The following is a 127,500-nucleotide window of genomic DNA, read 5'->3' as shown; positions in this document are numbered from 1 at the left end:
ATCACTTAAAAATTAGGCACTTCTTTTTTTTTATTTTAATTATCTCTTTAACATACATAATACGACCTTATTTCACTGCACACACACACACACACACACACACACACACACACACACACACACACACACACACACACACAGACACACAGACACACACACACATATGATAGACCGGCCTGGCTCTGGGCTCCTACCAGGTCCCTCCCACACACACCTAACCCGAACAAGGGGAGAAACCGAGGTCGTGAAAGTGGTCGTATTTAAGGTCACCGTCCTGCTGTAGAAGGAGGGGGAGGAGGAGAAGAAGGAGGAGGAGGAGGAGAGGATGTAAGGCACCCCCAACTAAAGAGTACCTTGACACAACCTGCTTCTTGTGCTATAGACCAATGGGTGTCATAAGGTAATGGGTCAGAAACGTATAAATTAATGGTGTAGAATACGGTATTTAATGGGTTTGGAATGTGCTATGTAATGGTGAGTGGAATGTATAAATATCTTGGTTTTAGAATGCATTTTTAGATGGGATTAGAATGCACTAGCATAATGGGTGTCGAATGCAATGCACTATGTGGAAGGATTGTATAATAACCGCTGTAAAAACATCAAGTATTTCAAATATCTTCAAGCATTAATAATCTAATATATTCTTAGGTGAATTTTTCAATCTAATTATCTTTAAATGCCATAATTCGTAATAATCTTAACTCATTTATCTTTCTAATCATCTTTAATTACTATGATAAGAACTAGTATTTTAATCTAAGTTAACGTATCTCTATAATACTGTATATCAAAACGACACAAAAAAAGATTGACCCTTTGAAAGTTAACTATGGCAAGAGAAAAGTGAAATCTGTCATGGGTATGTGTGTGGGCGGCGGCAGGAGGAGCTTCCACGCCCACACCGTCAGGAGAACCATGGGCGGAGTCTGGAGGTAGATGAAGTGTAGAGAGAGTGGTTGGGACTCACTAAGGACGCGTCTCTCGTAGTCAACGTTTCGGGGCGGAAGGTTCCTCTTGTCCTTACTGCAGCGTGAACGACCTTGTGTGACCGTGTCTTCTGTGTTGTCTGTAGAAGGTATGGTGGTGGTGGTGTGTGTGTGGGGGTCGTTACTGAGGGATAGTAATTGAGTGTGTGTTAGTGTAGGTACTCAGACTGACGTGGTGTACAGGTAAACTATCTCTCAACCATCGTTCAGGTCTCTCTCTCTCTCTCTCTCTCTCTCTCTCTCTCTCTCTCTCTCTCTCTCTCTCTCTCTCTCTCATGTCCACGGTTCGAATGTTTACGTTTCTTTCCTTGACGAGTGAAAGTGATTACAATTAGAAATCGTTTCCAACTCAATGAGACGTGTAGCGCTGTTCCTGTCTCTCTGTCTCTACCTCTTATACGTGAAGCACTCAACCATATCAAAATAAACAGACTTAAATCGCATCTGTTTTTTTTTTTAATATCACGTAAGACATTTAGCCATCTTATGTTCTCCCGTATCTAAGACATCTTCCACCACCTTGAAGAGTTCAGTCTAGTTGTTCCTCAGGTTCAACATTGTTCACATGATCACTCAGATAAACTCCTATGTGTCTTATTGTTCAGTATTGTCTCAGCAAACAGGAGGAGGTACTCGCTTTGTTCTTGGAGGAGGCGGGGGAGAGATAGTGTGAGAGATAGTGTGAGAGATAGCAAGAGACTGTTGATCCATGGGCTGATAGGGTGGAGAGAGAGAGAGAGTTTGAGACGTGACGGTAGAAATGGAAAGAAAGGTTGAGAGGTGTATGTGGCAGTGTGTGTGTGTGTTCATTGTCACGTGGTGGATGCGACAGTTCCTGCTTGAATAAATGTTTATCATAGTTATCCCTATAAACTCATTTTCTTTAACTCGTATAACATAGATTGCTTTGACAATAACATAATTAACACTTACTAATCCTTGTGACGAGTTTGACAGCAGGAGACGACAAGCGGGGAAGTAGTACGACCATAACGACGACCACGACGACCACCACGACCTTCTGGAGTTAATCTAACCTGCTGGGGACGACACCTTGGACAGGATTTCGGTGTGTGTGTGTGTGTGTATTGTCGTGGTGATGGTGGTCGTGGTGCAGCCCAGAGCGATAGTGCCGAGTTCCACGATCGTCACCACCACCACTCCAGACCCTCTGGCTACTACGACTCCACGACTCTGCTGCTATGGGTTACTAACAGTGGTGTACCTTTAACATTTTTTTTCAGGTTTACATTTGTTATTTAATTTTGTTTTAATTTTATGTCTATGTTGAAGCTATAGTCCTCCTCCTCCTCCTCCTCCCTAGTACTCAGCTCTCTCTCTCTCTCTCTCTCTCTCTCTCTCTCTCTCTCTCTCCAGCAGACAACATACTGTACTCACACTAAGGGCGGTACACAAAGCACCTGACACTTATGCACACAAGCAGTAATGACGATTTAACACACACACACACACACACACACACCACACACACACAAAGACTTTCACCTCCTGGGCAACGAGGTGAGAAGCTGTGATCAACTTAGTCCACCTGTTGCCCCATAATACACCCCCCTCCCCCCCCCACACACACAACCCACACGCCACCCACACACCATTCACCCGACACCCACACATCATTAGCTACAACACCTTCTCTCTAACGCCCCCATCCTAATCAAGTGACGTTCCTCTACACCTTCTCCAATACACCTCAACACTGTAGTAAGCAGACGACCATGTTGCCACCACACACACACACACACACACACACACACACACCATTACTCATTCAACTTTTACAATAGTGTGGAGAGAGAGAGAGAGAGGGGGGGAGAGAGAGAGAGGTGTACATTCTCTTCCTTTCAGTCTTTACTTTACACTTTCGAAGCCTTTCTCGTGTAGTAAGGCATGAGGAGGTTGGTGATGACAGAGTAGGTGGTGATGACAGGTAGGGTGGTAGTGGCAGGGTAGCTGGATGACAGGAAGGTGGTGATGGTAGGGTAGTTAATGGTAGGGTAGGTGGTAGTGGCAGGGTAGCTGGTGATGACAGGGTAGGTGGTGATGACAGGGGTGGTACAGAGTGGTGGTGATAGGTGGGGTGACAGGGTAGGTGGTGATGACAGAGTAGGTGGTGATGACAGGGAAGGTGGTGATGGTAGGGTAGGGTGGTAGTGGCAGGGAGGTGGTGATGACAGGGTAGGTGGTGATGACAGAGTAGGTGGTGGTGATGACAGGGTAGGTGGTGATGACAGGGTAGGTGTTAGTGGCAGGGTGAAAGTCGTGGTCAGTATCACGCCTGGGGTTGTGTACACATCACCGCCTCACTGCCTCTGTGGTGACTCCTCCGCCTGGTCGCTGAGTGATAACAACAACAAAAAATTTGTATAACCTCACCAACGTCTTTCCTTGCAACACTTCCTTGTTGCAATAACTGGACAAGAGGTGCGAGGTAGGGGGAGGGCGGGGTGGGGTGGGGAGGTATAACTATTAAAGTGAGAGCTTAGAAACATTTGGTAGACGACTGAAACTCTCATCTTGCTTGTGTTAACAATCGGAGACATAAGATCATGTCGTTAGAGCTTAAAGAACTATGTACACCGTCCTACACACACTCACCCGCCCCTTGTGTCTCCTACAGCGCGATGACGCGTCTGCTACTACTGCCTGCGCTGGTCGCCGTCGGCGTCCGAGCCAGAAACAACTGGTCCTGGGGACCTGATGAGTCTTCCAGAGCAGCCTCATCCTCCTCCTCTCCGTCAGGCAGGTCTGTGTCCTCAGCTTCAGATGACCACCAGGGCAGATCAGCGATCCTGAGTGAAGACGTCAAGTTCCCGGGTTCTTCCTCAACAGGCTCCCTGAGAGTACTTCCTGCACCAAGTTTGTCACTGACACCGTTTCCTCCAACACAGTCCTCTGTTGGTTCGATAAGTTCCATTCAAACAGGTGCTCCAATACCTGTCTCGACAGCACCACTACGTGTAGCATCTCCCGGGGCTGTGTCTCAGCGCCACTAGAAATTGGCGTTCAGGAGCGAGGTGAGAGTCGAACGGGCAGGAGGGTGGGAGATGGGCAGTCTGAGGGCAGGTTCCTGGGCATCAAGAACAAGTTGTGTGAAGTCGGCCTCGGCTTTGACGTGAGTACAACCTTCAAACTGATGTGTAGTGTTGCTCAGACTCTCAATGTACACACAACACATATTTATTTCCTTATCACAAACACGAGTAATGTTGCAGTTTAGGGAGTCACATTTAATATAACGTAAAACAAAATAAACCTCCCCCAAAATAATCCCCAGCTACTCTAGTGTTGGTTCATGTGAGCAGAAGTTACACATTTTTCCCCTAACTGTTGAAAAATATTCAGTCAAATAAAATATGGGATGAAAATCCAAGATGGCGTCGAAGTAAATCATTTATGACTATGCGGCGCGATCCAACCACACTTAAACCGGACCAAACTTTATGAAAAAACTAAACTGTGATCATTCGGTTAGGTTAATTAATTAGATGAGCATTGGTTTGTATAATATCGTCTTCCACCAAAATGATTTAGGCTGTAGTCCTCCACAACAACATCGACGCTGCCTGTGGAGGATTACGACCTCTCAACCTTACACTCGTTTTAGGTTACCTTGCGTACTCTCTGCTCACGGCGACCAGCTTTAGAGTGTATGATAATTAATTTGGAAAGAGATTTATTTTGCTCCTGCTCGTACAGTATAAAGTATGGGACGCTAAGCTGCTTTATTACCTTAATTATCGTTTGGAGTTATTACTGGGTTATTAATTTTCCTCGACCTAAATTATTGACGAATTAAGTAATAATCTTCCTCATTACCTTCAACGAATAGACCATCTGCATTTTTCCAGCGTTTCAGTAATACTTATTTTGATACCTCTTATTTATTCGACAAAATTAATAATATACATTGTTTATTTACCAACAATAGCAAACATCAGTAAAGTGTTTTATTATATATAGCAGAGTGACTGTTGTTTCACCTGGGAGAAAAACAGTAAATAGAAATAATAGTGACTATAAATCTTCTTTTTTTCCAGTGCAAGAAGGGCTACCACAAGGGAGGCATCAGCCACCACGATATCTCGTACGTGCAGCCCGTGCAGGTGGTGCCTGTAGGAGGTCCTGTAGCTGCCGTGCCTATCCACCATGACAAGGGATACGGCGCTCCACCACCCAGCTACGGCCCTCCTCCTCCCATCTACCACCCTCCCCCTCCCGTCTACGCCCCACCACCACCCTCCTACGGCCCTCCACCACCCTCCTACGGCCCTCCCCCACCAGTGTATGAGCCTCCCACCTCCAGCTATAGTGAACCCTCATATGCCCCTCATAAGGCTTCGTACGACCACCACCACGAGGGCCCCTCCGTCGTCAAGCACGTCCACACCCACCACCACCTCTATAACGGTGGGGGCTCACATGGTGGCTACGCTAAGGACAACACGTACAGCGGCACTCGCTCACACAGCTCTTTTGGCTCCGGCTCCTTTGGCTCCGGCTCCTTTGGCTCCGGCTCCTTTGGCTCCGGCTCCTTTGGCTCCGGCTCCTCCTTTGACAGCCTGGAGGACTTTAACAGTTTCGGAAGTGGTTCTATAAACAAGGTCGGGAAGCCCCTCCTCCCTCCCATCCCTCCCACTCCTCTCCGTCCCTCCTCATCCTTCTTGGAGGACTGCCAGTGTGTCGAGTTCCAGTACTGCTCCTCCTTCGACATCGTGGGTAGGTCCAGCAACGACCTTCAGCCCTTCATTGACGCTCGTAACTTTAAATCAGACATCCTCTCAACAGCTACTGAAGAGATTTCTGGTGAAAATCAAGTCTTCTCCGCCTCTGAAGACCAACCTGTCGTGGTGCAGACCGAGGGAAACGAAAACAAAGACAAGAACACCGAGAGGAAGAAGAGAGACATTATGGTGTTCAAAGAGATCAAGAGACCCAACAGAGACACTATGGTGTTCCGTGAGAACAGTAGGGGAAGCGTCAGTCGTCCTGCCGCCTTGGCCACCAGTCGTCAAGGAGTAAGTTGTCACACTTCTGTTTTGATTTCTTACGCCGATATGGTCCTGTTACAGTAAACACTCAGATGCTGGAATAATGTTGATATGATTAAGTAAGATCATTTTAATTCACAGTGTAAGTCACAGGTGCTATGATTATTGTATGTTAAACCGAAGGTATTGTCGACAGGTTAACGCCTACAGGCCAGGTCTGAGTGGATGTGCCTCCCACCATGTGTGTTGTCGTCGCCCCGTGTTCCGCCAACAGCGGGAGATCTCATCCTGTGGCCGCCGCAACTCAGTAGGGTTGCTCGGCCGTGTCAAGACCGACAGCTTTGACCACGGCGACACAGAGTTCGGGGAGTATCCATGGCAGGCTGCCATCCTGCGGCGTGAGACGGGGGAGAGTGTGTACGTGTGTGGCGCCGCCCTCATAGACAGCCAACATCTCGTCACTGCCGCCCACTGTGTCGCCGGGTCAGTGCCTCACGACTCCCTGTGTTGATGGTGTGTCGGCAGCGGCATGTTAAAATATCTTTATGGTTAGCTCATGTTAGGTTGGATTAGTCCCCTGCTGCTGAAACCCGAGGGAATGGTAAAAAATGCTTTCTGTTTGTTCGTTCATCTGTTTCTTCGTTTGTCAGTAAGAGAAGTGTGTCCGCCTTGAGTGCTTGAGGAGGAGTTAGTGAGACAGTTCCGTCCCCACAGGTTGACACCATCAGAGCTGAAGGTCCGTGTGGGTGAGTGGGACGTGGGAGGCAACACAGAGTTCTACCGCCACGTTGAGAGCCAAGTGTTAGGGCTGTACCCCCACCCGGAGTTCTACGCCGGCAACCTCGTCAACGACATCGCCATCATCAGGATACAGACGCCTATAGACTTCGTCACTAAGTAAGTGGCGTCGGTCGTTCTCTTGTACACAGCGTATGTTGCTCACTGCGGTGCTTTATATACCCTGGCCTCGTGGTGTGCTTACTTGTACACACGTAAAATAATTTTCACTATACATCTGAACTGATTAGTAAGGAGGAAGATATTGGTTTTAATACATTATATATTAAAACTGCTAATTACCTCTGCTATACATAGGATGTTAGTATTAAGGCAGTTACTGTACTTATGGCGGGTGTTAATAGACTTGTCTCTTCCAGCCCCCACATCGCGCCTGTGTGTATGCCAGACCGCTTCTCCAGTTATTCCCAACAGCGTTGTAAGGTGTCAGGGTGGGGTAAGGACGCCTTTGGTAATCACGGCTCCTTCCAGCACCTACTGAAGGAGGTGGACCTCCCCGTCATTGACCAACAGGTGTGCCAAACGGCTCTTCGCCAAACGAGGCTGGGCCATGACTTCAGTCTGCACAGCGGCATGATGTGTGCAGGAGGGGAAGAGGGCAAGGATGCCTGTGAGGTGAGTCTACCAGTACCCTCTCTGTTGTACCAGAACAGTGAACACTTATCTTTATCATTCACTTACTCAACACACGATTTACGGTTGAGTGTGTGTGTGTGATACTGCTAAGAGAACAGGAGCACGGGGGTGGAGGAGACTGCAGTGGGAACGGGTAAACAAAGTGAAAGATTACAGGGAAATAGTGCTAGGAATGATGACAAAACTAAATTAGACAGGGAGTTTAAACCTAAATGCGGTAAAGGGAGGACTCAGAACATGACTAACTTAAATGTCTACTATGCGAACAGTAGAAGTATGAGAAACAAAATGGATGATATTAGGGCTTTGGGTGAAGGTACTCGGAAGAAAATCGGATATAATTGTATCTACCAAACAGCGGATCAACTCAGTCATCATCGAATTACCAGTCGAATACCAAATTGCGGGGTTGGCAACCGTTCCATACCGATAGGCAGACCAGAAAGGAGGCGGAGAAAGCAATCTATGTTAGGGATAATCTGAAGCGTGAAATAAATAGCGAAATAAAACTGAAGAGGAATACAGAAACAATTTGATAGAATTAAGCGACGGTCGGGAAAAATTAATCACAGGGGTAATATATAGACCCCCCAATCTTGATAGCGTCAATGAGCGACTTATCTGGGATGAAATGCGCAGGGCTTCCATACACAACAAAGTCTGTATAGTAGGCGACTTTAACCTTGGCCAAATAGATTGGACTGTCCTTACGGGTAACTCAGAATCAGAGGATTTTCTCTAGACGATCCAGGACTGTTTCCTAAGTCAACATATAACCGAACCCACACGGGGTAATAATATACTGGATTTAGTTCTGACGAACAGAGAAAACCTCATTAGCAATGTCGAGGTAGGGAACGAACTTGCAAACAGCGATCACAAAGAAATTCGATTCCAGTTAGATTTTCAGGGCAGACGTAAGGAAAATTCCACTAAAGTACCAGATTTCAGAAGGGCCAACTTTGACAGTTTAAAGAGGCAGCTGAGAGAGGGGGTGTCGCGCTTGGCCGTGAACCTGACAGATGACACCGACCTGATAACGAGATCTGAGATTGCCGAGTTCCACGATAATTTAAATAGTGAGTTACTTAACGCACAAAGGCAGAACATACCATACAAAAAACTCAGATCAGACAACAATGACCCTAAATGGATAAATAATTATTTAAAGAACATCATTGGCCAAAGGAAGGCTATAGGTAGAAGGATAAATCGTGGCGAAATTCACCTCCGGGACTATTATAGGGTATTGGCGAGTAGAGTTAAAACCGAGATAAGGAAAGCAAAGAGGAATACGAGGTAAGATAGCAAGGAGGCGGGGACAAACCCAAAGGATTCTACCAAATGTATCAAACCAAAATGACGAGAAAAGATTGGGACCAATACGCCGGGGTCAGATTCAAGTAGCTCACTGATAACGAGAATGGAGAAAATGAGCAATAATTTAACAATATTTTCAACAGTTTTACCACCGAAAAATTAAACATGATACCCGAGGCACCGACTCTATTCACAGGAGATAGTGAAGAAAACAAATTAAGGAGATAAGAGGACTAGTAAACGATGCTAGTAAGCAACATCAAATCCAAAGCCTGGCTGTCACCTGGTCCCGGCGAGATATTTGCCAGAGCATTAAAGGAACAAAAGGAAGAGCTTTATATTCTTTAGCAGTTTGTTTAACATGTCCTTAAAAAACAGGTGTAGTACCAGAATCCTGATGATAAAGGAATGTAATACCGATTTTCAAGAAGGGGGATAGATCACTATCCTCTAACAACCGCCCAATCAGTCAAACATCAATAGTAGGCAAATTACTGGAAGCAATCATTTCAAACTCTCTTCGAAATCACCTGGAGAAGCACCGATTGATCAACGATTCCCAGCATGGCTTCACAAGCGGGCATTCATGTCTAACTAATCTATTAATATTCTTTTCATCAATTTTCGAATCGGTGGACGAGGGGCACAATTATGATGTGGTATATCTCGACTTTAGCAAAGCCTTCGATAGAGTCCCCACGAAAGACTAATTAGAAAGGTAGAAGCTCATGGCATCAAAGGTGACATCCTTAAATGGATTAGGGCGTGGTTACAGACAGGAACAGCGAGTGAGCATTAACGGCACTAAGTCCCATGGAGCAACGCGTCACAAGTGTGGAGTTCCTCAAGGCTCAGCATATCACCATTATTGTTTATTATATACATAAACGACATAGATATCGGCATAGACAGCAACATAAGTAAATTCTTGCTGATGACACTAAAAGAGGATTTGTTATCAAATCTGACGAGGACTCGCAAAACTACAGGAAGATCTAAACGAAATTTTCTGAATGGTCTGAAAAATGGCAGATGAAATTCAACGTCGACAAATGTAAAGTACTCAGTATAGGAGATGTAAACAGGGAAACCAGACACCAGATGAACAACGATGCCATAGAGAAATCCGACTGCGAGAGAGATTTAGGAGTAATGATAAGTAGGAACCTTAAGCCAAGTAAACAATGTGTTTTTGCTCGTAACAAGGCTAATAAAGTACTTGGGTTCATACAAAGGAGCGTTAGTTACAAGACTAGCGAGGTCATCCTAAAACTGTATCTGTTTCGAGACCACACCTGATTACGAAGTCTAGTTCTACCGTATTACAGAATGGATATAGAATCCCGGAAAGAATTCCAGAGGAGAATGACAAGACTAATCCCGGGCATTAGGAACCTTGAGTATAGAGACAGGTTAAAGCATCTTATTCTGCACTCTAGAGACGTAGAGCGAGGGGCGACCTGATAGGTGTATATGGGAAGACAGGCTAAACAAAGGACATAAAGGTACCAAATTATCCAACCAGAGCTTAATCCTCAGAATAATGTTTTAATTAGACAATTTAGATTTAGGCGAAATAGGTAAACACTCGTTTGGAACAGAGTAGTGGGATGAATGGAACAAGTTACCAAATATCATCATTAACTCGAATACGCTGAATTGCTTCAAACATAGGTTGGATGCTCATATGAGCAATAGGGGTTGGGTGTAAACGGGACTGCCCAGTATGGGCCAATAGGCCCGCTGCAGTTTCCTCCATTCTTATGTTCTTATGTTCTTATGTTCTCTTGTTTACGTCTCGCCTCCACTACACATGTGTATTTTTGATGTCCAGATATATTCTCATTTTCTTTCACCGTCCAGCCTGAGATGGCTTGTCGCTCTGTGTACACTTAATTAGTTCACTAAAATACCTTAATTCTTTTCCACGATACTGCTGCTATATGTTAATTAATGAACCCATGGAGTGTAGTGTATACCTAACTGTACTTGAATGTTTTTTATTCATTATTCTAACTCTGTTTATGTGTGCAGGGTGACGGAGGGAGCCCGCTGGTGTGTTTGGGTCGCGACGGGTCGGTGCAGCTGGCGGGGCTGGTGTCTTGGGGTATTGGCTGTGGTCAGCGAGGTGTCCCCGGAGTGTACACCAGCATCCCTTACTACCTGGACTGGATCTCCACCATCACCAGAATATAAAAAAACCACCGTCGGTCGTCCAGACACCCGACAGTCAACCATTCGTATATGCCAATCTGTTACTTAACGTCCAGTCGCCTCTTTACTTCCTGGTCACTTGCTGACGAGACTCGTTTTCTGTGATTTGTTTTCTGTGACATAACTCTGGGTAACTATATTAAACCCCAGCTTTTGTCCGTCCCTGCCTTGTTTACCAAAGTTGACGTCACCATGAACGCAGAAGACACATCGAGGGATGATTGTTAATAACTAATGTTTAGAAAATTGAATAACTTATGTATAACTGGGTGTGGCCTCTACTGGCTAGGGGCTGGAGGTGTTGTGTAACTAGTCTTTGTTTACCTATTGTGGATCACCTGATGAATGATAATTGTTTTGTATTGATCATTGCGCATTTAATATTGTTGAATCTCTTGTTTTGTTTTGGCTCTCAATGTCCTCCTTCATACACTGCGACTTAACCTCATTTAACGCATATAATGTAACATTAACACACATCAATTTTATAGAACCAGAAAGTGAATCTCAAGTTTATTCTTTTATGTAATATAATTGTTATTTTTGTAATGTGTTTCGTTTTATTTAATGGCTTCATCACACACACACACACACACACACACACACACACACACACACACACATATATATATACCAGAAAACATAAAAAGGTAAATTGTATGGCTGTAAACCGTGTTTGTAAGTATATCAAAGAAAAACGACCATTAATTTGTATGTTTGTAAGTAAAGTGTGATTCTAAGTACAGGTATGTAAGAAACAATCATTAATTTCTGTTCTGCAGGTAACATTCACCCGCAGTAGAAAGTACTTAATTATATGTACTGTTTCATCTTTGTTTTATATTCGTTGATCTTGAAGGTACAATTACATGTCTTCAGCCTGGGTATCCCTGGCTGGAGTGCCCTGTATGAAGCTCTTATGCTCGCCCAATCTATAGTTAATAAAATAAATTTACAAGAATGTGAATGTTGGTTTACTAACTTCCTGTGTGTTGTTATGGACCTGAGGCGGCCACTTACCAGAAGGGACCACTCACCTGAGGCGGCCACTTGTCCTGAAGGGGCCAATCACCTGAAGGGCCACTCACTTGAGGGGACCACTTGCCTGACGATGCCACTCATCTGAGGCGGCCACTCATCTGAGGCAGTCACTCACCTGAGGGGGCCACTCACCTGAGAGGGCACTCACCTGAGACAGCCACTCACGGGAGGGGGCTCTCTCCTGAGGCACCCACTCACCGTAGGGGGCCACTCACCTGAGAGGGCACTCAACTCAGGGGTCACTCACCTGAGGCACCCGCTCACCGGAGGGGGCCACTCACCGGAGGCGGCCATTCACCTGAGACGGCACTCACCTGAGGCACCCACTCACCGGAGGGAGCCACTCACCTGAGAGGGCACTCACCTGAGGCACCCACTCATATGAAGGGGGCACTCACCAGAAGGGCCACTCACCAGAAGTGGCCACTCACCTGGGGCAGCCACTCACTTGAGGAGGCCACTCACCGGAAGGGACCACTCACTTGAGGCAGCCACCCACTTGAGGGGGCCACTCACCAGAAGGGACCACTCACCTGAGGCACCCACTCATTTGAAAGGGACCACTCACCAGAAGTGGCCACTCACTTGAGACAGCCACTCACTTGAGGGGGCCACTCACTTGAGGCACCCACTTACCAGAAGGGGCCACTCACCTGAGGCACCCACTCACTTGAGGCACCCACTCACCAGAGTAGGCCACTCACCTAACGCAGCCACTCACCTGAGCAAACCACTTGAGTAGCTGGGCCAATTTCTGGTCTTACTTCCTTTCTTCTTTGATTTCCGGAGTGTATTACCTTACTTCTACTGTTGTCTTCACATTATTTATCTGTGTCTGATATACTGATTCCTCCACATCCCTCAGTTTATTCTTGGTTGATCATCCCTCTTGAGCCGGTAATACCCGCAGAGGAAGTCAATTTTTTCCTCGACTACTTTATCCTGACTTTCAAAGATTGTATTCCACCTTAGTGTGTAGTGACAAGATTCACACAAAGCAATGTTTATACATTAAGTTTTTTAAGTCACCCTAAAATCATACAGGATACATCGTTTTCTATTAAGAACTGACGTAAAATGTTTTCTGTTACTCACAACACTAATCTTCAATCTGGACACAAACACCTAAAGTTGTCATTCCTGACTATTGATTGGCGTTTTACTTTAACTTCCCATCTCATATTTTTTTATAGTTTACATGACGCAAGTCGATCGTCAAATGTTTTTAGATTCTCTCATCATCACACAGAGTGAGTCGACAGTCTTATGGTTAACACCTGGGTGGCTGAGTGTATAGTGTGGAACAGTGTACCTGGTCAAGCCATGGAAGCTAGGATCCGTCAACACACACCCCGACAAGCCTATCAAAAACATTAACGAGATCTTACACTGGCTACGCACGACACTGGCCTCCTTCCCTATAGTTACCCGAGGTAGCCATTAGGTACGTAAATATATACATTTGTAAACACCTTTACAGGAAGGACCTCGTCTCTCCCTCAACCTACCGTGTGATTTTTATTTTAGCTCATTTTAATTGTTAATGACTGGTGTAATTACTTATCTATTAAGAGCGGTTAAAGACCGTAGCTGTTGAAAATATACATATGATCACTCACTCGTCGCCTGAAGTAAGAAAAACGCTAAGATAACTGAAATATCCATCAAAACCTAATTAATTACTTAGTTCCATTAAATTAAGGTTTATAAAGTTAAACAGACGTAGATAAATACAAACTAGAGCATTATTTATGGTTGAGAAACACAACAACACACTGAGGTGATATTTATTGACAAAACCCTGAAGTGGTGGTGGTTGTTGTAGACGATTGTTTTTAAGAGGTGACGAGTTGTGGTCGGGTGGTTTAGGTGGCCAGGTGGTGGAGATGGCCATTAGTGTGAGGTATGGCCAGGTGGTGATGGCCAGTGGTGTGAGGTGTGGCCAGGTGGTGGAGATCGCCAGTAATGTGAAGTGTGGCCAGATGTTGGAGTAGGTAGCCAGTGGTGGAGATGGTCAGTGGTGGAGATGGCCATTAGTGTGAGGTATGGCCAGGTGGTGATGGCCAGTGGTGTGAGGTGTGGCCAGGTGGTGGAGATCGCCAGTAATGTGAAGTGTGGCCAGATGTTGGAGTAGGTAGCCAGTGGTGGAGATGGTCAGTGGTGGAGATGGCCATTAGTGTGAGGTATGGCCAGGTGGTGATGGCCAGTGGTGTGAGGTGTGGCCAGGTGGTGGAGATCGCCAGTAATGTGAAGTGTGGCCAGATGTTGGAGTAGGTAGCCAGTAGTGTGAGGTGTGGCCAGGTGGTGATGGTCAGTAGTTTTAGATATGGCCGGGTGGTGGAGTAGCCGAACCGTGAGAGGCTTGGGGGTGTTACAGAAAACGTAAAAGTGCTCATTACAGCTGGGACTCTTATAAACAAACTGATATTATAACAAACTGGTAAGAACGCATTTGCTCCAAGACTGTTATAGGTTAATGAAGTTCAAATAACTCAGGTAAATAAAATATATTTAACTTGTTTAGTAATATTTCAAACTCAAGAGTAAATTTTTTAATGAAGAAATTACATATGGAGTTAAACTAACCAAAGTACTTAAGAAGTTCATTCGGCTTGATACCTAACCCCAGATAGTGTTAAGGTGTTTAATAATCAGACGAAATATGTTTAGGTGCTAATTTTAAGGTGATTATTACAGTAAGTGTAGGGCAGATGGCAGTACTAACTTGACTGACAGTTATCCGCACTAAACAAATTTGAAAATCTGTTGTAATAGTATTTTTTTAATCTCTCTTCCTCTAATACTTTGTTTTATTACTATTATCCTCTTGTTTCTATTTTTTCCATAACCCGTCAACCTTGTGGCATAATGAGATCTCAGAGGCAATGTATTGAGAAAATGACCAGCTTTGTTTAACTGTCGAAGTCTGTGTTCAAGGTCGTATTTAATTTATTTTTTATTGATTTCTCGTTAAAGTTACACGTTACTGAAATATGTAGAACATTATTGTTAATTGAAATGAGGCAAAATCTAAAATGTGTTTGAATATTGTGAATTGGAGTGAAATTCTTGGTGTGGGGGTAGCTGGTGTTGTGAGCGCTTACACACCAACACTTAAATAGTTGTGGCAAGAGAGAGGTTTTGGGAAGACCCTATTTGATTTGATAAATATTGAAAGCTAGCAAGGTTAGATTAGGCTAGTTTTGCTTCTTTTAAAACAAAACCTCCAAAGCCGTTAGTTTAAGGGTGCAAGGAAACTGCGTAACTACAATTTTAACTCTAATATAAAACACGCACAATCCTTGCCACCGATGTTGACGCCGCCAGCTGGGACACGGTTCGCTAGGTAAAGAGTAGCGCGTCTTTTATAGCGCCCCATCATTAATTTCTTTTTAATTTTGTTAATTATCACATGGTTCATATATAATAGCCTGCTAGTTATCCTTGTGCTAGTGGGTTTGGTCTTGGATATGTTTTTGTCCATTAAATCATTTTGACTTTAATTTCTATGATGTTCAAGGTAGTAATCGTCATTCTTATTTTCTCAGCAAATGAAGCCAAACCATGCATCTAGTTTCCTTCCTCATCCTGTTGTAATGTTAAACCTTGGCCTGCTCTTGTCATTGTTTTTCTCTGTTCTTTTGACTTTATTAATACTTCTGGAACACAGGTTCATTAATAACTCTTACAGATCTTTTGAAGGTTTGCTAATATACCCGTAGGGACGTGCAGACTTTATACAGCACAGAACCGGTTTTTATTTCGGGTTATCTCCATTACCCGAAATAAATAAAAAACGATCCTGTGTATAACCTTGGCCATAGTGTGGTGAGAGGAAAGGGTGTCGGGAGGTAAGGGAGGGTTAACAGTGTGACCCAGGGCAGTTATACAGTGTGAGGGGGGGGGGGGTCTAGTGCTGCCACCAATGTGAGGGCGCGGGTTCCCTCTTGTGTCTGCGCCCCCATCATCTTTACTTACTTCTCTTAGTCTTACTCTTACTCAGTTCCATCACCTATTCTTTTGGTAGCACGGACATTCTTTTGGTAGCATGGTCGAGGGTCTAGGCACGTGAGTATGGTAATTCTGGTATCAGGTCACTTGGATGGAAATAAAGGTAAAATACTGTGGGAGAAATGAATACTCCTAAAGTACTCTAAAAAACAAGTTTATTAATATGCAATCAATGGGGAAAGATATTGTATTAAACATATAACTACCAGGCTCAACTCCTGGGCTTAGTGCAAACTCAGTCCCTTCTTCTTTACTCTTACTCACAACATTACTGGTGTTACATTACATGGCACTCATTGTAGATTACAGTGCTTACTCAACATACTCGTAAATAATTAAACTAGCATATACAGGGGTCCACTACCCAACATGGGATAATTAGTTCCATCTAATTATCCCTAACATACATGTCACAACCCTCACTGTGGACATACACTTCCAAGGAGCAACCCAGGGTAGAGCACTGGGGCTCACACGACTGCTGTTATTGTGGGGTAGCCAGACACATGGCGGGTCGGGGTCTGACCCAACGAAGCCGCGGGGCACATTAATCAGGCCGCATCGGTGCCATCGTTTCATATATGATCCCTGCTGGTTATTTACTACATCCGAGGCCGTTGTTGAATGGTTGCAAGAATCACAATGGGATCTGGAGAAGCATTGGAGCAGCGTCAGAGAACGCTTTCCATGCGATGTGCACAGGTATAAATACCTCTGAGTTGCCAGCGATCGCTACTCACGCAATGACAATAATTACGAATAAACTAACTGTTACTTATTCAAAGATGACCCTCAGTTGACAAAGGTCTGGCGAATTACTTGAGTTGATTTACACAGACTAATCCAAGATTGAGCTTCCCAGGAGAAAGTGGAATAACAACGCATTGATAACTGTCTTCACACAGGCGGGACTCTGGGAGGGACACAAGTGTAGCGTGTATGGGGTTAAAAACACGTCTTCTCAGGGGTCGCTAACGCACTCATGTTTTGCGGGCGTGGAGTTTAATAAGAATCATTAGTTAAATAGATCAGCAGTCAACGTGACCATGACAACAGCATCCCACAGTGGTCAAGGTGTTTTAAGAGAGAGTCGTACTGTACTCGGGGACAACATGTCGGTCAAGGTATATGTCACAGGTAAACGAGTATCAGCAGTTTTAACTCCCATTAACAAGTATCATAGATAACTCGCTATAAAAACTCTGAGCAACAATTATAAGACGGGACACAAGGAAAGAATATATCTCTTCTTATGTATTTATTAAGGTAAACATGATAACGTACACAAACAATGTAGAAAATATAATATAACACAATAATCACGGTCGTCAACACACATCAGAGCATCATTCATATTTCGTGGGTCCCGCTGCTGCCGCCTTCTCTCGTTCAGCGAACTCGATCTGAGAGAAAACAGGATTTATAAATAATTCCTTCTACAGTACAAGTTTTTCCAGAGTGAATGTAATGTTGGAGGGGGGGGGGTAATGATATATTCTCGCCTTGCATTATAGCAGTTATTTCTTGAACAGTATTTACTGATATTGACAAAAAAGTAAACATGAACTAATGCAACATCCTCGAGGTGAATATTTCCCATCTGTCGATTATAATATCTATTATATGAGCAATAATTCTATGTTCAAAACTTAAAACAAATCGTAAGTTAATTTAAATATCTTTGAGACAAAATATTCTCACACTTAAACTCTTCTTACATATAATTTATAATACATGTACAATAGTTAAGTGTCTTGCGTTATTAAGGTACTAAAGTGTATCAGACTTACCTGTTCTATATGCCAGGGCTCGAGGGGGTGAGGTGTGGGGATGAGGTCAGAGATGGGCAAGAAACCGCCCACGCCAGCGGTGTAGGTCAGCAGGTGGGGAGTGCCATCGGGGTGTGTGAACCTGTCGGGCCATGAAAGTGTCAACACGAGGGGATATGTAGTAAAACAAGAGGTATATATCGTTTTAATTAGGGAGAAGAGTGTACAGTAAGAGCACACACACACACACACACACACACACACACACACACACACACACACACCTGGACGTACATGGGTTATGTCACGTCAGCTACATCAGAAGGGTTACATCACATAGATAGAAATTTAATATATGTAAACATGATGCATTCAATCTAGGAGTAACTCACATATTTCTGTCACAGTAAAGGTTATGTGAGAGGCGTGATGATGGGGGTGAAAGTAAGCAGATCAGTTTTTTATTAAGAAGAACCTTTCTATCTTGTAGCATCTGTAGTGGACGAGACGACAAGTTTTGGGGTCTATAATCTGGTTCTGGTCATTGGGTGGTGGTGGGGGGTAACGGGACTCTCACACTGTTAGTTCTGGACAGTGCGAAGGTCTTAGACAAGTTTGGTCAAGGTGCTTCGTTCTGAACTTAACACTGTGACTTACACTGTATCCACCACCATCACAACAACACCATCACGCCACCACAACACCACCACCATTCACTCTCTACGGTTACATCAGCTCCCGTACCATAACAAAAACTAGAGTACCCAGAGCATCACCTCTCTCAAGCAGCAACGCCTTCCTGGTATAGTGACAGATACCAGAGGTTGTGTTGACGATATGTTACAGCCTGACAACACACCTCACAACACCTACACCACACTATACCAGGAAACATACCTGAGGAAGTCACTAGCAGAAGCGTCGGAGGTGTTAAGGAAAGGGCTCACTCACCTGTACTGACCGATGCGGCCGATTTGGTTATCGGGGCCTTGGGGTGACGCGGTTTCAGCCCAGGATAATCCGTCGCCAGTCTGGAACCTGTAGGGAAGAGTTATGTGTTATGTGCACAACTCAAAGCCTGGGACATGACACACCTGTACTGCCGTAACCAATACAAACATTAACAGCCATATGCACTAAATTCTGTTACAAGAACTATATAGAGACTATTTTCATAAGAGTTACTTAATATTACTGCTAATTTGAGGTTATTACTTGACTTCTATTATGGTTTATAACAACTACTGTTAAGGAACGTGTTACTGGAGACGCACTTGAAGCCGTATCCACCGTAGGAGTCGATGGGAATGCGTTCATCAAGCAGGATGGGCACTGGTGTGGCGTAGGGGGAGGTCTGGGCGGGTCCTTCAGGTTGAGGACGAGCAGTCACACACGCCACGCTGAACGCTGCTAACAATACCTGCAGGAAAACCAACGCCTTGGTCAGCACAACAGCAGCGGGTAGTGTCAAGCATCTAGTGTGTCACCGTCACCCTGGGAACTTATATAATACTAACCTAACTTAACCTCTCTCGTTATAGAATAAATCTCACACCTACAGACTCAATATACAGAGTTAAATACGGAGTTAAGTCTAGCATAGTAGTGATGCGAGGGACTAGTACTAACGAGCTTCATGGTGCGCTGCAGTAGTAGGTGCTGGATGAAAGGTGAGGAGGACTGGTTGGTGCGAGGGAGCTGGTCAACTGTGTGTGTCTGGCACTACCCGTCGACACCTTATATACCCGACCCGCCGCTTACGACACAACGCTAGTCAAGATGCCATTTTTTTTAAAGTCCTGTTTTTGGATCACGGATACAATCACCTGGCATTTTAACTTTCCAGTATGGGTGCTGCTCAGGGACCCTGTAGGTTAAGTGCTACAACGACTCCCAACTGAAAAGATGAAAGGACACGTAGGTGAGACTGACCCGATGGTGCCACAGTGCCATAGTTCTATAAAGATATTTTATTCGCCTCTACTATTTCAGAATGGGATAGTGTATGGTAGTTAAGTTAATGACATAGTGCCATGACCATAGTATCGCAGTGCCACAGTGCCACGTTACCATAATGCCACAATTCCACGGTACCACAGTGCCACGGTACCATAAAGCCATGTTACCACAGTGCCACGGTACCATAGTGCCACGATGCCATTAAGAGGGTCTATACACCACTGTTATATGAGAGGGAGAGAGACTCTACTATACAACTAGTTGAACAGACATAAACGGCCGAGTTTTGACAGCACTCGCTTGTTCCAGGGGCGTTGATTCAATGCAGAGGCAGACCCGATCCACCCAACTGTAAATGGACACCTAACTTTACATTTAGGGAACAGAAGGTTGTCTAGTCCAGTGCCAGACACGATGCCGTCCTGGGTATTGATGGCTTACTATACAGTGTACCGGAGCCTCACAGCCCCTGTTGGGAGGTGAGGCTGAGGGGCAGTCATGGACCTCGTAAAGACTCCAGAGTGAATGATGACTGAATTTCAAAAACCATCACAAGATATCTTTAAAATCCTTTTGAATTTCTCCCATATTTACAGTGCAGATTTCAGATTATCAGATTAAACTTTAAATTTTCAGAGTAAATATTTGTATGTATAATGTAGATTTTCAGACTAAGAGTTCAGATTATAAAGCAGGAATTCAGATTTTCAAAGTAGATTTCAGGATGTAATGGCGGATTTTAGACTTTAGTTTTATTTAATAAGTTACAGGATTTACATGAGGATTAAACACCCTAATGTTACCTGGGGGTTTTGGTTAGGTTCATACTTCTTTAATCTCTCTCTCTCTCTCTCTCTCTCTCTCTCTCTCTCTCTCTGTCTGTTGGTATTTGTCATATTATTGTTGTTTTTGTTATTGTTGTTGGTGTTGTTATTGTTATTATTGTTATTCTTCTCTTTGTTATTGTTATTTTTCTTCTGCTTGTTGTTTTTGTTGTTTGAAGAGGAGGTTGTTTATGTTGGTGGTTGTTATTGTGGTTGTTTAAGCTATAATTGTTGTAGTTGTAATTTGTTGATTGTTGTTGTTGTTCTTGATGGCGTCGTTGTTGTCAAGTATGGGTGTTGTTGTTGCTGTCATTGTTGTCATTTTTGTTTGTGGTTGTTAGGGTTGTTGTTGTGGTTGATGATATGAGTATTAGAACGCAAGTACCGACCGGGCCCTCAGGCAGTGACCAACACAGGTACCGGGCCCTCAGGCAGTGACCAACACAGGTACCGGGCCCCCAGACAGTGACCAACACAGGTACCGGGCCCCCAGACAGGGACCAAGACAGGTACCGGGCCACCAGACAGTGACCAAGACAGTAGTAATGTCATAGTAGTACACTCGGTTCATCTACACCAAATACCTCCTCTCAGTCGCTGGTGATGGCAGGCGCTAACGTAGGCTGCCACTTAACCTTCGTCATCAGCTCCTCCTGAAGGTTAGTAGCGTCACTTTTCCCCATTATCAACCATCGGCCCTGGACTCCAACCGCCTCGTAGCATAGGTCATAGGTCAAAAGTTAGGTCACCTGTTGCGTGTGAGCTTGTATCCCTCCCCAGAGCCATCTATGTTTCGTTTTCTATAAGTGACCAGAGTCGTGATTGATGGGTGATTATGATAGTTCTACTCGCTGATTGTGGACGATGATAATATCAACAATAAAGTATTTTTTCTCTCTGGTAATAGAGTCATCGTACATAACAAGGTTTTGTATTCATGATAGTTCAAGGTTTGGTCTTTTCGTATCGTGAGAGTGTGTGTGTAAACGTGTGTGTGTTTATTTTAAGACCTTCAAGTATCCAGCAGGACTTTTAAGTTTTAGCTCTCCAAAATGGATTGTGTTTAAATAAATGTCACTCGTGCATAGTGATACAATAACACCAACCTCGTGTAAGGTCATGTTACTTATGCCAAATTATGACCCAAGACGAATAATTCCTGTGATCTAAAGTAATGGTCGTTCACTGTTGTAGTTTAAATACCACAGTTATTAGGGTTTTAAAATTCCGTAGCCTATTTACTATTAAGAAACTATAGTGTACCTGTCAGAATAGTGGTTGGGTGGGTGGGTGTGGTGCCTACGTTGATTCTTCTCACAGTCTGGCGGCGCTGCTCTCTCAGTAATGTGTAGAATCCAGTGGAATCCTCAGGTGTGTTGGAGGAGACCCGTGTGTGTGGGGGAGAGGAGACCTGTGTGTGTGGGGTGGAGAGGAGACCTGTGTGTGTGGGGGTGGAGAGGAGACCCGTGTGTGTGGGGGGTGGAGAGGAGACCTGTGTGTGTGTGGGGTGGAGAGGAGACCTGTGTGTGTGTGGGTGGAGAGGAGACCGTGTGTGTGTGGGGGTGGAGAGGGAGACCTGTGTGTGTGTGGGGGGAGAGGAGACCTGTGTGTGTGTGGGGTGGAGAGGAGACGTGGGGTGAGGGACCTGTGTGTGTGGGGGGGAGAGAGACCTGTGTGTGGGGGGAGAGGAGACCTGTGTGTGTGGGGTGGAGAGGAGACCTGTGTGTGTGGGGGGAGAGGACCTGTGTGTGTGGGGGTGGAGAGGAGACCGTGTGTGGGGGGAGAGGAGACCTGTGTGTGGGGGAGAGGAGACCTGTGTGTGGGGGAGAGGAGACCCGTGTGTGTGTGGGGGGAGAGGAGACCCGTGTGTGTGGGGGGGGAGAGGAGACCTGTGTGTGTGGGGGTGGAGAGGAGACCCGTGTGTGGGGGGGAGAGGGGACCCGTGTGTGTGGGGGGGGAGAGGGAGACCCGTGTGTGTGGGGGGGGAGAGGAGACCTGTGTGTGTGGGGGGGGAGAGGAGACCTGTGTGTGTGGGGGGAGAGGAGACCTGTGTGTGTGGGGGGGGAGAGGACTGTGTGTGTGGGGGGAGAGGAGACCTGTGTGTGTGTGGGGGGGAGAGGAGACCTGTGTGTGGGGGGGAGAGGAGACCTGTGTGTGGGGGGAGAGGGACCTGTGTGGTGGGGGAGACGGTGTGTGTGTGGGGGAGAGGAGACCTGTGTGTGTGGGGGGGAGAGGAGACCTGTGTGTGTGTGGGGGGAGAGGAGACCTGTGTGTGTGGGGGAGAGGAGACCTGTGTGTGGGGGGAGAGGACCGTGTGTGGGGGGGGGGAGAGGAGACCCGTGTGTGTGTGGGGTGGAGAGGAGACCCGTGTGTGTGTGGGGGGAGAGGAGACCCGTGTGTGTGTGGGTGGAGGAGACCCGTGTGTGTGGGGGGAGAGGAGACCCGTGTGGGGGGTGGAGAGGAGACCCGTGTGTGTGGGGTGGGAGAGGAGACCGTGTGTGTGTGTGGGGGTGGAGAGAGACCTGTGTGTGTGGGGGAGAGGAGACCCGTGTGTGTGGGGGGAGAGGAGACCTGTGTGGTGGGGGAGAGAGACCTGTGTGTGTGGGGAGAGGAGACCTGTGTGTGTGTGGGGGGGGAGAGGAGACCTGTGTGGGGAGAGACCTGTGTGTGTGTGTGGGGTGGAGAGGAGACCTGTGTGTGTGTGGGGTGAGAGGAGACCTGTGTGTGTGTGGGGTGGAGAGGAGACCTGTGTGTGTGTGGGGGAGAGAGACCCGTGTGTGTGTGTGGGGGGAGGAGACCCGTGTGTGTGGGGGGGGGGAGAGGAGACCTGTGTGTGGGGAGAGGAGACCTGTGTGTGTGTGGGGGAGGAGACGTGGTGGGGGAGAGAGACCTGTGTGTGTGGGGGGGAGAGGAGACCTGTGTGTGTGTGGGGGAGAGGAGACCTGTGTGTGTGGGGGGGAGAGGAGACCTGTGTGTGGGGGGAGAGGAGACCTGTGGGGGAGAGGAGACCTGTGTGTGTGTGTGTGGGGGGAGAGGAGACCTGTGTGTGTGTGGGGGGGGGAGAGGAGACTGTGTGGGGGGAGAGGGAGACCTGTGTGTGTGTGGGGGAGAGAGACCCGTGTGGTGGGGGAGAGGAGACCTGTGTGTGTGGGGGGAGGAGACCTGTGTGTGTGTGTGGGGGGGGTGGAGAGGAGACCCGTGTGTGTGGGGGTGGAGAGGAGACCGTGTGTGTGTGGGGGAGAGGACCCGTGTGTGTGGGGAGAGGAGACCGGGGTGTGGGGGAGAGGAGACCTGTGTGGGGGTGACCCATGTGGAAGCTCTGAGTGGCTGAACCCTGTTAGCAACTTCAGTAGATTTTTCTCATATTTCAGAACATTATAAACGATTCTCCTTACCTACATAATCAAATAACTACCCAGGTAATTTTCACAGGTGTTTCGTATCTATATTCCTATAACTTCCTACTGAGAAAAACTATAGACAAAACTGGTAGCTCGTCCTACAAACAGTCCTGGAATGTCACATGTGAGTTTTTGTTTGGGTAGCATCGTCAGGAAGTCAGAAATGTGTACAGGAACTAAGAGACCATAAAATTACCTAACTTAACCGGTTGTTGTCCCCCAAAAAAAAAAAAAGACAGACAGACATAGAGAAGAGAGGGGGGAGGGGCGGAGGAGGTTGGTTAGTACAAGAAACGTCGACGGGATTTTGTTCAGTTTTGTAGTACCTGGTTGTGGGATTTTGTTTGGATAAATGTTTGTCGTGTTTTTTTTTGGGGGCAGTACATACATACACTCTCACACACCACACACACACATGTACACATACACACACACACACACACGCAGAGGAGAAAGTGAAGATTATAATTAGACGCGACAGACTACAGTACCGGAAGTATGTGTAAAGTAGCGCCATCTAACTACTGAACCCTGAACTTGTAAGATATGTCCCCAGACGCTTAGTAAATCCTTAAAACTTGACAAACCGAATTTTTAACGTTTCGAGTCAAGATAAACCTTCCATTTACTTTTGATAGAGAGAGATTAACCAACACACACACACACGTACACACACACACACATTCCTCATTAGTATACGAATCAAATCCAATACCTAAAAAAAAAAAGTCAAAAACCCACAAATATTATACTAAAAAACATGATGGAAAAAAGAACTGAATATTCTTGACCAGTATAAAAAATATAGATTGATTATACCCCGTCCCCTACTGAGAGCTATACAATGAATATACTGGAAGTTATAAGAGCTATATAATGAGTTAGATATAATATATGTCAATAACCCAAGTGGTGTGAGCAGTATAAAAAAGGAAAAGTGAACAGAAGCGATTGTCCTCATACGGTTAGATAACAACAGGTACTGAGAAGAAGGAGAGGAGGAGGAAGAGGAAGGAGGAGGAGGAGGAGGAGGGAGAGGATGAGGGGAGGTGATTCTAGGTCAGTATAAGGTCACAGTATTCCCTTGTAGGTCGTCAGGATTGAGACTGTACAATTATGGTGTAACTCCTTCAGGAAGAATTCCGTTTAGTTCACTTGCTGAAGATGTGACGAATAATCTCTCTCTCTCTCTCTCTTCTCGTGTGTCTGTATACTCACCATCATCAGCATCTGTAAAAAAAAGCTGGCACTATATACGACCTGAACTGGTTGTCTAGATCCACCTTTCTAATGAGAGTACCACACCTTGTTGACTTCCTGGTGACCATCACCGTAACCTGCAACTCCACACACACCCACACCCCACACACACACCCACACCCCACACACACACCCCTCACCCCCACACACACACACACACCCCCCCCACACACACACACACACCTCCCCCACACACACACACCCCCCACACACACACACACACCCCCCACACACACACCCCCCACACACACACCTCCCCCACACACACACCTCCCCACACACACCCCCCCCCACACACACACACACCTCCCCCACACACGCACCCCACACACGCACCTCCCCCACACACACACCCCCCACACACACACACCTCCCCACACACACACCTCCCCCACACACACACCTCCCCCACACACACACACCCCCCCACACACACACCTCCCCCCCACACACACACCCCCACACACACACCCCCACACACACACCCTCCCCACACACACGCACCCACACACACACACACCCCCCCCCCACACACACACCTCCCACACACACACACCCCCCACACACACACCCCACACACCCCCACACACACCCCCCAACCACACACACCTCCCCAAAAGTCGGCGCTGCCCATAACGCGGCCGTGGTCTCTTGACCATGGAGACAGCTGCCAGCCCGGTCTGTCGGGCTCTCCCCTTCCCCATCTCCTCCTTCCCATCTGGATTTATCAACAACCTCACACCAACAGTACAGTGCAAAGAGTGACGATTAACCCACAAGTGATATACAAAAGTGGCAACTTCAACTCGAAGGAAAAGCTCAAAAACACAGCAATACTGATTGTGGCTGGATCTGACCTAACCTGACCTGACCTCACGGCTTCACCTGACCTAACCTGAAGGATGGAGTACACCTGCATTGCCCCAAGCTACTGTCCCTGCTACACACCTGCCCAACCGCATCCAGCCCATACGAGCACGAACTGATTGCTACAAGAACAGCCCAGTCCCAACCATTGTAAAAATTAGCAACACCTAATTATTATACGTCATATTTGTATCACTTATGTTACTTGTACATCATTTGTAAATCAAGAGACCCATTCCTCAATTATGTAATTGTATATTTTCAGCCTTCCGGCTGCCATGCTCTTTCAATAAACCGTTAATTATTTTTATTATTATACACACACACCTCCCCCCCCACACACCCCCACACACACACCCCCACACACCTCCCACACACCCCCACACACACACCCCACACACACCCCCCACACCCCCCACACACACACACCCCACACACCTCCCCACACACCTCCCCACACACACCTCCCCACACCCACACCTCCCCACACCCACACCTCCCCACACCCACACCTCCCCACACCCACCCCACACCCACACACCCACACCCACCCACAGCTCCTGGTATTCAGTCCAAGAGGTAATTGATCCACCACTGTATGTCTGAACTAGTGTCTACGCTAGTCTTTATCGAAACTGGTTACGTTATCCCCGTTCCTGACAGTCACGGTGCACTACTGAATCACGTCTGTATCGCTGTGTAGAATCACTTGGGGCGTGGTTATGATTCACCTCAAAAATTTCTGAAAGACTTGGTAGTATTTTGTACGATTCCTGTAACTACATCACGTATTTTGTCGTGTTCCTGTAACTAGATCGCAACTCCTTACTTCAATGTTCCAATTCTTTAAAAAATATAAAATATTTACTTTCTTGTAATATCTATGGGTCATAAAGTTATACTAAATACACTATATACTTTCCAGTTACTGTTGTGGGTTAATTAAACCATTACAATATTTCAAGATACAGTAAAATCTCTCTTTAACGGACTGTATAGAGAGGGGGAGTCCGCTAAATAGAGGGTCCATTGCATATAAAACCGGGCTATATGGAGAGAAGATCGTTATATGGAGGTAGACTATGTATCTTCCAGGGGGTAGACTATGTATCTTCCAGGAGGTAGACTATGTATCTTCCAGGAGGTAGACTATGTATCTTCCAGGGGGTAGACTATGCATCTTCCAGGAGGTAGACTATGTATCTTCCAGGGGGTAGACTATGTATCTTCCAGGAGGTAGACAATGTATCATCCAGGAGGTAGGTAGACTATGTATCTTCCAGGGGTAGACTATGTATCTTCCAGGGGGTAGACTATGCATCTTCCAGGAGGTAGACTATGTATCTTCCAGGGGGTAGACTATGTATCTTCCAGGAGGTAGACAATGTATCATCCAGGAGGTAGACTATGCATCTTCCAGGGGGTAGACTATGTATCTTCCAGGGGGTAGACTATGTATCTTCCAGGAGGTAGACTATGTATCTTCCAGGAGGTAGACTATGTATCTTCCAGGAGGTAGACTATGTATCTTCCAGGGGGTAGACTATGTATCTTCCAGGAGGTAGATTATGTATCTTCCAGGAGGTAGACTATGTATCTTCCAGGAGGTAGACTATGTATCTTCCAGGAGGTAGACTATGTATCTTCCAGGAGGGTAGACTATGTATCTTCAGGGGTAGACTATAATTCGGGAGGGGCTATGTATCTTCCAGGGGGTAGACTATGTATCTTCCAGGGGGTAGACTATGTATCTTCCAGGGGGTAGACTATGTATCTTCCAGGAGGTAGACTATGTATCTTCCAGGAGGTAGACTATGTATCTTCCAGGGGGTAGACTATGTATCTTCCAGGGGGTAGACTATGTATCTTCCAGGAGGTAGACTATGTATCTTCCAGGGGGTAGACTATGTATCTTCCAGGGGGTAGACTATGTATCTTCCAGGGGGTAGACTATGTATCTTCCAGGGGGTAGACTATGCATCTTCCAGGAGGTAGACTATGTATCATCCAGGAGGTAGACTATGTATCTTCCAGGGGGTAGACTATGCATCTTCCAGGAGGTAGACTATGCATCTTCCAGGAGGTAGACTATGCATCTTCCAGGAGGTAGACTATGCATCTGCCTGTCTTTAGGTTTACCTCTACAAGAAAAGGTGTTTTTAGTGTTCGAGTTTACACCTAAAGGGACCGGTATCTTGTCTACGAGTTACACATATAGGTAGGAGCTACAGTATTTACTCTACACTATTTACCTGTACAACAAAACCTATTTAGAGAACCATTGAACTTCAGCAGGTGCATTAATTAACATTCACCTGAGAGCCTGTATTTTGACCTCACCTGTGTCAAACTTCTCAACACAGTCTTGTTTGCTTGATTGTCTGCCCTCGTGACGAAATACCACCAGCGTGTCAACATTACTAGAGCAGGTTTAAGTTGACGACATTGTAGATTTAAACCTGTTCCAGCCTCAAGAAAGTGACTTAGAAACTTCTTTTAGTATAGCCAGTGAATAAGGATCATTGGGAGAAACTGTATCACCTTGGCATTATGATCTGACTGCTTGTGTCTTACTCGTTAGGTAGTTAATGAGGGTAACGTGTTTGTGTCTGGTTTAATAATGTCAAGAGTTATGTTGTTTTATTCGATAACCTGATCTTAGGTCATTTAGTTGTGAGTTTTGTGTTTAAGAAAATAAATATATATTTAGTTTTTTTTCTTATTAAGTGTTTGTGCATTGTTGGGGTGTAGTGATTGGTTGTTTTCTTGGTCTGTTTGTGTTATTAGTTGATTGGTGGAAGTTTTTGTTTGTTAGTGATATATTCATACACACGTACAATTAAATTCACACACATGAACATAATACACACACATGAACATAATACACACACACACACACACAAACACACACACAATTACACACACACACAAACACACACACACACACACAATTACACACACACAGAGCCCAGTCTCAACCATTGTAAAAATTATCAACAACTTGTAATCAACCAGTGTATTCAATCCCAGATAATCTTACCTTTTTGCACTGTCACTATGTTGAAATGCCCTGTAGTATGACCTTCTCCCCACCTAGTTATTACATGACATATTTGTATCACTTATGTTACATGTATGTTATTTGTCGATCAAGTGACTCATTCCCCAATTATGTAACTGTATATTTTCACCCTTCCGGCTGCCATGCTCTTTCAATAAGCAGTTAATTATTATTATTATTATTATACACACACACACACACACATATACATACACACATACATACACACATACATACATACATACATACACACACACACACTCACACTCTCACACACACACACACACACACACACACACACACACACACACACACACACACACACACACACACACACACACACACACACACAGACACACACACACACACTCTTTTATTGTCCTAAGGTTCATTAAGTCTTTATAGTTGTCTCTACCTGAAGAGAAACACATGAATAGCACTGTTCCGTAGTACTGCTCCATCCATCTGGCACTGTTCCGTAGTACTGCTCCATCCATCTAGCACTGTTCCGTAGTACTGCTCCATCCATCTAGCACTGTTCCGTAGTACTGCTCCATCCATCTGGCACTGTTCCGTGGCGCTGTTCCATCCATCTGGCACTGTTTTTTTCTTCCGATGCTGTTCCATCCATCTGGCACTGTTCCTTTCTTCCGATACTGTTCCAACTTTCTAGTAGTAGTATAATAGTAGCAATGGTGTCAATAGTAGTAGTAGCATTCGTAACAGTAGTGGTAATAGTAGTAATATTAGAGGCAGTAGTAGCAATAGTGGTAGTAATATATGTAATAGTAGTAGAAGCAAATATAACAATAGTACTAGACACAGTAGTAGTAGTAGTAGTAGTAGTAGTAGTAACCTTTATCATTAATTACCCTTCTTTAATTATCTCAGTTTGTATTCCATCATTCACCTTTCCTCGTCTTCCACCTCTTCGCCAACTACTTCTTCAGGAGCTCTAAAGCACCTGGTTCCTCCCGGGTCTTCTTCACAATCATCAACAGCCTGTAAAAAAAGACTACGTTACCTTCATCCAGGTGTTTTACTGTGTTAGAGGGCGTAGTTTATCTGACAGGTGAGTACAGACATTCACCTGAGCTAACTGTGAGGTGTTGGGAGGTACTGGGAGGCGCTGGAAGGTGTTGTAAGGTACTGGGAGGTGTTGGGAGGTGCTGGGAGGTGTTGGGAGGTACTGGGAGGTGGAAAAAAAATCATACTTGGAAGAAACAAGACTATAAACGAAAAAAATTGATTATACCACAAGAAATAAACTAAATGAAAGAAATATGAAATAGACGCAAAAAAATCAATTGATTATAAACATGAAAAAAATAGTTTGTTCCTCCTCATAGATAGATGAAAACGTTGAGCGGTTGAGTAATGGTGTTCAGTTCTATCAGGTAATGAGGGCGACTAGCATCACCTACCAGAGTAAACATCAACACCTAACTTAACCTTTCACTTTCACGACAAGAGATGACGAGTTGTATGCAGTCTCGTGTGTGTGTGTGTTCAATGTGGAGCGATGACATCTTGGATACCTGTGTTACGTGTCTAAAATCTCTTCCGTTAATTGTTCTCATATTTGGGTGCTTAAATAACGCGTATGAATGAGATCAGTTCAATATAAATAGTAATCATCTTTAAAGGTGATTTAGGCTCGTATAGTTCGACACGTACCCACACCTTTTATCGTCAACTATGTCAGGTAGATTAAGGTCTTCATGACGCGGGGTACAAGGTTGGTGGGCTATTCGAGGTGACCTTAATGTTCAGGTCCCTGGCTGGCCCTGAATATATATTTGTTCGTGTTTAACTTCAAGTTCAGAGTTGTTCATTGGTCAAGATGACCTGGTTCTTTATCGTCAGATCTAGTCAACTTGTTTTATAAGATCCTGGTATAGTACAGGTTAATTGACAGGTATAATTGATTAATCTTCAGACATTTCATTATACTTGTATATACAAATGTACCTGTAAATGAGATATATATATATATATATATATATATATATATGTGTGTGTGTGTGTGTGTGCACGCTAAATTGGATAATCATTTAATTAGGCCTTAACCCACAACTGGCTTTTGTCATACAGGTATATTTTCATTTTTAGTGATAATAATTTATTGACAATTAATTCATGGAAAAGTTCTTCTGTTTCATGAAAGACGTCTCTCTTTATCATAACCCAACTAAATTAGGTTAAGTTAAGTTGGGTTAGGTTACATTAGGTTGGGTTAGGTTAGTAATGAGGCAGTAGGTTTAAAGTTTGCCTTTCCTATACTCACCTGTTTTAAAATTTGGAGAAAAAGTATAAATAACCTTATAACTGTTGCTCAATTAACCTTCTTCAGCGTGACACACTAACACTGCCAGTGACCCAGTGTAGAGTCATGTGCCTCTTATTGTCTTAACGTGTTGGTGGTCACTGCTGCCATGACAAGACTAATCCCGGGCACAAGGAACCTTGAGTACAGAGACAGGTTAAAGCATCTTAATTTGCACTCCCTCAAGAGACGTAGAGTGAGGGGCGACATGATAGAGGTGTATAAATGGAAGTCAAGGCTGAACAAAGGGGACATTACAAAGGTACTCAAACTATCCAACCAGGAGCGAACTCGTAACAATGGTTTTCAATTAGACAAATTTAGATTTAGGCGCAAGATAGGTAAACACTGGTTTGGAAATAGAGTAGTGGATGAATGGGGCAAGTTACCAAACATCACTCGAATACACTGGATAGCTTCAAACATAGGTTGAGTGGGTATATGAGCAATGGGGGCTGGGTGTAAATGAGACTGCCCAGTATGGGCCAATAGGCCCGCTGCATTTTCCTCCATTTTTATGTTCTTATAGGTCACTGTTGGTGACTACTGGTATGGGTTACTGCTGGTATGGGTTACTGCTGGTATGGGTTACTGCTGGTATGGGTCATACCTGGTCTGGGTCATAGCGGGTCTGGGTCACTGCTGGCATGGGTCACTGCTGGCATGGGTCATAGCTGGTCTGAGTCACTACCACTACACATCATCAACTGTACGTCAGACAACTTGTGACGTCTGACAGCTGATGCATATACAGTAACTCTTCACATCTGACAAACATCACATGGCCAAGCGAGAAACATCCATCCACATCATATATACAAAATCCTACATTATTTTAGATAGCTGTATTTGACCTCCTGTCGTCGATGCTAAACAAGTCAGATTCTTCTAAACAGGATTTTAAAAGACTTGTTTTTTGTGTGTTTTTAATCCAGTTTTCTCTGTTACTCGCCAGTGTGTGCTTTCATCTTTTACCATATTTTATAAGACAATCCCGGCATAAACACAGCGATCAAAGTGGTCACGTCTGAGAGCACTGTATAGTTTATCTGTGGTTTTATCGGATTTAAATTGACAGAAGTATCACACAAATTAGATTAATGGTGCGTGCGTGCGTGGGAGACTGGATTTTGTAAAAGTCACTATCACCACAAAAGGATAGCAGTTAAGAACCTGCACTATCGTACACACACACATTAATCACACAGACTTAATATGGAAGGAAAACAATAACGCAACTCGACCCTCCTTTGTTTCACGACCACTTGTACACACACCTCGACAGTGTGACGAGAGAGACACTAAGTTCTGTACACAGTAAACAAACACGAAGGACAGCTGTGACATCAACACCCTGGACCCTACGACACTAAAGGTTTATGTTATAATGTATTACTAAGCTTCAGCAGTTAAGATCTTTTAAGCGGGTGTTCTAGGTGAGTAAATACACTAGTTATTTACACTTAAAAGAACAAGAGATAGATCTACGTAGTTAATTAGGACAAAATAAATAGGTATTATACTGTATGTAAGAATATGTAAGTCCAGTACTTGGTGTACGGGAGCAGCCACACACACACACACACACACACACACACACATCACTCACTGCTCTTTCAGCAACTTAGAGGTGTACGTTAGACCTCAAGAACTCTCACCTTCACCAAAACGTTCACCTCAGTCACAGTTATCAACAACATCATCGACCTTGGGTTTTGAAGAAGTCTCGGCGCTAAGCTGTACGCCTCCGAGGATCTGTCTCCACCTTTCAGTCACATACCTGCGGCGTCCCCCAAGTCACTAGGGTGAGACCGCTCTGTTTCCTCACCCCCCATCAACGAAGCCTTGAAAGATACTCCCGCTCGTTGGGAAAATGTACTTGACTCCACCACTGGCATAGGTGTCACTCGGCATCCGACTACAGCGCCCTTCAGGACACACTGAAGTCTCTAAGAATGGTTCACCGTCATCCATGTCACCATCAACCATACCAAGACCATGGTTATGTGCATTAGCCTCTCCTCCAATCATGACCCCCCCCCCTCACACTGGGCCCCAACATACTCCAGGTTGTGGCTTCCACCAAGCTTCTCTGCGTAACTATAGATGATACAACCTATACCTATCCTCTCTACATCCTCCGTCGTCTCAAGTCTTTTAGTGTTCCTCGTCTGAGCTCATGAATGTTTACAAAAACATACATACTTCGTAAACTCACTTATGCTTCCCCTGCCTGGTCTTCTTCCTTAGCTGCTTGAGAAAGTGAGACCACCAACATTATTGACACGGCTGAGCCTCAAGTGACGCAATTGTCTTGAAGTGAATCACCTTATGATTAGACACCACAGCTTATTTCAACTAAAGGTTAACCACCCTAATGCTACCTTGGGAGGTTAGGTTAAGATAGGTTAGGAGTGATTAGTGTTAGATTAGGTTCATTTCCGTTAGATTAGATTAGTATTAGGTTAGATGGTGTAGATTAGTGTTCGGTTACGATCGGTTAGGGCAGTTTAGGTTAAGGAGAGAGGGAGGTAAAAAGAGAGGGAACGAGGGAGAGGGAGGTAAAGAGGGAATGAGGAAGAGAGGGAGGGAATGAGGGGGAGGGAGAGGGCGGGAGTGAGGACGAGAGGGAGGGAACGAACTGTACCTAACACCATCTTGGACCACTAAATATTGCCTTATTATCACCGGTATAGTCAGTCACTCTCACTACCACACGCCACGCCTCTGCTACAAACCTCACACCCACGAGACCTTTGTGACATTTACTGCTACACACACACACAACACACACCCTCCCACACACACTCCCCACACACACTTACTCCCTCCCACACACACCCACACACCCTCACACACACACTTACCCTCCCACACACACTTACCCCTCCCCACACACACTCCCACCCTCCCCACACACACACCTACCCTCCACACACCCCCTCCCACACCCACCCCTCCCACACACACACTTACACCTCCCACACACACCTCCCTACCCTCCCACACACACATGCTCACACACCCTCCACACACTCCTCCCCACACCACCCACACCCTCCCAACACCCCCACACACTTACCCTCCCACACACACTCCCCTACTCCCCACACACACCCCTCCCCACACCCCACCCTCCCACACACACTTACCTCCCACCACACACACTTACCCCCTCCCCACACACCCCACCCTCCCACACACCCCATCTCCCCACACCCCACCCTCCCCACACACACTTACTCCTCCCCACACACACCTTACCTCCTCCCACACACCACCCTCCCACACACACACCCCTCCACACACACCACACACACCACTTACCCTCCCACACACTTACCCTCCCACCCCACACACACACTTACTCCCACACACACCTACTCCTCCCACACACACCTACCCCCCACACACACACCCCTCCCACACACACATACCCGCCCACACACACCTCCCACACACATACTACCTCCCACACACACACCTACATCTCATCCCACACACACACCCTCATCATACCCTCCACCACTCACTCCCCACACACACTACCATCCCCCCCACACACACTTACTCCTCCCACACACACACACACACACACTCCCCCACACACTTTACCCTACCCTCCCACACATCACACACACTCCCTACACACACACACACTTACCCTCCCACACACACACACACTAATTCCTCCCACACACACACACCACCCTCCACACACACACACTTACTCCTCCCCACACACACACACCCACCCTCCCACACACACACCCCACCCTCCCCACACACACACTACCCTCCTCCCACACACACATCTCTACCCTCCCACACACACACCCTACCTCCCACACACACACTTACCCCCTCCCACACACACCTCCTACACCTCCCCACACACTTACCCTCCCACACACACTTACCCTCCCACACACACTTACCCTCCCACACACACTTACCCAACACCTATCTACTTGTTCCTCACCTCCTTTACTTCATCTCTCCATCTAAAGTTCATCGTTGGGTCTTTTTCTTATCTCGTGGAATCCTGTCCAAGTCCTCCTCCTGCCCACTGCTTATCCGACGTAAATTTACACTAACCTGGCAAGCCTAATCTCATTCCGAAATGTTCCAAGATGACCTCTCGCCAGTTGCCACGTTTCATATATCAACGCTCGTAGTCTGAAATATTTTGTCTTGGTTACAGAGAGATTCATTATTGACTTCACAGTGTATTGTATTCATGCAGTTGTTCTTTATTATAATTTTGTCTGAATACTTCGATTGTCATGAGTAGACACGAGTTCCCCTCAATGGGTGAACTGTATGACTGTCTGTAATTCTAAATCATTGTCTTGAAAGAGTTAAATCATCGACTTCAGGGAATACACCATCGTTCTCATAGGGTTAAAGTGTTGTCCTATCAAAGGGTTAAGTCATCGTCCTCAAAAGGTTAAACCATCGTCCTTAAAAGGTTAAAATATCCACCTCAAAGGGTAATAAAAAAAACGTCCATGGGGTTAAACTGATGACCTCTATAACGTAAGAATCAATAGTGACTAAACGTTATCACTGATCAGGTTTATAATAACTCCCGCCTGTCGACCTAGTGTGTGTGTGTGTGTGGTCAAGTGGTGTGTTTGGATGCGTATTATGAACCGGGATTAATACTGCGAAAGAGAAGGTAGGTTTATGTAAGACCCTGTGGTATTATGAGAATTTGTTTGACCTAATAAGCGAGTTTCAAAACCCTAAGCAGAAATTCTATTGCTGAAAAAGTTGTAGTAGGTAATGCTGTGTACAGGCTTTCAGAAAAGTCGAAAAATTCCCTCCTCTTTTCCTCTCTGTGCGTGTGTGTGTGTGTGTGTGTGTGTGTGTGTGTGTATAAGAGGCACACATCGCCCACAAGACAGTCACCATTAACGCTAAACAGGTTCAGGTTATGGAGGACATACACTAAATATAAATTAAAATTAACTCGAACACTTACTAAATTTAAATAGTAATAATAAGAGTTGCATTGAAGTGTTGTGATGAGGGTGTGAGGTGATGGTGGTGATGGTGATGGTAGTCGGAAGTGGATGTGGTGATGGTTAGTGATGGTGGTGGTATAGCAACAGGGCACAAGTAGTAGCAGTAGTAGTAGCAGCAGTAACACAAGTAATAGTAGTATTAATAGTAGTAGTAGCAGTAGTAGTAGTAGAAGTAGTATCATCAATTAGCAGTTGTAGTAGAAGTAGCAGTACCAAGCATGTCACCGTAACTTAGCTCTCGATGCTGCACACAGGAGGAACGAGAACAAGATAAGGGTATATGGGGAGAGAATTCAGAACGTTGATCAAGGCAGCTTCACTCCTCTAGTGTTCACAACCTCTGGTGGGATGGGACCAAGTGCAAGATGCTTCTACGCCAGACTCGCGGAGGTGATCTCCGAACAGAAGCAGCAGCCCAGAAGTTACAGCCTGGATGAGATGTCGACTGTCCTTCTCTCTCCTTCGGTCGGCTTTGCTCTGCCTCAGGGGAACGAGAGCCGACAACAGTTGCAGATATTAACTATGAGGCAACAGTCACTGAATGCCGCATAGATCTGCGGCTCAACTAACTCAACACAGCTAGGATAGCTACTTATGTATTATGATATTTAATATTAAGGTAATAAAACGGCGGCGAAGGTGTGGCTATTGGGGGAGGCTGGAGGCCATATTAAAAAGCTATACTAACAATACTAATTATAATAGTAGTAGCAGTAGCATGACTAAGCATTAACACCACCACCACTTAGTAGTAACAGTATGACCAAGAAGTAGCAGTAACAATAGCAGCACCCTAACCAAGTAGCAGTAAAAGCAGCAGGAGCGGTCAGAAGCACGTACTGGTGAGTAGAAGAGAGGAGCTTCTTGTAGGAGGCTGTAGAGGAGGAGAAAGACAATGACCTGCGAGTACCTCCTGCTCCAGATCCTCGACACGCCCGTCACATGACCTTCTCTAGTGACGCCCGCGACTCTTAGGGAGGATGGCGCACGCGCGCGCACACACACACGCACACACACGCACACAGACCTTTCCCTGAGTAACTTGTTCCTGCATGGGAGAGGAAGTGGTTAGGAATTGCTCCAGTTTACCAGGTGCGACGCCCTTAAGGTAACCAGAAGTGAAGGTACGACACACACACACACATTTGACATTTAATACTGTTTACGTAAACGCTGGCCACTCTAGTTAAAGGTTCAAGTGAATGTTTAGTGAGAAAGATCCAACTCTCTCTCTCATAGTATATATATATATATATATATATATATATATATATATATATATATATATATATATATATATATATATATATATATATATATATATATATATATATATATATATATATATATATATATATATATATAATTTTTTTTTTTTTTTTTTTTATTATTATTCCGTGATGTTCAGCAGATGTTCCTCCCTGGATGATGAACTCCCATGGTAGAGAGAGAGAAAGTCGCCCTCGTCTCGTGGCCGCAGGAGACAGCAGAAGGACGACCTATGGGTGAGTAAATAGACGAAATGCTGTTACCGTTCTGCCCTTTCTTACCTTCTTGTGTTTAGTTTAGTGCTGAATCCGCCACTGACGTCTAATTATGTTACCTGCGTCTGAAATTATACAAGTTATTAATAGTCATAATTAGAACACCTAGTACTAGAAAAAATAACTACTCTGGCAAAATTTCCAAATAAATAATATCCTTAAAATTCTGCAGTGAAAGGGTGATGAATCATGACAGTATAAGATGACACTGCAAGCTAGTTAGTTACAGTGATTTGTTACAGGATGGCACTGCAAGCTAGTTACAGTTACAGTGATTTGTTACAGGCAGTAATTATACCACAGGGGAGATATAGGCAAATACCCTTCGATATTTATAAAGTTAAAGAGAGAGAGCGAGAGAGCGGTAAGATCAGAGAGAGAGAGAGAGAGAGAGAGAAAGGTATATTGTTCTCGTCTCCTTAACGTCACGAAGAAGTGTGTCAGCAAGAATAAACAAGGGGACACAATGCCCGCCGTTTACTACCCATCGGCAACAATCTCCACCTCTCCTCACTGTCAGGGTTAGGTACGGGTCTAAAGGCGCCCCCATGGCCTAAAGGCGCCCCCGTGGTCTAAAGGTGCCCCCGTGGTCTAAAGGTGCCCCCATGGTCTAAAGGTGCCCCCATGGTTTAAAGGTGCCCCCATGGTCTAAAGGCGCCCCCGTGGTCTAAAGGCGCGCCCCATGGTCTAAATGTGCCCCCATGGTCGAAAGGCGTGTCCATGATCTAAAGGTGCCCCCATGGTCTAAAGGCGCGCCCCCATGGTCTAAAGGCGTGCCCATGATCTAAAGGTGCACCCATGATCTAAAGGCGTGCCCATGATCTAAAGGCGCACCCATGGTCTAAGTACATTTTGACCATGGGCACACCTAGAGGGATGTTTCTTATACAATTATATAAAAAAATCGTGTCGGTATTGTATATTTTATTGTTACACACGGCAGAGTCTTTAAGTATCGTTCACTCAGTCAAGTCAGCACGAAACAACATTAAAAAATAAGATATATTTTTCTCATGTTTCCCATAAAGTTATAAATCTTATCCTTCTGAGCACAACACTGTGACAACAACACCAACAAGACAGCAATATGTATTCAGAAGTGAGTATTTGCCACGACAATCGACCTTCCTATGCACGGGGCAGAGTTGGTCAGAATGCGCATGTGCAGTGAAACGTAGCGTGAGACAGATTTCAAACCTGCAGAGGGAAGTAAGGAAAAAAACCATTTCACGAACCAGTTTTAATGTATCTCACCTTACTATCTGACTGTCATCTCTGTTACTGGTTGGGTGGTCAGTCATTTCTCTGTTAACCACTGAGCATACCTGAACATATGTCAGTGTTGGTTAATTAGATAGGTCGCAGGTATGGTCACACTCGATTCCGTCACAACAGTCGCTGGTTATTCCAAGTGTTCACAACTCGTACTCCAAAAAAGCTGGCCTGGCGGTTATCTGTACTTGTGGTGGCTTCTTAACGACGCTGTGACTTCTAGTTGGTTTGGCTTCTATAACATCACTCCTTTGCTCATGAAATAGGCAACTGAAGGCGTTCTTATCTTTTTAGGTACCCGAGGCGCTGGAGTGCAGACACCAGTTTGATGCAATACCTCACACATCTCGCGAGGACCGGAGAGAATAACAGTACAGCACTTACGGAGAGCGTTATGAAGGACGGACCATCTAGGTATGTTTAAGAACCTTCGTATAAGTTCCTACTAGTTTATTTGCATGATTTGTTATCTTCTCACACTGATCCGAGAACTTCATTTCGTTGTAAACATAACCACCGTATCAACTGCTCCCTCAGCTTTATTAACGATATCTCATTTTTAACTTACTCCCCTAACACACCATCTCTCAGTCCCTGGGTCTTTACTCTTCCTCTGGAATCACAGTTCCATCTGAGTCAATTGAAAATTTGACACTTAAATCATACTTTGAAAACTCTCAACAAGACCAGTATATCCTGTCCCCAACTTTATTAAGGTTGAGAGACAGCCAGGCCCCCGAGGCGGGACACAGTGTTGTAGCTTAGCGGTCAAGGAATATACGTTTTCTCGTCTACAGTAATAAGAAAATAACTCGATTATAATAATCCAGTAACACCATCAAACAACTCAAGATAAGATTAAGCACTGGATGGGTGACAGCCTGGCCCTGAGAATACCAGATGCTGCTGGCATAAGGACTATTGGAAACAAGTCTCCTAGCTGTCCTTGTTCAAATTAACTAAATATCTATTAATTTTATTACAAAAGAAGAATTTTTTTTTGTCTTGCCAATCTATGAATGTTGTATTGAGATAAAAGGTCCACTAGTGTCGATAAGCCTAACTGCAATATGTTACTGCTCACTTTGTAGTCAGATGGGTTCATTTATTTGTATATTCATCATTATGTGAATAGTCATTAAGGACTCCAATAGAGATAAGCTTTTAATGTTTTTTTTTTTTTGGGGGGGGCGGCTATCCTTGGTCATATCGAGTTACTTTTACTTCTGCTTGTATTACTATACCTTATATGTATATGTCATATTAGTATAAACTTTTATAACGTGTTTACTGTATAAGTATCTATCTCGCTATCTATTTTGTTGAACGATACCAGACGATCCCACAAATAGTAAAGTATCCCCTTTCAACTACAGTGCTATCCATTCTCTGTGTTGTCTGAGAAACAGAAAACAGTAGACTACATCTATCTTCAGAACTTTATGAGAAACGGAGCACTTATTTGTTATAAATGATTTAATATGGACAAAACTTGTGATTAGTATCTTCATAAGGGTTCTAATTACTTTATATGAAGCTCTTGTTTATTTTGTAAGGAGAGGAAAGCGTTCATCACACGGTTAGTTTACAGGAGTTACCCGTGAAAACTTATCTGTCGAAGCTTTGTTGTGCCTCCTCGCCAGACGCCACTTTTCAGCTTACTGGCCTGTTGGACGGTCGGTCATTACTCTGGTACATATTCTTGGTAAGTACTGGACATGTACTGGCTCTTGAATGTACGTGTTAGTCAGGTCTAGAATTAAGGAAGATCACTCAACTCTTATTCCAACAAAGTTAACTCTTGACAGTTTTCTGAACTGATAGCTTCTTTATCTTAGGTTTGTGATCTCTATTGTAACAGCCATCAGTTAACTCCAGATAAATACATTTGACTGAGGTACTTACGAGTTTTTAGATCATCCCCCAGTCTTCTGTAGTATAACCAAGGCAGTTGTAACTTGTAAGCGTTCTAATCTCTTCTGGGGTATTTATTTATTATTTATTTATTATTTATTTATTATTTATCTATTAAGGAATCTATAAGAATAACGTACATTTAAGTGATGATATTTTGAATGAACCGTGAAAAAACAAACGAGTTGCGAAATTGATATAAAGATTTTATTATTATTGTTATTGTTATTGTTGTTATTATTGTTATTGTTATTGTTGTTATTATTGTTATTGTTATTATTATTGTTATTATTAATGTCAAACATCATTCATCTTATAACACCTAAATATTACTTAAATTAGGAGAGGTTAAATTACTTAGAATCATACTTATAATAGTTACTTAAGGTCTAATAGAGGTTTGTTTACCTAAGTTGTTTACCTAAGTCTTTTACATAAGTTGTTTACATAAGGGCGGAGAGAGTCAAACAGGGGGATGCCAGCGAGTGTTTTATTAATGGAACTGAATTATTACAGGAATAACAAGAGAAAGATTTAAGTGGAACAATATATAAATTATTTTCTAGAGGAGAGAGAGTTTCATAGGTAAATGAGGATAAAGAGAGAATAAGAGAACCAGAATAGATGAAATAGAGATAGATAACGAGTAAACGATGGTGAGGTAAAGAGAGGGAGAGAAAATTACTTCCAGGTCACACTAAGACACGCAGGAGGAGTTAGAGCAGGGCTTCCAGAGCGGCCCGGGCGTCAGCTAGGGCCTTCAAGCGTCTTTGTTGCTCAGCGAATCGAACCTGAGGGAAAAAAAATAGTTATTTATCCATCTTGTCCTTTTCTCTCCTCGTAACTATGACAATGTCCTCGTAACTATGGCAACAACCTCGTAACTATAGCAACAATCTCGTAACTATGGCAACAACCTCGTATCTATGGCAACAACCTCGTAACTATGGCAACAACCTCGTATCTATGACAACAACCTCGTAACTATGGCAACAACCTCGTAACTATAGCAACAACCTCGTAACTATAGCAACAATCTCGTAACTATGGCAACAACCTCGTATCTATGGCAACAACCTCGTAACTATAGCAACAACCTCGTAACTATAGCAACAACCTCGTAACTATGGCAACGTCCTCGGTAGCTATGGCAACAACCTCGGTAACTATGGCAACATCCATGCCGATATCGAAGTTAGTTACTGACTTGACCACTTTTTCTTTTTTTTTTTTTTCTAATCATCACAATTCCTGGACACTGATTGGTTGTCAAGTGACTCACCCTCAACCAACCAACGCCCACAAATTTATATGGTTGCTAAGGACTCCAAAAGTGGGTGGAGTTTAGTCAGTAAGTAAACACCGAGTCTAGTACCAATATCAACTTCTTTATTCGTATAATTAAGACAATAAGGCCAACATCACCACTGATATGAAACGTGATAACAAGAGTAATTCATGAATGATTATACAAGTCAGTAGAGAAATTTTTAAGGAGAGAAGGACCTGGAGGAGGAGGACCTGTAGAAGGAGGAGGGGGAGGAGGAGGACCCGTAGAAGGAGAGGGACCTGTAGGCGGGAGTTAAGTGCGGTGGTGATACTGACCTGTTCTTTCTGCCAGTGGGTGAGAGGGTGAGGTGTGGGAAGGAGGTCAGATGAAGGAAGGAAGCCTCGCTCGTCGGCCGTGTAGCTCAGTTCGTGGAGAGTTCCGTCAGGGTGCGTGAACCTGTCAACAACACCAGAACATTAGGTTAGGTTGGGTGAGGTTAGGTTGAGAGGGATGACCACACATGAGAGGGATGACCACATATGAGAGGGATGATTCAGACAAGAGGTGAAGGGCAGAGAGGACTCACGAGTAGCCGCCTTTAGTAGACATCTTGCCCAGGAAACCAGTGGGTCCGTGGCTCTCTGACTGGGTGATGCCGTTACCAGTCTGGAACCTGCAGGTGAGGGAGAAAGTGAGGCATTAGTGGATGAAAGTCGGTCTTATTCCACGGCTAGACGATAGAATATGGTGTTGAATGAAAGAAAGAAAATGGGAATTGTAGTATATTAAAGAAAATGGGTCTTGATGGAAAGGAAACGAGATAAAGAAAATATTTAGTTTTGCCTCTGGTTAAGTTGTCATTTTCATTATCTACAATGCTTCAAATATCCTGGACTGAGAAACAATATGACGACTCACAACACACAGAGACAACACTGCCATCACGAGCAATCGATAATGCCTGGCCTTCACTGTTTTTGTTTTCTTTCTGATGATATTTATGTACAACCTACGCCAGACTAATGATCGCCAGGCTTACACGAGAGAGAGAGAGAGAGAGAGAGAGAGAGAGAGAGAGAGAGAGAGACCCACCTGTAGCCATATCCTCCATGGGCGTCAATAGGGTCTCGCTCGTCGAATATGATGGATACGGGCGTGGGGGCAGCGGTGGGGAAGGTGGGACTGCCTATCACACACACCACACAGCAAGCGAGTACCACAACCTGTAGGAGTAGAAGAAGGAGAGGTACAACATCAGGAGGGTGAGGAAGGAAGAGGTAGAGACCCGCCAGTGTGGAGGGATGGTAATCTGGTGGAGGGGCAGGTGGAGTGGAGGGTAACAATGGAGGATTTATAAATGGAGGGGTAATGGTAGGGAGGGAATGTCCGTGGCAGATGACCAACACACACACACACACCTCGCCCTGAGTGTTATACCTCTAGGTGCAGTTTCTCTTATGTTGTTCGTCTCGACTGTGCAGCTAAGCAGAGTGTGAGAGAAGCGGTGGACAGAGGGCGTCATATAAATCAATAAAAAATAAAATAGGAACAGATTAATGAGACCGTCCTCACCACGACGACACGCAGGGGGAGAGGGAGGAGGGACGGTTGACGATACTTTACTCTTTTACTTGGCGAAAAACTCGTCTATATACTGCACGTGTAAATTGCCTCCACACTTTGTCTACCCTCCCCATCCTCTCTCCCTTCCACCCCCTCTCCCTTCCACCCCCTCTCCCTTCCACCCCCTCTCCCTCCACCCCCTCTCCCTCCACCCCTTCTCCCTTCCACCTTTTCCCTTCCACCCCTCTCCTCTCCACCTCTCCCTTCCACTCCCCTCCTCCCTCTCCCTTCCACTCCCTCCTCCCTCTCCCTTCCACTCCCTCCTCCCTCTCCCTTCCACTCCCTCCTCCCTCTCTTCCCACTCTCCCATTAACCGGATCCTGAAAAAATTCGTAAACTATCTCCAGTCACAAGTGGGAGTAACTAAAGGCCTTATATACGATAGAGTCTTCATACGATTTCAGATTCATCTTGGTTAGGTTAGGTTGGGTGGGGTCGTCAGTGCGTTCCAGTAACATGTAGTCTTAAAGTGTTCGTTCTTAAACATCAGTCGAGGCTGTGTCGTGTATTGTAAAAATATTTCTCATGTAATGTCACTCATCGCCTGTACACACACACACACACACACACACACACACAACAACATTAATAATAAATACCACGCTCGACCATGAGTACAATAAATTCGTCCATGAAGTCAAATATCCACACCCCTTGAGTACAATGAGTTAACTAACATCTTGAGTACGATACCTTAGATCTCTGAACACGATAACCTACTCTTGTACTAAAATGAAGCTGTTAAGTCATGGTGCTAAACACACTACCTGGAGATTATACCCAAACAAGGTGTGAGACGAGGTTAATAATAATTAATTGTCAAGACAACCTCTAAATCCCTTCTGAAGTCGCTGCTATGTCTCTTAACACCTGCACCTACCTCTAACACCCACACCTAACACCCACACACATCCCTCGTGTAATAAACGCATTTGTTGACACTTGTAGCAACAATTTATGTGGGATCATCTCCACAGTACCACCTTCCATTCGGTTCCCGGGAGAGTATGGAAACGCGCGCCTCTTCATAGCAATGTCTGTAATATGTACTTCTCATAAACGTAATAACTTATAAACTTGTGTACAGATTGTCTTGAAACTTAGCAGGAGTAGTGTTTAACCTAAGAGCTTGGTTGAGTTCAAAAATTGGTATTCTGGCGGCCATTTTCCTTTCGTGAAATTTCCAAAATGGCCGACAAGTACCCTGGGAGTTCGGGTATATATCGTGTTTGATTTATATGAATATACACACCTAACATCTAGTTTATTACTAGTAGCAGTAGTAAAATAATTGATAAGGCAACTTGTATTTACTTTCAGTATTATTTATATTTGTTGTCAATTATCAAAATTTATTTTTGAATAATAATAACAACAACAACTCGCGATTTTAGAAATTGTGAAACACTGAGTGAAGTTTACCACAGAATTTATAAAGAGAATTAGTAATTAGATTTTTCAAAATATATAATACACTTCCTTTAAAAATTTGACCTAACTTTTGAAGCTCGACATGTCCAAAAAGTTTAAAGTAAAATTAATTCCCGATCTTCAAACGTTTTGATAATATTTCGCGATCTTCAGAACTATCGTAGGTAAGAATAACATTTACGGTCTCCATGGGCAAAAGTTTTTGGTGAGAGGAACATTGACTTACGGCTTTCATGTCGACGATGAGACTGGAGGAGGAGGAGGAGGTGCGGACGAGTTCACCTCTGACGGGATTGTAGCGTCAAGTGCCCGCCAACCCGCTTATATACCCTCAGCCTTACAACCTGCCAAAGGGGAAGAGACTGTGTATTTTTTTTGCCAGTTCGAATACCGAAAATGAAGGGTAAAGATGCAGGAGAATGCTAACCACAGACGCCATGACGGCTCAATGACGTACGTACATATAATGGTTCCAGCGACCTTACGTAGCATGACTGGAATTTATAGTAACATCGTCGATACATTCTCCAGGTCTTCCCACACACTGAGGTCCATATTGGCCTTTTTAACTCTTGAAGAAAACGAACCTAAACTGAAATAATAAACAAATAACTTAAAAACAATGGGAATCAATGTTGAAACCCGAACATACACGAAATATAAACAAATCAGTTCTTATATTCAATACTCACAATATAGTTTACATGAAAATCAAATATATAAAGAGAAATAAGTACAAGTTTTAGGTACGTTGTGTCCTATATATATTTTTAGGTCGCCCCTTGGCTGACTCTCAAAGGATTGATTACACAGCTAAGAGACGTAATTAAAATGTCAAGGAGTAATATTTCAGGCTGGTACTCCCTTACACACACACAGATTAGAGAGAGAGAGAGAGAGAGAGAGAGACGGGGGAAGGAGGGGTGATATTTCTTGTATCCATATAATAAATCGCTACACACAGGACTCACACAAACAAACAGACACAAGGAACCATATTTAGATGTTCCAGAATAACAGGTGTGTGTGTGTCAGGTGTGTGTGTGTGAAACGTCATCAAGTAGCTCACACACACACACACACTACAGCAACGCTACACAGTTCTAATTTATACAGACGGCGATTAACCACTACAAAATGAACCTTTAGAATACATCACACAAGGCTGACTCATAACAGTATCGTCAGCGCCATAATGTGACTCACGCTAACAAGACGCCTAACCTTAATAAACTCACTCTAACCTAACCTATAACGTAATCTAACCTAACCAAACTTAACCTAAACCTAAGATCGTAAGTTTATGTCATTATATTAGATTCAGCTCGACGAATTTTATAATAAACAAAATAATTCGTGGTATTTTTCGACCACTGGCCATCTTGAGTCGAGACCAACCGGATTTTTCTCCTCCCAGTATAGACGCTTACTTCCACTCACTGTCTCTCTCTCTCATACTGGGAAAAAAATTAAGTCGTTGTTTACTTTGTACATTGAGTAGTTCTCGTGAGGGACAGAGAGCTATACAACACAGCAGGTAGCGTCACCAGGTAGCTACGTATCACCTGACGGTAAACAGAAAACTAATTATCATATAAGGTGTAATAATCAGCAATAAATACTCACAAACTGGAAAATTAAGAATCACCTAACCTAGTGTTGTTGTGGACCCCAGGAACCACGCTACAGCTTCACTCATTTGTCTGTTCTACGAGTCCTAGAACTGACCCCTCTCAAGTGACGGCGGAAACTAATGAAGTATTGTCAACCTAACCTAACCTAACCTAGCCTAGCCAAACCTAACCTAACCAAACCTATCCTAGCCTAGCTCTACATTGAAGATTTCTCTCTGGTGGACATTATTGGGACATGAAAAGAAATGTTGTTTTTGTTGATTTTTTTAGTTATATTTTTGTTTTTTTAGTTCATAATAGCGCATCATGTTCGTCTCTTTTTTCCAGGTTGTATTATTGATTTATGCATTATTAGATAACTAAATAATAACTGCATTTTATATATAACTTATTGTATTTGTCTTATTATTTGTAGGTGAGTTTACCGGGTGATCCTCGAAACGGCTTGAGTTTAAACTTGTGGTTATTTCAGGTTATTTGATATGGTTATATACAGTTGCTTCGTGTTCCAGAGGTAGAGAGACTTGACGTCACCCTTAAGGTATTGATGTCACCTTATCTACACTAAATCCTCCCTTTTTACGAGAACTTTAAGGGCCACACGTCGGGGGAGGGCCCTGAGGAGGCCACGTAGAGGCCTTCGACGGTGTTAAGACTCCGTGGGTGGTGGGCCAGGGTTTTTGTGACGCTACAAGAAGAGACAAGTGGTGGAGGACTCCACCCCCTCAACCATTACCCAGGTGGGCTGGTACTGACACGGTACAATGACAAGGTACACGACATGATACACACAATAGCTTCTGCCTACAGTATACACGGTACACTGACGCGGTACACAAACACTCGGTATAATGAGGATCATAACACACTAGAACTCTTTTTTTTCTGACTTGCATGGAGTTCCCAACACACACCTGATATGAAGCAACATCCGTACAGTGACGACAAGAGAGAATGAGCTTATCATTCCTTAAAATCAACTGAATATTCACTCTGCCGACCTCTAGTAGTCCTGCTGTTCCTTCCATTTGTGGCTTTGTGTCTGTGTGGAGCAACTCTCGCTCGACATCCTAGCTTGGGTTACTGGGGTGTCCAAACATTGTGAGTGTCTCTTGGTAAAATGTCCAAAGACGACTCAAACACGGCGTCGAAACTCAGTCCTGTCCATAGATGCGTAGAGAGAGATGTGTTACACCTCTAGCGGAAGCTTTCAAACACTTCTCATTAATAGCACTTTGTCGTGCGGAATAAACGACAGTGATTCTGAACATTACAAAGGAGTTTATTTCTCATCATTGTTAACCGTCTCCTACCTCCGCCTCCCTTCACAACTTTTATACACGTGTTGTTCCTTGCAGGTTGATTAGGTTAGGTGTAATTTGGTACCTGGAAGGTTACTATTATTACATAAATAACATTCTCTATTTACCATCTAGTAACATGATAAAATAAATGTCAGCCATATGCATGTTTTATGTCGTGCCCGGATCCAACTGAAGATTTGGTCACGTATCAAAGAAAATGAGATCCACTGTGTTTTGGTACCTGTGGATGTAAACAAACGTAAAATATTGTTTTTATTGCGAACATTACTAATTATTTCCAGTTTCTGTATCTTAATATCTAACTTTTGTAACGTATACATGGATTTTATTCTTTCACGTACTTTTGTAGCGGTATTAAATTTATCTGTAGTTGGAGGAGGAAGAGGCACGTCAGTGTTTATTGGTAAAGTAAGGCAGGTACTTGTGAGTCCTTGTGAGACCTTATGAATCCTTATTAGTCCTTATGAGTCCTTGTGAGACCTTATGAGTCCTTGTGAGACCTTATGAGTCGTTGTGAGACCTTATGAGTCCTTGTGAGACCTTATGAGTCCTTGTGAGACCTTGCGAGACCTTATGAGTCCTTGTGAGACCTTATGAGTCCTTGTGAGACCTTATGAGTCCTTGTGAGTCCTTGAGAGAGTATGAATCCTTATTAGTCCTTATGAGTCCTTGTGAGACCTTATGAGTCCTTGTGAGACCTTATGAGTCGTTGTGAGACCTTATGAGTCCTTGTGAGACCTTATGAGTCCTTGTGAGACCTTGCGAGACCTTATGAGTCCTTGTGAGACCTTATGAGTCCTTGTGAGACCTTATGAGTCCTTGTGAGTCCTTGAGATCTAATGAGTTAAGCTCCCATAAGGTGATTGCCCCCATTCAGTGGCTTCCTCATACGGCCGCCGTTAAATCCCCCATAAGGCAACACTCGCCTCACATGGAATTAACCTGACTGGGTAATGATGATGATGACAATTATAATGATGATGACTTTAATAATGATGATGACGAATTTAATAATGGTGATGAATTTACTAATGGTGACGACTTTAATAATAATTATGACTTTAATAGTGATGATTTCTTTGATAATGGTGACGACTTTAATAATGATTATGACTTCAATAATAATAATGACGTTAATAATGGTGACGACTTTAATAATGATGATGATGACGTTAATAATGATGATGATTTCAATAATGATGATGTTAATAATGATGATGATAACGATGACTTCAAAACATCGACCTCAGCAGCTGGGTAAACCTAGGAGACTGATCTTACCTGTGTTAAGTCTTGATGTTCCCAGAATTTACCTTAATGTGGCGATTAGTTAAGTGGCCAGGTAATGACAGGTTGTGTCGGCCATCATCATCACCGTCTCACGCGGGCACCCTACACTACCTGTTGATGACTCTCTCTCTCCTGCATGACTGACACACACACACACACACACACTGTACAGTATGTGTGTGTGTGTGTGTGTGTGTGTGTATGTGTGTGTGTCCGTAAAGACGTTGAAAGTACAGAGTAGATGGTAAGTCTCTCTGGGTACCTACTACCACTCATACCTGATACTACCGATACCTGGTAGTTGTGGTGGTAGTGGAGATGTGAGGATGGTTGCCTTATTTACCCTGTCTCATACATATAGACGGTCAAAATGGCGTCAAATCACCTAGATACTATTGTAACTCAGTGAAAAAATAATCGGAGGTGAATTTCTATCCATCGTTGGTTCTGTTGACACTAGAGGAGTTGCTGCTGCTTCCCGTTCTTCCTTTCTTCTCTCTGTCTATCCGTCCGTCCGTCCGTCCGTCCTATCCGTCGAAAGCAAAGTGATAATTCGTGTTACAAAAAGAAACATTAATTAATTTCACCTGACGACTCCTCATTGACCATATACATCTGGCAACGTTAAATCAAGGTTACCGTCTCCGTGGAAACTATATAATCGTATCAGAAAACAAAGACCAGTCAGTACACAGCCAGCGGTGGGGGAGGGGGCTTGTGCATGATCCCGTGTGTGTACAATAAACTCATACAACTTCGGGGTCTAGTGATGGCCACGGGACGGAATGACAATGCAAAAACACAAGGGGTAGTGGAGTGGACCTTTACGGCACTACGCTACTGAAAGTCTGGCCAAGGTTGACCCCTGTACCCCACATACCTTCCTCTCTCTCTCTCTCTCTCTCTCATATTTACTCATTCTCCTATCTGTCGCTTATATCTATTATCTTCTCTCAGTATCTCTTCCATTTTCTCCCATTCTCCTCTCAGGACTCCATCAAACCCTTGTTGTTGTGTATTCATCATTATCATCATCATCATCATCATTATCATCATCATCACCACAGTAAATATTAAGCCTCTGATACACACAAGACAGCGTGGTCGGTACTACACCTCACCATACCTTCACTTTCTCAAATGTAAAATTAGTTATCTCTTCACCACTGGGCCGACCCACACACTCGCCTAAGTGTCCCGCTGGGCAGATAACAATTTACGAGATCTGGCAGTGACTTGTACACGTAACACGGAGGATTAACTCTCAACACCTCGGCCTATTCTTGTGAACCTACATTTTTATAGTGGAAAATAAAAGAGACTCCATATTGTTCTGGACGATCTGGCGACATCCGGGGCGACCACCTGATGATGTCACCAACTTTGGCTCTAGTGACGTCACCTTTGTTTACCTGGAGTTACACTTGTCGTATGAGCATTACAAGAATAGATGGCCTCTGTTCTCATCAGTTGCCGACAAAATTCCATGGTGGACTTCATACGGTAATTAAACCTGTGACATGTATATAGTGTTTTAACTTCAATTTCCATCTATTGTTATATAAATAAATACTATAAACAAATACCACAGCCATTATTGACAGTTCCAATGACTCGAGACTCACCATGAACACTGAATCAATCTCCCGAGATATTTTTTACTAATAAAATATATCATTAAGTTAATTAGCTTATATTTGGTGCTCAAGGCTGTTATTTTATCGTTGGTGGTTCAGATGAGGAAGTCGAGGCCTCATTCACACGTCTCGAAGCTTCACAGAGATGGGCGGTAGTAAGTGACACTCCCAGGTCCCACCTCAGACTCTTTGTATACTGTCTTGATAACTACTGCAGGCTGACGGTACTAGTACTGCAGGTTGACGGTACTACTACTGCAGGCTGACGGTACTATTACTTCAGGCTGGCGGTACTACTGCTGGCTGACGGTACTATTACTTCAGGCTGGCGGTACTACTACTGCTGGCTGACGGTTGCATTACAGTACGTGAGGATTTGGGGTAAACATTTAGCTTATAATGTAAATCCTTTTGGAAAACGACTGGAAGTAACCCCTGATGGATCAATTTTACCGTGAAGGGCCCACTGAGTACTGCTGAATTTAGTATCAATTACATGTACTGTTTCCTTCCTGGTAAAATTAAATTATTGATTTGGGTAACTTGCTGAAGGCTCCGAATCCAATGACGTTCCTGTACTTTTTTTTTCATTAAATTTAAAGTCATTATTTTCTCTCTTCCTTTGTACTAGTTGACTTGAGTTCTTAGCGTGTTTCGGTGTTTACAAATCCCAAACAAATTACACATGAGAAATATTATCCACTGATATCAACCACGACTTCCTGAACATGTGTGACCCCATTAAGTACCGTCACACAAGCCAGTTCATCATTATCCCTGAAGGTACTGAGGGGGGGGGGGCATGGCGCCTTGTGTAGTCTAGGGAAGGAAAGGGGGAAGGAGGGAGGGATGGAAAGACAGACACAGAGAGAGAGAGAGAGAGACGGAGGGGGGGAGGGAGGGTGGGAGACAAGTGACTGTCGTGGTGACCTTTCCTGTTAGCAGTCAGTGAATAATTGGATGAACGCCAAATCGAAATTTAATGCGGCCCATATCTAATAGGCCCCAGTTCTAATAGGTTTCACTTTTAATAGACCCCAGATCTAAGTGGCCAAAGTCTTAACAGCTTCCACACTTCCACTTCTGGGGTCTATTAAGTTTGTTGTCCATAACATCAGGTACTGCCCACAACACAACACAACATGGTCAGTTCCCCCTCCCCCCCCTCATGACCTGACCACTAACTAGCACGGTGTAGCCTGTCATCAGCCCTCGGGTCAGTCCATACCAGGTCAGAGCTCAGGACTCGATTTTAAATGGAAGATCATGAAATTCATTTACAGTTCATTATAAACAAAAACACGGGTCCTTGTGGCTGCTATAAGCTGAACTGTGTTATTATCTGTCGTTTCAGTTTATTTATACGTTTTAATTAGATATCTGATTTTAACTAGATATCTAATTCGTGTATTTAGGAAAGATTTTAAAAATAAATTCGATTTGTTTGGGATTTTCAGTCGAGAGTGAATATCTCTATACTGTATATATAAAGCTATGTATAATTAGCTATCTAGCTTTTGGTTCAAATTCATAAACATCCGTATTTTTTTCAGTTAATTGTAGATAGAGAACACAGCTAGTTAATATTTCAGTACATTATCGAAAGTAATTATTTCACTTTCTCTTGTGTTATCCCTTAAAGTAACCATATTAATTCGTTTTCTTTAAATATTTTTAAGGGTAACTTCAACATTCATAAAGCTCATATTATGTCTTATATTTACGTGGAAATGTATACTGTAGGTCATTATTTATTTTGTCTGTAGATTCTAAATATAAATAGGAATTTCTCGTATATATTAGTATTGTAATTTTAATAATGTTAAGGTCTTCAAACATTTAATTAAAAGTTAAAATAGTTTACGTTAATAAAATAGTTTATCATACCCAAGTTACCAAATATCATCATTAACTCGAATACGCTGAATTGCTTCAAACATAGGTTGGATGCTCATATGAGCAATAGGGGTTGGGTGTAAACGGGACTGCCCAGTATGGGCCAATAGGCCCGCTGCAGTTTCCTCCATTCTTATGTTCTTATGTTCTTAAGTGATTTATTAGTCAACCTAATTTGGTGGGAAAAATATGTCGAGGAAAAACGAGTAAACACACCTGAAACAACACACCTACTCAAGCCACACACCTGTCCTGAAGCATTCATTTATTCATATTTTATAATTCATATATATTTTTAATCATGTATGTTCATATATTGTTTGTTACTCATTTCATTCATGTATATTCCTAACATTTATTCATATCATTCATATCAGTTTATATTCTGTATTCATTATGTTTATGTATATTAAGTAGACTGTAGGAGATTCCTTGGTGAAATGCTGGGTGACTCACCTGCACACTCACCTACACACACCAACATACACACCAACACACACACACACACCAACACACACACACACACACCAACACACACACACACACCAACACACTCGCCTAAACACACCAACACACTCACCTAAACACACACACACACACCAAGTATCTGTGACTTATCTACCACCGTCGCTAGTACCGTCACTACTACCACCACCACAATTACCACCATCACAACCACAACTACCACAACCACCACCACCACCCTACACGTCATCATCAACTACCACTATAAAACACCCTCAGAGTAAAAGCCGTGCCGTTTTAACCTTCCTATCTTCTAAGGAAATAAAAACTAAACCCGAGACGCTGCTCCTCCTGGTTTAACAAGTTTGATATTCAAATTAGTTACATGGCGACTAGTATCTCGGCCCACACACACGCACGCACACACACACACACACACACACACACACAAACACACACACACACAGAATAATTCGTGAGAAAAATACTTGTGTTTTATATCCTAATGACGTCTGATGACTTGTTTAGCTTTATTGTGGGTGTAAGGGGTTATCAGGGGGTTAAGAGGAAGGAGAGGTTTATCAGGGAATATCAGGGGGTGTAGGGTTTTATCAGGGGATTATCTGGGATTTATCAGGTGGATATCAGGGAAGAAGGTCAGATCAGACTCACTGGCCAAGACTAAAAAAACTTCTTTATATTCTAGTCACGCGCGCCATCTGTTGGTTGGTTTGTTTGTGTTTTTGTGCGCGCCAAAATGGGGATCGATAATATCCAGTTTACATGTTCTGTGTTTTTTTTTTTTTTTTTACTTTATAAAGAAGGTTACACTAGGTTATTATTTCATTCCAAGACCATCGTGTGTGTGGAGGGGGGGAATAAAAGGTTTTCGGTAAGTAATGGTTGAGGGAAGAAAGTTGCCTGATGGTAGTTAGAAGGGAAAAAACGAGTCGTACTGTTTGTCTGACCCTCCTCCTTCTCCCTTCATTTGTTTTGAAAAAGTTCTTGGTTAAACCGTTGAGAATTAGGTTTAGCCCTAGGAGGACGACCTTTAACCCCCTTGTGTATGGACTATGGGGTTACTTCTGACCTCCGCGTAGTGAAGGTGTTAGGGAGTGATGGTTTAAGTTATAACCCTTGGGAGATAATGGTTTAATTCAGTAAGTAGTATTCTTTAAACCATCGTCCTCAAAGGGTTAAAACGAGTACAATATCAATTGATTGTCGGAACACAAACTGTACAATCATGTGACAGTTGACTACAATACACATCTCAAGACCACCTCCTCCTCCTACAGGTTCCCCAGCCGTCACCAGCACTCAAAGACCTGTACTGTTCAGTTTTGGTATACAAGGTTACATTCGCCATGATGACCTCTACAACTGGTCGTGGTAAAGATTAAAGTGTGAAGGTCAACACATCGTAAAGAAGGTCAACGTCGGGTGTGTGGAAGTCAGTCAGTCAGGCAGGGAGTCATTCAGTCAGGGAGTCAGTCAGAGGGAGTCAGTCATTCAGTCGAGGGTTTTGTCGAGGGAGGGAAAGAGAGAGGGTATAATAATGAAGGAAATTAACGTAAATAGTCTTGAATAGATATTAAAGTTTTCGGAGTGCTCTCCTTCCTTCCCTCACTCATTCCGTCAATATTGAACTTAACGCCACCAAATAATTATGGCTATCCCGTAACACCAAGGAAGTCAGATAGGACCATTAGTAACTGATACCAGCATAACAACACATTAATAAGAGCTCCAAAGTTGAATCCGCTACAATTGTGATCTGGTAAGTACAGTTGTTGAAGACCATAATGTGATAATGGTGGATGATGATCAGGAGGCAGGGTGCGCACCCTCGTCAGATCACCGCGATTATTCACATTAAAAATTCATGGACCATAATTACCAGATCAAGGTAGAATCTGTGACCTATTAATCCTTCAGGTGAGGTGTGGCCGCCACCCATTACTGGGAGATAGTGCGGTGCGTGTTAACATAATGGCCAATTGAGGCACGAGAGAGAGAGAGAGAGAGAGTGAGAGAGAGAGAGAGAACTACTGCTCCACCACACATAATCTACACTGGTGCCCAACCTAACCTAACCTCCCGCTGTGACAAGATATAATGTGCACCAATGCAGCGAAGGAGCCGCGTGGTAATAGCGGGGTACCAGGCCATAACACCTTATACAGGTGGCCGTAAAACTCGAGTGTGACTGCCCTCCCTACTTGGCCCTGGCGACCCTTCCTACCTGCCCCTGGTGACCCTTCCTACCTGGCCCTGGCGACCCCCTCACCTGACCACTTCTATTTCGTCACACAACTCACCATAATGTTGATATTCTTCAACTTTTATTCTTATGTGAGATTCACTCTAGTTATCGCAGGTGATATGAGACTCGGGTGTGTGCCGCCAGGTGGCCCTAACCTAATCTAATCTAATCTACCCCAAGCTAACCTAACATAACCTTACCTACACGAACCCAACCTCACCTAATCTAACCTCACATCTTCCATACAAATGTTAGCGGACGATACCAAGTTATTCATGGAAATTAAGAACCGAACAGACTGTGAAGAGCTACAGAAAGATTTTTTTGTCAGCCTCAGGAGTAGTCGAAGGAATGGCTGTTAAAATTCAGTGTCTTGAAGTGTAAGAGGATGCACCTGGGTAGTACCAACAGTAAAGCGGCGTATCACACGTCTGAAGGGTTGTTAGATGGTATAGAGTAGATCCGGAGTCATCTTAGTCGGTCTCTGATGCACCTGGCCACACCTACACTCTGATGACCACACCTGCACTCTCAGGACCACACTTGACCACACCTACACTCTCAGGACCACATTTGACCACACCTACACTCTCAGGACCACACTTGACCACACCTACACTCTCAGGACCACACTTGACCACACCTACACTCTCAGGACCACACTTGACCACACCTACACACTCAGGACCACACCCACACCTACACTCTCAGGACCACACTTGACCACACCTACACTCTCAGGACCACACTTGACCACACCTACACTCTCAGGACCACACTTGACCACACCCCACACTCTCAGGACCACACTTGACCACACCCCACACCTCAGGACCACACTTGACCACACCTACACTCTCAGGACCACACTTGACCCACACCTACACTCTCAGGACCACACTTGACCACACCTACACTCTCAGGACCACATTTGACCACACCTACACTCTCAGGACCACACTTGACCACACCTACACTCTCAGGACCACACTTGACCACACCTACACTCTCAGGACCACACTTGACCACACCTACACACTCAGGACCACAACCAACTCCTTTAAAGGTCAAGGCGAAAAACGGACAAAATAATATCGTGCTGAAAATCCCAGATGACTAAGCGATTAGTGTTGTTATTAGTGCACTTCAACAACTATGGTCTTTAAGCTCGTAAGAATGTTAATAACACACTAGTCCAACAACGGTAGTGTCGGTATTGTTCATTGTTCATCTCTATATAATTTGAACTCAGATGACCAAAGTGTTGTTCCATGTCGGTATTACTGAAACTACTAATGGCTTAACTAATCTTAAATTTATATTGTCAAGGGTAGGTGTCCTGTATGACCCGGACACGCGAGAAGGTCGTTATCCAGTGTGTGTCCCTCACTACCAAACATTGCAGGTTTTCTCCAGGTACTCCAGTTTCCTCCTGTACTAACGCTGGGTGGATATACCAATCATTATAACGGCTAGTAAGCTGATAAGTGATGAAAGATAAATACAAATTAAATAAAATTCAGAGTAAGAGAATTGGTAGAGTTACCCTATAAAAGGCTCTCTCGAAAGATCATTTTCTATCATTCGCGGAGAATACAGCATCGAGGGATAAACTTGTATATTTTGTTTTTACATTCCTTGGGGCCTACTGGTAATGTGTAATATTTTGTTGCTTATCCTTTTGATCACTGATCAGTGCTGTAGCTAGTTGGGCGGTTGGTCAAGTCTCTGTTGCACACTGTTGGCATGTACTGGCTTCAGAATATATATATACCTGTGCAGGGTGTTGGTCAAGTCTGTTATTGAACGAGGTCATACTCGGTGCCACAGGGTATATAGATTGATTGATATATATATATATATATATATATATATATATATATATATATATATATATATATATATATGAATTTTTATTCAATAAAATCGTCATATATACAAGTTTACGTTGAATAACCGTGTAATAGGCAATACAGGTATATGGTATACAGTACATAATAAAGTACATTGACATTCTAGGTTGGCAAAGTACAGAGACAGTACATGTATACAATGTACGTAGTGCAGGTATATACATAATGTACAGTTGTACAGAGTGATGATATACAATGTACACATTTCAAATATAAAATAATGTACACTCACCAAAGGTTCTCAAACAGCTGGACACGACAGATTTCAGAATAAGCACTATGGCTCGTGTCATCTCGGAATGGTTGGTAGGCCTGGTTGCGAAGTAACTCAGTATTTCGTAATAATATATGTTGCTCATCTTTATTGTATTAACAGGCGATAAAACTAACCCAGAGAGCAATGTTCAGATATCTCGTTCGCTTCGTCATATTGTTTAACCCTTAGAGCGTTCGATTACTTTTGTGGCGAGTGTAATGCCATTTCGTACGTAAAAAAAAAAAATTATCAAACCCAGCGCCTACTCAAAATCCTACACCTGTACTTGTGTCTACACCTGTATACACCTGTACTTGTATCTACACCTGTACTTGTATCTACACCTGTACTTGTATCTACAAATAATGTACACTCACCAAAAGTTCTCAAACAGCTGGACACGACAGATTTCAGAATAAGCACTATGGCTCGTGTCATCTCGGAATGGTTGGTAGGCCTGGTTGCGAAGTAACTCAGTATTTCGTAATAATATATGTTGCTCATCTTTATTGTATTAACAGGCGATAAAACTAACCCAGAGAGCAATGTTCAGATATCTCGTTCGCTTCGTCATATTGTTTAACCCTTAGAGCGTTCGATTACTTTTGTGGCGAGTGTAATGCCATTTCGTACGTAAAAAAAAAAATTATCAAACCCAGCGCCTACTCAAAATCCTACACCTGTACTTGTGTCTACACCTGTACTTGTGTCTACACCTGTACTTGTATCTACACCTGTACTTGTATCTACACCTGTACTTGTATCTACACCTGTAATATAAATTCAGGATAATAAGATATAAGAAAGAAAATATTACGTTTTATTAAAGAAAATCCATAGTTAAGGCCCACACGATTGAAGGCTTTTGTTTCATTCATGTGTCAGCTGTTTCATCTTGTCATAGGTGTTTCATCTTTGGCATTATTTCTTCTGTTACAGCCGTTTCACCTTCAACTGTTGCTGTTTCATCTATCGCAGGTGTTTCATCTGTCACAGCTGTTTCACCTGTCGCAATTGTTTCTTTTGTAACAGTTGTTTCATCTTCTATCATAGCTGTTTCACCCTTTACAGCTGTTCCTTTCATCAAGTTATCATGGCTTAGCTACCTACAGCTGTTTCCTTTCACAAGACACAGCTGTTTCACCCTTTACAGCTGTTCCTTTCGTCACAGCTGCTTCATCTTCTATCATATCACAGCTGTTTCCTTAGACACAGCTGTTTCCTTAGACACAGCTGTTTCCTTAGACACAGCTGTTTCCTTAGACACAGCTGTTTCCTTAGACACAGCTGTTCCCTTAGTCACAACTGTTTCATCTTCTACAGCTGTTCTCTTAGTCACAGCTGTTTCATCTTCTGCCACAGTTGTTTCACCCTTTACAGCTGTTTCATCTTCTGCCACAGCTGTTCCCTTAGTCACAGCTGTTTCATCTTCTGCCACAGCTGTTCCCTTAGTTACAGCTGTTTCATCTTCTGCCACAGCTGTTCCCTTAGTCACAGCTGTTTCATCTTCTGCCACAGCTGTTCCCTTAGTCACAGCTGTTTCCTTAGTCACAGCTGTTTCATCTTCTGCCACAGCTGTTCCCTTAGTCACAGCTGTTTCCTTAGTCACAGCTTCATCTTCTAGCATAGCTGTTTCATCTTCTGCCACAGCTGTTTCATCTTCTGCAGCTGTTCCTTTAGTCACAGCTGTTTCACCTTCTGCCACAACTGTTCCTTTAGTCACAGCTGTTTCATTATCTATCACAGCTGTTCCCTGAGCCACAGCTGTTTCACCTTCTATCATAGCTGTTTCATCTTCTGCCACAGCTGCTTCATCTTCTACAGCTGTTCCTTTAGTCACAGCTGTTTCACCTTTTATCATAGCTGTTTCACCTTCTATCACAGCTGCTTCACCCTTTACAGCTGTTCCCTTAGACACAGCTGTTTTCTTTTCTATCATAACCGTTTCACCCTCCGCAGCTGTTCCGTCCCTTTTGATAGCTTTCCCCTTTGCAGCTGATTGTGCAGTAGCAGCAGCAGCTTCAGCAGCCTTCATTCTCTTCTGCTCTTCAGCGAACTTTATCTGTCAGTGAACAGTCAATTAATGCATAGTATTCACACACACACACACACACACACACTATGTACTGTACCCCCACCAGTAGCCGGAGCCACAGCAACATCGCCAGCCACGATAGTTCCCAAACTACCCAGAAACGTTTAGACAGGGGAGTGTCAGAGGTCGTAAGCTGTGGAAATAAGGACCAGAGGACGTCCTGTTCTATACATCAAGGCTGGAGTGAGTGGGGCGTGGGTATGTCATGGGTCAAGGCTCGTGGGCGTGTTATGGGTGTGGGTCATGGGTCGTGGGTGTATCATAGGTCATGGTTAGTGAGCGTATCATGAGTGTGGGTCATAGATCGTTGGCATTAGAATCTAAGAGACTCACCTGTTGTATATGCCAGGGCTGGAGTGGGTGTGGCGTGGGTAACAAGGAGGACATGGGTCTGAACCCGCCCACCCCGGCAGTGTAGGTCAGGAGATGAGGCGTCCCGTCAGGGTGGCTGAACCTGTACAGTACACGTGTTAACCCACATACCTTTAATTATTAAACTTATACAAGTATATAATGATTTATTTAAAAGGAATCTCTCAAAAAAATATTTCATCTCCAATTGTGAGAGGGAAGCGAGAGGTAATGTGTCCTCCAGTTGTGAGAGGGAAGCGAGAGGTACTTACATGTATCCCCCAGTTATGTGGTTTAGTGCCTGGAGGCCCTGAGGTGCAGAGGTCTCCCAGCGCTTGATCCCGTCACCCTGTTCCACCCTACACAAACATTCAGTTACTTATAGATTCCAAAACAAAAACGCATCAAATACATACTGTATATTAATCCATTTATATAATCTTATGAACCCAGAAACAAAAACACATCAAACACAAACATTCTACGACTTGAACTAATAAACAAAAGGGCATCAAACACCAATCCTCTTGTCTTTTACATCGATTATGATTTATTCTAAAACATAAGCACATCCGACACAGCTATGTCATTATAATTTAAAGATTGAACGTAGATTAATTACTTCACTATTAGCATTCTCAGGACCTACTTTAAGTGGTGATTTGAGGAAGAGAAGGAGAGAAAGACGAGAGAGAGAATAGACAGACAGCCTGACAGAAGCAACACATACCACAGTCGTTCACCTCCCACACATATCAACAGCGCCACACCTATGCAACACCGATTATAACATTTAACACACACACACACACACACACACACACACACACATGGTAAAACAAAATTCATGTGATGTACTTCTGTTTGGGTCACTGCTACTGACACCACACTGGCGATGACAGCGTGTACACAGGTCACGTTGACAGGTGTTAAGTACCTAGTAATAAATGTCAGCAGGTGAGGGCTGACCTTTACACCCACCTACTGGAATACAAACTGACATGTAAACTCGTTCACTATTTTTTTATGACTTAAGTTTCAAGAGTATGTTGAACAAGGGGAGGGAAAATGTACAGTGGAGAAAGATCGCTACCTGCCAGTACCTACCCGAAGGAGTAAGATAACCAGAACTTACCTGAAGGAGTAGGCACCGTTGATAACAGGTTCCCTCTCATCTACCAAAATTGACACGGGCGTGGTACTAGTGCTGGGGAAGGGGTCGTGGGAGTGCATCACAGACTTTTGTAGTGACGCCCCTTTACCCACTACAGGTGCCCCAATTGTATAGTCTTTTGAGGGCATTTTGTAGTTCTGTAGTGGGTCCATTCTTGGGTATCCTGGTACCGTGTGTGGGCGGCCTACCACACTCACCACCACTACTAACATCATCTGGAAGAAAACAGTGTTATCTTGTGTGCTTATGGAGGATGAATATTACGTGTCATAAGAAATACAACATGCGATTTGGTCAACCAACTCGGAATATAAACATCACAATAGATGACGACAAACTCTTTTTCACATATACTCACAGCCTTCATTTTGAGTACGAGTGAATGATGTGACTTGAAGGAGCGTAGGAGGGCCTCTGGTGGCCATCCTCCTCACTCCTAGTCTTTTATACTCACAAAGTGTCACGTACAAAAGCCGTGAATTTTCCCGTCAAATCTGTTTTCATTTGTCCCCATTCGCTCGCCGCCTGACAGTCTTGTTTACAAATATTGCATTCGTTGACCAACAAAAATTTGGAATATTAATCCCTGAGTTAACTGAATATTTTTTCAATGTAATTCCATCTGTAGAGGAAAAAATAGGAAATGTGGGAAAACACTGCACGAGAGTTTGTTGATGATAAGGATGGTGTATGAGGGGTCATGACGATAGTGTGTCAGGAGGTCAAGATCTCGTCTCTCTCTCTCTCCTCTCTAACACGGCAGGACGGACGCGACCTTTAAAAAATACGTTGCGTCACTCATAAAGAATAAGCGTGAGGAGATAATATTAGATATCAATTAAAAATATACTTTACTGCCCGGTGATATGCATGACCGCCTCGGGTAAAGGGACCATAAATGTATACGATTATGGGATTTATTCGATACGCCATGACGTGTTAATGGGAAGGTGGTGTTCAATATCTTGATAAGGTGCCGCGTACCTCACTATTCACGCCTATAATTGTCTTCCATTTATCACTACGACATCATTATAATCGAAGTCTATTGGAGATTGTTCAAGAGGGGAAAAGCGTACATATATATGAATACAAAAACGCGGACTTGAGAACCTTTTACTACAGGAACCTTGTGTATAAACATAATTTTTACCATGATTGATAGAACCTTTATTATGGTGTTTTAAAATCTATCTGGTCTTAGTTATACCCTTGTGTTTATAACGGTTAATATTTACTTAACTCATATTCTCAGTTTTTTTTCCAATTGTTAGTGTTTGGGAATACAATTTTAGATAACCGGATGACATGAAGGTAAACCACCCTATCGCTGCATGGAAGGAGTTTGGTTAGGTTAGGTTATGAATCAAATCACTCCTTTCACCACCTATCAGCTTACTATTCGAGTGGTTGGTCTGTTCTTTGTTATTCTGTGGTGAACTTTATTGTCCTTACTATTCGAGTGGTTGGTCTGTTCTTTGTTATTCTGTGGTGAACTTTATTGTCCAGGGAGGAGGGAGGGAGAGAAGAAGAAGGGAGGGAGGGAGGGGGAGAGGATGAGATTATATAGCCTAAATTACCAAAAGTGTCTGACGGAGTGAAAGGTAGATCACACACACACATAATAAATGACCTGAAAGTGGCCAGGTAGACGGTGGTAGTTCTCCCCACCTGGTGAAAAAAAATGAATTAGGTAGTGGGATGAGGTAGGGCACATGACCCGTCCCCCTCCCCCCTCCCCTCCTCCTCCCCTTCCCCCCTCCCCTCCAGGTGTTAGTGGCCGGGCACGACACCCACTTATTACAGGTCAGAATTTATAGGCCCTTGATCCTTGAGGAGTCGCCCTTATACTGTCGGTGGGTGTGGGACAGACAAACAGACCGACCGACATGGAAGAGTGAAGCCATTGAAGGCGACAGGGTGGTTAATAGACAGATAGATAGACAGACAGAGAAGATATTCAGTAAACTCGTATAGACAGTGCAAGTATACAAACTATGTGTATAAACAGTATAAGTATACAATTTTATATATGTCTGCCCAATCATATCTCTCTCTCTCTCTCTCTCTCTCTCTCTCTCTCTCTCTTGATGTTTGTATTTACAGAGTCCCTTGATGTTTGTGTTTACAGAGTCCCTTGATGTTTGTGTTTACAGAGTCCCTTGATGTTTGTGTTTACAGAGTCCCTTGATGTTTGTGTTTACAGAGTCCCTTGATGTTTGTGTTTACAGAGTCCCTTGATGTTTGTGTTTACAGAGCCACTTGATGTTTGTGTTTACAGAGTCCCTTGATGTTTGTGTTTGCAGAACTTTCACTCGTAACCTCGTAAGGTCACTGGGTCACTGGATACCGCTGGTCATTTTCTCACACAACACAAAGGGTAGAGACAGTGGCACTTACAGCTGAACACAAAGACGCTTGATTGTGAGAGATTATGTGCATGTGTAACCCCTGCCTGGACACACACACACACACACACTGCGGTAACATAATATGACAATAATGGCTTCAATATCCACTAATCACTGTTTTCTTCGCACAATCATCTTCAAGAAAAACTTAATTCATATAACTGACAAATTACACGATCTATTGTATAGCTTGTAAATTGGGGTAATATATAGTAGGAAATAAAAATTACCAAACTATCCTGACGAAAATAAAAGACATGGACAATATGGCAGTTTTATTTTACTTTGCTATTTACCAGATAATACTCAACTAATAACATGAAATACTGACAAAAATATGTGTTGGCAGTGTCAGTAATAATCTCCTGGTAGCTGTGCCTCTCTTCTTCGTAATAAGATAGGTGGTACAGTTTGGATGCGAGGAGAGTTGTCCAGAGTGAGGGTACGGCTGTCTCCTGTACTTACACGAGACACTAAACATTCTAGGACTATTTTTACCAATCCTTTTATGTTTTGTATCAGTTATTGGGTCCCCAGCATGCTGATTAATCAACGTGTACTGTACGTATTGATAATTTGAACAAAATCGGTGATCAAATTATTTCTGAAACGGTAAGCCTTATAGGATTTTCGGCCAGCAACAACCTTTCTTGGAATTTATATTTAATGTATTGAGTAAAGTACTACATGCATGCAGAATAACACATAAACACCAAAAAGTGACCTTGAAAAATTATAGGCGGCGAGTAATTACAGTTAGAAAAGACATTGGCATTAGAATGGCAGGGCCGGATTTACCAATAGGCCAAGTAGGCCATTGGCCTAGGGCTCACCGGTATCTGGGGGCCCACTGAAACTAATTTGTTGCGCAGCGTGCCAGCGTATAACCTTGTTTCAAGTGTACACCGAGTATTTCATTATATAATATATTCACAACCATAAGGGCCCCTGTACAATAAGTATAGGGCCCGGAGTGTTCTTTAACTGGTGGGCCTATACTGAGATTTTGAACAAAATCTATTTTTTTGGCCGAAAATGACAAAAATTGTAAGTCTTATGCCTTACAGGATTTTGGGCAAAAAAATAGATTTTGCTAAAAATCTCAGTATAGGTACTCCTGAACATGCTGATTAAGGATCTGTTGACCAAAATTTAATATGTGGAATAATTCTTGTTCAAATGGCTTTTAGAAAATTATAATTACTGTAGTTTTGCAAGTCATTTGAATAAGAGATCTGGATATATGGGTTTATGATTTTTACACTGTACTAAGTATTTATAAAATCAAGACAATATTTTTTTTTTACTGGCACTTACCTTTTAATAAATTATGTTCTTTCAAGTGTGTGAAATAAAGTACTTCCCCTCTCACCATGTATTATTAAGAAAGAAAGAAATTTGCTTAATGCAAAGTTAGTCATATTTGCACATGTATTTACTTAATGTCTGAAGGAAAATATGACAATGAAATCCCTTTTATTTCACATAATCACTAAATCTAATATTTTTGATACATATTTTTACCAAATTCAAAGTAAATTGATTATGTTTAATATATATACACTTGAGTCCTGACTCCTGCACCCTGGTCCAGTGAGTGTGGTGACCCTGAGCTGTTATGTTTTGAGAACAACAGAAGTGAATTTTTGTCATAGTATAATTTATTTTAGTACCAGCATGTCCACAATGGTTAACAAATATGACGCGTAAGTAATAATGTGTTGAATAACTTGATATTACCTAAAAATAACCGTAAGTGAAGGGTACATATGGCAGGACTGTGACGACCTGTTGGCCATAGTGTCTTCAAAATTTTCTGCATTAAATACTTTTTTTATTTATTTGTAATTTACAGTTATCTTAAATGTCACCGTTTTTTTTTAATTTTGACTCGAGTACCTTGTGTGTATATACTGGTGTTTGTGTGAGAGATGTAGAGGTCTCAAGTTGATATTTTTCCTAAGATGTTAGATTTATTTGGCAATCTTCTTCATCTTCAACAAATTAAAGTGTCATTATTTACGACTTTGCAGCCGCTACTCTGTCTCGTTATTTGTTTTGATGTTTCTTTTCTTTACTATATTTTCATCTGTGAGTTCTGTTATGATATTTCTTTATTGGGCAACTGCCTCGTTTGGTAGATCATTAGGCCCCAAGGCTTGCATTAGCGGCAATACTTTGTCTTGCACAGCAATAAATCGGTAAGGTGCCCCAATCAACGTAAAATTACATCAAATAATAGTAAGTTCTTTCTGTTTAATATGCTGGGGGTCAGGGGGACGAAGGCTCATGGCTAGGCAGTTAGGTAGGTTTCTTTGGTTAGGTTGGTGTGATCTTCCAGTAACGCTTCTGCCGCTTTTTTTTTCTTATCAACTAAGATTAGGTTAGGTTAGGTTTGATTTAGAAATAACCACCTTTGAACACATTTGCCCAAACTACGACAGTGTCCACTGCAAAACACAGTGAAATTGCAGCGTTTTAAAATAATTTTCCATGAAAAATCAGCAGCAGGTATCTCGTCAAAAATGACCGTGTAAGCTGATAGTTATTTTCGGTAATATATTAAGAAACTGCTGCCACCAGAAGGAGTCGTTTGATTTTGTTTTATTTTAATTATAAAATAATTTACATTTTAGTTTTCTCTGTGATTCCAAATCATTTGTATTGGGCAGGGCTTGAAGGGAAATTGCGGGGTAAAACATGAGCGTACTTTCACGCCCACAAAAAATTTAACATTATACCATGAAACTTCAACAAAGTTGCTTTCATTGGTACCAGATACAAAAATAAGTACTTTCTGGTTAATATGCGTCCCCCCTGGCTAGGAAGTTAAGTAGGTTTCTTTGGTTGGATAGGTCAGGTTTTATTAGGTTATAGTAAATGTCGCCTCTTTTAAAATACTTATTATAATGAGAAGAACATCTGTGGAAATAATGAAAGAAATTTAACAACTCCTGCTGGTGGTATCAGTGTTCTCATACATTACCTTATCCTTAACTTGCCTTCTTTTGCAACATAATCTGTAAATTTTTTGTATCTGTGATGTTAAATTCTTTCTTTCATTAAGAATGTTCATAAAAATGACAAAGATTTGCGTTTTTTCTTAAATTAGTTTGGCAGTTTAAACCCTGAATATATTTCAGATAGATGAACCAAACTAACCTACCAGTCTTAGATTTAAGTTAAGTAGGTTAGATAAGGTAAGGACTGTCATGTTATCTCGTGTATCATGGTGGTCCTGTATAGAGCATTTTTGAGTTAGGTGCCGGATAGTCCTACATATAGCCCCGGACAGGTTATGTTGGCTCGGTAAATCCCAAACAGTAGTGTCTTTGAGGCTGGCATGGTCAATGATGCTTTGTCTTCAGAATTTTTTTTTTTTTTTAAGAATGTGGTAACCGCAGTTTTCTTGCACTTGTCAACTATGGGATTTTGGAGTTGAGGTAATGCACGAGTGAAAAATTTTGTTGATTCCTTTTCAATACTCTTTTCTATAAAACCAGTGTTGCAGATTCAGAAGTCAAAGTGCTGTATAATACAAAGATTTTCATATGAAGTTAGTGAACTGTGGATTAACATAGACATTTTGGTTGAAAGGGCAGATCGGATACACATTCTTTGATAGTATTTGTAAAGTCGCCTAAATTTATGAGGTATTGAACATATGCAATTGCTGTTGTTCCCAAATGCCAAATTTTCATCGCCAGTTCTTATAATGGCTGAAATATTAGTACTGTACTATAGGTTGTTTATCAATATGCTGGTGACTCATGTAATATTTTTCTTTGCAGTCTTAAAACTAACGATGACTCAGGTGAAGAAGATAATGGTACCAGAGAGATAAAGGAGACAGAAAAACCTCTAGTAAGTTTTTTGGCAGCAGAGGTATACAGTGCAGGTATATGGTGGGGGAAGGGGGCATGAGATTACGGTACTCGAAGATTAGGTACTCTAGCTTATTTCACCTGAAAGTTAACCACCCTAATGTTACCTGGGGGTCATTAGTTTTGTGGAGGTTATTCTTCAAGTGAAATAAGCTAGGCTTCCTTCTTCAGGTGATCTGAGGGATGCAGTGTTTCCTTTCCCCATGCTTCCACATTTAGTATCTCCCTTCATTAAAGCCAATGCTGTATATTTGTGTTCACATTTTTTGTATACTGTACATGCATTACTGGTTTGAAGGTTAACTGCTTATGTTTCATCATACTTCTGGTGCAGTATTGGCAACATTCATTGGATTACACTTCTTGTCTTCTAAGACAAAGTTTTTTTCCCTCAGCCACCACTTGAAGTTAAGCCCGGGGAACACAGACTTCAGTACTCCTACTGCATCTGGTTTAGTCGTCGAGCACCGGGCAAACAGGCGACAACACAGAATTATGACCAGAATCTACAGTTAATAGGAAGGTAGGTACAAGTTTCTTTGCTAATTTATAATATATAAGGTTTAATTCTATTTGATTAAGGCCTAGAAAAGGCAGAGAAGTAAAGTACAGTATTGTACTGCAATAAGAAAGTACTGTAATTTGGTTAAAATTACCCTCCCTATTATTCCCAGTGTGTTACTGTACGGTATAGTAACAAGCGTTTGAATAAATGCATGTAATGTTACTCAAATGCCACAGTAATTTACCAACAAGATATGCTTATGTTCATTATACACAACTGATGAATCCAGTGAAAATTGGTCTAAGAATACAGTACTGTATTAAACATTTGACTGACTAAATTGTATTGAAGTCACTCATTTTGTAAACTTTTAATATTTGGCATGAGTATTATATTTAAGTATTTTAATATTATAGTTTTTGTCTACTGTACTGTATTGCAGATTTGCCTCCGTGGAACAGTTCTGGGGTCACTATAGCCACTTAGTGCGGCCAGCTCACCTTACCTCACACTCCGACATACATATCTTTAAAGATGGAATAAAGCCCATGTGGGAGGTAAAGTTATGAGCTATGATTAACTCTTATACTGTAATATAAAATGTTTAAATGACTTTAGAATATTGGTTATTATTGACTGGTAAAAAAATCAATGAATATTATTTGTGTCTTGCACATATTCGTGTGGATTATCAAGATACACATCTCTCCAACCCACCTGAATATTTGTACAGTGTACAGTACATGTTTTAGCATTTGTTCAAGGGTTCAAATGATACAGATTTTTGGGTCCATAGACACATTATGAGCATCGTCTTTACAAACATAAACACACACCCACAGGAGAATGAAGTAGTAGGCAGCTGTCAAACACAGAGGTACTATCACCTGGGAAGATATTGGAAACATAATGTGTTGTCTAATGGTAGACCCTGCTGCCATTATGGCACCACAAAATTTTTGACCAAATCCCAGGTTGTTGATCTGACTGACATTTTACATCATTTACCCACAGTTGCAGGGTCTCCATTGTTTCTCTTACTTTGACAACAAAGCATATACAATACATCATTTCTCTCTATTTATCTTTTTCCACTACTGTATTTATTTATGGTTCTCTTCTTTTTTCTTTCATTTTTCCTGCCTGTTAGGTCCTGATATGGGTTGGTGACCTCTTCCAGGGTGGGCTAATCCCCCCCCCTCCCCTCCCCTCATTTTTTTTTAAGACTTGTACACCATAATTTTTTTAACCAATGCTTTATATTCCACAGGACTCGGCAAATAAAAATGGAGGAAAATGGATTGTGCGGCTACGTAAAGGGTTAGCGTCGCGTTGTTGGGAGAATATGATCTTGGCCATGCTAGGGGAACAGTTCTTGGTTGGTGATGAGATTTGTGGTGCCGTCATATCTGTGCGATTTCAGGTGAGATTTCTCAATTTCAACAATGTGTGAGGAAAAGGCTTTGCTAGTACAGAATTTGAATGGCAGCGGTGGTATGTACCTGTACAGGTATTGGTGCTAGTATTCATTACTGGTGTTCAAAGCTCTAGTAAATTTCAGAAGTTTCCAGCATTAGATTTACCTTAACCCCTTATGTATGGAGTCACCTCGGAGCTGAATAAAATTGTCGGCCGTTACCCAAATACAATGTTAAAAGTGGCATCTCCGTGTTGGGAGTTTATCCTACCACTGTCGCCATTATATAAGGGCGTGCGTTTTGAGATTACTGCTCCCATACAATTCTATATAGGTTGGATTTATATTCTTTCTTAATCAATTTATTTACTTTTCTCCTTTCCTTGTTATATCTTTGCTTTCTTTTCTCTATTTCTTGATAATTGTTTCTGTTTATTCTCTACTTCAACTTCTGTCTTTCAATTTCTTACTTTATTAATTCCTTCTGTTATTTATTTCTTAGTTATTTTACTTCCCATACAGATACCTCCTAACCTCTTAAACCTGTGGTAGCATGGCGAGGGCTAGGTCACGTGGATTCATTGTAATTAATGGTACCAAGATATGGGGAGAAATAAAGGTAAAATACTGCAGGGATAATGATACCTCTAATATACAGTAAAGATGATTTATTAAAATGAAGTTAGGTTTTATGACTACTGTCATTAATACAAAACTACAAGGATCATCTCCATGGATTCACTCATTTTGTGCTTCTCAATTAGTTACAACTTTCAACATCCACCATTACTTGGTTACTTTATAATGACACACAACATTATACTCTTACATTTAACACACTTGAGCATCACCGTTACAGGTTACCTGAGAAATTATCTCTTAATTACTAACAGGACTCTTTAGTAATAGCACCAACGTACTCCTCCAATAGCACCCGGAATCATAGCATCCTTGTGTAACTTGGTTATAATCGACGAAAAGTAAAGTGGCGACCCTCACACACATGTTCAACTCCAGACACCCATACAACTGGAAAGATTACATACAGGGTCAAACTGATGAATGTTATACCCAATAATAAACTACTTATCGTTGTGGACTCATAACAGTACTTATTAGCTGGCCGTGTCCACTTCAGACTTGAGTTGTCAACAAGTGGACGGCAAATACACACCGGCCACCTCCTCTGGATGGCTGGCTGTACATATGGACTTCAGCTCACCACACCACCTCATCACACGACACTATCAGATTTTAACGGCCTTCATCTGTCTCCATACTGATGCTGGACATCATCCTTGGCACATAGTGACCACCCGTGGTCTGTTTAGTCACCTGTTACACAGAGAGTTGGCGCTTAAGAGTTAGGAGAGAATGTGGTGACATTAATGTTACATTGTATATCTTGTATAAGTTAATGGAGCATGAACACCACTAAAGACACTCAAGTTATGTTACTGGATTACTTGTACTTGTATATTCAAACAAAGTCCAACTAAGTTAAATTCATTTAATATGATGGGATGGGACACAAAGTACTACACATACCTGTTACACAGAGAGTAGGCACTTAATCAGGAGAGAGTGAATGCTCCTGGCTGGAACTCTGTGTTATACCCACTGAGTTACTTATTCAGGAATTTCACAGACATATTTATTGGCCTCCGTTACGATACACATTGGCTTGTGAAAATTAGTACTATGGGCTTATATTAATTTTCTACGATTATCTCTTAGAATCTGATCGGTGTTCAAGCTTTGCAATGCATTAAAGAAATCAATCACAAGTACCATGGGCTGGCAATCACATTGTAGGCATAGCTTCTAACCACTGCATCCGGTTCTCACTTGGGTCTGGTTTCCTTTCAGAGATTTTTGCCCGTTGAGGTATACCCTCAAGATAAATGAGATTCTTTAATACAAAGATAACACTACTATCAATACAGTCATCTGATTCTCTGAGGCCCGCAGATCAATAAGACATAACTTCAGTTGCAAACTCTCATCTCGTTCTCTTGCGAACACCAGATCAATAATCCCAGCTGTTGCCCGGCCGCTAGAACACATCATCTTGACACAATTTACACTATACGTAAAGATAGATGAAGCTTTCAACATATACTTGAGACGTCTTGAATGCTTCTCCTCATGGTAGGCATACAACTCTTATGGCTACTCATACGGGTTATCTCCTAAATTTAAATTTACAGTGTATGAGCGTATTTCAGGACTTTTAAGAGAAAATGAATGGTACCTCTCGCTAGGGAAAAAAGTCTCTCTTTGGGGGTAACTCATTAGTTTTACACATGTTTTGTGGATGGTGGAGCATAATATGAATACATAGGTATAAATATAATATTGGTACAACTGTGACCATGACACCCATAGTGAAGTGGTTAAGTGAGATAGTCTACCAAGCTTGGAAAATTACAATACAATGATGATGATGAATATAGTAAGAATATGATCCTCTGGTTATCATGTGATATAATCTTATCTTGGTAGCTATTCTTAGAAACATAGCATACATAGTTTTAAAAGTCAAAGTATTAGTTTGAGACTGTAGTACAGTAGATGTGTCCGGCAGAAAGGAGACAACTTTTTTAACATGGCAAGCTTAGAAATAAAGAGGTTATTGGTCAGCTATTGACAAAAAGTGTTATTCATCCATATATATCCTGATTTTATTTGGCAGTCCCTGTCGGATTGTTGTTATAATAATATTTGTGTGTGTGTGGAAAATACTGAATATTTATCCTATTTATTTTATTTGAATATATAGCATAATATATATTTTTTGTCTTTTTCAGGAGGACATAATATCTGTTTGGAACAGAACTGCACAAGATTCACTAACAACAGGAAGAATCCGTGACACACTGAAACGAGTCCTCAACCTTCCACCCAACACTGTCATGGAATACAAAACACACAATGATTCTCTGAAGTAAGTTACCCATGTTAGTTTGTGTTTAAAAAATTTATGTTCATTTTGTTTTATTTTTTTTTAAATGGAAGGTGGACATTGTAAGATGTCTTGTTGTGGATATTTTTCATTTTTGCAGTATCTTGAGAAGAGCAGTTGTGCAGTCACTTATAAACTGCATTTTGGATAATCACTTACATTTTGTCATTTGTTTTACATAGTGCCTAGCCATTACACTGCACGTGTTAAATCACCAAGTTTGCTTTTCTTTGCATGCTTGACAAGTGCTTGCCTTTCTTTTGATTAATATAGTTTTCTGTTGAAGATTTAAACAATATAACTTTCAAAATTATTGGTAAGAACTTGACTGCATAGATTATTATAAAAAAATTTGGAATTAAAAAAGGAAATGCACTATTTGTTAGGTTTCAATAAATATGAATCATTATGCGTTGCACTGATAAACATTATAAACCTTAATTACTCACAATTGTATGATTTTTGTGTTTTTTTTTGGATGTTTTGCACTTCCTCACCCATGTGGCTTCTTGTACTGACCCTCCTGTAGGCACACCCACTCCGCGTCCAGCCTTCTGCGAAAACCTGGCCCTCCCATGAGGCATGACCTCCTGCACTGATGTCTCTATCCTCCAGCCCCCCCTCTTGGGAGTGAGGAGATTTGGGGGGAGGGGGGGGAAGAGGTCGAGACAACCATCATACTCTGTGCATCTGTGTGAGTGAGAATATATCTGTGCCAAGTTGCAATTGTGGTCATGTACTGTACATAGGTGATGTATGCTCTAAGTTAAGAATACCCCCAAATAGATTTGCTGCCCAGCAAAATTAATTTGGAATGTCTGAACTGTGTTTCATTCAGAAATTTGTTTGGTTTTTGTTTTTATCATTATTCTAAAGGGTCACAAAATTTCCAAAGAAAAGTCTTCCTTTCTTTTGTTCCCACTTTCCATTATAGAATTTACATCAACCAGGTGAAACAATTTGGTTTCCCTCGTAGCAACAAGAAAATCATTGAATGAAGCACTATTGTAATAATGGTATTCTTTGAGGAAAGTAAGTGATATAGCTGGTGTAGTAAAAGTTCCATAACTTGCCAAGTCCTTTTCCTGTATACACACTACTTCTTGAGTGCAAACAACAATATGTACCATCATACCCACTGTATCTCACCTCCTGTAGAGCAGCTTCTCTTTAACTTGACTCATTCCACCTTCCTCTACTGTACTTACTGGTACAGTTTCTCATTTACAGTACATTTTTCTACACAGATTTGTCACTCAATTTATTTTGTAGTTAAACTCTTCATTTCTGTTATATTCTCAGTCTGTATTCCCATGTTCTTATTCTGACTACCATGTCTCAAGTACATTATGGTATTACAGTATTCTGTTTATTGATAATCTCGTCCAACCTTTACCTATATCAGTTACTACTTATGTTTGGAACTCCTTTATTGAGTCCTCCATTGTTTTTACATCATCTGCATATATTGTTTCCAACTTTTTAATATGTTCTAAACTTTTCATAACCTGTCTTGCCATTTGGGTGTTTATAGGACGAAGAGAATTTATGATTACAATAGTAAGTGAATTATCAGTAGAAGGGATTATGGTATAGGTATAGGGTAAGTTTAGAATTTGTACATACATGTAGAGCCATTTAGTAAAGTTTTAATATAAGGAAGCTGAGAAGTAATATTAGAAGGCAGAGGGTGCAAGCATTCTTCACCAGCAGGGCACGCAGGGGACTGAATCAGGCACAATACCCAACTTTTTAAAATAACATCCAACTTATCCAGAGCTTAAATCTTTGTTATACAAAATGTAAAAATCAAAACTAAAAATCTGATAAGAATGGTCCAAAATATATGATAAAATTATATAAAATAAAGGTGAGGAAATTGAAATATAGTACAGTACAGTTAATTAATATATATGGGTACATTTTGATGTAAAACGTGAGGTTTTGGGATGTAAGTAAAAAGTTTATAAGGGCAGTGTGATGTATAGTAAAAAAATAACACCATAATTCGAAATACTAGGGGCTCTAGTCCTTGTGAAATATGAGGTTTTACGAAGTATGAGGACACAACCCAAAAAACAGTACTTTTTTGTTAACTGACCCTATTAAAATTTAAGCTTTTCTAAGTAAAGTACCAGATTTAGGAATATCAGACATAATGGTTCAAAACACAGGGCAGTGATGGATAAATAAGTGGTAAAAGCTTGTGCGGTAGACCCTAGATGTGCACACCGTGACTGACGAATGTGAAATGACCGTGACCGACACTTGTTTAGACTGAGGCGGGTGGTCGCATCCCATGGCCACGTGGTGACGTGTCATATACAGTATAATTTGTAAATGTCACTCATAATCAGAAATTTTACCAAATAGTACTGTCACAAAATTTTATAAATATTGTATATACTTGTACTGTACTGTACAGTATATACTGTAGTGTATCGTAATATTTTTAAAATTTACCAATATTAAAAAAAATTTAATATACAGTATATTTCGTAACAGCAGACCATTACAAATTATGAGTGATTTCGTATTTGGAGGGTACGAATTACATGTTAGGTTTTTTATTTTTTATTTTATTTTTTCTACTGTACTGAGGAAAGAAAGGCAAGCTGTGGTAAAACATCAATACAATACCTGGTAAATTCTTATGAAAACCGTATTACTAAGAGTGCCATAGCTTATTTGGAACTATTTAGCTCCCAAATTAAGAGATGCACATTAAAACCCAAAACCAGATGTGGTTGACAGGAGCCATTGGCTGTGTTGGGCAGCCGCTCACATCATCACTGCCAGAAACTAAGCTAACTCAACTTGATGTTATCCAGCAAATTGTAAAAAAATATCATAAAGTTTGTTAGCTTCTATTTTTTGAAAGTTAGATATATTGGGCATGGCATAATATTGTACTGTATTACTAACACTTAATATTTAAATGTTAAACTGGATGGGTGATACAAGGGAGTGTGAGGAGGAGTATTATCACTGAGGGAACTGGAGGTCTTGCAAGAGAAAGAATATAGGGACCAATAGTGTCATGTACTCACCTAAGTTTATAGTGTTCCCCCCAAAATTATATCATCTTTGTCAGTACTTCCTGTCCAGTTATGTAAACCACTTTGTTATTATTTCGTTATCCTTACATACTGTGTGTTGTTATTCTAATAAACACTTCAAAGTCTTGCTGCTAACTTTTTCTTGCATTTATTTGGAATTTCATTATCATAATCAATATTTGTTTTTTGCTTTTCCAGCCATATGTGTAGCAATTAGTAAATAATGATTTTGTGAGTTTTGACTGAATGCTTACCATTTGAAATGAAACATAGAAGTGAAATACTGTATTTACTTTATATCCCTCTTCAGGTATCTCAAATTGTTTTATTTGTTTGATGCTGTACTGTACTATGGTTTATAGCATTTGCTGTATACTGTACATAATTTTTACCTAATTCACTAATCATTAATTTGGTTCTTTACCTTAGCTTATTTTGCCCTTTTGTTTGGTAATATCTTTTACACTTTTTTATAAAATACTGTACAGTGCAAAGTCCCAAATCAGGAAACCCACAAACTGGCATTTTCCAAAAAAAGTCAATTAAAAAAAGTAAGAAAAATAATTAAAACAAATCCCACAGTTAATTATGAGGAAGACTCGGCAGTATTCAGTCATGTTAAATGAAGTTGCTTGTATTTAATATACAGTATATGTTAAAGAAGCCAGCTTTTTGTAGTTTCAATAATGTTTAGAGGTGGCAGGAATCTAGTTAATAAATCACATAAATTTGGGTGGAATGTTTTGAGACAAAGTATCTCAGTCATGCTGCTACTGTAAGCTTAATATTATTATTAGTTTGGGGTTACATTCTTAATGCTTATGTTTCAGGAAACCATTTTTCATATACACTATAAACTGTACTGTACTTAAACCACAAAGGTGTCTTTTGGGATTTTGTCCTGTATTTCCTGATCATTTAAACCCTCACCCTTTCTTTTCTTTTAAATCTCCAGTTTAGGCCTTATTTGAAAAAGTGCTTACCTTATGGCCTAATATTGTTTATGGTACAGTTAAGATATGTCTTATTTAGCTTTTGAGGTTTTTAAGGCTATGAATGTTATACATACAGTAAAAGACATCAGTACTGGGAATCTTTCATGAAAACATCAAGTCACTGATTTTGTCACATGAGTTCTTTGGTAATTAATTTTATCTTATTTTAAGGGTAGAGGACTCATCTAGCCTGCACAACAGTTAGTAGTAGGGGATCTTGATGACATATACTGTATAAAGCAAGATTATAAAGGTGTGACTCGGTGCAGTAGGCTGGTTGTGTGTAGCACGGAAGATGACAATAAAGAGAGACTTCATTTTCATTATAACTTCCTACTTCTTCAGTAGTGCTTATTGGGGCAAAATTCATATTTATTACAACATGATACACCTTCTTTGCCTTTGCTTCTTTCTCCTCCTCCTCCTTCAATGGTGCTTTTTAGGGCAAATTTCATTTTTATTACATGATACACCTTCTTTGCCTCTGCCTACTCCTCCTCCTCCTCCCTGAGTGGTGCTCCTTGTTATACATATACAGACTCTCACAAATGTATGGATGATTGCACAAGAGCCCACTAAATATTTCACTGAGAGGTGCTCAAGGCCAGCAGTGCAGGAAATTCATATCCATGGAGTCTGTTGATGCCAGTAATTTGGGCTTGGAAAACTTTTGCTTTAGTGTGCTGAATTAACCTGTTATTTTATTAACCCAAGAATGTGTTTTTATACTTGAGTTTAGACCAACTATGATATGTGCTCATTTTGTCTTGTCACCCAACATTTTGCATAGGCTTACTCTTTCTTACTAAGGGCAGGTAACCTTACTTCTTCATTAAATTACAGTAAAAGTAATCTTAAGATATTTTGGAGTTAAATATAAGTTATTATTGGTGATATGTTCTTTTAACTTAAATCTATTAGAATGGATTGTACAATGTAGGTGTGTATTGTACCATTAGTCAAGAAGAAGGATATGGTCTTCAAATTTAATTAATTTTGCCAGCTTTAAGTCATTTGACAACATACAGTACAGTGCAGGAAGTTAAATTTAATTCTTGTTTTTTTATCATTATGCGAGTCCCAGCCTAAAGGAAATTTGAGGCAAATAAAAGTTAAAGTTGATTGCCAAGTCATGAATTTTTAAGTCTAGTTTACTGTATGTAAATTTCATTAAGGGATATTTGTCATGGCCATTATTTGTTTTATTTAAAGATAGTATTGAATAAAGATTTGCCCAGTCTCAAGATTTTAACCAGGAACTTAAATTGATTTTTATTTGTCACAGGCAGTGTACTTCACAGCCCTCTAATGCAAACTAATTGATGTGAAGGTCGTTAAGGTATGAGAAAAATCCAGAGTAGAGGGACGTATGCGAGGCTGTTGTGACTTCTTACAGAAATGTTGATGTAACGTGTTGGCTTGAGTTGTAAACTGGGTATACAGTGCATTATATAAATATTTTAACTTCCCTACCTTTTTTTATTCAGTGCCCTCATACTGAGGTACTTGAGAACCCTGTGGTAAATTAATTTGCTTAGCACATCGTTTTAAGAAACACTTTTATTGCATCTACTCGGAATGGCTTTGGATGAAAGATTTTATGTTTTAGAATATTTATTCTGGAAAATTTGCTATTGGAATTTGAACTTACCAGTACTTCCATCCCTAATTTACTCTCAAAATTTTGTTTTCAGAAAATATGTTCACTGCAACAAAATTTGGTGAGGATTATCTTATCTCCCTTATTGCTATCATTATAATGATAGAAAGTCAAGCTCAAAGTTGATATTCCTGTATATTAAGTTATATATACTTGATTTAGTACAATTACCTTTCATGATATTCGAGACAAAGAATCACTTGATAGAGTGACAGGTTTAGCATTCAAGTTGTCTCTGCAGATTTTTCATATCAACTTCCTCGTAACCAGAAAAAGTATGACATTTGCTGTGTGCTTTCATTAGTATGACTGCTGTAGTCTCTTCAAAGTTATGTCTGTGTGAATATTGTACATTAAGCAGGAGTTATGTCCCTTGGAGAATGAAAAAATGTGTTCAACTTACATCAGGAAGATGTACTGTTGTTCAACTGCTCTTGTGTAGTTTGTCTCTGTGAAAGTAATAGATCTTTTGTTGTCATCAGTGATATAAATATCATTAATACTGTATTGTTAAAATACTTTTATCACTGAACTTACAGATTCAATGTCTTGTGTTAAACCTCAAGTTAAGTTATAATGGATTCTCTTTTTTACTTTATAGTGAACAGGTCCTGGTCTTCCATGGAACTTCAAATGTGGGAGTTGAAGGATAAAAACAAGAATTTCCTTTTCCCAGTAATTCCCTTTCTGTGGGTACATTCAGCAACAGAAGTTCATCCTGAACAAACCTGCTTGAAATGAGGCAAGTGATCTGGTATCACTGTACGTATGGGAAAGTGTTGACAGATTTGCTTTACAGTCCTCGCCATTGCATTATGCGCGGGATCGTGCCGGATATAAACAAGATGAAATATTAATAAAAAATTAATCTGAGAAGTTAACAAACTTCAGTAGTCTATAGGCCTCCCTTTTTTCCTGCAGGCGTGAAGGAACTGACTCGGCCAAGTTGTGGATTATTTGTCAGTCTAAATTATTCCACTCCTCACGAATGGCTGCCTCCAGCTTGGGGACGGTATTTGTGTGCTTGCCTTGCAGACGAAGCTTGATAATGCTCCACTTTCTATCGGGTTAAGGTCGGGCAAATTGCTTGGCCAATCACTTATGAAGTCTACCTGACAGTTAACAAGTCATTGTATTACAGATTTTGCTGTGTGACATGGGATACCATCCTACATAAACACATCAGCGTGGCATTTTTCAAAAGACCCGGGCAAATAATCACAAAGCGGCTCCAAGTAGTTAAATTGGTTCATCATCACATTCCTAGGTAGCACAACAAGATCACCAGTTCCAAAGTACGAGAAGCACCCCACACCATTAGTGACTCAGGATGCTTAACTGTGCTGAAAGTGAACTTGGGGTCAAACGAATCACATTAAAATAACGACTTCCAGTAAAAGAAAATGTTGCCTCGTCACTCCACAGCACATGCTGCCACTTGGTCGTATCCCACTGAGCGTTAGCCTTGGCAAAGGCGACCCTAGTCTGCCTTCGGACAAGGGCGTGGAGTGGTTTCTTGCGTGCGCGGTGGCTGCAAAACTGCAGGTCGTCATCGATGTGGCGGTGAACGGTCCTTACAGAAACCTCATCTAGAAGTACAGGGTTTTTTCTTTCAATTCCCGTGCTGGCGTGGATTAGCATTAAGTTGCCTCCTAAGAACAGTCAACGTGCGTTGGGAAGTTTTTCGAGCCTTCCCTGGCTGTCCGCTATGCACTGGTATTGTCAACCCGCCGTCATCTCGAAATTGTTTAATCCAAATCTGAACTGAACGTTCACTCACACCAACAATTCTTGGTATTTACTCCTTTACAGGTTTCTTGCCTTTATGCAGACTAATAATTGATGCTATCTACTCTTTTGTTAAATCTTTCATCATGCCCATTGTGGTAAAAAAAAGCAAAGAAACAACAGGCGTTGTGGCAATAAACAGGGGCACTGTTGGGGGGAGGGGGGGGTAAACCTATAAATCTTCGTAAACAAAATTTACTCGGGCAACTGATGAACGTTTTGATTGCTGGCTGACATATCCTCGAGTCTCCCTCCGCTGCCAGACTTGCAATGCCTGCCTCAGCTCCAGCTGGCCGGTGTGGAGGGGTGTGAGACACTTCAGTAAAGATCACTTCCCATCGGCCACCTCGCGCATAATGCAATGGCAAGGAGTGTATATGGCTATACCGGTACTCATTTAAGATTCATGATTAGAGATTGCATAAGAATACAGTGAACCCTCACTTTACGCGGTTAATTCAACCCACGGCGGCCCGCGTAAAGTGAACAACATAACATATGGGATTAATTGAAATAGAGACCGGGCCGACCCCCAAACTCCACTTTTTCAGACACAATACCTACATTGTAGTAAAATTAACTTCTTAATTCGATGATGGTATGCACACACAATAAATAATTAAGAGAAATATCAATAATATTAGGTTTTTTTAACACTTACATTTGTAGAAAAGATGGCTGGGCACACCGGGATGGGGGGTTGGTTCGGAGGCAGAGGGCAGATTATTGGCCCTCGCCTGTATCACTTGTATCAGTTGTATCACTATCCACCACAGAGGCTTGCAGGGCCTCTTTGTCAAACCCCTCAAAGTCCATATAAGTCCAATCCTCACTATAATTATCACTATCACTGACTTGGGCCGGCTGTGGTGGGTGGCGGGTGAAGAACTCGGTAATGTTTTGATGACTGGGCGACCTTGTGCGCACCCTGCTCGCGCAGCTCTCTGCGTAAAGGGGTACACGCACCGCGGAATGTGAGCATTCCGGTTTTGGCAGGGTACCGCGTAAACGTGGAAACGCGGAATGTGGGACCGCGTAAAGCGAGGGTTGACTGTACATTTCTTGTATATAATTTAGTTACTGTATTACCAATATGTAAAATATGGAAAAATACGTGTAATGTTATTGAGAAATACAGTACGTATATGACATAACTTTATAATGAATGTGTCATTAAGCAAGAAAAGTAACTCGTTGGCATCAGCAATACTTTTAATCATACGTCTTGTTCTACAGTTATGAATCACCCTGCAGCATTATCGTATATTTCTCAATACAGTACGCCCTGACAATTCGCGGATTTTTTATTTGCGGACCTCGATTATTCGAAGATGACACCCTGTATGTACCCAAGAATGTCTAAGGGTAGTTTTTAAGTTGCTGGCATTTTTTGTGGCCGGGACAGGGAGCCATTCATTATAAAGACAGGAATTTCTTTTACCTGTATTGTAATAATAATGATAATTATTAATGGTTTATTGAAAAAGTTCTGCAGCCCGAAGGCTGAAAATATACAGTGGACAAAAATGACTTATTACATCAAAAGACATAGGGTAGGTGGGTTGTTTAACAAAAGATTTCATTACTGAAAGGATATGAATTGAACATACAAATGAATATAGTTTACAGTTGATGGCCTGGGCGTGGGCTGGTCGTTGAGACACCAGGTGGTGTGGTGTTCACGTGATGTAGTAACTCGTCCTCGGGTGTTGACATGAAGGATCTCTCGTGGTCATGAAGACATGGGTGGTGTGGTGTTCACGTGGTGTAGTAACTCGTCCTAGGGTGTTGATATGAAGGACCTCACGTGGTCATGGGGACACTGTGTGTGTGTGTGTGTGTGTGTAGGCACACATACAAATAAATAACAATGGGAAAATCCTTTCACAAATAATCAGAAACAAGACAACAAAATTTAGAAAATATGTGAATCTACCTTCAAGTCAACTCTGTGATTTGTTATTAAAGCACTGTATAACAAAGCATGGAGTTGACTTCAGGGTAGACTCATATTTTTTCTAAATTTGTCTTGTTTCTGATAATTTATGAGAGGATTTTCCCATTCCTATTTACTTGCATGTGTTTTGTGTGTGTGTGTGTGTGTCAACACACACACTCACACACACACACACACTTATATACGATACAAGTTAAGAAATAATTTTCACTTATATTCGATACAGGTTAAGAAATAATTGTCTTAAGGGCGCACAATATACATTTCTTTGTACACGAGCAAAAATGTAACCCCCCGTCAGCAAATGTTCTTCGCAGATTTGGCTATTCGCGGCCATTTTGAGAACCTCGCCCCCACGAATTTTAAGGGCATGCTGTAACATTATTTTCCCAGAATTTACATATTGATACTAATTACATTATATACAATAAATGTATTCATAGGTAATCTTAAATCATAAATAACTAGCTATTTAAAGCATATGTTAACTGTTCCCCCCTACAGTGTTACCAGATAACCTGCCGCCTCATGTCATGCAGGTTGGTTCGGGGCAAACTTCTGTTGCTGACTGTACATTCACAGGAGTAGCTGTAGCTATCGTTGTCAAACATCTTTTAGTTTATATCTTAATTTCACAGGCCCACTTTTATGTTTACAGTGTCCATTCATTCCTTTCATCACATTACCTCAACTGCTAAGACTCTCTTCACTATTTCCCTGTTAAATCTTGTCACTTATCTCTGAAGCTAAACAGGGAAAATGGTGGTGGGGGAATCTTGAGAATATTACTGTACAGGTATAGTTATTATAATATGTAATGGATTTTTCCCTTTTGCTGCACATGCAATAATGTGAAATCTAACCTTTTAATGGCAAAAAAGAAAACGTTTTATTTATTATTTGGTTTTCTCCTTTCACATAGTAATACAGGTATACGTCTTCAATATTCTGTGTAGGTTTTCCACTTCCAATTTTATAGAAAAGGCAATAGACTCTTTCTCTTTGACAAATAAACCAATAATACATCTTTTGCTACTGTGTAACATTGATTTTGAATTCAGAAAAACTTAATAATTTAGAAGCAAATTGAGTGTATTGCAGTACATTATCCCTGAACTGTTATCTTCATGTTTCTAGCAGTAGCTAGAGGGCACTGGGCTAAGGGGGGCATACTCCCCCCCCCATGCAGGTACTGTATGTTCTGGAAAATGTAGAAAACACTTAAAAACAATTCTAATCCTACAAACTGATCATGCATGATGTAAACAGTAAGGAAATGCAATGTATTTCTTACTGGTTGACATCTTAGAGGTTAGGAAGTGTTGAGAATGTGTGTGAGACAGTGGGGTGAGGTTGGCAGTATGTGGCACACAACACTTTTGTAGATAGAATGAGGTACAGGATATTGTTTTATTATGTTATTACTATTTACAGTACTGTATATACAGTAGTAATAACTTAATAAAAAAGGTGTCCTGTACCTCATTCTGCCTACAAAAGTGTTGTGTGCCTCGTACTGCCAACATCACCCCACTGCCTCACGCATGCGTCTCTTCCTAGCCTCTGTGATGCAAACCTATAGTGAGTACATGTTTCTCTTTACTGTGTGTCATGCATGACCATTTTGTAAGAATGTTTTTGTTTTGTTTTTTCTTGAATACACATGCATGGGGAGGTTGGGGGGTGTACAGTACTGTAGCCTGGTGCTGGGGGGTTAAGGATGGGGAAAGAGCACTCAAATGACAATGCACATATTACTGTTGATAATAAAATTTAGCCGTGTACAAGCTGACTGGGTTTGCTTGACACTGAATGGATGATTTTGGAATGCATGAATTACCAAATTAAGAATAATTATCAATACAGTCAGTCCCCGACTACAACAGGACCGACGACCAGGTCGTAAGTCGAAAATGCAAAAATAATACATAGAAAATCTAAAATGGGTGTCTCTTTTTCTTCTCAGCACCAGAAGAACTCTCACTTTTACGCTTGCCAGCCATTTTAAAGGGAATTGCAAACGAAAATTTTATCAGTACACAGGGCGATCACTAACGTCGGGATTCGAAAATATGTAATTTGAAAAAAAATTTGTACGACAGGCGGTCGTATGTCTGGGTGGTCATTAGACGAGTAGGTCATAAGTCGAGGAGTACCGTACCTTCTTTTTTTATATCATACTTTCCGAACATAGACTAATTACACCATCCTTAAAGACATTTAATAGCTGTAAACTCATCATTATTCATCATCTATGGAATTGAACTGTATTTCTGAGCAGAAATCCTGAGAAGGAAAAACAAAAGAAGCTTTCTGAAATGACAGAGATAAATTAGTATCTGCACGAAATCATCTCGAACCCCAGTAAGTGATATCTCCGTTAGCTGGAACAATTGGTGCAGAGCACTTCTGGGAATGAGAGATTTCCGGGTAACAAGACGACTCTCTCAAAGCCTGAAAAAATCCCTCCTCCCCGGAATTTTCCAGGTAACAGAAAAATGTTCTCAGAAGTTTCAGAAAATGCACCTGATTTTCATCTCTCAACCCCAGAAAAATACTCCTTTACCCCCAGAATTTTCGGGTACTGGGAAAATTTTCTTGGAATTTTCCCGAAAATGTGCCCCTCGAAAATTTTTTGCAAAGCGAGATTTTTCTGGAAAATTACGGTTAGAACGATTTTCCAAAAAAATTTCAATTCCGGCTATTGGAGAGTTCCGGTTAAGAGGCATTCCAGTTAACGGAGATATTACTACTAGAGTTTATTTCATCGAACACCATAAAACTACAAATTGATAGTAACTTTTGCTGGTTTTCAAAAGAAGAGCTAGGGATCATGCTTCTGTACACGAGGTACTGTACATTAAAAAATTTGCACTTTGGGTCCCTATACTGTACAGTATTACCTAAATTTGGAAAAAGTAAAGAAACAGACAAACTTGTGTTTTGTGTTGTCTGTTAATGGTGTTTAAAGGTTTTCACTCGGTCACACCATGGCGTTCACAACACTGAGCACCACGAAGTAACCGAGTGAAAACCGTTAAACGCCATTGATGGGTCACATGATAAATCATGTGATGCCTGATAACTCTCAAGATCATGTCACATTTTACTGTAACATTAGGCTACATTTGTGCAAAATATTTGGTTCCTAACTGATATAGTTTTTAGCGCATGGGAATTATTTAGGGTTCTCGAATAAAAAAAATCGCCTTGTACTTTCAGTACAGTAAGACCCCTATAAGTCAGACTTCTCTAAGCTAGAAACCCCCATAAGACAGATGAGCTCTGGCTTAGGGGGGGTTGTATGGGGCAGTAGTTAAGAGTCGGTTCCCCCAGTGCTTCCCAAGTGTATCATTATGGCTTCTAAAGCAACTACAGTACTGTACTGTATATGGGTATTAGCAATTGTTATTGCTGCTTCTAGCAATTGATCACAAATCTACTCATTGTCAAGATCCCTACTACACTTGCACTTGGGAGGGGGGACACGTGGTGAGGCGCATAAAGTCGAAGGACGAGATTCCTCCATCACAAAAACTGAGAAGGGAGGCTTGCATTCATAAGAAAGCAAAAGATAAATGCCTACCTGGCAACATAATCTAGCCAGGCCAGCATGGAGATTCAAATGGTAACACAAAATAGTAATGTGTAATATGACGGGAACCAGAGCCCCATTAGTGTGCATCTTATGGCGGGAACCGAAACTTGGGTGTTAAAGTTATGGATCTGTTCCAGGAATTGTGTCATCAAGGCAGTACTTGCCATGGAGCAGATGTGTATTTTGATATAAGCTTCAGTACTGTACTACAAAGACCCTGTGGGCACAGAACAGTTCTGTGGGGCTGCTCATGAAAAATCATGCTAGATTACAGTGACACCCTCATGAGATCTTACAAGCTGTGGTAGCTTGTGGTTGTGGTACTAAAGTTTATAAAATGACCCGTATTAGTCAGCTGATCTCCAACTTTAATTGCATTTTCTTTGAGACTTTTCCCCGTGCCATTAGTGTCCAACTGCAATTGGTATCAAATGTGCCTGTAATTTTTCTTGGAATTATGAATTAAAAGTACTGTAGTACAGTCCCCCCAAAAAGTATTGTTAGCCATGGGGCCGATGTGATTTGAGGCTTTCCGAGCAGTGTTACTTGACCTATTTCTGAACGTTCGGTAATTCTACATCCACTACCTTTGAGCATGAATGAGTATACTGTATACATTTTCGAATGATACATACGAGCAAAATACACTTCAACATTTGGAATCATGGAATGGTAGCCTGAGTAGTAAGAAGTGAATAAGTTGTATATTAGATGTTCTTTACACTTTCAGTCTTTTTTTTTGTAATCCGTCTCTAAAATGGGATAACCTGAAGATTACCCCCTGGCTTATTTCTCCTCAAGATTAACCCAACCCAACCCAGCCCCCCAAGTAGTGGTAGGGTATTTTAATCATCAGGTGAAATAAGCTAGGGAAGATATTTTTCAGGTGATCCCTAAAATACATGCACAGTATCTCAAAAAAGTATCTGCTAGGATGAGTCCAATGACTTCAGAAATGCTACATGCAATTCGTGATGTCCCGGGAGGGTTGGTATGCGTGGCTCTGTGGCATACTGATCCTACTACATTTGTTAACCAAACATATTAATTATGCCAAAATAAATACACAATGCATTACTTATGTTAAACTATATACCAAAGTTAATGCATGTCCCAATATCTATCATCCGTGGTCTCAATGTTTCACACCGACTGTGGATGGATATGTTTTTGAGATACTGTACTGTACAGTATCTTGAAAATAGGTCACAGTGACCTTCAACAACCTTGATAATTAATTGGCTTTAAACTTCTTACTTGTAAATCTATCCTACAAATGTGAGACCACTTGGCCTTTGTAATATTTAATTAGTAATTGATTTTTTCTTAAAGTCAGGTCATGGTGAACCTACCCTTATAAGCTGGAATTTATTTTTTGTCTTTTAACAATTCTTCAGATAATATTGGACAAAATATGATACAGAACAAAAGAAACACCTGAGATTAACACTGTTGCCAACCTGGTGGAGGAGAACATATATGAGGGCCTCGGAAGCACAAGGCAGCAAGCACCACTGCAGGGGAAATGGAGTTATTGGTACCAACATATTCTCTAAGTTGAGTTCTGTCTGTAGAGCTTGGATTTGCAGCCTTGTGTTACTCTTACATGGTCGAAAATAGGACTGAAATACATTGGTTTGTGGTTGTGGAGTAACAAACGAAAAACTTTAGGGCCTTGTTTCTCACTTTTTAAAAAACAGTGCTTGCAGCCTTGTGAAATCATCACCATGACATGACTTTCACTCTTATTATACAGTAGTTGTGTTCAATTTGGTAGTTTTACACTTGTACCCAGACTTAAGCTTGATTAGTACAGTTTTTCAGCACTCATGCCATCTATTTGTTAGCTCCTGCTTATAATCAAAATGTCTTGTGAAGGATTCAACATACAGCCCCCCTTTCTTTTCACACTAAGGCTTCATCAGATTTACAGTACTGTACTTCCTGGATAAATGTGTAGATAAGTGTCTTATATCTACTTAATATTAGTTGCTGTGGGGGTATTTCACTGATTTACAGTGGTTGTTTACACTATTTATCCACCATAAACAAGAAAGGACCCTCTCTGTTCAATGATTAGGCCTATCTCTTCATATAACTTTCTGATACTGTACTTGTTCAGTACAGGCAGGTCCCGGGTTACAAACGAGTTCCGTTCCTGGGGATGTGCTTAGTCGAAAATGCACGCAAGTTGAAACACATGCTATATGCATACTGTACTTTAAAGAACAATGTTTAAAATCCCACTATATCATAACCTAAGTCTTGATGTACATCTAAAATCAATTAATTTAAGAGAAAAGAAATAGAAGGACAAACACAATAAATGAAAGTAAAAATTAAGTCATTGGGTAAATAAGATACCTGTAGGTACTGTAAATTTCAAGTTTAACCCTGTTCATATCGCCAGATGTTTGAAAGTCAGACACTCATAAACGGGAATGCCTGTATGTAAGAATGAAGCCTTAAGCTTAGTTTGTTATTAAAATTCAGTCAAGTTTTTATGTAATTATTGATGTAAATTACTGGTGTTCATTTAATTTTGAACATAGTGTTAGGAAGAACAGGAATACCAACTGGTTCATATAACTGGTGTACGTATCATTGTGCCACATGAAAATAGATGCAATTATGAATTATTGTGATTATAGGAAAATGTGGTTGAGTCATGTATTAAGAGGTTCTAAACTACAGAATTTGATACTGTAGTTGTTCAATAAATACAGACAGTATGGTATATATTTTTAAAGTATTGTTGCTATGTGAACTGAAAAATAATTTATTTTGTAATACTATATTTGTCTTCATTATTTTTAAATGCATCTTCACTAATCACTAACTACAGTACAGTACATGTGATATATGGTCATTATATAACTCAATACTGTTCATTTCATGATGTATGTGCTTGAAGCTTGTTTATGTTTGAAGCTGTAGCTTTCTCTAGTTTTTTGGTATGCCACTGTGACTGTTGCTTGTTTGCCAAGATAACATTCAAGCTCTTTATTCATTTAAAAAAATATATTAAAAGAAATTGTCAAGAAACTTAAGTATGAAAATGGGAGGGTTTTTTTTTTTTTTTTTTTACATGTGTTTTTGAGCTGTTTGAAAAAGTACTGGTTAATATGTTTCTATGTATTCATGTTGGTTAGTATAATGTACAGGCATACCCTGATAACCGACGCATATACGGACTGGGAAAAGTCGTTGGTAGTGAATCGATGGTTATCAAAGCAATTAATCCCATTAGAATACAAGTAGAACCAATTCAGGGGGTTAGGGACCAGCCACCCTCCAAAAACTCCCATCTAACCTTATATATCTTTGTCATCACACTGTAAAGCAAGAAAATAAAGCAAGCATAATAAGCTTTAAATAGGCAAAGTATAGCATAAATTGAGTGTTGAAGATGGTAGAAATAGTTTAGGTTGGCAAGTTCAAGTCTCTACCAATCTTTGCTGGTCCATTGCCACTATCATTAACCCTTATTACACGTTGTCACATCACATCAAGTTGCCCAGTATGAGAGGAACTATCACAAGGGCATTTAGGAATGATTGCATAACACATGAAGTCGAAAATAACGAAAAAACAAAGTCAGAGAAACATGGTAAGTGTAAATAAGAGCACATAGCCCTCTCGTGGCAACAGTTCACACCACATCACCGTCTGCCAAATTCAAAACAGCCCTGCTGCTCCTCTCCCGATCGATGGATCTTCGAGGTATCAACAAAACTTGCGGGGAGTTTCCTTTATATATGTAATCGTCGGTTATGCAAATCGGTAGTTATTAGGGGCGTTGGTTTTCGTGGTATACCTGTAGTTGTGTACTATTTATTACCAGTTAGGGTTTTTCTTGTTTGTAAACCAATTTTGTTTTTGAGTATGGTGTTGGAGTATTTTTGTCATTGGAGAACTGAACCCAGTTTTCCCATTTATTGTTATTCGAGTTATGGTATCGAGGAATACCTGTATATTAAATGGAGGTTGATGTGTTACGACTTCAAAGAATACATGAAAAACCATTGGAGTTTCAGGAAAAGTTATCTTAAAAATTGCACTTCCATAGTTAATGATTCATAAATGCTTGACAAATTAATATGTACAGGACATACCCTGATATCAGTTACTGTATAAGGGTTTCATAGACAATTCAGCAATTTTGGCCCTTACACCAGCCCTCTTGGCCTGGAAAGCGGGAGCATCAGTTGTTACACACCACACCCATCCATAGTGCCACCTTGACCACCGTCTCCACACTATTTACAAACTGAATATGCAGTACAGTACTACTTGTTTGTCGAGTGAAATATTGTTGTTTTTAATTTGAAGATTTACCCACCTTTCAAATCATATATTTTTGTTTAAAAGCTCATCTTGAGGGTTGGATTGTACTCCAGGCACCACAGCCAGCTGCAGTGCATTACACTCGTCCACCTGACAAATTCAAGTACCATCAACCACCACTATGTCCAAATTGTTTACAAGCTTTAATTATTTAGTTTTAGTAATACAGTAATTAAATTTTTTTATTGAATTACAATATTTACCTAACTAAAAGAAATATAAGTTGTTTTAAAACCTAAAACTGTGAAAGAAATTACAGTTCAGTATATACTAATGCACTGTACATGTTTTAAGGCACAGCACCAAAAGTTAAGCCCCATTTCCAAGATGCAATACTTGAGTTAACTTAAAATTTCATTAATGTATGATTGTACTTCATACCAAATTAAAAAAATTTGTGGATTACTTTATCTTATAAATGTAATGCTGTGAAACCTCATTAATCTGGATGAGTCGGGGGGAAAGGTGATCCGGATCCAAAATATCCAGATTATTGCAAATTTCAAAACACAATGGCCTACCACAGAAATAATTGACAAATTCAGAGATGTAATAAAAAAAAAAGAAACATGTAAAACACATAAACGAGATTTATTTAAAGTGCTTACTTTTAATTCCAAAGGCCTCCTGAAGGTCGTGTAGTGTGGGGGCAGTTGTTTTAACACGTATCATATACTACAGTAGATACTGTACTACTAAATAACTCATTTTGAGTCACTATCTCAAAGATCTGCACTTATAGTTCTTTATCAGACTATTCAGATTGTAAAATCTGTTAAGGTTCAGGTGGTGTAGTAATAGCACTGATATTTGACACACCTCTAAGACTTTAACCAAAAGTGGAAGGATCAGGAATTGACACAGTGCTTGACAGATTCAGAGACGCTTGCCATGTGATCCAGATTAACGAGGTTTCATTGTATAATGCTTGTACATGTACTGGTGAAGATGGAAGTTGACTATAATATTTAATCATCATTGAAAACATGATTGTTACTGGGACACCACATCTGTTTCCCCTTCTGTCCCTCAACAATTTCTTGTCTCCCTATAACTTAGCAACTGGTTAACATTTTGCAATGAATTTTTTATATCATCACCTATTGATGTGTTTCATACAAAATTCATGACCCCGTGCTCAAGGTACGTGTTCTCTGATATTTGCACATTCTGTGGGGCCCTTGTGGTCATGTCACGTTTATAGTTGCTCATGAATTTCTAGAACTAAAAATGTTAAATGTGCTTGCTTGCTTTTTTATTTAAAATTACCTAACAAAATGTTTGTGTTTGAGGAAGTTAATAAACACGAGAAGAACTTTTTATAATGCATTAGTTACAACTTTGGTAAAGACATTAAACAAAAGTGAAACTTTTGTTTTATTTTTAAATTAACTGTTAAATGGACTTTTTTGTGTTGGAGTGAAAATGTATTTTGCTATTAACCTTCTTCCACATAGGTAAATAATTAACATCAATTACTAGCTTAATGCCTTCTGCCAGACAGCTCATTTATGCACTCACTAATCTGGGGATCTCAGGCAGCTGGCAGCCCCCATCTAGCAACTGGAGGTTGATCTTGCAATCATGCATCTTTTCCTTTTACAAAATTATCTTCTTCAAAATGGATTGGAAGCAATGGTTACTCTCTAGAGGTAGAAGTGTTTATGAAAGCCATGTCTATCTAGCCAGTACAGTTACTCCTTTTGCACCACAATCATTGACTGCCGTCTTGATTCCAAAATTTATGCAACCTTTTGGGAAAAGTTCCTAATTGACTTAAATGAAAAGTAAATGTCTCTCTCTAGCTTTACCTTACTTCTGAAGAGCTCCTCTAGTTAATTGTGACTGGGTATGTTACATAGACACTAATGCTACATCAGATGTCTTGCTTGGAGCAAGCGATATCATTTCAGTGGATGTGGATTCCAGGTCTTTTGTCATATTGTTTCCCTAGGAATTTGTCCTTCATTGGACTCGTTAGGTAAAATTATCACTAATTATCTGTATCTCAGGAGATTTAAGAAATTGGATGCACTTTCCTGGGTCCAAAATCAATGGGCTTCAATTTGTCTGTTCTCTCCACTATACTAAATGCCAAATTTCTCAACTGAGACATTTCTTAGTATATGTACTACAATACTGTACCAAGTACAGTATATTACATCAGTGGGTCTTTTTTTAGGAAAGGGTAAAAAATTTTGCCCATCTTCCCATCACATTTTGGCTTGTCCAAAGAATGTTCATTGATTTTCTCTGACTTTCAGTCGGATACCAAAGTGAGTGTTGGTCTCTTTACTCTCTTCCTTATCTTTCATTGTCCTTGTATCTCATTAATGTACTGTAGATTAGTTGGTTCTGTTTTGTTCCTCTGCCCTAATTAGCATGATACTGACTTAAATGTTCTTGAAGGGTTTTATTTGACTGGTCTCTGAGTGAATGCATGTCAATCATCCTTGGGTTCTGGGTGCTGATGTCTCTTATTTTCCCTGAGGTTTGAGGATGAAACCAAAGGATTTTGAGATACAGCACAGAAGAGTTACAGGATCAGAATTCTTTCAGTAACCTCCTCTTCTTGCTATGTACAGTAGTTGAGTTAACTTCTCTGAAGTGCTCATCTTCTTAGTCCTTGGAGCCTTCATATTACATTTCACTCTTTTTAGTTGACGATGGAGAATTCATCCTGAAATCTCTCCTCTTGCAAAATCCATAGCCAATTGGTACACATCTTCCTCCTTCTTGGGGTTCTTGGGTAGTCAGTTGAAACTAAACCAAAATGGTGGATCTACCTTGAAATCAAGATGACAGTCCATGGCTATGGTATTATGAAGTGTCTACTTGATACAGATTTGACTAATTTGACTTCCTGCCTCTAGAGACAATCCTTTGCTTTGTATTCCCTGTTCCAGAGAGATAGTTGGAACAGAGGGATGAGCAATCAAAAAGAACAGTTCCTAGCTGTTAAATGTGGCAGTTTACTCTCCAGACCTCCAGAATAGCTTGTACATTAACAAAAGCCACTTAGCTTTTGGCACTACTAGAAAAGAGATTTCAGGATCAATCCTGCATTTTTCTCTGTTGTTGATGTTTCAGAGTTAGGTTATGTTGATGGAATTATAACTAATGTAGAAAAATTTTTTCTAGATGAAGTTTGTACTTTATCATGGCATTATATGTAGGACAAAACCATAAGATAATAGAGCAACACCAGTCTTATAATTTTAGCTATAGACGTGATATTTATACGATTACTAATACATTTCAGAGACCACTCAAGCTACCGAAACACGAGAGCTGACGGCTTCAATAATCGTGCTGAAGGTTTCTTAAGATAAAGGCTGCTGAAAACATCCTTAGTGACCACGTGGCAGTTGTCTTCAGCTTATGACAATATTAGATTCTACATGAATCATCTGTCCAGCTTAGCAGTGCAGTGTTAATGGACTTGTGTCTAGAACAGCAAAAAACAGTATCTTTACAGATACTGAAAGATAAATGCAGAATCTAAGTGGGAATTGTTTTTTCAGTCTTTTGAGATGTAATCTCAAGAGAACTACAGTACGTATATTGATCATTTGTTATGGTAGACGCTGGGAGGAGTGAAGAGCTATGTCGAAAACATTGGTGAAAGACTTCAGAAATTTTAGGGGATGAAGGTCATTGGCACCCGAGGTATGCACATTAGAGGAATAACCATTTTGGGCAGTTTGGGATACTGTATTTATTTATTTAATTTTACTATTAGAGGAACACAGTGGCACATCACTTATCAAAAAGGTTTGCAACATGATGCACCTGTAGATTCTATACCAAAGGCACATTTATGATACACCACATCAGTAGTGCAATCAAAAGTAAATTGAAAATATTTTTTTTATATAGTATATTTTTGGTCCAAATAGATCTCAAAACCTATATTTATTTTAATATAAAGGGGTTCTAAATAGATGTAACACAAATGTGGTATGAAAAGATTGTGTGTGTGTTTTAACAGGACTAGATAACCCACTCATTGGCTCTAGTGTTTCCACGCTAACCTGGCCCATAAGCCACGCCCCTTGTCTATAGCTACAAATAGCTGATTGGTTCATAGAAAATGTTAATGTAGCTGTCTATTTATTCAAACTAAATATGTTCACAATTGATAAGCAGACCTGTTATTCTCTAAAATAATGTTAAATATAACTGGACTATCAAAATGCAAATGATTTCAAGGCTGTTAAAATTTTTTAAATATTTATCATAAAAGGTCAAAGTCACAGATGAAATTTGCTTTTGAATGAAGTCTTTTCATATTTCTTTGTTTTGTACCAAACATAAAGCAAACAGAAACAAATGAGACCAAAAATATAACACAATATGTATGAACTGCAGTTTGTATGGCTGTATATACAGGTATCACAAATCATATACTGTATATAACTTGACTGCAAGTAGTGCCCGAGATAATATCACGGAGTTGATTAACAACTGCTGACTTACCCAGAGGTGGAAATAGAGCAGAAGAAAAAGTGAAAATAAAGGGGTCATCAACCAAGTGGATATAGCACTTGCCTCCTGTCCTAAGGGTTAATGATTCATACCCAGGGCATCTCCCCCCCCCCCTTCCCAATTCATCCAGTTAAAAATTAGTACCCCTAACTTTACAGTCTGGGAAGTGAAAGTAGTTAAGTGCTGGCCACACTACCTCCTTGTATACCAATGTTCAACTTTTGCAGCTCCTTGACCAACAACTGAGCCTGTGGCTCTTAAGTGCTCATTAAACAGGTTAAATGGTTGTGCTCAACTGTAAAAAATAAACAGGAAATTTGCATTAATACACTGTTAAAAAACCTACTGTAAATGAAATTGTAAATCATTGAACACCACACTACAATAATTAAAGGGGTCACTTAAAACCCTACTGTATGCCAACTAATGCCACTTGCTATTGAGCAAATGGATTATTGTTAAATCCTGTTAAAATACTGTACACAAACGGTTCTCATATACAGTAATATTAAAATCAAAATATAAATTTAAAACCATTATACAGGAATGAAACTGCATTACAGTATATTAATACCTGTACAGTATAGTCGGATTGATTTGGGCAAAAATAATAAACTAAATATAGTAATGTACAGTACAACAAAACCTCCCCAAAACTGGCACTTATTTAGAATATTGTATTATATATAAAACTAAAATGCAGTACCAGTCTGTAAAATCCAACCATTAACTTATATTCCAAGACTTCTCATCCTCCACACTTTGTCTCGTGTTTATACAGTACCGCCTTTTGGTGTTTTCTTGGTTTTATGCGTGACTATTTTCCCATTACATGGTGTCCTTATCGTGTCTTCCAAAAGACCAGCAACCAGGCACTATTTTATTGTTGCCTAACAATATAACATCTTTTACTCTAACATTCACAAAAGGTCAAATTATTAACCAACCCAAATGATTTCCATAGACTGATAATTGCTAGGTTCTCAGGGTGCTAGATTTAAGAGGTTTTACTGTCTGTTCAGTAACTTTTATTGTTTATGGTGATACTATGTATGTACAGCTCCCTGACTTACGACCTGCCTCAGTTGTACCAAAATTTGGTCAAATTATGTATTTTCGAGTCCCAAAGTCAGTACACAGACAAAATTTTCATTTGTAATTAACTTTAAAATGGCTGGCAAGCTTAAAAGTGAGTGTTTTGTGGTGCTGAGAAGAAAAAGAGACACCCATTTTAGATTTTCTATGTATTATTTAAGCATTTCCGACTGACGACCATTTCGACTTATGACCTGGATGTCGGTCCCTAACCCCGTAGTAAGTCGGGGGGGAGCTGTATAATCTACTGTGGGGGGCAGCATGTTGTAAATCTGTGATAACACTGTGATGTGGGTAGAAAATTTGATGAATTCTCCTCAAATTCTTTCAGTGTGTTTGAAATCTACGAAGGCTGTTGGTGCCTGAAGTATACACTTGAAGGAAGCGGTTTGAATTGTACAGGAATTTATGTTTTTATTTAATATTTTATTTTCAGTGTTATGGGGGAGTTATTAGAGGAACTGGTCTCGGAGAATTACAAAGTCACTGGCTCTATTTTTATTCACTATAGATTGTCATTTAGTTTCTTTACTAGTTTTTTTTTTTTAAACATGAAAGAATCAGGTTTAATAGTTTTATTCATTTCCTTCTGATGTAAGTTAGTAAGTGATGAGTGTAGTAAATGCTGAGAGGGGAGAGTGAGTGAAGAGTACAGCAAGTAGGGGTAGGCTGCTTGTTGTGGCAAGAATACACAGGGGACGGGCATCACTCAAGCTACACCCAACATAGTACCCCAGCACACCACTAACATTCCCATCACTATCATGCTTTAATACGTACTGTAAAACAATCTCCTCCCATTTCGTATTTCTATCATGAGGTTGTTTTCTTTGTTTGACCGTTACACACAAACTTCTTGTATCCACTAACCTTTAGCCCTTTCAAAATAATTAAGGGGAAGAAAAACTCTTTGGGACAACCTCTGTAGCATGAATAATTATGTGTCATGCAGTTTGGAGGGACATATGTAATTGACCAGATTTGTTGTGCGAGATATTTACCAGTACTCTCAATTGCACACCTAAGGTCAGCACCCACACCTCAGTGGACACCCTCATCAATTAATCTTTGAACAGTTCTGATAGGTCAGGAGAGGATCCAGGGGGAGGGTGTTTCCAGACCCCCCCTTCATCAGTAAATTCCAATACCTTTTCTTTAATGCAGTACAGGTAAACCTCAATAAATGATAAGGTTAGGTTCCTGAAAAATGCATAGCCAAGTGAAATACAGTATTGTAGATAGGGAGCATTATAACATGGGGTTCAATGGGATACTTTCCCAGCCACCAAACACACCTGTATCACCGACAAAAAATTCCTACACTCATAAAATCAATAGAAAACAATTAAACAACACTCACCACATCATGAAGAACAAGCCTGGTCATCATCACATATCTCCTTCGAGGCTAAGGGGACTCTTGTAGGAGGAGTGGAGACGTCACTCTTGACGCCCACACAGCTTCTGGGGAGGCTTACACAAATTATATGTTCACAGAGGCAAAACACTTAACAGCTACATGATGATAGGCAGATATGATCAACAAAGAACCAACCGCAGGACTGTAGTGTGTGGGTTGGCTGTGTGGCGACACACGGGTAGATATTACGGCGGCTGACAAGTGCAGCAAGAGATGCATTACCCATGGTGGTGCATAGGGTTAAATATGGTTTTCTTTTAAAATGTCACAAACTTCATGTAGAAAAATATAATTAACGTTGCTGGAATCCGTGTGAGACAGTGATTAATTTGAGTATATGCAACCTATAGTTTACACCAAGTGATAAAAAAAATTCCAACTAATGGATGTTGATCGTTAATTTTTTTTTTCATATACAGTACAGTATAGCGAGATGGTCTTAATTCATGACCCTTGTTAAAGCGGAATATCACTGAAAAAGACATCATTTATCGAGGTTTGCCTGTACTGTACTTGGGCATTTTTGTATGATAAAAAGTAATTACTATTGACCTCAGAATATCTCCTTAATATCAAGTGCACATGGCCTCAAAATGTCCATGTTATAAGTCTGTTTTCAAAAAATTTCTACGGGAGCTTACAGAACCCCCCCCCACCCCCCCGCTCTCTGTAGCGTCCGATACCATAATATCCTGACCACTGGGGCTAGTTATACAGACTTTTCCATGTGAAAGCCATACCATAATTTTGAGCAGCATATTACTGCACTCATTTTGTACGCATATGTACTATGCTAAAGGACAAAAAAATTTATCTCCTGTGCAAACTAAAAGATGTTTATACTCATTTTAATCGGTATCTTGCAAGAATTCCAGCAATGCAAGTTATATTTTCCTAAGTTAAGTCAGTAGGGATAGAAATTCACTTACGCTTGGCCGCCCAAAATATCAGAAGGGCGAGTAATTCTTACAAATTTTCTCGTCTTTAATCACCCAGCAGGTGACTAGCACGTCAGGATCGCAGTGTCTAGGAGATATCCAGAAGTATTGAACCAAAAATTATATTTTTGACAGTCTGCTTTACCATAAGGAAGTGTTTAGTGCCAAGTTTATAAAAAGCATTGCAAGAGCAACCATGTGTTTTACGCATGAACCAGCATGATTGGTCATTGTGCCCTGCTGCTCCCATAGATATCCCAGTTTGCACTACGCAAGAATTTTAATACAGTAAGTTCTTGCTTAACGTCAGGGTTACGTTCCTGAAAACGTGACGTTATACGAAACCACATTAAGCAGATCAATTTTCCCCATAATAGATAAAATACAGGAGTTATTTTCCCCAGCCTCCCTTTGCCCCATGAAAAACATTACATATACAAAAAGTAATTGCCATTTCTATATATATATATATCTATCTATCTATCTATCTATCTATCTATATATATATATATATATTAGTACTCACAGATGGGCGGAGGTGTGTGGTGGGTAGTAGAGCGGAGGAGGGTGGTGAGAAACTGAGACTCTGTGGCTGCCTCCTCCTCCAGCTCTGACTGGGGTTCCTCCGCCACTGCTTGCTCCTCCTCCGTTGTTGTTGTTTGCTCCTCCTCCGTTGTTGTTGTTTGCTCCTCCTCAGCTGCCGACTGTTGTGAAAAAGCTCCTTCTGCCGTCTCGCGACGAACAAATGAATCCAGTGTTGACTTGCTACTCTTCTTCTCCTTGTAGATCTCAGTGTAGCAACCAAGACTGTCCTCAATGCTGCAATGAACCTTTGAGCTATGTTCTCTGTTTGGGTCGTCATCTATAAGGATTTGCATTGCTTGCTGGAACATGTTGAACGATTCTGCCATCCTCTTGGAAGTCAGCGTTCGTTGAGGTTCTTCGTCGTCGTCATCTTCAACAGGACTGTGTTCTATCAGTTGTTGCAGATCTTCATCGGTGAGCTCTTCTGTATTGGAACCCAGGACATTCCCAATATCCTCTGAATCCAGCTCATCACAGCCTGCCTGTCTAGCCAAGCTGAGGATATCCCTATTCACAGCGGGGACTAAGTCTGTGAATCCCGTAAAACTGTTGACGCACTCAGGCCACAGTTTACGCCACACACCATTCAGGCAACTTTCTGAAACATCTTCCCATTCCTTGACAATGTTGTCAATTGCGTGAAGAATGTTGAAGCCGTGCCAATATTCTCGGATCGTAGGTTTAGTTTCTCCGACTATAGCCTTGAGCAGCTGGGCCATGGTACAGCATGAATAATATGCCTTGAATGCGGCGATGACGCCTTGGTCCATAGGCTGCATCAATGCTGTCGTGTTGGGAGGCAGGAATACAACTTTTACACTGTCATGCAAGTCGTCGAGATTGGGTGGATGAGCTGGAGCATTGTCAAGGATCAAAAGAATATTGAAATTAAGGTGCTTCTTGGCACAGTATTCCTTCAGTGCAGGGACGGCATACACATTTAACCACTGGCTAAATATGGCGCCGGTTATCTATGCCTTTTTGTTTGCCTTGTAGATCACAGGAAGGTGATACTTAGAGTAACCTTTCAGGGCCCGTGGGTTGGCAGCGCGAGAAATCAGCATAGGCTTCAACTTGAAGTCACCGGCAGCGTTCGCGCCAAGCAGCAGCGTCAAGCGGTCTTCTTCCTGGATAATCCGTTTGAATTCTGGCGGGAATGTCTCGGCAGCAACCATATCTGAACTGGCAGTTTCACCAGTCATCTTAATATTGTGGAAGTTATACCTGCGCTTAAATCATTGAAACCGTCCTCGGCTGGCCGTAAAGGTCTCTTCCTTCGATCCTTCACCCTCTTCTGCCTTTGTCGTCAAACAATGATCTGGCCTTATGCTGGATAACCATAAGGCACACAGGGGCATTGCATTAATTCTGGCCTCCATCCACGTTGCCAGCACCTTTTCCACTTTTTCTATCACAGTGCTTCTGGTACGAGTTGTCCAGCACTAACCTTAATCTTGTTTGCATTGGTCCAGATGGTACGCACCGTTGTGAGGGTTAGACCAAGCACAGCGGCTATGTCCACAGCACGTTCCCCTTTTTCAAATCGGGTTAATACATCCATTTTCATAGCAAGGGTAATGGTCTTACGTTGCCTCTTCACTACACTAGCATCAGTAGCACTTGATGGGTGCTTGGAAGCCATTTTGAATGGTTGGAGTACAGTTTTAGAGCAAACTCACTTTAGCACACACGAATGATGTGAAGTCGTAACAGAGACTGGCTTGGCGTTGCTTGGGGACGCTGACGTTACGCGAGTGAGGGCAGTGCGCCAAGCCGAGAGAGCGTAGCGCAGTCAGACAAGAGCAGGTGATGCGCCATAGAAAGTAGTCCGTGACTGCGCAAAACGACGTAGTATCGGATCACCGGGACGTTAAACGAATTTTTGGTCTCTAAAGTTTAGCGACGTAGTACCGAAACAACGTTAAGCGGGAGGACATTATACAGTACGAGGGCTTACTGTAATTAACTTAGTACATTTGAGTACAAGTTGTGAAAATTTATGCAGTTCCTCAGCAGTTGTGGTTGCATCAATTAAATATAAAATATAAATTATAAAGTAAAATGTTATAAGACATTAGTTTAGTACAGTAGTGCTGTTAATGTGTGTGCTGTGTGTCTTGACATGTCACCTCACCCTTTGTCTCGTTAGCTCAGCTCGGAATTACATTGATTTATTACTGTATTACAGGTATTTTACTTGTTCAGTATTGTATGTACATTTAAAGAAATATTTATATTTGCACAGTGATTATAGACCCAGAGCAGAGAAATCCAGTATTACCCAAGCAGTTGGTCTTCCCACCCACGCACCAACCAGGTGAGGATGAGGCTAAACATGATGCAATCTTTCATAATGCTGGGTACCCCTGTCCCCAGGCCCTGAGGAGAAAGGTTTGGAGTGATTTTCTCAGATTTTCCAGTAATTGTGCATCATTTCATAAACAATATTTGTTCCAAAACCCAGAAATAAAAATTTGGACAGATTTTGCAGATTTTTTTCAAATTATATGGCCTGCTCAAGTGATGTGAAAATATCATAGGAGTGGGAAGTGAAAGAGTGGTAAAATGAAAAAAAAAAAAAAAAAAAAGGCAGAATTTAGGTAAGGATGGATTGGGGGAGAAGGGAAAACTAAAGAGGTGTTAGAGGATATGGTAATGGATGTCTGTATCAAAAATTTATATAACACTCATCACATTGTCACAACAAAATGTTTATGAAAATATCTTTCAATCCCAAATACAAATAATTAATATAAACATTAAAGAAATTCTGTACAAAAAGACCTCTGGCATTAAGCAGAAGTAAAAAAAAAAAAAACATTTTCATAGGGTCTATTGGGAAATTTTTTTTCCATACGAATGCACCTCCAATTATATACTGTACTGGGTTTCACCGAGAAAATAAGTTTTGCGTTATGTTATTTCACATAAAGGAAATAAATTTCAAGAACACATCCCTTCAGTAAAGTAGGGATGCCTGTATTGGTTTTTGTTTCTGACCACCCTGTATAAGAGGAAAAAGGCTTGGAAAATTATATAAATAAATATAATCCTTCAAGATAATAATAGCAGGCTAGTAAGACTCCCAAATCTTTTGCTGATCATTTAATGTCTCTAATGGAACTCCTCTCTGTCTGACATGTTGTGGTTCAGAGATGATGAAGAGTGGTGGGGCGGGAGGGGATCTCACTGTAATCTACACCAAAATTTTCATTACCCAGACTCATCAGCCCACTATTTATATTATCCAGCAAATGATATTCTGAATTTACACTATTTTCATGGTTTGCCGATAAAGCACAAACCAAGGCACACGTGTTAACTTCAAAATTCAGTGTCCTGGAACAACAGTGATCTTGTTTAGTAAACTTTTGTCATAAATAATGAATGTCCTGGTGCAACTGAGTTTGATATGTGTTTACCTACTCCTGTAGGTCATTGTGCTGTGGGTAACTATGTCGTCTCTAAATTGTTTGTGTAACTGTTATGTTTGTTAGTGATCAACCGAGGGTCTGGCTGGTGAGGGAGCCATCTCTCCCCTCCACTCGGTGTGATGAGATAAAGCATGTCGGTTTGGATCATGAATCAAGAATGGACAATAAGGAAACTACTACAAAAACTTAGGGCAGAAGTCTGTGCTGCTTAATCTGTAGAAGAATGTCATAAAAGGCAATCAAAATTTTTCATATACTGCATGGTATAAAAATGAAAACAGCTCAGACTTTGCCAGTCATCTATAAAAAATAAGTAATGAGGAAAAACTTCTTGTCTTTGCTGAAACCGCATAGGGGAGACTTTGCTATTCACAAGTATACATACAATTATGTACTGTTTTTATCCAATAAAAAACGAGTTCACTTGTGGGTTGCCAATATACAGACCACTGCTACATTTTCCTACACTAAACTACTCTCTTGAGATGTGACATCACTACATTCAGGTAAAAATAGACAAGTATTATGGAACACATACTTATGCAATTAGTGGTCACACTATATTCACAAAAATGACAATCTGACTCCTTTTGGACTTATTTCACAAAATGTGCTTTTATATGGCAGTCTTTCATGGTTGTATTCACACAAGTATTTGGCAGGAAACTGTGTATAAGAGGAATTGATATCACAAAGGCAAATAAACAATCTAAATCTCCCAGTTTTGGTCAATTGTATAAAACATTGCATAAGTCCAGCAGTTCAAATATTGAACATTTGTGCATGAATTAAGACAATAGAAGGTTTAAACTAAAATAGCAGGTCAAAGTCATCTGGTCCTTCAGTTTGTCATATAAAATTGCACTGGCAAAAATTAAAATCAAAATAATTTATCAAAAGATGGTCAATACAACTCGCACTCCTGTCCTTTAGAAAAGAATCTAAGGTATATATATATAGATATATATATATATTTATATTATATATATAAAAAAAAATAATATTCAATACAGCCTCCACATTCAGTTTTTGTGAGTACGTATACACTTCACTACCCCAAACCCTCACAACCAGTGCTCTTGTTCAAATGTTTGCCAATGTGGGGCTAATTTCTTCAATAAATAATAAAGAAAGTATTAAAGTGTTCAAACATTACTGTACAATAAATAATAAATACATTCTCACTGACTCATTACCATCTCATGGAAATTTTCCTCAGTGTACAGAAGCTAAATGTTCATAGTCTTGTACAAAACAAATTGTACTTAGTGACTCCATCTTAGCATTCAATCTAAAGGCATAAATTTGCTAGTAGCTTTGTTCCTGTACTTGAAAACTTCACTTCATGTCCACAGCATGTCAGTTAGTTGCCTTCTTGTCCCACCAGAGGTATTGCAATTCAGGGCTTTCTGAGTCAATGCAATCATTGGTGCAAAATAATATCCTTACCTAATGTATTGCTTGGAATAAAAATATCTTTTTGTTTACTATGTGTATTCTTAATCAAATTTTCTTTAATATAAAGGTCACTTTAGCATCACTATGTACTGTTTCACCTACTGTTCTTCAGCGCTATATTTCCATAAAAATGTGCTTTGATAGCATGCAACACATGTTCAGTGCACCTTATTTTTTTTTTATACATGGTCCTTGTCCAGCATGGTCTGTCCTGCCAATTGTATTAATGCACCAAGAACTACTATACAAGAAAATCAGGGTCACTATATTCACTATCTTCATCCTCTGAATCACTGTTTCTCCTCCGCTTTTTCTTTTTCTTGTGTTTTTTATGGCTGGAAGATCTATGGGAGGAACGATGGTGGTGGTGATGTGAGCGGTGTTCTCTTGAAGGTGTCACCTGCGACGTGCGTATGGTGATTGGTTTGATGGGTGAGCGGCGAGGAGGTAGCTGCTCATCACTCTTAGTTTCCACCACGGCATTGCCCACTGTGTTAAGAGTTCCTGGCAACATTTGTGCACCCTTCGGTTGATCCTGTTTGAAAATAAATTGTAAGTCAAGTATAGTTTATATAACTCATTCAGGTATAATATCAATAATTCAATAAAAGCCGAGTTTGTTTATGTATATATATATATATATATATATATATATATATATATATATATATATATATATATATATATATATATATATATATATATATATATATATATATATATATATATATATATATATATATATATATATATATATATATATATATATATATATATATATATATATATATATTTTTTTTTTTTTTTTTTTTTTTTTATTCAGAGTATAGTATTGTAATCTGAATATTCCCTTTTGATGTATACCATAATAAAGGTACTAAAAATATCTAATGGAAATTACTAAAAACTTAAATATCATACAAAAAGGTCATACCTGTACCTTATATCAAGATACAATATACTCAAACAAACTAATATAAATCTTTTCTCCAAAAATAGTTATTATATTGCAAATCATTCCTCAAAAATAATTTTCATTAAAACTGATAATCTCCTTAAGTGTAATAATTAATTTTGTATATTGAATTGATTGTGAATAATCAAGAACAAGAGCAATTACCAATCAAAATATAAATGAAGTTTTGTATACTGTACAGAACTTAAGAGTGAAAAGACTAAGTTTAGATTCTGAAAGAAACTACAAATTTTTCTTATACAGACACAAGTTATTTTTTATTTTTTTTAATAACATACCAGTAATTAAAATATTAATACAAACTACTGTAATCCAATTAGTACAACAGCACATGGACAACACTAGAGAAACAGTCAACACAGAAGGGTACTAGGAGGGATTGCCGGTGGAAGTTTTCACCAACTCTGACGGGTCACATAATAAACCCTAGAAATGCTACGAGCCTCACCTTCCATCCGTCGTGTGTGCCAGGCAGCAATGGAACATCGCTAGCATTCTGTGGGTAGAACTTACGTCAGTGACCAACAACAAGCAGTTGCCCCGCCACCAAGCTTTACACTCACCATTCTTGAGATTCCACCCAAAACTCCCAACTTTGTGGAAAAGAAGTTGTTACTTGTAAAACAACTTCCTTGTATTCCACTATGGGGTTCTGGAGAAGAGGATCCAGAATGCTGGCATGTCTATACTAAAACTATTTTGACCAATTCTTTCTATATTTTCTTGATTCTCAAGTTTCAATTAATGATATTTTGTTAATTTAATTCAGTGAACGGTGACAACGCCATGCATACTGCTATCAATATGGAGAAAAAATAAAACAGACTATATCTTCATTTATGGGGCCATCAAAACAGGAGTCAATTATCAGTAGCATAAAGTGTATACTGTATACAGTTTGCAGGGGATGACCAATGTAGACTCCCTTATATTAAATTCAATTTACTTATCATTATTTCCTACAACAAGAACATGTCAATTAATCTGTTGAAGGTTTTATAAATAGCTATACTGCACAATAAAACTTACAACTGTTATAAAAGTATTATGAGTTATAAAGGTTACTATTTCAACTTTTTTTTATTAAACTAGCTTGAATTCATGTTCACGTAATGATGGCTGTTTTGACTGTCCCAGACTGAAGTTTAAACTATTAACCCAAGCAGTTAGATTAAGGATGTTTTCCTTCATATCTTGACATTATTATGTGAATGGTGTCAAGATATAGTGCAGTGAAACCCTGCTAAATTAACTGTTCATTTAGCCAGTACTGTATGACTATCATTTACACTGATACCAAAAGAGTTTATGGACTTGATAAACTAGAAAAAACTATAATTAATTAAAAGAACAAAAATTTGCAAGGTTCTAAAACATCACTTAGACAGACCCCAACAGCAAAACAAAACAAAAGTAATCCTCAAGAGTTACACAGCTTCCTACATGTTGCAAAAATATGCAAATATCACATGCCCACTTGAAGAAATATCAACTAAACATTATGAATAATTTAGAACTCCAATGCTTTCATAACTGGCAGCTATTATCCTAAAATTCTATATGTAAACTCTTCTCAAGATGTTTGGACCATTATACAGCTCCACAAAAACTGAAACAGAATATCAGTGACAGACAATAATTTCAGTAAGCTTGTTTTCATTAATCATGGTGTACTCAGTCTGTGGTGGCAGCTTTGTCCACTTTTACATTCAGCTTTTCAAACAGGATACAGTATATGGTACAGGCAATCTTGTAACCAGATTCTGAACCTGCCATTACTGTTGTTTCCTGGAACAAATCTTTACTCGAAATGAATTACCTTCACATCTGATAACCTTTCATATCTAGGTTCTCTCTTAGATCAGTGTCAGTTTATCCTTTTCTATTCAGGTATGATAAGAGGCAAGACAGGAATTAAAAAAGAATTAATATTGAACAATAACAAAAAAATTTAAGCCTTCCAAATAAAATATATAAAATTTACATGTAACTACATGGTATTTGTATGAAAGTGGTGTCAGATACAAATCCAAGTACATCTTAACTATGGGATACATAATACAAGAGGTGTAAGTAGTATGAAGAACATAAAGATAGGAGGAAGGTCTGAATGCTGTTAGAAGTCGGCCTATACAGTACAGTGTCATGTTTTGGCTATGGACTTAAGTTGTGGATAATGGATAATGGTATCAACAGAGATTAGTGTATGTCACCTTTATCTTAACAGGAAAAAAAATATGAGTGGGCAGGAGTCCTGGGACCTATAACTAAATTACAGTACAAGGCAAAAATACTGACAAACAAAATTAGATGAACTCTTGTTCAGTGTGTCCACAGGGTGTTCAACTTCTCATTAAGTCAGTGTTCATCCCAAAAATTGAGGCAGCTCTATCTAATACAAAGACTTTATACACAAATATAAATAAATAAATAAATAAATAAAAATAAAAAAGTCTGCCGATGAAATTTGTTATCAATTTTCAGTCCTTAATATCCATTTTGTTCAATGTAGCAGCTGAATGGCTCTATCAAGAAAGATGACAAGATCACCAAACTAAAGAATAAACCACAAACATTTACAGGTAAAATTTTGAACCGGAAGCTGTGTCCCAAAAGGCTATAACTCTACCAAAAATAATTACGTATGTTGAGATCATAACAGTTGTCTATGTTTAAAATCAAAATTATAATAGGTAAAATTTAAGATTACTTGCTGATACACATTTGTGATGGATGAATGAACAGAGATAAACATAATGTAATCTATATACAGCATCTCCTAGTGGTATATAGGAGTTACTATATAAATAAATACGTGTTTATTAACCAGAAACACTTGCATACTTTATAATAGTCTTTTCAATTTTTAATGGTTTCATTATTTACTTAAAATGGATGTTGTATTTTATGTTCCAAAACAAATGATGAGAGTAAATCAAGCATGGGTTTGTTGCTGTAAAATGTTATTAAACTGAAAACATTTTGCACTTAGTAATAAAAAAATAGAAAGTTTTTAAAAAATACTTAAATAAATTAATATTACCAAAATATATAATGAGGAAATATAAACCAATTACAATAAAAAAAGAGGTGAAATAAAAAGTTTTTCAAAAGTACTAAAATATCCCCCAAGTGGGGCAACTTAACTAGTGCACAACAACCAATTAACAAGAGCCAGAAGACTAAGGAACACCCACTGATGATACAAGACATGAGCAGCAACAAAAGAAAACAGTATTAAGAGGCCTATAGCCCTCAGTGTGAAGTAATTAACAACACTGCTGAAATGATCCATTGGTTATTATAATCAATATTATTATTATCATCCAGGGCTGTAAAGCTTGTACAATATATACTTATGTTGGAGCCAAGGTAAAGATATAAATATATTTCTTTCATTTAGATTAATACCCCCTTTTTATATATGTTTTTTTTTTCATAATATATATAAAAACTGAGTTTATTAGTTTGTTAATTAACACCAATATAATCCCAAACTTTTACTACACGTGTAACTCAATAGTTTCAAAAATAAAAACCTATTAGAAGTGCCAAGAAAGGCTTGTATTCCTCATTAGTGGCATATGTTAACAAAGTTAACTTGAGAGAGTATAGTTGGCTCATTTACAACTTCTTCAAGTTCACAGGAATGTGATTACATCCACAACTGCATGTGGAGCCATAACGTGAAGACTATTATTTAGGACAGCTGAACTCTTCAATAACAAAACATATTTCCTACAGTGCTTATACTTCAAGTCAATAAGAAAAAAATTATAAAGTATAGATTCTTTTACAATGGTACTGAAAACATGAACAATAAATAATGGGATAAAAAGCTGTTATTAGTCCATGCCTGCAAATGAAATAAAATATTAAGGTATGTGTGAGCATCCACACACAAGTGCTGAAGTGTGTTCATACATATAAATGCATTAAGCAGTTGCAGTAAATAAAGAGTAGCAACATCCTTCCTCATCATGCTGTTGCCCCCTTGTCCCATGCTAGATATAGATCACTTCATATCATCCATTCATTAAAGTGTGAAATGTTGTGAAACAAAATATAGATGGCCTATACTTTTATAACTGACAGAAGTTGATATAAATCATTAATATCAATATGAAGTAATATTACATATACAACCACTCAAAATAATAGCAATTTATAGACAGATTATTAAAGATGTCGTACCTGTCTTGATGAATAAATACAAGGTGGTCTTGGTGAGTGTGGCCCTTGTGAGCACTACTACTGCAACAATTACAAGGCATGGCCCCTCGCACACGTCTTCTTTTATAATCAATCATGGCATTTTTTTTGCGGTTCATTCCTTCCACAAAGAGCTTGTATTTATAAATTTCAATTGCTCTTCAAATTTATTCAAGTACTCTGTCAGGAGATACTGCGAGAAGTCATGTCCCTATAAGCAATGAACAAGGATTCTGCCAAAGATATACAGTAAAGATACTGCTATACATCCAAGGAGGTTCAAAATTTGCTAACAGCGGACTGAACTGCATCACATAATGGTGGTCAATTAAAAGTGTAACTCCTTAACATGGTATTCTGTTGATCATGAAACAATAAACATGTCTAGGACCCTTGTTTCCCATCGTCATTAACTTAACGGTGTGAATCCTATATGAGCTATAGATGCCCGAGGCCTCCAGATATACGGTAATTACATCCTGCCAAAGGTTAAAAATTCTCCTGACATCAACAGCTTAGTACTTGTGTTGTGATGGCGAAGGTCCTCCACAAAATCACTCACCAGGTAGTTGTGCAGTTATTAGCCAAGAGTTAAAAAGGAGACAATACATACTGTACTGCAATTTGAATGATGAAGATAAAGTGATGAACTGAAGAGAATAAAAACTCATCATTATAACCCACCAACACACTCTTCAGCCTACTGTCATACTCACCCTGGGAATTCTCCTAAACTAAATATATAAGTTCTGAACACTGTATTAACACTATTGGTGCTTTTATTTATGTATATTTCTTATTTTTCCTTTTCTGATATAAGCTGTACAGTATAAGCTTTTCATTATATAAGGCAGCAGCTCACTCTGAAGGTGTTGGCCAGCATATATGATCTCAGTCATAAGAAGTGAAAATAGTAACAATACTTCTTTTTAATAAAATTTTTGCTGCCATTTCCTTTTCAACAATATCTTCATTTAAACAATGGATATGATTGGCCTGATGTGCTTAAGTATTACATGAAAAACTGGAATATCACAGATGATGTCAGCTCCAAGGAACTTCAGATGCCATCATACATTACTCCAGATATAACCACTAGTAGAAAGACTTCACATCATACCTGAAGGTGCTACACATCTCAGTTGTAAAAACTTAATGACTCAACAATTCTTATATTCATCCAATGGCAAAATCCTTGTTACAATCACCCTCATTAATGTTAAAGATTTAAATATAACAAAATACATAATATTTATAAAAAAAAAATTATTATAATGAAAATCAAAAGAAAAATGTTGATTAATGAGGGCAAGAGAGACAAACAGATAACAGATATGCAATATTAATACAAAATAAACTTGCCTGATTCCCTCTTAAGCTTCTAGTATTTGGAACAGGCATGTTGGTATCATTCTGGAATGGTTTTTTAGATATATCTACATCTGAATCTTCATCATCATCCGGATCAATCTTCAACATTAGTGCTTTAAACTGTGGAAAAAATACATTATCATCAAAAACTGTATGCAACCAAACAATTGTTTTCTTTGTATGTGGTAAAAGTATAAAAAAAGCCTGACAACCTATCATGAGCAGTGTGAATACATACAGCAAACAGACTAACACACAAGGAGCTAGTATGGCCAGTACTTTGTCTAACTCTTGTTTCCTACATTACAGATGTTGGAATAATTACAGTGAGAGTTAATAATATAAAATATGACAAACTATATATAAGATATACAAACCAATAAGGACTTAAACTATCATATTAAGATGTTTATATACAGTAACCAATAGATCCATTGGTGAAAAGCTCAACACCACGGGTGCTTACAACTGCATCTCCCACAGAGGAGCTAAACCAACACTTCTTTCATATAGACTTTTTCAACAAAATCCTCATATAACATTCTGTTCCACTCCCATAGGATCACAACATACTGCACCAGTTCAAACTCCTCATAATTCTTTATTTTTAATGTATGAATTGTTGTAACTATAGAATCAGACTATTCCAATTTGAATTTCATAAAACTATCAAATGTACATGAACACCATACCTAAATACAAAATAAAATATTACAAGTCCAACATTTAAAATAAAACAGAATTTACATCTGTTGGCTATCATACAGAAGGTGGATACTGGCTTATATAAATACAGATGTTTAAATGGATTTAATAAAATTTCAGTAATTAACCAAAAAAAATGGTTTGAATTACCAGGGTACCTTACTATCTACTTGTGAGCTACAATTTGCATTAGATATAAAATATCAAGATTGCATGCCAACAACTTTATACATTGTATTCCTACCATGAAAAGAAGCTCAACTTGATACAACATTATATTAAGATTCAGATATACTTGACTGACAAAAAGGGTGCCACTTACATTGAGGTATTGGTTAATGAGGTCAATCTTTGGTCTGGTATCATCTACAGTATCTAAATCTTGGTCTGGTTCCTCTTTTAACCGCTTAAGAATTGACTTGGGGTTAAACCTGGCTGAACTTTTTCTAGAGGCACCCTTTTCATATTGTTTGGAAGTATCCGAAGGGGAGTACTGAGTAATTCTCCTGTGGAAAGAAGAACAAAAATTAATGCTGAAGCAGTAGTTGGTTATATCAACTACACTCATTACCACCTTTATTTGGCATTAACTTAAAAAAGCAGACTAGTTAATAGGTGGACCACATTGCCCCAATGGTTAATTTAATACCCATTTTTCTTAATTTTTTTAAGGATGCTAAAATCTCTCTGCAATGTTTCTGCCTTCTACTTGTAAGTCACTACTACACACCATGTGGTAATCTAAAGTGTGAAGAGCTGTTGTCTGGTATTTTTGGTCAGAATCATGTTAATATGTGTGGAAGAGCAAGAACATTGTTCAGCTAATTAACCTCTTAATGGTCAATGACAAATTACATCATCCTTTGTCATATGCTAATTGGTCACTGATGTAGTTTATGTCACATTAAGCTAGGGTTTAGTAGGCTTTGCTAAGGACTCCTATGGGTCCAGATCTGTAGAATAACTCATTTTATACGACTTGGCAGCTCACGGCTATAAATAAATGTGGATGTGTGTGTGTGTGTGTGTGTGTTGAAGAGAGGAGCGTCATATTCCTGCCTTCCACATTGTGATGTTGCCTCATCTCTCAGAGAAAACTTTCAAGATGCTATCTGACATGCAACTTTATGCCTCCAGTGTACATAGAACTAATTTTAGTTATATTGATATGTAAATAACATAAGGAAGTGGAAGTGGTAACAGACCTGTTCGTACCTTTGAATGAAACTGCATGCATGGTGATGCCTGACTGACCGGGACTTTTAAACCAGGCAAGAACCTTATGGGTGTGCTTTTTACTGTCCCACATGACTTTGGGTAACATTTGGAGTTATTTTAGCAAAAATAAATAAAAATCTTTGACCATCTGGGCCCAACTTCAATTAAATTAAATGACCATTTATGGGTTAAGAGTGAGCAGCTCCATCAACTTCAGTAATCTTTGTACGTTCAGAGTGAGTGAATAAGTGAATGACATTTGTATTGCATAATGCTTTTAATTTTGTGGAAGGTAGAGGAATGTTGCCAATTGAAAAGTGATAAAAAATAATGGTTGTTGTTATCAAAAAGACAGATTTAGAGAACTAGCAAAGCATAGATAACATAACTAAGGGTAGTTTGAAGAAACAGGCTACTTTACAAGAAGAATTAAAAATCAGGCTAGTTGAGTGAAAAGTGAGAAGGCAAAGTGACTGGTGAACAGTAGTTAAGTGAGATGCTTTTTAGCATATAGCAAATTAGCACAAATCTTTCACTGTGAAAACCTACACACTTGATAGAATTTATGGTGGTTGGCAGAATTCATGACATGTAGATCAACATCATGAACTGAACACTTCACATAGACACAACTATGAAAATTATCAACCTTTATCTAAACTGACGATGATGTAATAACTCACCCATCAGTGATGCCATATATCTCCTTCATGTAGTCTTTAAGCATGAGCAATAGTAGGCAACCCTGGGAGGCATTGATACAGTCCACCAAGGGTGTCAAACTCAGTGGCAGACGTGATAAATACACCTCAACATCCTCTTCATCGTCCAGGTCATCTACATACTCTGGCTGCCCGGTTTCAGGGTTGATTTTGACTTCTGCATTAGGAGGTGGCAGGAGAGCCTGATATGGAAGAAAGGTACAATTAAAAACTAATAAAATATGCCCCTAGTGTAAACATTGGATTAAAAAATGTGAATCATAAACAAAGGAACACTTAGTACAATCTGTATAGCATTGACAAGAACCTCCGGAGTATTACTAAACACAATCTATGTAATACCGAGTACAGTCAGTGTAACGCTAAAAACAATCTTTGTACAATTGTATCAAAATAAAGTCAAAACCCAAACAAGAAAAGAACTACTGCCATCAAGACTCAATCACCAAAAATAACTAATCTTGCTCATAAACACTCATTACACATCACACTACAGTAAAAGTCCAAAAATCCGGATGCCAGGAATCCGGACCACCCGAGAATCCGGACTTTTCGAAAACTCAAACTTTTTAAATTTAGCGGGCTTTTGTGGGTTATGTGAATGAATGGAGTTGCTTTAAAAAATTAATTTACATAATTCTAATAATAAAAGTAATTGTAAATTATAGGTAGCTAATTTTGTTAGTTTTGTAATTAGCTTGAACTGAAATGTAAAATTTGAGGCACTATAAATCTTTTGTGTGTATGTGTGCATGCGTGAATGCCGCAGCTGCACAGCGACAACAAACGACCACACGATCGCCACTTTAAAACAAGCAATCAAACTGTGACAACGTATGTAATTTTGAGTCCTACTCTTTCCATGTACAGAGTACAAGGCCATAATTATGGCCCCTAAAGTAGATAAACTTCGTTGTGTGAAGAGAAAGAAGAACACATTGAAATTGAGTGACAAACTTGAAATAATTAAGAAACTAGAATGTAATGTGAGCAATGCTGTTCTAATGGAAACATACAACATTGGAAAGTCTACAATTTATGATATAAAAAATGGCAAAGAATAAAATTCTAGAATTCACAGCTTCTTCTGAGCCTTACATTAAAATTGCTGAAAGAAAAAGTTTACATTGGCCCAAATAAGAAAATCTTGATAAAGTGTTGCACGAATGGTTTTTGTTAAAACGATCAGAAGGTATGGCAATTTCTGGGCCGATGCTTATTGCCAAAGCAAAGTCTTTTAAGGAGCAAATGAACATTGAATCAGAGTGCGCATTTAGTGATGGATGGCTTAGGAATTTCAAGACTCGTCATGGTATTAGACAGTTTGTTTACATTTTTGTCTAGTGTTGACTTTATTTTTCTTTAAAACTGCTCGTTTTGATAAATGAAGCATGCTTTATTTGCTAATGAATAAACTATCAAAATGTACCTGTTCATCTCTTCTTTATTCCTCCTTAAATTTTAATTTTAAAAGTACTGCCTGAGAATCCGGAAAATCCGAAAATCCGGACCGACCCAATCCCCAAGCAGTCCGGATTTTTGGACTTCTACTGTATATAGAATACATTTTAATAAGGGTACTGTACCTCTCTGAAAGCCTGGAGCAGGTTGCTACCTGTGACAGAGATCATAATGTCAATGTGGTGGATGATGAAGAGTGGCTCATCCAGCACCTGGTAAGGGAAGTATGCCAGGTTGTCTGCGATGAACAGCAACTCACTCAAGCCGGTTCTCTGTGGACACAATAATTATAAGAAATCCACTTCCTATGACACTGTATATGCAATGTTTCTGTACCATTTAATCTAACATTCCAAGATTTTTCCACTAAAATGCTGATTTGTTAGGATTGAGAACACAGTATATACACACACCCTTCAGTTATATCATTTATTCAATCTCACTGCTGTAATAAATGTGTCCACTACAAGGCCATAAACATCCATGTAGTTTACTCCAGTTACTCTATACATCAAATATCATCACCTACACTACAGCTACAACTGTTCGTCTTTTCCTGTTTCATGATATTCTACATTTCATGACAAGGATATTATTAGTTAATTTACAAAATAAAAAAGTCACTTCACCAACACACCTATTTCACTATTTACAAGGCTAAATAAATTATTGATGAAAACTCGGTTCAACTTCAAAATAATCTAAAGGAAAAATCCTTCATTGTGATCTCTAGAATAACTTATTCTGACAAACCAAAAAGGCATTTAAACTCCTGATAAAAGGTGATTACAAACTTCTCAAGATTTCTCTTCCAGTTTATCTTTTTAAACATCAGAGCAATTATATAACAAGATGAAAAGGTACTTACTGCCTGTTCCTCAAACTGCTTTAACAAGGAGAAGGCCACTGCTCTTCTGTGCTGCTTAGTGGAGCGCATAATGGAGTATAAAAAACCATTAAGTGCTCCAGGGTGTTCTCCTTCTTTGATGCGAAACCCTCGAGTTGGGGGAGAGGCCTGGATAAGGGAGTGTAATCTGTATGATAACCGGAAACCTTGCATGGCCTTCATCCCAATGAAACCAGGATATTTCTTTTCAATGTCTTGAAGCTGTTTGTCTGCAGAATGGGCAATTACTTCCTCGGTGTCAGTCGACATACACACCAGGTATGGCACGATCTGGACGGGGTGGACTAAACCCTGGGCCAACACCAGCTGGATCACACGCAGTGCTGAGTGTCGTACACCTACACACCCGGCTACCACACATTCCAGGACCTGAATTGAAAAATTAAATTATGGAATACTTCTAAATAGCTACAATATGCCCAAAAATATATGTTTTATAAATTTATGCCTTCACATAGTTAATATTATAAGGACTTCAAAATAATTGTTTTAAAAGCACTTTCATAGCAATCCCAGACTTCTTTAAAAAAAAAAAAGCCGACATTCTTGCTCTAACACCTTCTTCCATGATATACTGTATTCCCAAGTAGATACTGGTGTTCAAATAAAAAAAATAAATAAATAAAAATGAAAAGTCTAAATCAGACACTTCATTTCCCTAACTTTTCTGAGTAGACACTCCCTGGGTTATGGATTTCCTTCTTTATGGGTGTTGTCCCATTACCCAATTTTCAGGTTACGGATAAGTATCAGTTTGTTACGGACATCAAGTAGTGCGGCATAGACACAATTAGAGTAGGCATAACATGGCTGGGCAAGGCACTCGGTCACATTGTTAGATCACTACAGTGTGCATCCCCTATGCATCATCAAAATTTCTTTCATTAATTACCCTTGTGCTGCAAAATGACTGGAAAGCACCCACGTAATAGTAATTAAGCAGTTAGAGGGAGGAAAAACTTTGTCTTGCTACCTCAACCACACACACGATTGTGAAGGACAGGGTTCATATAAAAGAAAATTGTGAAAGGTTCAGTGCCTTTAAAATCTGCTGTGATAATGAAGCAGCAATCACAAGTTATTTGTAAGATGTGATGCTTGTTTCCTCTCCTCCTTCCTCATCTAGCAATTAAGTCCATTTTCCACCACCAAATCCCCACCTTCTCAAGAGCAAATCAACACCAGGATTTACAGTAAACAGAATTACTATATTTACACTAGATTTGTAGTTACTTAATTGTATTTGTCTACTTATATGTCTTTCCTCTGCTTCTACTGCTACTTTTTAGTTACTAAAAAAGTATTATCATGTAGGTATAGTAATTGTATATACAGTACATTATGTATACGACATGTGTTCAATGATTACCTATGGAAGGGTCACTTTTGGTTTACGGATAGCCTCCAGGAACGGAACCCATCTGTAACCAAGGGAGTGTCTGCGTTTATTACAAGCCATCTCTCTTCATATCTTGTGCCCTCTTCTCATCTTCATACCCTTACACATTTTAATTCCTTCTATCCTTATGAGACCTAAAATTCCATTATAGATTTGCTGCCTGGGCTCAACAATCAACTTACTTGTTTAAGGTAGACTTGGATGATAGCAGATGCCATACCAGACTGGACATCACACATTTCTTTTAAATTCTCCCTTGTTTTCTGCTTAGACCCTGTAAGAAAAAAAATATATAAAAAAAATTAAAAAGTATGAAACACATAAGACATTATCCATCTCTGTATATACTGTATAACAAGAGCAGAGCTTACAAATAACAAAAGCCTAATTCTCAGAGAAAATTATTGATATCTTATTTTTGTCTTTTAAGAATACAGGGGGTCCCCAAGTTACGAACGGGTTCCGTTCCTGAGGATGTTCTTAAGTTGGAAATGTGCTAAGTCAGTTGGAACACATGCTATGTGCATACTGTACTTACAGAACAATGTTTAGAATCCCACTATATCATAGCCTAAGTCCTTATATATACATATAAAATCACTTAATTTGTGAGAAAAGAAGAGATAGAATGACAAAATACAGTAAATGAAAGTTAAAAAAATCTGGTAAATAAAAAAAAATTTAAATAAAATAAATAATAATAATAATAATAATAATAATAATAAATAAATAAATAAAATTAGAGTAAATTGACTTACATTCTTGATCTTGCTTGATCATGCGCACTTCTTCCTCCTGGAGATATGTCTCTATATTTTGAAGGGTTTGTGTTCTCAGTTGGGTGTTTACGGACGGGTCAAGTAACAACATGTGATACAGCTGTTTCAAACGAATCCCCATCATTAGTTCATAGTGCCGAATACAGACAAATCCCAAAGCTTGGAGTGTGTAGTAACGGAGGTTCATATCGGGCGAATCCATGAAGTACATCAGCGTCTCAAACACTTGTTCGGTGACATCGTGCTGCAGGTATTGAATATTTACATCTCACATTCATGTTATGACAGCATTTTCATTTTCAGGTTAAGAGGAAGGAAATGTAGATATCATAACAATTCACTGGTTATCAGGAATTTGGTAATGTGCCAAAAACACATGATATTAGTGAAGTAAGAATGTGTGGCAGGATTGTGCTTTCTTAAAGGAAAACATGGACAATGTTTGTATTACTTGTACTTTATTTTATATTAAATGACCATTAATTCATAATGTTTAATGGATATTAATAATGTTCTGCTCACCCTATTATGAGCATAATCACAATCCACTCAAATGTAATCTGCTTTATATTGACTTTACAGCAGAGGACTTATCATGCATACAGGCAGACCCACAGACATCAAGATACCAACAGAAACATTAAACAGTTTTACAGCATTGAAGAGACTAAAAAATAGGAAGCAGAAATTGTTACAGTTGACAGGTATGAGATAATACATACAGTAAGACAATGACACACAATGGACTGTTTACAGTATATGATAAAGCCAAACAAGAGAGGAAAGACCATTATGAATGTAGATGACTGTAGTGATGGAGGTATCCATGAGGCAGCTGCTGCTGGTGTGCAAGATCACAATGAATGATTTGAAGATTATATTTTCCCCTAAGACATGCTACTGCTGGTGTATGAAACAACACGTACTGTATGTATTGGGGCTGTGTTGTGGGAAGTACACACCACAGCAGACACTCTTATGGGAAAGTTTGTTTTGTAAAATCATTTTATTCAAATTAAAATATGAAAGGCAAAGAGTGACATAAGAAGGATAACATATAAGGAAAATTGTGATTAATAGTGAGATAGAATATAGTAACATTGGGTAAGACAAGAAAAGTCACCAACATGAGTGTACATTCCAGTATATACAGTACATAGGAAGTTAAGGTAGAGCCTCATGCAAATGTTTCCATCAATCGAAAGTACACATAGTATATCTAACAATATAAAAATGCTGTGTGACATGCAAACATATCAGCACACTGATGCACATTTCACACCCAGCTCTTCTCTCATCATTCATTACTCAACCGTTACTATTCCCTTACAGCTTCTTGCCAACCCAAATTCAATACCACATCTTTTGCTTCATCAAACACTTCTCTGACTGCTGACTATCTGTATCCATACTTGTATGGCCTCTGAACCCAGTTTGAGTGGGTTGTGGTCAAGGGGAAGCAGGTTTACAGGCATCATAAGTGTTACAGTATATTTGTGATTAACATTAAAATTCATACTATCCCTGGTGTTCCTCTGTACTTGTGTACTACACAAGAGCATTTATAAATTAAAGAGACTGTTATTATTAGTAAAGAAATTCATCATTCCACAGTCTGTTTTCTCTCAAATAATCAGCAACTCAAAAAAAATAATAATAATTTAATGCAGTTATACAAAACATTCTTTTTTAACATACACAAACATAATATAATTGTTAACCATTTTATCAAAACTTTGCTGCAGCTGCTGTCACATATAATTTCCTTCTGTAGAATTCCTGTACTTTCTATTGATTCATCTTTACCTAAACCTTTCTGTAAACATTTAGTCTTGCAATGTTTCCACCTTCCAATCACTGATCAATATTTTACACACCAACACCAAAGCTGTACACCAACTAACATCCAAGCATTATCCATACACACAAGTTACAGCACAGCCCCTAATACTGCTGAAGAGACTAATGTGAAAGAGAATATGAATAGTTCTATTAAAAGCAGCAAAGTTTATGGCTACTGTATGTAGTAAGGGTAATTAAAGTAAATAAATAAATCAATAAACTTAAAATTCACACTCCTTACCGCCAATCCACATCTGACTCTTTCATCCTTGAGATCAAAGTGTTTTAAAAGGAGACCAATTGTGTAGAGTGCTCTTCTGAAGAGAGGTTTCAATGTTTCTAATTTGGGATTATCTGGATTTTCCTCATTTAATTTTTTGTAGTCCACGATAAAGCTGTGATATCTGAGAAAAAAAAAACTTAATAATAATAATAATAGCATAATTAAGCAGAATTACACTACAATACCTAACAAATGTGAAAGTACTTAACTGTGAGCCTGATAATTATTACATAATGTGGCCATAGTTACTTATAAACAAAACAGTGCAAGTCTGGGACATGTAACACAATAATGCTTTTCTTAGCTTCCTCTCCTGCTGATTACTGTAATACCCACTTTGTTTTTCTACACCTGATGTTGTTTCTGTATTTCAACAGATGTTCAAGCACAGTTTTGTATATCATCTTCTAAAACTTCACTCCCAATGGGCTTTGTGTGCACAAGTTTCTCAAATAAACAGCAACAATCAGAACAAATATCGCATCAAAAATTTTCAGGTGACTTTTTAGTCACCTTACTAACGGTTTATGGTGTATAATTAACAAATGTCCTAATTATATATCATAGAAATTGGTGGATTAGGTAATTTGACATACAACTGGTGTACAGTCATCTCCCCAGTTACACAACAAATGGCCTCTTGTTTCTGAGGTTTTATTGCATATAAAACATTAGCGTAAAAAATGTGAGCAAAGGTCACCAAATAACCAAGATCACATAAACACCATCCGAAGTAAACAGAAAATTTTTTGAGAATTACCTTTAAACAATGAATGAAGACATATCACCATAAATCCAGTACACTGAGTCCCACTGTCTTATTAACCACACATGACTTAAAGCCTTAAAACCAGCAGAATCACAGGTAACTTCACATCAATATACACAACATATATGCAAAAAGCCCCCAAGGTCACCAACACCTTTCAAACACACATTAAATTCAAGTAAAATATTTATGAATCTAAGTTTTAAAATTGACTTTCAATAACTTTTGTTCATACAACCTTAAGATATTCTAAGTCACTTTGACTATTTTGTTATTACATGCAAATGTGTAAATAAAATCACTATTCAAGGGAATATGTGTGTGCATTAAATCATCTGTGACTTAAACACTAAAAAACAAATTACAGTAATTAAACAATATACAGTATTCAGTACATGGTTATATTTAACATGCTTCAGTTTACAACCACACTTATTGCCAATGAAAACTTTTTCATGATGAAATATGAACCATTATTTTACTTCACCTGTGTGATACCCTAACACATTCAACCCTAAAGCAAATACATATTCCTGGTTTTCAGTTGAATATGCAACCTTTGTATGCACAGAAAAGTCTGAAAACCAGACCAAAGATTATAACTGATTTTGTGACATTAAGTAAGCAAATGCAAACAATAAAAAATAAAGATATAAAATACTTTCAGATACAGCCACAATGTACTACAAAAAATGGTGAAGTATTATATGTTAAACAATAAGAGTACTGACGAAATTTTAATGATTATGAGATGTATTAAAGAACAAAAATAAAAACTCTGCCATTTCTGAAAGAAAACAACCAAGACTAAATACTTGATCTGCTTACCTATTAAAGCAATCCTTTATGAGTCTGTAATTTTTGGTGACTGTGTTGACAATTGAGCCAAGAAGCGCTAAACATGACGTGATGACTGTACGATCATGCTGTAATATCAACTTGACTGCATCTTCTTCTAGTTGTGAGAGAAAAGTTTCACTGGGGTGCTCCATCAGGGGTACAACTAATTCTAGTGTTCGCGCCACTACACCAATCATAGTGTAGTCTACTTGTGTCTGTACAAAGATAAAACAATTCAAATTATATTCAAAATTCATTACATCAATTTTATCTACCAGTAAGCAAAATAACCAAGTGCCAAGAGAGATGCAGTATTTAGTATGTGTACAAGATGATACTTAAATGAAGAGATAACTATATTAGTGGTGACAAAACTTAAGAGTTACAGTGGAACTGTTGAGCTTACATTACTATGAAGGAATGGGGCAAGTACTCTGCATGATTGATGAAGAAGCAAATTAGGCACAATAGACATGTGCTTAAAAACAAAGTGTGGGTAGAACAGGAGGCAGGAAAAAAGTGAGAGAGAGAGGTTTGGAACATGAGAAGTGGATGACCAGTACCAATGAAAGCATAATTCAGAGGAGCATGGTATGAGGGAGAAGGAAAGTAAGACCAATAAGAAGGTGGATAGGTGAGGTGAAGGAAGTACTTGAGGTCAGGGGAATGGACTCTAGGAAGCAAAATGAACAATAAAAAGAGTTCACCATCAAATGTATATGGGGCATAAAAGCAGTTGAAAGAAATTCTGCTTTTACTTTTAATTCTGGTCACCCTTCAGCATAACAACAGATGATTCACAAGTAGAGTATATAAAACAATAATAATAATAATAACTATTTCAACACTGTTTACACCATCACAAATGAATATCTCACCCGGCATCTCCACGCTAAATAAGGCTGGAGTGTTATTGCGTGGTCCACCAAGAGCTGGGGACGGATTTTTGCGAACAAGTAAAGAGTCTTGTGGCATGCCAGAATACGTTGTGTCGTGGTCCGTGGCTGGTCTGCTGGCTGATTTTCCTGACCGTCTTCTTCAAGTACCAGGATGTGCCTGACCAGGCAGTCCACTATCTGCTTACATGCTGTCACTAAGGACTTTGGTGGCTCAGTGTTGATCTTTGTCACATCATCTTTGTCTTCCCTTGGTTTAAACATCTGTAATAGAAGAGGCAGAGGAAGCAATTATGAGAACTATCATTTTACATTTAATATTTTACAGTTATGATGCGAAAAACTACAGCAAACACCATTACTAACTACTGATCATCAACAAATGAGAATGACTCTTCCTCTTGATTCCAGTGCCCATACACACAGGTAAAAATAACTACTGTGTACTGTACTATCTACTGTATAAGGGACATGAGAAGCAAACATTTAAACAATATATCCATACATCCATACAATACAGTAGAACATCTATACTGTACACCAGACTTCAATGCACCGGAATTCATTTTTCTCGGACACTCTGATGTGCTCTGGACTGCCCCTCTATTCACATTTTTTTTTTTTTAATCCATAAAATCAAGTTTCAGTCACAATAGTTTGTGTGTTCGTAGGTGCGGTTGAACATATGTGCATGAGTGTTGCATGGCACATGCCCGAGTCCTGCCTTCATACCTATCATATCAGTGCACCACACCTGGCTACCTACACTCATTTGTTAAATTTTTATTGTCTTTAACGGAGATACAGTACTGGAGGGTTTTAAGAAATGAGTAAAATTATGCAGAGTACATAGTTTAAGAAATGGGCAAAACTATTTAGAATGCCTATTTTAAGAAATAGGTAAAATAAAAAAATAAAAACATGAAAATTATAACAGACAGCAAAAAAAACGTTCTGCACCCCATGGTCTGATGGCCTTTGCAACGATCACTGACTGAGGCCATGTTAATTTGGTAAGGTTGGTATTTCTGGTTGTGATGCATTGTATAACCAGTACAGTGGGGTATGCTATAACGAGCGGATCCTACTACGAATATTCCTATAACGAACGGTTTTACCTATATTGAGAATGCTATAACGAACGAAACTCCTACAACGAACATTATTTAATTTTTTTTTTTTTACCAATTTATTGGTTTTTTTATTACAAGATTAATGATATTCTTTATTTCAGGGGTTTAGATGCATATTTATGCACTTTTTTACAATTTTTACAATTTTATATTATATTTTTCAGTGTTAAGTGGTTGTATTTGGGGGCCTGGAACGGATTAATCCTATAACGAACGAATGCTATAACGAACAAGGTTCTAGAACCAATTAGATTCGTTATAGCATACCCCACGGTATGATGTATTTTTTTTATATCACATTTGTATAGTTAATATAGAGAAATTAACAGGAATCACCCTCGTAAATGAGTGTTGTTCAGAATTCTTGGTCCAATGTAGCTGCACCATAAAGGTGCAAAAAAAATTTTTGTTGACTGTAGACCCTTTCTTAAATATGACAAGATATTCAGCTGAAATAATTTTGAGTAGATATTTTTCATGCAGAGAAATTCAGTTAAAAAAATTAGAGCCTCTGTCTAATTACAACAACTTACACTGTGTAGTAGCTGCTCAAACCAGTCCAAGCCAGTGTCCCTGCAGGCCACCACCACCTCCGTAATATTATTGACTTTTCTGAGCAGAGCCTCTTCATCTAGATGTGGCCTCTCTCTCACCGGGGTAAACCACATATTCTGGATAAGGTTTGAACAAACACTTAATACTTCAGCGTATATATCTATACATATAATACAGTATAAACTAATGAAATGTACTTCTTTCTTAATAACCTTTTAATAGTAAATTTTTTAATATACTTTCAAAAGTGAATTAAGTTAACATTGAACCTAAGACTATACAGACCTGGAAGACCTCCTGCACTAGCTTCTTGATGCCCTCTTCATCGTTGATTCTCCGGATCATCTTGACACAGATCTCAGGAATTTTGGTGAAGTCGGGACATTCAAGACATATGTCTTTCAAGATCTTGATAACACGTTTTCTTACACTGACACCCGTGTCCTGAGTATATAATGTTTTGTTAATCAACTACTTTTAATACTTGTACTAAAATTTTAGACAATATAATCAGCATTTTCACTAATACCGTTCATGGCATTAAGGAAGGACATTAAAATGGCAAAATATACACAAATTTTTAAGACAAAAAATATACACTGCTGATACTCTACCAATATTCTCGCAGAAATCATTTCATAATAGGTGTTTAAGACTTCAGGACGTGACAAAACAAACTTGCCCACCAAGTCAACGGCTGCTTCTCTGACAGATGTTGAGTGGTCAAGAAAGGAGTGGTGCACACCCAGTTGCATGTCATTACGAGACAGAACTCCTGGATCTGCTTCCACTACCATAGTCAGGCACTTCATAGCCTTTGTGCGTACCGCAATGGCAGACTCTGTCAATACTGTCAGGATCTGTTGATGATACATTAAATAGGAGGAACAGTCAGAAATGGAAGGAATGCTGATTAAAGCAATATTTATGAAAAAAAATTATGTTCTTGTCGTACTGGTAAACCTTAAGAGGACTAAATATAGCACATGAAGGTTAAAAGAAACCCTGCTTAAGAGCTGTGACTTAATAATCCCAATAGCTTTCAAACACTGGACCAGCATAAAGTTACCCAGATCATCAGCTCAACTATTGCATCAATTATCTTATTTACAAAGACAGTGATGAAATAGATGTAAATACAGTGATATGTTCTTTAGCCAGAACAATTGGTGTAGAGCACTTTTAGGGATGAGAGATTTCCGGGTAACGAAACGACTCTCTCAAACCAGGAAAAAATTACCGGTCCCTGGAATTTTCTGGGTAACGGAAAAGTTTTCTCGGAAGTTCCAGAATGATGCATTATTTCATTTCACAAACCAGAAAGAATAAAAAAACACACCCCCGGAATTTTCCGGGTAATCGAAAAATTTTCTCGGAATTTTCCAGAAAATGTGCCCCTCAGAAAATAGTTCCCAAAGCTGGTCTTTTCCATAAAATTACGGCTTTAGGAACGATTTTCTGAGAATAATACCAATTCCGACTATCGGAGAGTTCTGGGTTTGAGGGATTCTGGCTAACGGAGTTATACTAATGCACTAATAATGACCGCAAATAAAAAGATTTTGCATGGGATAGTTGCTATGTGACTGAGAGTTAATGTACTCGAAGGCCTGTATTATCAAGTACAGTACGTACCTACATGTCACAAGACATGATATATAATATGACAGCTCAAGTGTCTACAGTAGTCCTCCAAAAACTCAGAGACATCATACAAGCTAAACCTTCCATGAGGTCTGGGTACTGTACTGTATATGGTGTCTTATTTTTTGTACAGGCACGAGTAAAGTCTAATCTTTCTGAGAATAAGGTTATTCTCTCCTTTACAATATAAAACTATGAGAGGATATTGTAGTGTTGTGGCACTTGACTACCGTCTAGAGCTCACGTGGGTTAGTAAGTGGTGCCACTGGTAGTACAAATTGTAATAATCTGGTGATGACTAATAAACGGGACTCTCCTGGTGGAAGCCCACGAGTTAACACTGCCTCTCCTTCTCCCCTGTATTCTCCCAATACTGTACACTACAGACATACAGTACATACATATATTGTGGCAAGTATACCTTATATAATACCAAAGCTAACTGGGTAATTGATTCCATTCCATTTCAAAGCTTTAGAACTGCAGTGGTACTGATGATAAGGGTAGATTACAAGTCACTTCCCAATACAGAAGGTTGTAAGAAGTGATGTGGTGCATGACAAGATAATATCTCAATACCCACTATTAAACTAACCAATTAAAAGACAACCTTAACACATTTTTGTATCACACTGACCTGCTTAAGATACACATCAAAGCTCTGTGAAAATGGTCTCTTTGATGCAAGGTATCTGGTGATGAGCTCAGCATTTTCATAGCCTATATGAGTTTGTAGAGTCTGTGTCTTTGCTCCAGGCGATGCAGGTGGGAAGGCTGGTACCTGAAACCAAAGGCACATTAGTCATGAAATAATTATAAGATACGAACTCATAAATAATCTACTTTTATTTATACATCATATCCACTCAATACTGTGTTAGCCTGTAAACACACGTCCTAATCTATCCATTCATCTGTTCACCATTAGCGATAAATAATTAAATTAACTTCTGAAAATGTTTTGTTTTTTCCACTGATACAAACTTTTCCCAGCTATACTGCTGGTTCACAAGGTAGGTCACCCCATCCCCTTGACAGGATGCTTGTCCACCAAAGGGTTGTTCCGCCGTCAGTTAGCAGACACAATAGTGCACTCATTTATTGCGAAGTATGTAAGCCAAGAAAGTTTTTATTTATTCATTTTGGTGTGCTATTAAACCTGTTTCACTTTATACGTGTATTTACAAAGGCAGATTTACGGTCAGTTAGTTACATTCTAAGCAGCTCATACATACACAAAACTCACCTAATACTGGTCCTTGACTTAAGTACAGTGTACCTTTTTTTTTATCAACTGAGCTTCTTCACCCTCTAAGGTATCATAAGGTTCAAGAAAAACCTGTGCACTGTATCTAGTTTTCAAAAACATTAAATATTGATAGTAAAATTGCTTGCAATAATTTTTTACTGAGGATGAAGTTATATATTTATAAAATACCTTTTTAAGAAGAAATAACTTTCTTTTTTCTGCAAGTTCTGTAACCTCTCTCACTAGTGCCTCATCTGCTTGCCCCACTTTCTTCCCCTCATCTTCATTGTCTTCGTCCGAGTCTTCACTGGTTTCGTCTTCACTTTCATCACCTTTTACAAAAGAAATAAACCAGAAAATTATTTAGAAAAATGAAAAAACTTAAAATTTGACCATTACTTGTCTCAGAAGTAAAGTTGGGTAGAAGCCTTTTTTTTTTTTCAAATCACATTACCTTTTCTCTTTCTCTTCTTCTTGTTATGACTCCCTGATTTTCTTGCACTAGGTTGTGGTAGAGGCCCTTGCTTTTGACGCATGATCTCTGTGAATGCTTCTCTATACCACTGACCAATAAAAAAGTGTCTAGCATGGAGGAGGGCAGACTCACTCCCAGAATTGACTGCCAGCCAATCTAAGAGTACACGCTGTAGGAACATTGTTCGCT

The 127,500-nt window shown here is 40.0% G+C and overlaps 5 protein-coding genes across 17 annotated transcripts in view; 2 read left to right on the top strand and 3 right to left on the bottom strand.

Annotated features, from left to right (window-relative positions):
* The first annotated feature begins 3,631 nt into the window (after positions 1–3,631).
* Positions 3,632–11,933, top strand: LOC121861800. The gene is made up of 7 exons (XM_042359723.1): positions 3,632–3,753; positions 3,810–4,122; positions 5,048–6,025; positions 6,195–6,481; positions 6,713–6,895; positions 7,156–7,411; positions 10,787–11,933. Exons 1-7 carry the CDS (start codon positions 3,632–3,634, stop codon positions 10,946–10,948), a joined length of 2,301 nt encoding a protein of 766 aa, XP_042215657.1. The 3' UTR covers positions 10,949–11,933.
* A 5,328-nt stretch (positions 11,934–17,261) lies between these two features.
* On the bottom strand, positions 17,262–19,527 carry LOC121861804 (cuticle protein AM1199-like). Its single transcript, XM_042359728.1, has 5 exons — positions 19,417–19,527; positions 19,062–19,207; positions 18,739–18,825; positions 17,809–17,929; positions 17,262–17,421 (listed from the first exon to the last, which is right to left on the bottom strand). The coding sequence occupies exons 1-5, from the start codon at positions 19,423–19,425 to the stop codon at positions 17,365–17,367; spliced, it is 420 nt and encodes a 139-aa protein (XP_042215662.1). The 5' UTR covers positions 19,426–19,527; the 3' UTR covers positions 17,262–17,364.
* Positions 19,528–37,930: 18,403 nt separating this feature from the next.
* On the top strand, positions 37,931–94,579 carry LOC121861785 (eukaryotic translation initiation factor 4E type 2-like). 8 transcript variants are annotated; one of them, XR_006088093.1, is made up of 9 exons: positions 37,931–38,020; positions 39,626–39,745; positions 68,074–68,146; positions 68,562–68,689; positions 69,114–69,228; positions 69,942–70,094; positions 72,899–73,035; positions 73,583–73,747; positions 93,720–94,578. XR_006088093.1 is itself a non-coding variant. In XM_042359692.1 (8 exons), the coding sequence occupies exons 1-8, from the start codon at positions 37,941–37,943 to the stop codon at positions 93,787–93,789; spliced, it is 876 nt and encodes a 291-aa protein (XP_042215626.1). In that variant the 5' UTR covers positions 37,931–37,940; the 3' UTR covers positions 93,790–94,579. The 8 variants fall into 8 exon arrangements, 6 of the variants coding, with proteins under 6 accessions (XP_042215626.1, XP_042215629.1, XP_042215627.1 ...); XR_006088092.1 differs by lacking the exon at positions 93,720–94,578 and adding an exon at positions 78,393–78,576; XM_042359692.1 differs by lacking the exon at positions 73,583–73,747 and having other exon boundaries at positions 93,720–94,579.
* Positions 41,816–45,837, bottom strand: LOC121861787 (cuticle protein AM1199-like). Its single transcript, XM_042359697.1, has 5 exons — positions 45,796–45,837; positions 43,608–43,738; positions 43,102–43,188; positions 42,851–42,971; positions 41,816–42,036 (listed from the first exon to the last, which is right to left on the bottom strand). Exons 1-5 carry the CDS (start codon positions 45,802–45,804, stop codon positions 41,962–41,964), a joined length of 423 nt encoding a protein of 140 aa, XP_042215631.1. The 5' UTR covers positions 45,805–45,837; the 3' UTR covers positions 41,816–41,961.
* Positions 94,580–102,073: 7,494 nt separating the features above from the next.
* LOC121861783 (nipped-B-like protein) overlaps positions 102,074–127,500 on the bottom strand; it is a 116,330-nt gene continuing 90,903 nt past the window's right edge. For all 6 annotated transcript variants that reach the window (XM_042359684.1, XM_042359689.1, XM_042359688.1 and 3 more), the window contains 18 exons: positions 127,291–127,500; positions 127,026–127,168; positions 126,225–126,368; positions 124,558–124,803; positions 124,229–124,387; positions 123,922–124,059; positions 122,238–122,519; positions 121,348–121,574; positions 119,709–119,871; positions 117,605–117,869; positions 117,029–117,120; positions 115,409–115,816; positions 114,666–114,812; positions 113,041–113,261; positions 111,462–111,645; positions 110,426–110,554; positions 105,300–105,347; positions 102,074–104,410 (listed from right to left, as the gene is read on the bottom strand). The exon at positions 127,291–127,500 is cut by the window's right edge. In XM_042359684.1, coding sequence (XP_042215618.1) covers positions 104,117–104,410; positions 105,300–105,347; positions 110,426–110,554; positions 111,462–111,645; positions 113,041–113,261; positions 114,666–114,812; positions 115,409–115,816; positions 117,029–117,120; positions 117,605–117,869; positions 119,709–119,871; positions 121,348–121,574; positions 122,238–122,519; positions 123,922–124,059; positions 124,229–124,387; positions 124,558–124,803; positions 126,225–126,368; positions 127,026–127,168; positions 127,291–127,500 — 3,500 coding nt within the window. In that variant the 3' untranslated portion in view covers positions 102,074–104,116. The remainder of the gene's footprint in view (positions 104,411–105,299; positions 105,348–110,425; positions 110,555–111,461; positions 111,646–113,040; positions 113,262–114,665; positions 114,813–115,408; positions 115,817–117,028; positions 117,121–117,604; positions 117,870–119,708; positions 119,872–121,347; positions 121,575–122,237; positions 122,520–123,921; positions 124,060–124,228; positions 124,388–124,557; positions 124,804–126,224; positions 126,369–127,025; positions 127,169–127,290) is intronic.

The sequence above is a fragment of the Homarus americanus genome, unplaced genomic scaffold (genome assembly GCF_018991925.1).
Source record: "Homarus americanus isolate GMGI-L3 unplaced genomic scaffold, GMGI_Hamer_2.0 scaffold8148, whole genome shotgun sequence".
Taxonomy (NCBI): Eukaryota; Metazoa; Arthropoda; class Malacostraca; order Decapoda; family Nephropidae; genus Homarus; species Homarus americanus.
The sequence above is the reverse complement of the archived record's forward strand: the minus strand, read 5'-3'. Positions and strand labels throughout refer to the sequence as shown.

Bases quoted from the DNA above. Each gene is read 5' to 3' on its own strand.
- LOC121861800 (XM_042359723.1), top strand. From the start codon at position 3,632: ATGACGCGTCTGCTACTACTGCCTGCGCTGGTCGCCGTCGGCGTCCGA. The intron at 3,754-3,809 runs GTCTGTGTCCTC...TCCTGAGTGAAG, and splicing joins TCCTCCTCTCCGTCAGGCAG to ACGTCAAGTTCCCGGGTTCT. The intron at 6,026-6,194 runs GTAAGTTGTCAC...TATTGTCGACAG, and splicing joins TGGCCACCAGTCGTCAAGGA to GTTAACGCCTACAGGCCAGG.
- LOC121861804 (XM_042359728.1), bottom strand. The intron at 17,930-18,738 runs GTGAGTGAGCCC...ATGGCCCGACAG, and splicing joins GGCCGCATCGGTCAGTACAG to GTTCACACACCCCGATGGCA. The intron at 17,422-17,808 runs GTAAGTCTGATA...GTTTTCTCTCAG, and splicing joins AGCCCTGGCATATAGAACAG to ATCGAGTTCGCTGAACGAGA.
- LOC121861787 (XM_042359697.1), bottom strand. The intron at 42,972-43,101 runs GTGAGTCCTCTC...TGTTGTTGACAG, and splicing joins TCTACTAAAGGCGGCTACTC to GTTCACGCACCCTGACGGAA. The intron at 42,037-42,850 runs GTCAGTATCACC...TTTTTCCCTCAG, and splicing joins CCCACTGGCAGAAAGAACAG to GTTCGATTCGCTGAGCAACA.
- LOC121861785 (XM_042359692.1), top strand. From the start codon at position 37,941: ATGATGAACTCCCATGGTAGAGAGAGAGAAAGTCGCCCTCGTCTCGTG. The intron at 39,746-68,073 runs GTATGTTTAAGA...TTTTCTTTGCAG, and splicing joins ATGAAGGACGGACCATCTAG to TCTTAAAACTAACGATGACT. The intron at 73,036-93,719 runs GTAAGTTACCCA...AATACATTTCAG, and splicing joins ACACACAATGATTCTCTGAA to AGACCACTCAAGCTACCGAA.